This window comes from Micromys minutus, assembly GCF_963924665.1.
Source record: "Micromys minutus genome assembly, chromosome: 6".
In the NCBI taxonomy this organism is placed as follows: Eukaryota; Metazoa; Chordata; class Mammalia; order Rodentia; family Muridae; genus Micromys; species Micromys minutus.
Window position 1 is genome coordinate 43,338,812 of NC_137975.1, and position 144,179 is coordinate 43,482,990.

Below are 144,179 nucleotides of genomic sequence, written 5' to 3' on the forward strand. Positions count from 1 at the left end.
ATCTTTCCTTTGCTTAGCTGCAGTGCTTAGCCACGGGAAAAAGCCAGCCCTTTCTGTGAGCACCTCGAGTGCTCACTGTCTAACATGAGAACTGACTCAAGCCAGTGTGGCCCATATCAGTTAGGTTTCATTGAGGTTGATTCTGTTGTGCAGTTGCAGAGCTGAGTGTGGCTTATAGAACCTGACATCCTAACTTCCCAACTATCTGGGCCCATACAACAGTTGAAAGGAAAAGATACACACAGAAAATAGCAAATATCCATAAACACACTGAACACACACATACGGGAATGCAAGCACAGAAGCATGCATGCATGCACCCAGAACATGTTCACCAATCTTTATGTGGGTTTTGCACACCCAAGCTCCACCTCATGGCATTCCCATGCTCCATGTGTCAGCAGCATAATGACACACACAGAGGTTCCGAGTGTCACCTCTGGAGCCAAATGTGGTCCAAGTTTAAAGCTTTGTCTGTTACTAACAGAGAAATCCTGGCTCAATTACTTAACATCTATGCGCATCGATTGGTTTTATCTTGTGCGATCTGTGAATTACAGCAAAGGTGTTTAAACTACATGGGATAATAACCCCTGGCATATTAGTAACCAATATGTAAATGTTGGTACTGTCATTTATAATTTTGATATAATTCTCGTATTTATTATTTTTTAGAAGCCAGAGCAGGGACAGGGAGGGTAGGTAATCTTTCCAAGTTCACACGGCTCAGGAAAGGGAGGAAGAACAGGATGAAAGGCCAGTTCTGGCTTTGGTACCAGCATTTCTGGCTGTATCACACCTCTAAAGGACAGGCTCGTTTGACTTATAAAGAACGTCACTAGAACAAAACATACTCACTTCCTCCAGTGATGTTGCTAGACGTGTGATTCGTGGTGTCTTTCAGTGGAACCCATCACTCTAAGCTGTATCAGCCCCTGGGAGCTTCATTTGAACCTGCTTTATAAAGGGATCACAGCTGACACTTTGGTGACTGGCCTCCAAAGAGAAGTCCACACAATGACAAGTTCATTGCAGCTCAGGCTTGGGAAGAGCAGAAGCTTGAGGAAGGGTTTTGCCAGCGATCTAGCCAACACTCAAGAGATTTCAAATGAAGAACAGTCTGTTTAACTAAACCCTGAGCCTGGAATCATAGTCTGCACATACTCAAATGGTACAGAAAATGGGGTTGTGAATTTGAGGCTAGCCTGGGCTCTAAAATCAATCAGTCCCTCAATGAAACAAATCCAAGACAGCTAATCTCCAGAGAAGTGACTGGGCGTGACCCCACTGCTTTATGAATGTACCAAAAACCAGCAGCCAGGATCACAAAGTCCATGGTCAGGTTTCCACTGAAGTAAAAAAGAAAAAGAAACACCAGTCACTGTATAGACTGCACTTTCTTTGGTTGGCTCTGAATGCATTGTCTCCAAAAATGCAGGGCTCATCTCCAGAAGGCTGGTTGGGCAGAGATTACCATGTGGTGCTATGCTGAGTGGCAGGTGATGACTTTGAAGCATTCTGCCTCAATGAAAAGAAAAGGTTAACATCTATTTGACTTCCTCTACCACTCTGCGCCGATACAAAAGCATTTCTCATGGATAGCAACACGTCCTTCCTTGCCAAGGAAAATACACACCTGAAATTGGCATGTTACTAGAAAGCAGTCTCAGCCCCCAAGCTTCCTGGGACACATACTCAGAGGTAGAAAGCCCCGGAAGAGGATCCTGTTTAATTGTCCCTTCCTTCTTTCTTTCCTTCCTTCTTTGCCTCTTCCTCTCCCCCTTTTTTATTTCTTTTAAGATATATGTGTTTTTATTTTACATGTATGAGTATTTTGCCAGCATGCACAAATTATGTCATATGCACGCAGTGACTGCAGAGAGCAGGAAACTATGTCAGATACCTCACAACTGAAGTTACAGAGGGATGTGAGCTGCCATGTAGGAACTGAACTCCAGTCTTCTACAAGAGCAGAAAGTGAGCTTAGCCATGAATCCATCTCTCCAACCTTCATTTTCTACTAGTTTTGAGACAAAGTCTCACTCTGTTGTGCAGAGAGGCCTTGAATTCTGGTGAGACTCCCAGGTAGTGCTAGGATTCCACCCTTTAGCTGCCTATCCCTCCACTTCATAAGGATATCTCTAGCTCGATATGAGTTTTAATGGAATGTCTTAAATTCCATAAAGTGTCTCAGCATCCCCCAGTCTCCTCATTGCTAGCACTGGGGTCTATAAACCACTAACAAGAAATCATAGAGGGAAGATCAAGAAGTATGTCCAAGTAAACCTCGTAATCCCAATGATCTCATCCAGGTGTACAGCTTGAACTGAGCCACAGGCTGTGCCCAAGCCATAATTCTGCAAAACCTTCCTCTCCCACTGCAGTGATGGAGAGAGCTTCACGTCCTGGGGTGTACAGCTGCGCATGGGAGGCTTTGAATCAGTCTGTTCATCAGAAACAGCTGGGGCAGGAGATGCTTGTGTTGGAGAACGTCTTGTGTTGTGTTTTGGAAGAATTCTTGCTTCTCATTAGTTTGGTGGCTAGAAAGTCTAAGAGAGGGCCATCAGGATGAGTGGGTGGTGTCACGTGGCAGAGGCATGAGTGTGAGGGAAAGTGGGAGGCACACCTGTCTTCCACACCAACCCAGTCTTGGTGAAGGTGGGACCTGGGAGCTTCCATGTTCTACATTAGTATTAATCACTTTCTGACTTTGCAACCCAGTCAACCCCCTTCAGGCCAAAGAGCCCACCACTTCTGAGTACCAGTAAATCGGAGGACAAGCCTCCAGCACATGGATACTTGAGAATAAAGCCATATCCACACTACAGCAACCATCTGTCAGCCTGGGATCTTGCACAACTGTGCAGAAAACCCCTACATATTTGTGTTTGATGTGCATTCTCATTAAAAGTGTTTAACTTAGATTATTAAGATTGGGCAATTGCTTGTTGTCATGGTAAAAAATGCACTTTTTTGGCCTGTTTTCCAGATGGACTATTTGTTTTTCCTCAGTGATTAATAGAAGACTTTGGCTTATTAAAAATATTAACATTTTTGCCCATCACACATAACACATTTTCCCTCCTCGAATGCAATCGTATTCACAGTGCATTTTATTTACAAGTTTTATGTAGCAAGACTTATGTTTTTCAGTGACTCCTTGTTTCTCCTGCCACGTACTGCAATGTTCTTTCATGCTAAGGCTACATTCCCGCTTTCTAAATAGGCCGCCACATTCCTACCAGACAAACTACCTTGAGAATAATAAATCCCAACTGCTGCATAGAGGTCTTCATCTGGGGTCTTAATTCTCTGTTTTATGGCTGTGGCATACTAGTTGGCTGACTTCTGGTTGCTTTTCAACACATGTTCTGCTATGCGATAGGAAATGGAAAGCTGATCCTTCTGTTCCATTTCAAAGAAGTGTTAATAACTGAGCGTTCCTCTAGGTGTATTCCGCTGCCAAGTTCAGAAAGGGTGTGCTGGGGTTCTAATGCACGGAATACTGCTCTTGTGTTGATATGGGAAGGGTGGTTGCTGAATCTCCCAGTCAAAAGCACACTCAGTCATTAACGTGACTGGGTGGTGATTCAGCTATATGATTCTTGAACTTCAAAGCCCTGCCTGGAAATAGAATGCAAACTAATTAAACTGTTCAATAATCACCTAGAACCTAAGATGGACATTGTGTGAAATTGTCTGAAAGATGCAAAAAACAAAGCAACTGAAGTGTCCTGGTGAGCACCAGCACTCGCGGGAAGATCACAGCAGCACACGCACACCTGAGCTCTCAGGAAGATCACAGCAGCACACGCACACCTGAGCTCGCGGGAAGATCACAGCAGCACACGCACACCTGAGCTGAGCTCTTGGGAAGATCACAGCAGCACACGCACACCTGAGCTCTCGGGAAGATCACAGCAGCACACGCACACCTGAGCTCTCGGGAAGATCACAGCAGCACACGCACACCTGAGCTCGCGGGAAGATCACAGCAGCACACGCACACCTGAGCTCGCGGGAAGATCACAGCAGCACACGCACACCGCCTGGGCTCCATAACAGCTCCCCCAGTATCTGTTGTCTCTTCCTAGATCAACAAACCTACTGATGGCTGGCCATTGACACAGAAAATTATTTTTCAGAATATAACGCACTGGTTTCTTCCTGTTACATTTGATTATCTCAGTGAAGCTCCAGAAGGAGAAGTCCCCCAGCCCCCACTCTCTGTCCCTTCTAAGAAGGTCCTCTGTGCTGTTAGCTGGGGGACCTGGTCTAATCACTTAGCAGACAGTGTTGCCTCTTTGATCTGGAGTGGAGTCAGATCTTCATTTACCATCTTCGTGGACACATTTTGTATGCTCAGCTCATTCCTGACTATGAGCTCTCTCTCTCTCTCTCTCTCTCTCTCTCTCTCTCTCTCCCTCTCTCCCTTCCTCCCTCCCCCTCTCTCTCCCTCCCTCTCTCCCTCTCTCCCTCCCTCCCTCCCTCCCTCCCCCCCCTCTCCAACTCCTTCTTCTTCTGTGCTCCTGTCATTTATTTTCATCTTGTTACATTTTATGAATCTTTGTAATTCATCTTAAGCATTTGCTGGATCAAAACAGGCTTGAAAAATGCTGAGACGGGCTTGTGCCCCGTAATCCATACTCTGATTCATTAAATTGCCTGATAAATATAATTTACCACTAGAAAAAACATAAAGAAGCTTATTCTAAGAGAATTGTGTCCTTTAAAATTATAGATTTGTGCCTTTGTGTGTGTGTGTGTGTGTGTGTGTCCAGATATATGCTGTATTGTATGTACACAAGTGTGTAGGTACAATATATGCCCATGTGTGTCTATTCAGAGGACAGGACAGGATGCTTGGTGTCTCCTTAGTGCTTACACGGGGTTTCTTACTGAGCCAGAGGCGAGCGGCAGTTTCGGGTGGGCGGCCTGGCAGAGGGAGGAGTCCTAAGCATTTCCGTGTCTTCTCTTCAGGCTCCCTGCTTCTTAGCTGAGTGTTAAAGACCCAGACTCCTCTTCCCAGGCCTGCAGAGCTCTTACTTAATGAATCATGCTCTCATCCCAACAGACTCCGTTTCTGAAAAACAATTTTAGCCATAGTTCTTTCAAAAGTTAATCTCGATGTAAAGCACAGCAGGAAAATGAGTATGCAGATAAACTTCAGACTTTAAAGACTGACTAGAAAAAAATATATTTCATGAGAGTCATAGTTTCTCATCAAGGGTCTGCTCTGTTGACTTCTATGGAACTGTTTCTTCCTCAGGATAATGTAATTTTCAAGTTATAGTAATGAAAAATAATTTTGGACCACCCAGTATTAAACGTGCCGGTGTGTGTGTGTGTGTGTGTGTGTGTGTGTGTGTGTGTTCACATGTGCATGTGCATATATACATTTTGGTATTAGGAACCGGCTTTCACCTCCAAACCCATCATTGGCGTCACCCATAAGTGAAAAACAGGGACCAGTACATTTGTTGCCATGACAATGGCCATACATTCCCAGTACCAATTTGATTTACCTCCTACCTTTAGCAGTTATGTCACAGTCTTATAAATAAAGGACACTTCCTTCCTGCTCCTCTTTCTCTTTCTTTTTCTCTCTCTCTTTGCCCCCTTTTTTCCTCCACCCATCTCCCAAACCTCTCCCACGTGGAAATTCATTGGCCTGGTGTGGTCTGTTTGAACTCAATCCGGGATTCTGTCACAACCCCGGAATGGACCATGAGACTGACTGTTGCTGCTCAGCCACAAGGACCGTTGCCCGGCGCCCACCATACTCCGGGCTACCAGCAACCAGCAGAGGCGACCGCACAGATGCCCCTACCACTGAGCACTGCTGCTCAACCAACGCTACCTGCTGGCTGCTGTGGGACTCACAGACTTTCACCACGTGAGCTGCTGCCCGCCAAGGTCCACCACGTGGTGCTAGCTCCTTCCAGGTCGGACAGGCCCACACCAAACACCCAGTTTCATGATTGCTGCTACCAGACTGCTAAAATTCTCCCACAAACATCGACATATCGGTAAGGTTCTTCCTCCAGTCGGTGGGGATGGCCCCGATTTCCCAAATAGGGCCTGGCCAGCCTTTATGGGCTGAGGGGTTTCACGGCCACGGTCCTTATGATCAATCTCCTAGCTGACATATAGGATAAGACTTTGACCCTTGGGTGACTATTCCATCAAAAGCGGCTCTTGCAGCCATTCAGGAAATCTCAGGCCTGGGTAGAGATGCTTTCTGGTGAGTCCAGGATTCGAGGTATAGCCTCTAGAGGATCCAAGTGACTGAAATTTTGTTATTGAAATTATTCTTGGGACGCTGGTACGAATAATTCAATAACTCATCAATGGATGCTTCATTGTCTCTGAATGTACCTCCAGGCTCCCCATTGGGGTGTCTTCTGGAAAATTTCAAATCTCTGAAGTTAATGCTCGACTTGAGGGCATCAAAATGAGTGCACCTCTGCAATAAGATTTGGACTCAGTACCCATTAGACATGGCTTCAAATAGCCACTTAATGGCACATTAGATCTGATTATCTCACGGATCTTCATACATATTACCAGCCGTCTGGTGAATGGAAAGAGGTCCCTTATGCCCAAGCGTTTACCTATCTTCACTGCAACCCCTCCCCGTGTTCTTCTTGTTCCCCCACCCACCTTCTCTAAGCTACGAAACCTCTACCCGATGACACTACAGGCTTCGATCCAACTAACAAACTGCCTCCTTTCTGCCGCACACCTGTTTCCATGCCTCCAAAAACCCAAACCGCTGCCTCAGTTTCTCCTTCTCACCAGGCTACCCCAGAGCCTCCTAGCTGCATCTCTCTAGACCCCCTCCACAAAACAGATCAATTCTTTGGCAGCTGTGGTGCTTCAAAACCGACAGGGGCCGGATGTCCTGATAGCCAAAGAAGTCGGTCTTTGGCTGTCTCTCCAAGAAGAATGCTGTTTCTACGTCAACCAATCCGGGGTAGTGAGAAATAAAATCCAGGAGCTATAATCAGACATTCGGAATTTCAAAAACCGTGAGGCCTCCAATTGCTGGATTTTTGAAAGCCCTATATGGAAGTGGATACTCCCTTTCCTAAGGCCTTTCCTAGTCATCTGCCTGGCGTTATTTGTCCCCTGCCTCATTGTGTGTCACGTCTAAATAAATGACAGACCCTTCCTGCCCCCTTTCTATTTCTACTTCTCTCTTTGCCCCCCTTTTCTCTGTCACTCCCCTCAATAAACCTTTCCCATGTGGGGCTGCATTGGCCTGGTGTGGTCTTTTTGGATGCGAGCTGAGATTCTATCACAACATACATAGGTGTAGAGGTCAGACGTTAAACTCAAGCGTCATGCTCAGGAGCAGTGTGGAAGCATTTTAGGTGAGTACCAGCGATGTGAACTCGGGCCTTCATGTATGTGTGGCAAGCAATTTCCCCACTGGGTCATCGTCTTAGTCAGTGTCTTCTTGCTGTGAAGAGACACCATGACCATTGGCAACTTCTATAAAGGAGAACACTTAACTGGGGCTGGCTTACAGCTCAGGGGTTTTGTCTATTATCATAAGGGTAGGAGGAGTGGCAGTACACAGGTGATCGAGAAAGAGCTAAGAGTGCTACATCAGCATGCAGAGGCAGCAGGTAGAGAAAGACAAGGGGCTTGGCTTGAGTTTTTGAAACCACAAAGCCCACCCCCAGTGCATACTTCCTCTACCTCCCAATCCTTGTCAAGGAGCATCACTTTCTAAAGGCCAACCTGCCAAGTATACGAGCCTTACGGGGACCATTCTTATTCAAACCACCATCCCGCTCCCCCAATCAGTGTTAAAAATAAACAAATAAACATGAACAATTAAGTTAGAAAGTACTTTGAAGTGCCAGAGTCTCTCAAATCTTAAATCTACGAGAGGTGACTGAGACCCAGTCAAACTGAGTTTATTTAAGCCAAGTATTCTGAATACCAAAGCAGAACAGTGAGAAGCCCATCCCATTATAGGAAGCAGTTGCCGTGCACCTTCATAAAAGATTCCTAAACTCCAAGAGGGCTGAGTTGGTTTGACCCACGATAACCATGAGTGGGGGATGGAGAACACGGGAAACCCCCGATAGACCCGGAACTCTCCAGCCTGAACCCGGAGCACCGCAGATCACAGCCACACCCACAGCTTGTTTCTATACACGGACCATTTCTAATATTTTTATTTAAAGTTATCTAAACGGCTAAAGCCCCTCTTAAAAAACATGTGAAGACAGTTTCTGGGTTGGGTGCTCTTGTGTTCCTCTGGCGACTATAGAAAGCGGTAGAGGTCGGCCTCTTTGCTGCGCAGTTTCAGCAGAGTCCCCGGGTGGAACATTAGGTCCACGATGTACTCTTCCGGTGGGGGCAGGTTTCCGATGATGCCCTTCCGGGCCTCGTTCACCAGCTTCACTTCGTTCCACCCTCGGCTGTACTCACCACGCACCAGGCTGCAGCCTACCCCGATTTTATCGGCCAGTGCCTGAGGGAGGAATAAAGCACCAGGGGCTCAGGGTCACTGGCAAGAAGATGGAGAGAGAGAGCCTTAGAGGGAGTTAAACAGAGGCATGCAATGGTGTTTGACTGGAAGCTAGAAAACTGAGAATAGTGAGGTAGGGGCCATACATGGGCTGTCCCTGACCAATGTGTGCTGGTGTGACCTGGGAAAGGACACTGTTCAGAAAGTTAATGTAATGTAAGATGGATAGGGTGCTGGAGGGGAGCTATCCCAGGCCTCCAGCCCGTGCATCGGGCAGTCTGTCCACATCCCAGGGTGTTCTTTGGTCATAGTAAGCAGTGAGGTTGAAGCCAGTCCTATTTCCAGCCAGTCTGCTGTGTGATGTAGAAAGAACCGTGGGCCAGGAGACCACAAACTGCAGCTGGCTTCAAGCTGCTACCTCACTGCATTTGGTTCCTCCGTCTGGTTTCCCCTGATTTTGAGGGGTTGTTGTTATTGTTGTTCTGTTTTGTTTTGTTTTGTTTGTTTAAGTGAAAGAGAATGTGCCACAAGTCAGGAGCCCCAAGGCCAAGTTCTCAACACAAAGATTTATTTGACCCAGAGAGACCAAGGGCAAGGCATAAGGGACAAAGACAGGAGAGAGAGGACAAGGGAGGAGGGGGAAGAACAGAACAAAGGAGAAGGGGTATTTGTCCCTGGATAGAGAGGAGACAGCCATGGCCCATAGGAAAATGGCTGTTTATAAAGGAAAAACCCTGTGTTAAGGATGAGGTGTTTAATTGAGCATGTTAACCAGGTAAGGCAAAGGGGGTTTTTGATTGCTGAACCTCAGTACTCTGACAGCTGGACCTTGGTAGATTCTAGAGGAGGAAGTGGCCAGATAAGGGAGCAGACCTTGGTGGCCAGTTTGAGGAATGCATTCTAAAAGATTTTAGCAAGGCAGAGGGAATGGGGGAAGGGCAAGGCCTGCCAACACCTTGTTTGCCGTGCCCCAGGGGGCTAGACCCTTCGGTAAGTATCTTTCCTGAGTGAAAGAGCTGGTTTAGACCGCCTGGGTTCAGAGTTCAACTCTGCTTGGATGTTTACAGACTCATGTGACCATAAGCCAAGGGCTTTGCAAGCCCAGGCTTCCATTTCTTCCTCTGTGAGTTGGGGAGAAGCATGGTACCTTGAAGGTTGTGTGAGAGATTAGTGAGTGCCAAGTCCCTTCCAACGAGGTTAAGTGTAAGCAGCACCAGGGAAAAGATCTGAGTTTTAATAGTGGGCCTATTATGTTTTCATTGAGTGTATTTGTTAATGTGTAACAACTGTCCCAAACTGCATAGTTCAGGATAAGCCAAAATGATACTTAACTGTCATTCTCAGAACCCTTAGATTTTGACTTTGATAACGGTTTGTCCTGTAGCTGAAGATGGCCTAGGAAAACAGTGACTGAAGAACAAAAAGTATCACAGTCTGTCTCCCTCAATAATACAGAGATTGTGTGTGATGTTCCTCCAAAGAACGTAGTAGAATTTACTGGTATGTCTCTTAAATCCTATTGAAGCACTTTAAATCACTACATTACCACCCCCTATTTGCTAGAGCTAAACTGACATAAGATACTTTAAGGTGGGACCTAAAAGGTGATTCAGACATTTGCCTCTGGTGTGCAGCCCGAGGCAATTCTGTGAGTTGGGGAAATGAGTAAGTGGGTGTCTAAAAAGCTATTTTCCTTGTAATGTGGAACACACAAAAGTCCCCCACCCCACTCACCCCCGCTCAGAGGGAAGGGCAGCAGGGGCAGCCTTAGCTGCTGGAAAGCATTAGAAAAATGCCTGCGACAGGCTGGAAATGGGTTGACGCACACCTCCACCTAAACGCAGACAGCCCCTGTTACGTTCTGCAGCCTGTGCCTCAGAGTGGACAGCACTGCCAAAGGTCCTGGTTGGTTGGCAAGGCAGTTATGAAAAAAAAAAAAAAAAAAAAAAAACCGGAAGCGAGGACAGGAAGGGAAATAGGTGGGTGAGTGTAGGGATAATCTCTGTGTGTTGTATGGAAGCATCACTTGTCAATCAAAAGCTGATAGCCTATTAGCAAAAGGCAGAAAGTGGAAAGTGGGAATTTTGGTAAAGAGATTGGAACTCTGGGAGATAGAGGCGGGAGATTAGCCACCTGAACTGAGGGAAGATAACCAGCCTTGTGGCAGACACAGAATAGGTCAAATGGGTTAGATAAGTTACAAGCTGGTTGGAAAACTCCCCTTCCTCTCCTGCTTTCTCTCTAGATGACATCCTCTGCATTCTTCAGATAGACAACTCCTTCTCATACCACTGCTATTTTAAGTGTAGGTGTTTAGATTGTTTAGAAAGTTAATTTTTTTTTCTATCTAGTGAAAGAGTTTTATGTATTTATCTCTGTGCGTTTTTCTGTATGTATTTGTGTGTTTATCTCTGTGTGTGTTTGTGTGTGTTTGCATGTACACATGCACCTTCTCCTCGATGTGGCTCCTGAGAAACAACCCCAGGTCATCTACTTTTGCTGGGACGTGTCCTTACCCACTGAGCCACCTTCCTGGCCCTGAGACTTGTTTTTAAAAGGCAGAGTCTTGCTATGCAGCCTAAAATAGCTTCAACCTAGAAAATCTTTCCACCTTGGCCTCCGGGAATCAGGATTGCAGACGTGTGAGTCCCACCACATCTGACAACTGATAGAACCTTGTGCAGCCTCTAACAGACTGGCCATGTGTCACTTCTCTCTCTGAGCACCTTCTCTGACATCACCTCAGAGATTCAGGCACCTCTTAACTGCAGAGTCAATCACCAACCTACCTCTAACCTCCAGACCCTGCAAGGATCCCAGAAGAACAGGAAGTAGATGATAAAAGTTGAGTAATGGTACTTTTAGCAGCCTGATGAAATGTATGTGCAGGTGCACACGTGTGTGTGTGTGTGTGTGTGTGTGTGTGTGTGTGTGCACATAATCACAAATGCTTCAAATTAAATAAGTATAAATGCAAAGATTAATATTCTGTTAAATGTTAGCAACTGAGTCATCCTGATAAGAAAGACAAAACTTTTTAACCTAATGACAAATGAAACAAATATCTTAAATACCTTGAAAAGCAATGCTCGATGATAAAAGATTCCCTTCTTGATGTATCCAATTGGTACGACATTGGATTTCAGTTGAAATTTCAACTCACTTATATGAAGTTCCCAGCTGAAATCAGCTAGCTTCTCTTTTGGAATCTTACCGCCCATTTTATCTGCCACATACCTGTGCTCATTACATTGAGATGAAAAACAGCTTTAATCACTCACTTTGGATGTTTTGTGTATGATTATATATATAATTGTACATGTAAAAACTACATTTATTCTGCTACTTGTTTTACTTAAAAAATAAATATACCTGGAGGGGAAAAAAAGCAGCATGCTTATCTTACTGAGACTATCACAAACACATATATAAACTGAAATCCTAGCGATTTGATTCAACATAATGAAGGAAATGAATGCTAAGACCCCAGTGGATAGAACAGAAGACAAATGACTAGCGCACTAAATATAAATGTAGTTTAAAATCTTTATCTTACTCTTCAACAGTGGGGGAAGTGTTTTAGTCTGAAAGTGGGGGCATTCACTAACTGGTGCGCTTTCTTCTTTCAAGGAATTTAAATTCAAAAGCAAGAGGAACCTAGTCAAATCTCCCATTAGATTCATGGACATTTTCAAATGACAACAACAACAACAACAAAAACAAAAACAAACAAACAAAAAAAAACAAAAAAACAAACAACACCCTATTCTTTTGAGACAAGGTCTCAGCATGTGGCCAGGGCTGCCCTTGCTCCCATGAGGCTTTTTCTCCAGCCTCTGTCTTCTCAAGACTTGTACCAGTATATAGTACACTGGTGTAGCCCAGGGTAAATTTCATGACTTTTCTTTTAGAATGTATCTTTTGAATTAAGAAAGGTATGACATTATATAACGCTGACATCAAAGAAGAGTGGAAGAGGAGGAAGAAAATGTATTGTGGGGGTAGCAGGAATGTGGGCGACAGAAATTGGGAGAGTTTGTTTTGGGTCCCTCCCCCAAAATACAATCTCCTATGATAACATCAATAAACATCTCTGTAATTAAGAACATGTGGTGGTGGGGAATTGGAATGTTAAAAGAAAGATTGGTCTTTGGCTGTACTATGAAGAATAATGCCTTAAAATACCAAAACATGGTGGGGTGGAGGGGGTTGTCACACGTAGGAAGAACAGGGGAGAGAGAAGGAAGAACGGTGGTGGGGGTGGGGTAGGCAATCTCTCTGATAAGACCTGGGATAGGAAGAAACCCCAGAGGGTCTATGAGAGTGACTTTAGCTGAGACTCCTAGCAATGGGGGACATGGATCCTGAAGTGGTAACTTCCTGTAGCCAGGCAGGACTCAGAATGGAGAGATAAGGACAGCAACCCACCCACAAAACCTTCTACCTAAAATGTGTCCTGCCTACAAGATGTGCAGGAGCAAAGATGGAGTATAGACCGAGGGAGTGGCCAACCAATGACTGCCCCAGATTGAAACCCAGCCCATGGATAAGAGTCAGTCCTTGACGCTATTAATGATACTCAGCTATGCTTGCATACAAGGAACCAACATAACTGTCCTGAGAGGCTCCACCCAGCAGCCAATGGAAAGAGATGCAGAGACTCACAGTGGAACATTAGACGGAGATCAGGAGTCTTATGGAAGAGTTGGGCGAAGGATAAGGAACCTGAAGATGACAGAGACTCCACAGGAAGACCAACAGAGTCAACTAACCTGGACCCTTGAGGACACCCAGAGACTTAATCACCAACCAAAGAATAAGTCTGGGCTGGACCCAGGTTCCCTGAACATATGTGGCAGGTGAGCAGCTTGGTCTTCACGCAGGTTCAACAGGTGGAGCAGGGGCTGCCCCTGAGTCTGTTGCCTGCCTGTGGATACCTGGCCCCTAAAAGGACCCTCTTGCCTGGCCTCAGTGTGAGAGGATAAGCCTAGTCTTGCAGCACTTGATATGGGGGGAGGGTTGTGGGACCCGAGAGGGGGGCTTCCCCTTCTCAAAAGGGAAGTGGAATGGGGAGGATAGTGTGAGGGGGTACTGGGAGGAGAGGAAGGACTGATATCGGGTTGTAAAGTAAATAAATACTTGTTTTAAAAGTCAAGAAGAAAACAAAACAGTGCAACCAAACCAAATCAAAGGACAACCCCAAAGTTAAGCAAAACCAGAGTAAGCAATGAGGAAGGGAGATGGAGCAGAGCTGTCAATCCACCAGCAGTGACAAACCATCACCTGGTGGGACACATCTCCGCCATTGTCTTGCTCCTTATGGGTTTGAAAATAAGGAGATTCCGAAGTGACGGGTGGAGCCTCCGCTAGAACGCAGCGTTGGGAAGTACTGGACAAATGTTTACGGGACCCAAGTCAGAGTTCTTCCTCAGATATCAAGCCTCAAGGGCACAGGAACCCCTTCTAGAGCCAGCCGCCCTCGTCCAGTCCTGGCTGACTGAAGTCAGGGATCTGGCAGCTGTGAGGCTTATGGTTGTCACTTCGGGCTGGAGGACTGCTACTTGACTGACTCCCAGGGACTGCAGCCTGTGCTGAAGCTCCCCGCTGGGTTGTACCAATCATGGAGTCCATCCCTATCCTCAGTCCTGCTCCCTTACAGCCCCTAGAGACCTGCTCAGAGCCTCAGCCTCCTTAATGGAAGGAGCCCAAACACGAATAAGGAGGGGCTCTCTGACTAGCAGCGAGCTCTTGGAAAGCTCACAGCCCACTCCAGAGAAATAGTAAATGAACTAGCAGAAACTCATCAGAAAAGCACATTTGTATTAACAAATCAAAACAAAACAAACACCAGCAGGGGAGTTTACAGAGAACTTGAAATAGGATGCCCTTAAATGCTTAGTTCCTATACATCCAAGGAACAATTTAATTTTTAAACATAGATTCATTTACAACCTCTCTACGATCATACCAAAGATGCCTCTTAACAGCTTAGCTAGGAAAAAAAAAAGAAAAAGCAAAAGCAAAACCAGGTATTTGTCTCTGAACAACTTCAACTCGGATTCACACAGAAATGCACCTTAGCTGAAATGAAAGGTGCCTATAATTCATCGCACTCCTGTTGGGAGGCAGAGCACGGACGCTGTAAACTATTGCGGTTCCTTTTATTGGTTTTATTTTAAAGTAACATTAAAGAAAGCAAACCACTGGAACATTTAAAAAATTCAGAAATTAAAATAGATTACAGAAAGAGAACAGGAGAGACTCACTTGGCAAGAACCTCAATCTGTTCCTTAATGTTGATGATTGGCAGTACTGACTTGGTCACCTCAAGTACATATACACAGAACTCCGGGTCAGGAGGAGGGTACCACTCCTTCTCAGGGATGCCTTCTGTGAGCTTGGGCACTGCCAGGACCTCTTCTTCCTCTTTTACCTTTTCTTCTTCTTTTTTCCCTTTCCCTTTCCTTTGAGAATAAGCAATAATAAAATCCTATATCCCATCAATGAGATGGCCAAATATTAACTATGCTCTGAATTAATCTGAGAAGCATCAGGGGAATAAGGAGAGGGTAATGGGGGAGGGAAATTAGAACAAAAATGCATTGTATACATGTAAGCAAATACCATGACAAAGCTCATTATTTCTTGTCTATATTAAAAGTTAATTTAAATTACAATAAAAACTAGAAAACTCAAATGTCCTTAAATAAAAGATAGGTATATAGTGGTTAGATCATACAATTAAATACTGGTTAAGAATAAAAAAGAATATACTACTAATGCACAGAACAATCTGGAAGCATCTCAAAGGCATTATGCTGGCTGGAAAACATCAGTATCAGATCACACACCAATGATCCCATGAAAGTCATTCTTGGCTGGACCTGGTAGTCCATGCTTTTAATGCCAGCACTCAGGAGGCAAAGATAGGCAGATTTCTGTGGATTCAAGGCCAGCCTGGTCTACAGGTGAGTTCTAGGCTAACTAGGGCTACATAGTAAGACCTTGAAAAGGCAAAACGAACAGAAAACCACCACCAAGTCCCGGAAACCGGACAAAAGAGCAAACTGCAATATCAGGGCTCTGTGATGGCTGAACTCTTTCCTACCACGACTGTGTGTCAATGGTTACACGAAGTCCCTACTTAAAATTCTGTCGAATTTTAAACAGAAAGCAACTTAATGGCACGTCAATTCAAAACTCTGTTTTTTTGTTTGTTTTTTTGTTTTTTTGTTTTGTTTTGTTTCTGTAGTTTTGGTTTTTACCCCCTTCTGTGTAGCCCAGGCTGTCCTGGAACTCACTTTTTATACCAAGCAAGCCATGAATTTAGAAATCTGCCTGCCCCTGCCCCCTGCCCCTGCCCCCTAAATGCTGGGATTAAAGGCGTGCACCACCACCGCCCGGCTAATTAAAAACTTTAATTGTGCTGGGCACTCTGCTTACATCTGCGTGAGTTATTATTCACTTTTACACCAATTATCCCTAGCATGGTAGGTGGAAGAGCTAGCTCTTCACACACTTCTGTTGGTTGATACTGGGCACTTGCTGCTGTGTCCCTTATATCCATTTTCTTCCCAAACCCCCTTGTCCTGAACTCCCAGCCTCGGATGTTATAATTACTTTCAGGATCTCCAGCGAATAGATAATGTCTTATCTGTCACTGGTCCTCTTCGGGTTACTTTGCCAGCCTTTTGTCAAGGGATGGCACTAGCGGAGAGGGACAGAAGGGTTGACCAAAGAGCCAGTGGCTCTGCCTTAGGTAATAATAAACGTCATGACCAAAGCAGCTTTGGGCCGGGGAGGAAAGGGTTTCTTTCCCTCAGCTTATATCTCTCAGGTGACACTCCATCACAGAGGGACGAAGTCAGGGCTGGAACGTGAGGCAGGAACTGAAGTGTGAGACATGTAGGTATGCAGGCTTGCTCCTCATAGCTTTCTCAGCCTGCTTTCTTACGCACCCCAAGAACGCCTACTCAGGGATGGTACTACTTACTGTGAGCAGAGTCCTTCAACATCAATCACTAATAAAAAAAATACCCTTCAGACTTGCTGACAGGCTGATCTGTCATTTTCTCAATTAAGGTTCTGCCTTCCCACAAGACTCGAGCGGACAGAAAACCAACTAACATGTCCTCTGAGAGGAAGAGGACTTTCTCCCTTGATTGTCACAACAGCCTCTTTGCAAGAAATTCAAAGAAACTTAAAGGATACAAGATTCCCAGGCAAGGCTCAGCCTTCATACATCACAGCTGACCCATACTCCAAATACAAAATGCAAAACTCTTTGTACTGGTAATCTTCCTCTTAGTAACTGTCAAGGGCCAACTGTAGTAAATGATACTCTTACGGCAGACAAAGTTTTCGTGAACACTTACTCATTGGAGTCACATCAGAGGTCTGTCAAAATATGCTTGGGTGAGATTGGGAGGGAGTATCTCGGAATTAATAGAGTCCAAGTCCCAGGGGTCCAAGGAGGTCAGAGCGTGACAGTGAGGGCTGCCTAGTATCCCTCAGCTCAGCCACAGACCTGCACCTTCACTGCTGGCCAGTGGGAGCTTTGGGGGACAGGGTCCTAAGTGCTTCCGTTGCTCTTTCCCTCTTTCTGACTGGCCTCAGTTCTATGCTTCCTTTGCTGGCTGGCTTTGTCACCTGGTCACTAGTGACATGTAAGTGAGAACATCAGTTTTAAGGTAAAGGAACCGTCACTTTAGCTGAATGTGTTGCACACTTCCTTGTGTGCACGGATGCAGATCTCTTTTCCCTGTGTTCAGGAGACGAGACTCTCACAATATGAAGATTAAGCAGTTGATCTTACTGAAACAATTCATTAGCTAACTGACAGACTCAAACAAGCCAAGAATATGGGGCTAACCTGGGACCAGGCAGGAGCAGAGCAGCACCTATGGTAAGTAACTCTCAAGTATTGGGCTTATGTTTCAGTGAAGCAAACTGGGGATGGAAATTACTTATCTTTACCCATTACTTACCACAGAAGGTAAGAGGAACAAATCAACTGAAGTCTACTTTTCTTTTGACTATTTTGAAAAAAAAATCAAAGATTCCTTCAATTGCTATTAGTAAGTACAAATCATTTTTTTTCTCCCCACCACCACCCCCAACTTTTTTTTTTTTTCAGACAGGTAGTCCAGGCTGGCCTCCAACTCTCTATGAAGCCTAGGATAAAGTTTGAACTTCTGATCCCCTGCTTCCGCCTCCTGAGTGCCGGGATTGCAAGTGTGAACCACCAGGCCGCGTTTATGTCCTGCTGGGATTAAACCCAGGTATTTGTGCCTACTAGGCAAGCAAGTAATTTGTCCATGGAGCCAAATAGGATTTTAGAATACGTAAACCATGAAAGCAAAAGGCAAACCGCAATTGTTCCAACCACAAGAACTGTCTCTTTCTCCCACTTTGAGTTGCTTCTGTCCTGAGGGTAGGGGACACAGCCAGGAAAAGAATGCAGAGAGTACCAATAGGAAAGGACACAGGTACATGGCCTACAAGAAGCTAAGCCCCTCCTTCCCTCTCATCCCCCCATCACAGATGGGATGGGGGACACCAGTAGCTGAGGGCAACTGCTGCCTCTATTGTCCTTTTGGGATGAAAGCCATTGCACTATTCAATGGTAGTAGTTACCAGGGTAACCTGATTTATCCAGAGACAGGAGAAACTCTGGGTAAATTTTTCAAAGACAACACAGAACGAAAACAAACACTTAAGTTACAACCCAGGGCTTTTGCCTCATTCAACGCATAAGTTTCATAACTCAAACTTCTTCGTAGTCGTGCTGGGACTCAAACCCAGGTAAAGTTTGCTGGGCAAACTTTGACATCAAGCTATGGAAGGTCCGAGGGGTGGCTACTAACTAGGACATTTTAGGTGCTAGGTTGTGGCTCAGCGTGAGCCCTTGACCACTATGAAGACCCCAGGGTTACATGACCAGCACAGAACAAAAGTAACATCTCCCTTTCTGCACCCTTGCTGCATAATTTCAAGTTGTCACTATTACAACCGGGAGAAAAAAGCAGTTGAGTCTCCTACCTTGATCCTTTCTCTTTGATGGCACCTCTGCTCAGGGCAGTGGTTCGTCCTGATGCAGGCTCCGATTTCTCTTCTGTGGGAGATCCAAATCCAGTACTAAAACGAAAACTATCTTTCTTTTTGTCATTTGAAAAGAACACAGCTTATTCTTGTCACACTAACAGCACCAACAGGTGACATTATTTACCATTAGAAGGTCCTTTCTTGCCCATCATTATTGTGTTCAATCACCACTGCTGTCAGGGCCTATTCTATCCACAGTTTAGGGAAACTCAATCTCCACCATGGCTCCTCCACATTTCCCCAGACATCTGTGCTACATCGGCTTACAAAGCACTCATGCAGCTAATCATCATATAAAGGAAAAGAATTCATTTACCAAACCCTAAAACTCTAGAAACAAAACAACCCCTCCCCCAAATTTTCAACCACCTAGGCAGGTCGCTTGCATGTTGAAAGAATGTGTCCTTACTTGGCCTTCTCCCTGCTTGCCCTTCTTAAGGAAGATGAAGAAGAAATGCTTCGTCCATAATAGCCAACATCCGACGATTTATCCTCCGTAGACGGAGGTGGAGAGCTAAAATGTTACACATTGAAGTTAGGTGCAAGCTAAAACTTGTCAATTCTAACTCTGTCCTGGGAAACAGATTTCTTGGAAGCATCATATTTGCAGAAGACTAACAATGGCACCACATTATTTTTAAGGGCATAAAGAAGAAGTTAAGACAAAACTTTCCCCAGGCCTGAAATGGAAATTAAATTTTGAGCTGGCAGAGGGCTGGTCTACCAATCACAAAGCCTTCGGTTTGATCCTCTTCACCACATAAATCATGACTGCTGGTGTGCACCTATAATCCACTCATTGGTGGAGGCACAAGTTCAAGGTCATCCTCAAGGACAAGAGGGATTCCAGGCCAGCTTGTGCTACAAGCGGTTCATAAAAAGGCTGACCTTTGGAAGTCAGTGTGGTGGTGCACACCTTCAATTCCAGCACTTTAGAGACAGGCGTGGTGGCTATCTGCGACATTCAGGCCAACCTAGGACTACACAGCGAGTTCCAGGCCAACCAGAACTTCACAGTGAGACCCTGCATTTATTCTAATGCTGCTTGAATTTTCAGAGTTACCTTAATTTATTCTAAAGAAAAATGATGGGTCTACATTTCTGGAGATGTGTCAGTATTTTCTATACTTTACGTTCTTTGGTTATTTTTCTAAATCCACTGGAAATTGCTAACATGGAGTCAAAGGAAAATATGAGTTGTTCCATGTTAGGCTGAGTTTTTGGACCGGTTCTTATTTTCACAGTGTCGGATACAGCTGGGAAGACCCCATACCGGGAACTTTTTCTACTTGCATGTTAACAAACAAAGACTGCATACTTTTCTCCTGCAGCACCCTTCCCTCAAGGACTCACTTGTCAGGTTTATTGTTGACTAATAGAATAGCTCGTTGATCATTCAGCTCCTGAAAGCACAGGTCCTTCAGCGGCAAAAGTTTGGTACCAGGATTTATCTGTAAGATAATGTGAGCACAAAAGCAGGTTCTCGGCATGTGTTAGAGTTTAAACATGAATTCTGCTAGGAGAAGCTCGTGAGGGATCTACTTGGTTCATGTGCACATATACTGTAGATAACTAATTGACAGACCAGATAGTAGCTAAACAAACAGACAGACACATACATAATACATACATTCATGCATAGATAGATGGATGGATGGATAGATAGATGGATAGATAGATGCATACAGAGATGATAGAAACATAGACAGATTTCTATACATAATTAGATATAGAAGCCAGGGCTTGCAGACACACTCTCCTTTAAACCCACATTCTTTGCTGGTCTGCCCTCAGCTCGTGCATTTCATAGATACTATCACACTCTCTAGAAGAATTTGTATCTAAAATCTATATACACTCCAGAGAGGAGTTTGCTTGTAAAAATACCAATGGCTGAAACTGATTTCACTAAGTGTTGTGGGCCTATCTAAAGAGAAGTTGGGGCTGGAACGGTGGCTTGGCAGTTGAAAACACTTGTTTCTCTTAACCTAGGTTCAGTTCTGGGAACCCATGTATCATTTTACAACTGTCTGTGACTCTTATTCCAGGAGATCTGATCCTCTCTTCTGTCCTTCCAGGTACCAGGCATATACATGCACATATGTACACATGCACACATGCACACATGCAGGAAAAATATTCATGGACATGCTAGCAGAGAGGGGAGAAAGTTCCTAGGGCTCCACTTCTAGAGAAAGGACCGCAGGGAGAAGGGGAATTAATCTCTCCCAGGGGTGAGCCCCCTTATTGGTTTTCAAGGTAGGGTGGTTCCCCTGTGTGTGTGTGTGTGTGTGTGTGTGTGTGTGTATGTATGTGTGTATGTGTGTGTGTGTCCCTCCCTCCTTACCCCTCCCCTCTGTCTACCTGCCAATCTGTCCTCCATTCATCCATCTGTCCATCTATGCATACACACACATATATTTTTATGTAACAATAATAACTAAAGAGAAAGAGTTGAGAGCTAAGCAGCACAGAAGGGGTTGAGGATAATGCCGGCCTGAAAGAAGAGGGCAGACTAAGCCAACTTCTTAGTCTCCTTGGGATCAAGTAACAGATTTTATTCCCATTATGATACTTTTCATGATCTTTTCAAAACAATTTGAAGAGAAAGACCTATCATTATTCATGTCCTACGTCAGATTGAGACCTTGTCGTAGTCTTTAGGAATCATAGGTCTGGGCTCTTTTACTCATCTGAGTATGGGTAATACCATCTTTTTTTTTTCTTCCATTTTTATCAGCTCAGCTTCCATGCTGTTCTCTATTCCGATATCCTTAAACATGCCAAGCACATTTATTCTTGTTCCTCTGTCCTGAAATTTCTTTCCCACACAGTCGCCCAAGCCAGCTTTCCCCATTCTCTCCACGTTTTCATTCAAATATACTATATACTATACTCAGTGAGGGTGAGTTATCCACCCCTCAGCCCTATTGCCTCCTAGTTTTGTAAGTGCCTGACTCTGCTCCAATCTCCCTCACCCCTACTCATCCCTAGCACATTGCTGTTGCCCTCCCTCTCCTCCGTGGGAGCAGACATCTTGTATCCTTTTCATTCAGTTTTGTCCTAGTCAAAGCCAGTAACACCGGAAGCATAGGACTTACAGAATGAACGAATCAGAATTTTCCTCTGTGTAGAATACTGTCTTATTGAATGTTTCAAAGACTCAAGCCAGTGTTTCTGTGTGGCAGTGTTCTCTGTTGGGTTCCCGCTCTCGTCCTCACTTTTCCTGAAGCATCTGATGTTACAGTTTTTCTTTCAAAACTACTCACTTTCAAATAAAATATATGAATATTTTATTCATATATTGAATAAAATGAGTTTTTGTGGGGCTGGAGAGGTGGCTCAGTGATTAAGAGCACTGACTACTCTTCCAGAGGTCCTGAGTTCAAATCCCAGCAACCACATGGTGGCTCACAAGCATCTGTAATGTGGTGCCCTCTTCTGGTGTGTCTGGAGACAGCAACAGTGTACTTATATATAATAAATAAATAAATCTTTTTTTTTTTAAATGAGCGTTTGTGGGGGAGCAATTTTCGGTGGTTTGTGTGTGTCCTGGGATGTTACCGAGACTGGGATTAACAAGCTGATGTAAACAGCAAGTAAAACAGAATCTACTTAACACTCTATGAGGTCGCAAAAATCGTATGGCCAGAAGTAGTCTAGCCTAAAGTGCTGATTATCACATTTCTATCTGCGAAAATATAAAGTATGTTTGGAGCTTATAAAATAGTAATGTAGTGGCACCGCGGTTAAAGAGAAAATCATAGTGAAACACAAATAAATGCTGCCACTTACCCGACCGTAATCATAGAACCCATCACCAATTATGTTGCTCGATGACAGATAACCAGTCTGGCTATATTTCAGTGAAAGATTGTTGTTGAGCAATTTGTTATAGGCTGCCTCGCTGAATTTATTTTTCCGACTTACTGATCGATTGATTTCTTCTAGGATATCTAGGGCCCTGTCGATAAAATTAAAAATAAAACAAAATAAAGCCTGTGTTGTTTGCTTTCTCCACGCCAGCGGACATTAAGTTCCCATTTCTATCCTTAAACTCCTGAGCGAAGAATTGAGGTGGAAAGCTGCAAGCCTCCTCTGCCTTTTTAAATGAGGTGAGACTGACAGAATTATGAAGACAAATCAGCACTTTCTGAGAAAATAAACGCCACGCAATAACTCATATTTAAACAGGTGGTGGGACAGGGCTTGGATAAATGTCTGTGTTAAAAGCTTGGTCATCTGCCTGAGGTGCTCTTGGGAGGTGGTAAAAGCACTGGAGTGGGGTCTAGCAGGAGGGAGGTGGGGTCTAGCAGGAGGGAGGTGGGGTCTAGCAGGAGTGAGGTGAGGTCTAGCAGGAGTGAGGTGGGGTCTAGCCGGAGGGAGGGGTGGAGCCTAGCATGAGTGAGGTGGGGTTTAGCAGGAGGGAGGGGTGGGGTCTAGCAGGAAAGAGGTGGGGTCTAGCAGGAGGGAGGGGTGGGGTCTAGCAGGAAAGAGGTGGGGTCTAGCAGGAGGGAGGGGTGGGGTCTAGCAGGAGAGAGGTGGGGTCTAGCAGGAGGGAGGGGTGGGGTCTAGCAGGAGAGAGGTGGGGTTTAGCAGGAGGGAGGGGTGGGGTCTAGCAGGAAAGAGGTGGGGTCTAGCAGGAGAGAAGAGTGGGGTCTAGCAGGAGGGAGGGGTGGGGTCTAGCAGGAGAGAGGTGGGGTCTAGCAGGAGGGAGGGGTGGGGTCTAGCAGGAGGGAGGGGTGGGGTCTATCAGGAGTGAGGAGATCTGAATTTTTACCCAATGATCTCCAATTCCATCCACTTTTCTTCAGATATCAAGACTGCACTTTTATTAAGGATTGGATAAAATCGCATGGTGTGAATTACCATACTTTCTTTATTTGTCCATCAGTGGCTATCTAGGCTGGGTCTCTTTCTCAACCCTTGGGGTATGTATTTGCATGGTCTTTGTGGTGTCTTTGTCCGCTGTAGCTATGAGAAAGGGCCTGTCACTCCCTGTGCCTTCAACAATTTTTTGTAATTTGTTTTCTTGATGCCAACTATTGTAGTTAGGTAAGGTGGAACATAAAATTAACTTTAATTTGCCTTTTCCTGGTGGCTAAGGATGTTGGACAGCTTTTCAGACATCCGTGAGTCATTTGTATTTCAGTTCAGTGGCCTGTTTACCGACTGGGGGAGTTTTCTGACGGTCTTCGAAGGTCTGTATACGTTCTAGTCATTTGTCCCCTATGGTCTGTTCTTGATGACTGAAGCTGTTGTTCTCTTGGAATGGGTATCTACTCATGCTGGTGACCACTTCCTGCTGTGCATAAACGAGAAATGCTACCCCGTTTGTGAATCGTTGGGGTTGTTTCCTATGCCCTTGGAATCCCTTTCAGAAAGTCCTTCTCTGAGCCTGTATTTCTTCCATCAGCTTCAAGGTTGCATTAAGGTCTTCTGCCTATTCAAAGAGATCTTTCTGCAGTATAAGAGAGGAGAATCTATTCATTATTCTACATGTGCATAACCATGTGTCATTTGTCAAGTACACTGTCTTTTCTACAATGTGTGTATGTGTGTGTGTGTGTGTGTGTGTGTGTGTGTGTGTGTGTGTTTGCATCTTTGTCAAAATCATGGGGCTGGGACTGTGTAGATTAATATCCAGAACCTCTGTTGCACTCCATTGGCCTATGTGTATGTTTTGATGCCATATAGGTTCTGTTTCTATGGGCTCTTTAGTGTAATTTGAGATCAATTATTGAGATTTCTTCAGCATTGCTCTTTCTGATTAATGCTGCTTTGCCTCTCCTGAGTTTCTTAAGCTTTCCTGTGAATTTTAGGATTGTCTTCTCTAGTTCCATGATGAAAGTTATTGGAATTTTTATGAGTACTGTAGTGACTATTCCTGATTGTCAACTTGACTATACCTGGAATGAACTATAATCCAGAATTGGAAGGTCACTTATGATCCAGATCTTGAGACTGGGAGATACAAGTTTCTGACCTGGATCTTGGCATGGAGATCTTGAGGCATAGTGGCCATGAGTCCCAGGCACAAAACGAGTCCTAGATCCAAGTGTGGTGGTACACACCTTTAATCTGGGCCACACCTTCTGCTGGAGACCTACATAAAGACACTGGAAGAAGGAAGGCTCTCTGCTTGCCTTGTGGGACTGAGCATCTGCTAGATCCTTGGACTTCCACTCACAGCTGCTGCCGACCATTGTTGGGAAGTTGGACTACAGACCATAAGTCATCAACGAATTCCCTTATTATATAGAGACTACCCATAAGTTCTGTGACTCTAGAGAACCCTGACTAATATAGGTACTGAGTTCAGTCTACAGATTACTTTTGAACTATGGATGTCTCTCCATTATTAATTTTACTGTTTGCCTCTCCATCTTCTAGTGCCTCCTTCAGCGTCTTAAAGTTTTCACGTCAGAGACTGCATGCCACAGGCTGTCTATTTATTCCTACATTTTTCAGAAATTCTTTTAAATGAAATTCATTTCCATTTCTTTCTTAGCGAGTTTAATATTGGCACACAGAGAAGCTACTGATTTCTAGATGCTGTTTTTAGAGCCTGCCGGTTTCTGAGAGTGTCTTCTCTAAGAGACAGTTCTAAGAATGTTTCAGTTTTACTCTGAAATATTTAGGATCTTTTGAGTTAAAGATTAAGCTGTCTGCAAAAAGGGACAATTCGACTTCTCCTAGTCATTCATTTCTTTCTCTTGTTTCTCTAAGACTTCATGCCCTGTTGAATCTGAGCAGTCACCATGGCTGCCTGTGTCTTATTCCAGATTTCAGAGGAAATGATTTTAGTTTTTCTCCACTTAGAAATGTTGGCTAAAGGTTTACTGTGTGTACCCTTAGTTCTGTTGAGGTACAATCCCCCTGCCTCATTTCTTCAGGGCTTTTATTATGGAGGAATGTTGAACCTTGTCGGATGCCTTTTCTCAGGCGACAGACAAGGTAGTGACTTATGTTTATCAGTTTGATTATCAACTCTTGCACTACAGAGTTGGCAGAATTCTGCGGCAAGTTGTTCTGGCGCTGGCTTTTCTATCATCCAAAAAGACTACAAAACCTACTATTTGAGTAACAAAATGATATAGTAAGAAAAACTGCTTGGAAAGATGTGGGGAACCTTCAAACTCCATTTGCTACTATGCTAAAGAGAAGTAAGTTCACCTGCAACTTGTGGGGAACGTGAACTTGGGAAAGGATGCTAACTCGGTGCAGATACCAGGTGAAGGGTTTGGTGGAGGGTGATAAAAAGAGATGGGAGTCAAGGCCCACCCAGTCCATTTTAGCCTTGAGGCTGTGCTTGGTGAAAGAGAACCATTTATCAAGATGAACTGGAAGAGGAACACAGAGTATGGATGGCTCAAGGTAAGTACCTTGTGCGGAGAGACTAGCGAAGGATGCTCCCAGGGTGGCCCTTTCTGAGTGCTAGGCTAATTGACAGTGCAAGGAGACTTGGTGCTCCTTGGACCTAAAAGGTTTTGAGCTAGACGCATGGACCACCCACTCACCCGAGCCTGCATAGCTCCATGGCCATCAGCTCATCAGCGGCACACACCATCACTGCCCAGCTGGCATGCCTTCGGACTTCATCGTTCTTGGAGTGCAGGAGCTGAACCAGGGGCTCCAGACCACCACAGTTCTTCAACTACAGGCAGAAGCCAAAATTTACACATGAAGAGCATAGCAATGGGCATGCAGCCCACATCTGTAATCTCGCTATTCTGTGGCTGAGGCAGGAGGCTCCAAGTTCAAGTCCAGCCTGCATTACAGAGAAAGACCCAACTGCAAATCCCCAGGGTTGTCCTGTCCTTATGGCTTACAGGTGGTGAGCTGCCTGCCATGCCTGGAACCCTGGGTTCCATCCTTAGCAGGGCATGGGGATAGAAAAAAAATGTCAACATTCATACATTAGAAAAGTCTCACTAAATATTCAAAGGCTTCAACTGTTTTAGAATGTGCCCTTTTAGAGGTATTACATTCAGAGGAAAGTCTGCCAGTCTCTTTAAGAACCAGGTTTTCCAGTTTTCCATCCTAACCTAAGAAACCCACAGAAAGTCTCCTGGGACACTGCTGGAAGCCCACGTCCAGCAGCACGGGGAAAACCCTGCCCATTCACCCTGTGCCTGACACTGAAGGTTCGTTTGGTCCTGACACACATAAATGTGTCCCCTTACTGGTGAAGGTGACTTTATACAGGTGATAAAAGTGAAGTTGTTGTCACTAGGGGATGACGCTGCATCCTAAGCAGTCCCAGTCCTTTGCAAAGAAGCAGAGAGGATGTGGGGGGATTGGTCCCACATGCTGCTGCTGTGCCAATCTTTGAAAATGGAGGAAAGGACCATAAGCCAAAGAATTCAGGTGTCTCTAGTCCAGAAGCTACAATGATCAATGGAATTGAGACACAGACAGATACACACACACACACACACACACACACACACACACACACACACACACACACACACCACGGTTGCACATGCACACTGGGAGCTGGCAAACACTCCTCACAGCACACCATGGCCCAGGTCAGCAGCATGAGCAAACCCATGCTGGAAGAGTTTTGTAGAAAAGGCCTGGCGTTTTGCTATCTTTACCATACAGTGGTTGATTCCTTGGGGACCAGGGAAGGAAAAGAAAAGAGAGCAAGAAAGAAGCTGAATGGAGCTATGTTAGTTATAGCATTAAATAATTTCTGGGGATGAAATTCCAACTAGGAAATAAACAATCTGATAGTGTGCTTGCTGATCTTGTCTTTGAGATACAATATTACATTTTCTGTGTCTAGAGGATGAAAAGAACATTCCAGAAAATAGTGTCAAAGACAGTGTTCAGAGTCAGAGGCCATGTGGACAACGTTCCACTTTCAATCAAACTCAGGCTCTGGGGCAGCCATGGTGTCAGTAAACAGAACTCACTGGCTCCTTTGAGATGTGGCATGCTTAGGAAGCTAAGTTTCTGGGCACATTTATTTCTGGATATAACATAAGATAGAAATCCAGTGCCACGTGTTTTTTTGGCAGAAAGCAAACTTATTAATTCCATCCATTCATTTTGTCATCCATCTAACAGCTACACGTTAAACAGGCAGGAAAGTCAGGTACGGAGGAGACATACATCTGCAATCCCAGCTCTCAGACGGTGGAGGGAGGAGGTTGGTAAGCTCCAGGCCAGAGGCCAGCCTGGGTTCTGCAGTGAGACTGTAGAAAATAACACAGAAATGTCCACTATGGGCCGGGTATATGGTAGTAACATGGGCATGGGGCAGAAAATTGTTTCTTTCCCAAAAGCTGGAAGGCGTTTATAGGTTTTCCTTTGTGAACCCTAAAATGTAAAGTAGGAAGACAGGGAGAGACTTGGTGAGGAACCGGAGCTAAGCTGGGGGACTGGAGAAAGGGCCAGTGGTAGAGATGGCTTTGTATGGGAAGAGCATTAACCAGGTAGATAAAAAGGGAGCTTCCTTTGCATTCAGAGAAACGGGGGGGGGGGGGGGTTAAGGAAAGAGCAGACATTCATACGGACTTAGGGTGCAACGGTGTGAGGAGGGTCAGTACGGACAGGAATGTAGAAAACAGTCTCCTGCAGCGTCCCAGGCTAGGAAGACTCCGCTGCAAGCACGGGGTAGCATGGTCACAGCACTGTCACTTGGCATCACGGTGCCAACACCCATCACAGTGCCGGTCACTGAGTAGTAGATAAATAAATACCCAGTGGCTAGCTGGATGCCTCAGTAGATGGGTAGAAAGGAGCCGTGTTCAACAGGAATGAGGACAGTTAGCGACGATTGGATAGTGGTCTGAGCAGATGGCATGACTCTGAGCCACCTATGCCAGCCAGTTCAGCCTCACCTCAGTGCGGGCCTCCACGTCGCAGGCAGTGGCAGCCACGGTGAGCGCTGCGGTGCTCTGCACCAAGGTGTTGGTGGAGTGGAGCGGGCCCAGCAGTGCTTTCATTACTTCATGGTTTTGGATGATAGCTCGCAGAGGCTCCTGTGTGGCCATGTTGGTCAGCACTGTGGCAGCATTGGCAACGGCTCCATCCCGCTTGCTCGACAGGATGCTTATCAGCGGGTCAATGGCGTCTGCTTCTGCAGCAGCACTGTGAGTGGCAGGGAGAGAGGAATGCCATTCTCTCAGTTTCAGAGGACTTTGCAACCCACTAGGAAACGGGGTGGTTTTTCAGGCAACGAGCCCAGAAGGGGGCGCTGCTGTTCTAAGTGCAGTCTGGGAAAATGAGTGAAATCCTGCAGTCTATGGGAAAATGCATGACCAAATGGTATTAGAACCCTCAAGTGCTGGGTGTCTGTTCAGTTATTATCCTCAGTGAAGATGAATTTTAATTGTCAACTTGGCACGATCAGAGTCACCAGGAAGAGTCTAAGTGAGGTGTTGTCTAGATTTGGTTGTATGTCTTTGGGGCGTGTCCGTGTCTTCGAGGGAATTATCTTGATTCTAGCCATTGATGTGGGAAAACCTGACCACTGTGGGTGACACCATTCCCTGGTCATGGGCTTCTGAGTTATACGAGTGGAGAAAGCCAGCCGAGCACTCGCATTCATGTATCATTTCACGGCTGTCTCCCCTTCTCTGTGGGTGTGACACACCAGCTGCTTCAGGTTCCTCCTGCCCTGGCTTCCCGACAGAGCTGCACTTACCAAAGGCGTCATTTTGGCTTATTGTAATAGTTAAAGATATGAAGCGTTTGATGCAAGGAGCTAAGCGCCTGAAAAATAACCCTGTGTAATGAGATATGTGGAGCACCCACAGGGGGCAGACCTGCCAGAGCTTCCTCTCAGCAACCAGGGTAGCAAGTAGTTCAAGACCTTTCTGGATGGTGGAGTGAGCTCAAGTATAGCCTGGGCTACTTGGTAAGACAGTCTCAAAAGAGAAAGCCAAAAAAGGGCAAAGGGGCCTGGAAACGTGGCTCGTGAGAAGAGCACTTACCTAGCACGTGTGTGGCTCTAGGCTCAGTCCCAGCAGCACAAAAATCTCACCAACAATAATAACACCAACCATTTATCTTAGTCATTGTGTTAGAGTCTCAAGACAGCAAAAATTACTGACACTTGAACAACACGGACGTCTCAAATTTGAACATCTCCAACTTATATTGGATGGATTCTTCTTCATGTAGGATTGCATCATAAAGCCAGAAGGGAAGAAGTAAAGCTGTCTGGTATAGTCACCAGTGTCCCAATGCTTTTAATTTGATAGCATCACCCAAATATGTTTACTGTGAGCGAGGACTAGTATCCTTCAAAGCACAAGTCATGACAGTTGTCCTGTCCATAAGTTCATCTGTCCATCTGTCAGTCCATCCGTCCCCATCTGTCTGTCTCTGTCTGTCCATCCATCCATCCATCCATCCATCCATTCATCCATCCCAGAGCAGATGAAATCTGAGTAAGGAGGCTGGTGGTCCATGCAAACCAGCTCCATAGGAAAGAGAACAGGGCTCTGCTTTAGTGATGGGCCTGCAGGTTTATTAGGTTAGTCCTTCCAACACACTCTTGATGTCTCCCTGGTGAAGGTGATACCCAGTTTCTTTCCCATGCTTCCTCCCGTTCTTAGGCTATAGTTAACTCTTCTGGTGACAGCTTCCTTTCTTTAGTAACTGAGGGTCAGTGTTTAATTTTCTTTTCTTGGGGGATAAAATGCTTTTAAAATACTTATGATAATTTCACTTCTAACACTTTCTTATTGTTAACTGACATGGTGACCGTTTGGTTTTAGACCTTCAAGTCTTGTTAGGAACTTCTCATATTTTTGCTTATGTAATTTTATAGTTCAGATACTGAAATAAAAAAAATTCTGCAGCATCTATATGCATTTTTCCCTGGGCACCCCCTCCCATTTGTGTGTGTGGGGGGGGGGCACATGCACATGCAGACAGAAACCAGGCATTTATACACACTTTACCATGGAGCTACTTGACAACCTCTGAAAGTTCATGTTCAGTGTATTTTTTAATCAACACACACTGGAATCTTTTCAAGACTCCTCTTCTTCTGAGTTACTTTTTGCAACCCAGCTCTCATGTCAAATGCTTCAAATCTTTAACCACCACAAGCATACCTTGCCCAAGATGCTTGATTCCTTTGTCAAGCCGTGGGGATTCTTCTTTTGGGAGTGGTTGGAAAAGATTAAAACAGTATGCCTCAGTTTTTGTTTTTGGTTTTATTTTTTCATATTCTCATGAAGAGAAGAAACAAAGTGATAGGGGGTTAGAGAGATGTCTGCTACCTAGTTAGAATGACTGTTGCTCTTGCAAAGGACCTGGGTTCACCTGGAACTTCAGCTCTAGGAGAGCAAGTGTCCCAGTCTCCTTGGGAACCAGGTATTCAAGTGGTGCACAGACATACATGCAAGCAAAACACACATAAGATAAAATGGAATAAACAATTTTAAAAGACCCAGCCTGTATTCAGGGGGAAGAGGGGGAGGGGGAGGGAGGAGGGAGAGGGGAGGCCAATGATGATGGTGATGATGATGAACTAAGAAATAGTGCCTAAAACTAGGGACTCCTAAGGAACAGCTGAGCTCTGGGCTTTTCTGCTCAGTGATATCCTTCTCTGGAAAACATGTGTCTTGGTTTGTTGGCTGACACCCTCTACTCTTTTTCTTTGTTCTTTATAAAGACAATAAAGGAAGTGCACAAAAACCTAACTGTTTAAAAAGCCCAAGTTTCTGATACACAGAGAAAGCTTTTACTGAGCTCAACAGCCTTTTAGAGATGAGCCAAGCTTTCAACCCTGGGAAGAAAGGCACACGGTGGCCCTCACCTCTGCCTCTAGTTTGTATTCTGCGTAATTCGAATAACAATTACTAAAATGAGATGTGGCAAAAAGGGTATCATCACAGCTCCTTTTGCCTAAAAACTAATTACAGAGACAGGGATATAACACAAGATTTATATATTAGAACAGTGTTGGCCTGCATTTTGTTTCTTCCAAACCCACAACGTTCTGTTGTGCTTTTTCCTGTCTCTAATGGCTTCACCCAGAAACCAAAGGCTGTCATATTTTAAAAACATGTTTCAGTTTCCTTAACAGTACAGCATTATCCAAACAAATCAGACAGAATCAAACTGCTGTATTCTAAAATCCAGAATTATAGGGCCATATGTCACCACAATAGTTAGAAAATATTTTCTGATATTTACCATCATTTATCACCATCCAGTTGGAGTTTACTCAAATGAGTTTAACGTGTAAAATTTAAAAATGAGCTAAACAACAAATATGGGGATAGATAAGAACAGCTGTGTGTGTGTGTGTGTGTGTCTGTGTGTGTGTGTGTGTGTGTGTGTGTGTGTCTGTGTGTGTGTGTGTGTGTGTATCTGTGTGTGTGTCTGTGTGTGCCTGTGTGTGTTTGTGGTTGCTGTGTGTGTGCTGTGTGTGTCTGTGTGTGTGCCTGTGTGTGTGTGTGTTTGTGTGTGTGCTGTGTGTGTATATGTCTCTCTGTGTGTATGTCTCTGTGTGTGTATGTCTGTGTGTCTGTGTGTGTGTGTGCATGTCTGTGTGACTGTGTGTGTGTATGTCTGTGTCTGTCTCTGTGCGTGTATGTCTGTGTGTCTCTGTGTGTGTATGTCTGTGTCTGTCTCTGTGTGTGTCTCTCTGTGTGTATGTCTGTGTGTGTCTCTGTGTGTGTATGTGTGTATGTCTCTGTGTGTGTGTGTGTGTGTTTGTGTGTATGAAGAACAGAAGTGAAGTCTAGCAGGCTGCACTATCCAACCTAACCAGGTACTGGCTACACTCCCCCTCTTGCTATTTCTCATCCATCTGCATTCCATCTAAATCCGACCTGACCCCTTCTCCTGTGGGTTAGCACCAATGCAGAGGACCCACACAAGCACATGATCCTTGACTTTTAGTTTGAATTAGAATTTTTCCAAAGTGACGGACGTTCAATAGAAACCACTGCAGGTTTTCAATTCGGACCTTTTCCCAGGTTGGCAATATATTGGTGTTTGTCTTAATTCATTCCCTGCCCTCTTCTCTCCCTGCGTCCACCTGTCCCCTCCCTGGTGCTGTGCTATGCTGTGTCATGAGGCTACGGTGCTAGGTTGGTTAGGCGTATTAACTACATTCGGCCTTACTTTATGTTCTAAATGGATCTGTGGGAATAGAAGCCCACCACGAGGATCGTACTAGCCATCAGTAACTCCTAATGTGTCTCATGCTACAACTAACACCGTATTTTAAAATTGTAATCACAATGCTCACTCCAAACTCTCACAGTTTCCTACCCAGGATAAAGCCCAGATTATCCACACAGCTTCCAAAGTCTGGCCTGGCTGCTCCTGCCTCCCTCAGTACCCCACACCCACTCCTCCCCTGCCCCGGGACACATACACAAGCTCTTCCTACTCTTCTCCCTTGGATAATCAATCCCCTTTCACAGTTTGGCACAGATGGCTTTTCCTCAAGAAAGGGGCTCTGGGTCCCCAAACTCAGTTCTTTTTTTTTCTTAAACCTATACTTAAACTTTTGTAAAATATACATAATTGTCAGGATTCAGAAAGCAATGTTTTGGCACGGACAGTCGCAGTTAAACATAACAAAATGTGATTATTTCACAACATTTGTTGTGGATTCGGCAAGTTTTCCCAAGACCTGAAAACAAGCAAACAAACACAACAACAAACTCAAACCCACCAAACAAAAAAAGCAACAACAAAACCCCCAAAAACTACATTTCACTAAGGAGGTATCTAATTGTACATATAGCGTGGACTCTGATGGCTTATGGTGCTATTTCACACTCTTGGTTTGCACTGACGTGCCCTTTGCCCTAGTCCCTGTTCCCCCACCATTCCTGTGTTTTCTCCTGAAGAGTTACGGGTCATTCAGTAGCTGTTCAACCCTCCGTACTCTGTGCTGTCCTGGTGTGGGCCCCAGTCAATCACTACCCCCTCTCCTGTGCCTCCTGCCTGCTACGTGTTTCTTAGAGCCAATGTTTGCCCTTTATTTGGTTTGTCTCTCCAGTTTAAAGGAGGCCAAAATATTTTACTGCCTTGGATTAACTCAAGATAGTGAAGAAAATTATGGGAGGGTCGGGAAAGGATAACGGGAGAGTGGACAAGCTGGGGAGTCCACCCTCTTTGTCTAGGCTGACCTTAGTCCAGCCCATCCCATCCTCCCAGCGATGTTTTTGTTACAGCGAGAAAATTTGGATGAAGTTGTGTATAAAATTTTGCACCTTATACAAAGGACATCTTAGGAATCTGCTCATTTCTCATAGGAGGGGAGCTTGCTGTCTTTGCAAACAATGATTCTGAACGTGCCACCAAGACTCAGTATTTGGTCCTGGAATTGGATCTTTCTGCAGGTTTAAGAGCCGTATTCAACAGATCTGTAATGACTGGTGACATGAGTCAAGGGTGACCTTGGGCATCTTGGAAATCTGTTTAACAGAGCCCACATACAGGGTAATATGTGGAACCCAGCAGAACAGATGGTAACGTTGGCAGTAAGAACCTTGTTTGTTTACAGTGACTACAACCATTCCCAGCAGCATGACATTTCGTATGTCTTTGAGTTTTGTCACGCCGAGGAAGACATATTGGCACAGCCAGGCTATGGTGGTCGAGACAGGCACACTCAGCATGGTTCAGGATGCTGACAGGAGACCTGCACGAGTGAAGCGCAGTGACAGCCCTGACAAGCAGGTGAGGGGACTTCTGGTTACCAGAGCCACAGCTAGACAGCAGAAAGCAGGAGTCTGCACTCACACTTCCTGTTTCTGCCCAAAAGCACTGTATTGGGCTGCAGAGAACTCAGCAGTTAAAGGTGAGGCTCGGAAACCCTGAAGACAGAAAGTGCAATGTGTTTGCTAATGTGGTCGGTTCCAGAGTTGAAAGTAGGGATCACAATACTGGCCGGGACAATTTCCTCTTTTAAATACTACCTAAAGAGCATTTGGCTCTAAAGGGAAAAAGCGCAATTCTAGGTACATCCTTAAAGTAAAAGAGGTGAAGGTGGCAGGACAGTTTTTATAAAGTAAAAGATTGTGCTTTGTCCCCTACAGAAAAGCAAAGACAGGAGCAGACCTTTGGAGATGTGCGAAAGCAAATGGTTTCTATCATGACGTGCCTTAGGTATTGATGAGGCTTCCCAGGTGTTCTTTTCTTACTGTCTCTGACATGCTTTCTGCAGAAGAATCTGCAACCAGAGGCTCAAGCATGCCGGCCCAGCATGTCCACCCAGCACCGGTGTTTTTGTTACAGAGTTGAAGGCAGTCAATCAAAGTCCGTGGGAATCAAATGTAATTTCCTTACACGGAGTACCAAGGAGTCTTTATTGACCTCTCCGTTTGATTGCAATTCTTCACTTCCTCCCATGTCTGCCGCCCTCCGTCTCAAAAGCCAGGCTGCTCCGCCATGGGTAATTAATGGGTGGTAATGAACTACCTACCAAGAGGAGAGAACAGCTCTCTTCACTTCACGGGGTCCATTTGTCTCCTAATAAAGCAGGGACGATGCTCAAAGTGTGTGGATGCTCAGAATAAATGATTTTGCAGTTAGCAAATGTTCCCCATTAGCCTGGAAATCCGTCTATAATATCTATAAATGACATCCCACAATAATTAAAGATATACCTTTATGTTGTTAATAAAGACACTGGGTGCTCTAGTGTGACTGAAAAATGTTAACCCCCTAGCACTGAGCGATGCCCCTCTTAAGACCCTAGGGTCATGTTCCTTTTTGTTACCCTGGGATATTTTGTCTCACTTACATATCTGTCACTTCGAGATGACTGAGGGATACTCACTTGTAATACTCACACTTGAGAGGCTGACACAGGAGGATTGGGATAGCCTGGGCTACAGCCCATACCCTGTCTCACAACTAAAATATAATAGTTACATGTTGCCATCTCTCAGGCTCGGACTGGAGGAATGCAGGGACCCAGGCCCTTGTCCCCTGCCCCCCCCCCCAATACACACACACTGCATCGCAATGGCTGGAGCAGCACCCTGTCTGTACAGAACCGACTGATGCAGGGAGAATTCGGGACAGTAGTGACAAGATTACCAAAGGATCCTAAGCTTGAAGATGAACTCATAAATTTCAAAATGTCATAATGGGGGAAGCCCTCGGGTCCCGTATTGGGTGTCATTTCTGGTGAGAGGAGGCTATTGGAAGGGCTAGAATGTCTGCCATACTGAGCTTCTCAGAGGGACAAACCGGGGGTCAATTGCACCCCATCTGTTGTTTCTTATCGTTAAAGGCACAGTTCAGAAGCGAGGAAAATGTTCACGAAGGTGTTGGCAACAGCCGCAGGATTAAAATCCTACAGTTCGAGCTTTAATCCATTCTATGCATCTAGTTTTGTCTGCTTGATTGCTTGCAGCCTGATTTCCCATAGCCCAGAGAAGCCTCATTCACCGTGTCATCAGAGATGACCCTACACTCCCGATACCCCTGTCTCTGCCTCCCAGGTGCTGGATCACGCCGCACACCTCCATGTCCAGAGTTTTCAGAGAACAGTGTTTTCAGAGTCAGCCTTCCCCCTTCCAAGAAAAGCAAAGCTGAGTCTGTCTGGTTCGCTTTGTTGTTGTTCGAGGAATGAGAGATGAGGAGAGGCTGAGAAGGTCGGAGGAAAGGAAAGGCGAGGGAGGAGTCTGGGACTAATGACAGATTGACTTCCTTCAGTGAGCAAGAGCCTCCCACACATGCTGCACTCGGGATAGGTGGGAGGGTGAGCCATAGGGGTGGAGAAGTACGGGAACACAGAGCAGGCTGTCGTCTCCGGTGCCTCAGTGTCCTGCCTACCTATGGGAACCTGGGGAAGGGAATAAATAAAGGGAATGCATGTGCATGAGAATGACACAGACATTCATTCCTTTACACATAAGACTGCTGTAGGGTCCAAAGATGCACTCTTCTGGGTACTTAGCTAAATGCTTGCTCGTAACTGCCAGCTACCAACAGCAACAGAATCTACCACAGGAAAATATGACCATATTCCACCATTTTTATGCGTGGGTAAAACCATCCTTTTCAGACCACCTTCTAGCCAGACAGTTGAGATAAACCTGCAGGGTCAGGAAGGAGGCATCTTCCTCAGAGATCAGCTCTGAGGCTTCCCAAGTAAGAGTTAATGAGCACCAAGGGCCTATTCCCAGGTGACGAAAAAAAAAATGTAGGGAATGATTAATAATATGAAAAGTCAAGGTGGATACAAAATAACGCATAGGTTCAAATAGGCTTCAAATTAAAAGAGAAATAATATGAGGATATCCAATCTGTTTGATAATTTCCTGTGAAAATCAGCAATGCTGGAAACCAGACAGTTCCAGCAACTTTAAAATGTTATGCAAATATCAGCCCCGCTCTGTAGGTAATAAAGGCAGTGCGGATAATTTTCTAATTGAACATTTTATGAGATTCACCGAGCCTCAGAAAACTGGTAGCTAATCAAATTCAAAGTGTTTGTCGAGGTCTGACAAGCATCAGCCAACACAGGGCAAGGATGGGGAAATGGGACGGTTTTATTGAAAACTCATTTTTTTTTATTCTGAATGTTTTTTTCTTAACCTTCAGTATGACCCCCACCCCACCCCACCCCCAGCCCAATACAAGCGAAATAAGGAAAGATTCTTCCACGCAGACAGGAAGAGAGGCACTATGGGTAGATAGAACAAACAGCACTCAGTAAGTCTGGTTAGAAGAATGACCCGTAAGGATGCCAGGAGGCTGTTCCTGTTTGTCACCGAAATACAAAGGACTTCTATTTCTTTACTATTCGTTTGTTCATTGCAGACGTGTATGTGTACCACGGCTTGTGAGGGGGTCAGAGGGCAACTCTGGAGAGTCAGGTCTCTCTTTCCACTGTGTGTAAGAGCTGAGAATCAAACCCAGGAGGACATAGGGCTTAGTGGCGAGGGCCGTTACTGCTGTCCAATCTCAGAGTCTCCCAAAGGACTTTTAAAGTACCAAGGTCTTTTGACATAGTATCCTTAATTTTTTTAAAAAAAGGATCATCCTTCAAAACAAAACCAGCCCTCCTAAAGCAACTCAATTCTATGTTGCCTCTCACTTGTATTGGGAGACTGCTGAGCTTCTAAAATTTTACAGCAAATTTAAACAAAAATTAAATGATCTTTTCTATTACAGTGGGATTCATCTATTGCTCAAACGTGCTGCGTTTGTCCCTGTGATAACACAGCAAGGCGAATATTTAGCCACTGATGGAGGGGAAAAAAAAAGAGGTGTCAAAACATTTTGAAATGACTGTACCTCATAAAGGGACAAAGACAGACACAAACATCTGCTAACCGTGTATTTAGCCGTAAAATACTATCACAATGAAATGCTTTCCAGATCGCAATCTTTTAATATTGTTCCGAAAATATTATTTTAGGCTCACCAGAGTGTTTCAAATTAAATTAGTGTGTGTTTCATTAAAACGCAGAGCACTCGGTCCATTTTTGCCCCTCCCCCCAGCTCCCTCCTGAGCCGCCACTAGGGGGCAGTATGAAGACGCGGTTCCTGACGCTGTGGGTGAAGGGAAATGGCTCAGAAACCCTATATTTCTTAAGGAAAACCCTACGGGACAAAGACAATAACTGCGTGGCTTCGGCTTTAGGTCCGATCCATACATCAAGCCTATGTGCTGAGTTTGCTTCTTTTGTGGGTCGTTTCTCAGTCCAATGTTTCTTTAAGGGATAAATTCTTTATCCTAAATGAAGCTGGGTCCTGGGGAGAAGTGGGTCTAGAAAGAGTGGTGATTTTTCCTAAAAGGACGACAGTAAACAGCTGCAGCCATCTCAGAGGAGTGTGCGGCGTCCCTCCTTGCAGGAGGTGATGAGGGAGAAGGGAAGAATTGGCGTTTAGCCACTTTTAACAGATGTGTTTTGTTGTATTCCTGTCTTCAAAATAACTGGTCATCACTCACTCTGTTACAGACATCTTTCTACAAGAAAACATGGCGACTCTATGGATGATCAATCCCACGTCTACAAGTGAAAAGGTATACGAAGAGGTGGTAAAATAAAAAGCACAGCATATTATGTTACCAGCCCCATGTCCAGCTTTATTTATTTAGATGTTGATTTTTTAAAGTTTTAATACACACACACACATACACACACATTTTTCGCACTAGCGGAGATAATACCCACTTCAGCTCGGATCACGCCTGACTATGTGACAGGAACTAGTGGTCACTGAGTCCTGAATTTAAATTTTGTAGACATTAAAGTGATATTACCTGTCATCCTTCAGCTTTATTTAATGGGCGAGAATTTTTCCTTGTTTCAATACTAGTCAAGAGAAATTTTAATACCAATGATACAAAATGATCAGTCATTCATATTGACAGGAATATACAGTCAAAGATAATACAAGTTAGCAAAGTGCTCAGGTATACATCCATGTAATGTGGCCTCTCTGTCTCCACACAGACCCCCTTATCCATCACCAGAGTTTGTGGTTCTGGCCATAGATCACACAAAAGTAGAGAAGTCCCAAGAGACTTGACTCTGCTATTTTGAAGACTTAAGGTGGCCCAACAATTAATCAATGTATTTTTCAGTGGCCGGTATAGATGTTACAATTCAGACCTTTCTCAGGTTGCTGCTTTTGTAGGCAGTTGAGAAGCTACAAAAAATAAACCTGCAAATTCCACAGGAGCATGGGGCGAAGGAGGTCTTTAACACTGTCTTCATGGGACGGTAAGACAGCTATGGGGAGCAGGGTCTATATGGTTGAACATTGCTGCTTGTGAAGAGTTTAACCTTAGTCATAAGCTTCCAATTTCTCGTAAGTTTTAAAATGATTATAGGTATCGTTTTCAATATGTGTTGGTATTTACTAAAGTTGTGTCTTTAAAAGAGATCCCTTTAAAAATGCCCAGTCAGCATTTATACTCCGTTACAAATCTTGCCGTGTGTAGTTATCAGTGCATAGGGAAATGAAGGACTACTGAATTCTTTCCATTCTTGGGGCAGCTTTTAATCTAATTCTGGTCAGATCCAACAGATGGCAGTGATGTTATAAACTGTTTAAAGTACTCTCATTACATGTAGGATCAACGGCTCAGAAGGACGTCAAGCACAGATCATTGGCTCCGCTCTTGTATAAATTATTTAAGAATTTGAAATGATTAATTGGGCAGAAAAGTACAGGGTAAATAAAACATGAAATTCAACTGGAGTTATTTCCTACGTCCAAAAAATTAAATAGCTTCTCATTTCCAAAAAGCATTACACACAGAGAGAACTGTCAGGCAGATTCCCAGCATTCCAAAGAAGGAGCGCTGCCCCGAATTAATCAGGGGGGTACCTAGTCCCGCCTGGTTTTACTCCTTCATCATCCCCCTTTCCTCTTCCAGACAGGATTGTCTTTACTCACGCCTACTTTATTTACCCACTTAGAACAATCTCTCTCTCATTTCTAACAAGAGACCCTGATAGCTCCATCTCTTGTTAGTACCTTCATTCCTCTTCACTGCTTCTTACTCATTAACCTTTGTTCTGCAAAACACAAAGGACCAAACGTAAGGACGAAAGGCTTCTGGAGAGAAGCCACCGTTGACTTCTGTGGCTTCTGTGATCCAGATTATGCAGACAGGAGCATCCTGAATCACTTCTTGTTTGAAGATATGGCCACTGGTAAGCATGCTTATATGAACTTTTCTTTTAATTTCAGTTTGACAAAATTCACTGATATTTTAGTAAAGACATTCATCCCTTTCTGTATTGACCTCTGGTTAGTAACACATTTGGATCAAGAAGATATAGTGATTATTTTAACAAACAGTGAAGTGGATAGTTTGCATACATGAATATAAGTTGTTCGTGTATTTTAAGGTAACAAAATTATATAGCAGCTAAGTATGCTATCTACAGCAGAAAACATCTGTTCTTGGTTTTTGTCTTCATATAATACTAAATTAGAATTTCCCCCCTCCATATGTGTGTGTGTGTGTGTCTGTCTGTGTATGGTAATTTAAACCTTTCTAACATGAAAACTAACCAAACAGGTAAAGCTATATGCACATTTAGATTTTGGGTAGTAGCTTATATTTTTAAATATAAGTATCCCTTACATTTAATTTTAAAATGATTTGCCTCAGGTTCCGGTGGAATCACAGGAACTAGAAACGAGAAGCAGAAGAACTCATTCAAAATTCTGACTTCCTTGGTGACAGGTGTTGTTTTCAGAGGACTAATGAAAGTGGACAGAGTCAATTCAAGCAAAGTGGGCTGTTTCAAATACTCAATACTGAGTGTTTCAAAGCCAGTCCCTGGCCTGTCTTGGTCACGTACACTTCCAAGATGACATCTTGTGTTTCCAGTTTCTGGTTATAGAAACCCGGTGCTCTTCTGTTAAAGGACCTGGGGCTGGCTGAGCATCCGTCTGCTATCCACCAGTAAGCCCCTGCAGCCATCTCCCCAAGTCTGGAGAGCTAGTGTTGGTCAGGTTTCCTCGGGCTACTTGACCCAAGTCCGATGGAGGCAGCAGATGGCTTTTCGAGTGCCCAGCCACCCATGCCAAATACAACCTTGGAGGTCTCTGTAGGATTTGCTGGAGATCTACAGATTGCTCCTCAGCCCTTTGACTGGAACTCCCCTCCATTAGTGAGAGAGACAGTGCTCAGTGGGATTTCTTCTCCTCAGGTCCTCCAGCAGGCCCAGTTTACAGAGGCTCTCCTGCAATTCCACATCACACTAAGCTTTTTTTTCCCACTTTGAGTTCATTTTCTTTTCTTTCTTTCTTTTTTAATCTCTCATCCCATCTCCCACCTCTGCCCCCAGCCCCACCTGTCTGAGGAACAGTGCTGTTCTAGGTGCTCGAAATTTGTAGATAAATCGGTAAAAAAGATTGCTTCCTCCATGGGTCTGGTGGTAGCGGGAGTCAGTATAAATAGCCAACCACAAGATGGAAGGCAGCAAGAGAGTGCTTGAGGACTGGGCCCAGGGCAGGAGGAGCCTCCAGTGTATTCAACATTGTAGCGATGCTTTCCCAAGGTGATACTTTAACAGTGACTTGGCTTTCTAAAAGCATTCTAGGCAAGAGGACTGTCAGTTCAAAATGCCTTGGCCAAAATACTTCTGGAACTGGAAAGTGCTTCTTGAACATACTTTACAGCCTGTTTTACTCTTGGTTGCTTTTCTCCAACAATGTTGATTTGTCTGTTAATGAAGTACACTGCAATCTCATTTAGAGATCTTGGCAGGCTGGCTAGAAATGGCCTCTGAGGAAGTAGAGTCGTGGCTTTCATATAAAGTTGGATGTGGCCTCGGGGCTTCTGGGTCACAGAAGGACAGGGAATTTGAAGGAATTTTGACAGGGGAAGGAATGGAGTCAGCCAGCCATGTCCACGTGAAGGTAAATGAATGCAATCTCCCAATAAGAGGTCCAGGGAATCCTTGGACGCACCCCCCCCACCCCAGGAGACTGTCCCTCCAGAGTCTGCATTCATGAGCTGAGGGGCCCCATGTTCCCAAAGTTTCCTGAAAACAGAACTATTGAAAACTCTGATTCAACCCTGATTCTAACCTTCCCCTCCCTCCATCCCATCTCCCTCCCACACCACAGCCTCAGTGTCAGAAAGCACACAGAAGAGTGGAATGAAGTGAATCAGAATCCTTTCGTTCAAACCTATTACCAACAGTTTAAAGTGTTACACTGTGAAGAAGTAAAATTGGAAAGGTCCAGAAAGCTCAAGTGTCCATAAAACCACATTCACCAGAACCACACTACAGACAGCACCCCTGCTCACTTGGAACGATGGAGATCAAATAACTTTAAATCTGTAAACCTTTCACAGAAGGGTCCTGATGGCCTGGTTATTTGCTAATACTGCTGAAAAAGCCTTCCACCTACACATTATTGTTACAGGGGAATATGTTCTTAGTAAGAGGCAAGATGCATGGTGGCCCAAGAGCAGATTATTACATGAGAAACTGGATTATGGAGGGGTTATGCAATTTCATTTTTAGGCAGTAAAAATATGAAATGAAAAAGCATTTGTCTCTTTGCACAAAAAAACCCCCAAAAAACAAAACAAAACAAAACACCCCACAAGCCACCCCAAAAAACAGTAGCCTCAAAGTAAGGTGACAGTGTCATTCTTTCTTCTTCTTCTTCCTCCCTCTTCTCTTTTCTTCTTCTTCTTCTTTCTTTCTTTCTTTCTTTCTTTCTTTCCTCTTCTTTCTTCTTCTCCTTCTCCCCCTCCTCCTCTTCCTCCTCCTCCTCCTTCTTTCTTCTCCTCCTCCTCTTCCTCCTCCCCCTCCTCCTTCTCTTTTCTTTCTCCTGTTTGACTTGGTTGGTTGAATTGATTACCCAAACACTACTAATAAGCGTCTAAGTCCAAAAAATGTCCCAAATGTGAGAACAAAAAGAGCTGTGAGTGCGCAGCCCTGGGCGAGATATCTACATCTCCCCACATCTTCCCCTTCACCTAAGACTTGGGAACATTTCTTAAGAGGGCACATAAAGACTGTAAGAGCTGGGGGATTGGAAAGAGGGTTATGAAGCACTGTCCTCGGGACATAACATAGCTGTAGCACACGAGAGCCCACAGTCGCTGAGGTTATGTGCACAAAATCACACTGACTAAGAATATTAGCATGGAGGGAGAAGGGGCTTCAGAGGATCCTAGCAGAGAAGCCATTGGCAGTTCATGGTTGATAAGAAAGGAAGGATCAATCACTTTTTTTGTGAGAAGGGTGGTCTTTGGCAGGTTGCTCATGACCCAGGTGATAACCCATTCCCATACTGGCAGTACTAATGTGACTCAGTAGACAGACAGACGGGCAGATACATAGATACATAAATAGATGGATGGATAGATAGATGATGAATGGATGGACGGATAGACTGATAGGGAGGTAGATAGATCTAATAGATAGATAGATAGATAGATAGATAGATAGATAGATAGATAGATATAGATAGATGGATGGATGGATGGATGGACAGATAGACTGATAGGTAGGTAGATAGATCTAATAGATAGATAGATAGATAGATAGATAGATAGATAGATAGATAGATAGATAGATAGATAGATAGATAGATATGGATGGATGAATGGATGGATGGATGGATGGACGGACGGACGGACGGACAGATAGATAGGGCAGATAGTTGAAGTAGGGAAGGATATGAATAAGGATGCGGTTGTCTTGAAAGGGATTAGAGAGAGTGGAGGTGGATGTGATCAAAATACATTGTATCTATTCTATGAAAAAAATCCTATTTACAGGAATATGTAAAACTATTATTTTAAAAAAGAATTAGAAATTTATTTTCGTTACATCCAGATGTGAATGTAGGAGACAGGTCACCTCAGGACACACCCAGTACTTACAGAGGTTACAGCATTGGTACCGATTAGGTTAGAAATGAGTAGGGGCTCAAACAGCTCTCAAATGCACCTGGACTCAGCTCTGGCTTTGTCTCCTTTCTTCACAGAAAGCAGTTAGAGAAACAAACTCAGTCACGCCAGCAGTACCATGCTCCTGATGGGAGAGTATTAGTGGAATTGCTTGCTTCCAAAAAGAGATTCTGTGGACTTCAGGAAAGCCAGGCTTATGCTAACTGATAAAGAAATAGTCAAAAGAGAAAACATTTTCTCTTAAAACCACCCATTTGCTCTCGTTTCTGTTGGATTGACTTTATAATTAATACATTTAGTGATTAACATTCTAGAGCGAGCTGCATGCTGGCCTGGACATCTTCCTTACTTTGGGTGGACTATGGGATCCTTTTTGACTCCCGTTTTTAGCATCTGGCACAAATATACCAACCCTGACTCACTCTAAAAAGTATTTACTGTGGGCTGTAGAGTTGGCTCAGCATTTAAGAGCATTTTGTTACTCTAGCTTTCAGAAGACTGGAGCTTGACTCCCAGCACCCAACGGAGACTTGCAGTCATCAGCAACTTCAGCCTCAGGGGATCCAAAGCCCTGGTTTGCCTTTGAGGGCAAAAAACCATCATGAATGTGGTTATATACACATACCTGCAGGTAATATATATATATATATATATATATATATATATATATATATATATATATATATATATATACCTGCACTCATATATATGTAACGATAAAATAAATCTAATGTGTTAAATATTTGCTTTCAAACTATATTCTTTAGCAAAAAAAATCAGAGAGCATGAATAAGCCCCTTATCAAACACGGACGGGAGAAAGCTGAAGGAAGGGAGCCCCTTCCTTCAGGTGAGGAGGTGAGGTAGGGATAATCTCGCCTCAGAATAAATCACACAGATGAATTGGGTCGTAGTAAAAAGAGGAGACATTCTTTAGCCCTGATTCTATATTTCTGAAGTAGAAACTACAAAGACAAGAAAGACCTGTGGAAAATAGTTTTCAGAGAAAATCTGAAGGCAGCCCCCTAGAGGACTAGCTAGCTCCCTCCCGTATCCTTCAGGTTTCTACAGAGCTAATTCATAGAGGCCAGACTTATATCTAGATGCCTGTACACTCTGGAAGCATGTGAAAACTATGTTACAGGACATGCAAATCCACATGAACAACAGGGAGGTTTTCATATCAGTGCTATGGCTGCTGTTTTCTTGTCTGCTTCCCGTGTCTGATGTCTCCTAACAGTCAGCGCTGCCTTCCCTGGATACAAAGATGACCCTTGACTTGGGACGTGATCCAATGATCACAGGAGAGCACCCTTTGCTTTGATGCTTCGGCTGTTAGGTTTTAGCTAGATTTTAGTCATTCCACGAAGGCCTTATGAACTGTTTGTGTGGGGGTAGACCAAGAGGAAGACGGGCTAAAAAACAATGTGAGAGGAATAGGAGGGGATGCTTCAGGTTAGGAAGAACAACTTTAGCTAGAAAGGTACATGTGTACACAAACACAAACACCCATGCACACACTTACACACATATACACTTGCAAAGAAAGATAAGAAGCAAATTTAGTTTGTATACTAAGCAAGACAAACTTTGTAGGGAGGGCAAAGGGTTTATCTTACAAAAGCCCAGTTCAGGAAATGGCGGTCTTGTGAGGCTGCGCTGCCTTCTGTGGAGAAGTTGCCTGCCCTGTGGAGTCTGACACGTGTGTGTCAGTCTCCAGCTCAGCTATTTGCACACGCATGCACCCTGGAAAGTTAGCTAAGCACACGGAGTCTTGGTCTCATTAGTGATCGACCGCTTTGATAACTGTGTTTTAAAATGATTACAGAACACATTACAGCACCGCTCCTAATCAGGAGAAACCACCAACCCCAGCCTTTCTTCCTGTTCACTGACTTCAATTGAATTTTAACACGTTCCCATCTCTCTAATGCTTACAACCTTTCTCGATTGATCTTTAAACTCTTTACAGTTTATTGATTGCTTTAAATAATGTTGTCAAGACTATTTCTAGCACTGCGCACCTTCACATACATAGGAAATGACAGTTTTAAGAGTTAAGGGCGAGGCAGATGGTCCGGTTGCTAACATGTTTGCTGGACACAAGGGAGGTCTTGAGTCTGGATCCCAGCAGCCATGCAAACTGCAGGCGGGGTGGGGTGGGGAGCACATGCAGATAATTCTAGTGCTGCAGAACAGGAGCCAGGAGGATCCCTAAAACTCACGGGCTTGCTGGGCCTGCCGAATTAGAGAATCTCGGGTTCAGTGGGAGACTGTCTCAAAAAAATAAGAATTAGGGCTTGACACATAGTTTTGTAGTTAGAGGACCAGCTGCTCTTCCAGAGGATCCAGGCTTGATTTCCAATACATACATGGCTGCCCATAAGTGTCTGTAATTCCATCTCTAGGGAATCCAACACACTGTTCTGGCCTCTGTGGGTACCAGGTACTCACATGGTGCATAGACATAAAAGCGGACAAAACACCAATACACATAAAATAGTAAACACTGAATAAAAGAAAGATGATGGAGGGAGGGAGGGAGAGGAAGAGGGAGAGGGGAAGAGGGAGGGAGGAACTGGCACACACACAGACACACACACAAAGATTTACCATCTTGGTATAAAGAGTTGGCTGGTTTTGTGTCAACTTGACACAAGCTGGAGTTATCACAGAGAAAGGAGCCTCCCTTGAGAAAATGCCTCCAGGAGATCCAGCTGTAAGGCATTTTCTCAACTAGTGATCAAGGGGAGAGGGCCCAGCCCATTTGGGTGGTGCCATCCCTGGCCTAGTAGACCTGAATTCTATAAGAAAACATCCCTCCATGGCCTCTGCACCAGCTCCTGCTTCCTGACCTGCTTGAGATCCAGTCCTGACTTCCTTTGGTGATGAACAGCAGTGTGGAAGTATAAACTGAATAAACCCTTTTCTCCCCAACTTGCTTCTTGGTCAGGATGTTTTTGCAGGAATAGAAACCCTGACTAAGACAAAAATCAATAGTCAAGATTTTTTGGTGGGGGATGAGGCAATCAGATAACTACTTTCATAAGATATTTCCAAAGAACCACAGAAGTCAGATTACCTAAGCAAATATGGAATCATCTTAAAAGCCAAATGTCACAGTCAGGATGCGCTGGACCCAGTGAGGTTAGTGTACTTACTTGGCATTTGCAGGGCTCCTGGTCGTCAGGTTTGCCAGGGCCAGTGCAGCCGCTTCCCTCACCTCCTCATTGTCACTTCGGAGCAACTGAACGATCTGTGGGATCCCTGCAGAGAAACGAGTGTGAGCCATAACTCCACACTCATGTGCGCAGCATCCGCATAGCCTGAGCATGCGCATAGCCTGAGCATGCGCATAGCCTGAGCACCCGCATAGCCTGAACATGTGCACAGTCTGAGCATCCGCATAGCCTGGGTGTAGCATCCACACAACCTCATCACAGCAACCCAGAAGCCTTTGAAAAATGGACGTCTCTGGTTTGCTAACCTTGGGTGTTGAAAAACTCTTTGCAGCTCAAGTTCTCACACATGGCTGAGATAGCTTGGGAAGCAGCAATCTTGGTCCCATCGCTGTCAGAGCCCAGGAGGGTCACCAGGCATTTTTCAACCTCTTGTTCGTGAAAAACTTTTCTATTTTCAGCTGTAGTGAACAGAAAGAAAAAAAAATAAGTCAGAAAAAATCATACTTACTACCTGACAGAAATGCAAGCCGTTTGCTAACTTTAATGTCTAAATCTAAGCTGAGCAAACTGTGTACTGAGCTAACCTTCAGACCACAGCCAAGGCACAAAAGGGATGGTGGGTGTATTCCTCATTCCCCCATCTGCTGTGCATTGGATGTGGTAGAGAGCATTGTGTGGTAAGATGTACACACACAAAGACCAGCCGTGAGCTGATTGGGCTCTCAGTGTTCGAACAGGTTCTACCCTCACAAATCACAAAAGCTCAAATGCCTTCTGTTATTTTAAAAATAAAACACAATATTGAGAGGTGTCTACAATGTGCAGATTGGTGAGCTGAATCCTTAGGACTTGTGGAGAAGAGCAGAGAGGAGGAAGAAGGAGAAATGAATGCTGAACTATATAGTCTAGTCCTTCTCCACTTCCATTAAAACCTTCAAGTGCCTTTTCCCCAAATGACTGTACGTGGTCCAGCAGCAGAGGTTAGAGAAACCACTTCAATTACCATAGACACAACATAAGACAACGTTGTAACTGTGCTTTCTGAAAACACTTATGAGTCCATGTCCACATCATGGTATTTGCTCCTTTATAAAATACTAAATTTCAAACCAGCTTTGTGTGTGTGTGTGTGTGTGTGTGTGTGCGCACGCGCGTGTTGTGCTGAAGACAGAACCTCAGGACCCTGGACTGACTTCACAAGCAGTCTTCTCTTGAAGCTTCCCCAGCCTGAAACTGAAAGTGATATTTGGCTTTTTTGTCTTTGTTCTTTGAACATTTTTTTTTCTCTTGTCCTAGGTTGGTTTTGTCTTTAAAAAAAAAAAAAAAAAGCCAATCTCATAGTATACTGAAAAAAATATCTTATGTCAAAGCAGAACATTAGAATATTAAGATTATTTCTACATTTCATTAATTTAAATAAATTTTATTCTATTTTATTCTAAATCTTACACTACTTAGGGAGTCTGAAAACCTCAGTGTTAAAAACTGGGATCAGTGGCTTCAGAGGCAGCTGAGAGAAGAAACAGCTGAAAAATAATTTCTTTCTAAGTTACCTTTGGTTTCTTTAAAAATTTTGGCTTGCAGATCTGATTTTCAGTCATTATCTTTGTAAAGCCGGAAAGACATAATCTTGACAAGGGCAGTTTTCATGGCCAGTGAACAAGACTGGCTCTATGGTCTGAGGACATTAACATATGGGAAGGGTCTTCTGCAGTCTCCAAACACTGACAACACTTTCTTACAATCTGTGTGTGGGACTAATTGTTACTTAGACGTATTTTAATTGAATTATTTTTTTCCCAGAAATACCTTCAGAAACCAACAGTAATGGGGTCTCCATTGGCAAGTTAAGGTCTGCTTTCTCCTTCCCCCTAACTGAATCTGAGATCCCCCAGATTCTCCTCATAACAGCAGTGTTCAGTCATGTTTGCAGACTTTCTGGCCTGGCCTCATTCAACCCCAGATGTGTCCCAAGAGGTCTGGCTCTGAATGACTCCTTAGGTAACCAATCAGGAGCCTCGTCCTGGGAGTCCATCACTCCTTTCTTGGTCAGAAAAGGTGTTTCATTAAAAAGAAAAAAAGGCTGCAGTTAATATTCACATTGGAATGGCCTCTGTGGTATTTTTAAATTCATCAAGTCTTTATTAGTTTAAAAGCATGCTGGAGGCTTTTCCAGATGCACTGACAAAAGAAGAAAGAGGAAGGAAGGAAGAGGAGGAGGAGGAAGAAAAGGAGGGGAAAGAGGAGGAGAAGGAAAGATTGATTGGTGTAGTTGTATCATTAAGCTTTCTAATGTCTCTGAATTAAATCCTAAACAAATTACTCAGCATGGATTCTATCAGGAAAATCTGACAAGATACAGTAGCAACTAATGTGAAAAGATCAACTTTTGAGCACATAATTGTTACATAAAAAATAGTATATACGTAAAGACTGGAAAGATTTTAAAAAATAATTTAAGTAAATGCCGAGGGCAATTAGATTTTTACAAAATAATTTAAATAAATGCTGTGGGCAATTTGTTTCTCAACCCTGCTGGGACTGTTCTCAAAATCCAGCTGTGTTCACCAAACCTCAAAAGTGCTGACTGCAGTGTGGCTCTAATAGATTTAAAAGATGAATTAACATATTAACCAATTACTTTCACCGAAACTATGCCAAGAAGTATTTGTGCTTTAATTATGCAGATAATAAAGACGGCTTGATAGTTATGTTTCTAATAGAGTAATGCCCTTTGAAAATAGCACTTTAGTGTGCTAACATAAAGAAGGCAGTGGCCTTGGAGCTAAAAGCAAATGCTGTAGCTTGCCTGCCCTGTTCTCAGGACTGGCTATTGTCCCACAGTTGTCCCTGCTCAGTAGTTAACACCAGCTCATAAAACTCTCAGCAACTAGGTCATTAACACCTTCCCACCTTCCAATGGCACCAGGTCACACTCATGCTGACTCTGCTTCCCATGGAGGGGAAATGCAAGACTTTAAAACTTAAAGCCATTTGTTTACATGTCTCAGCTGTTTCTGACAGACAATGAAAACACAGGCACTCATCTGCACTAGTATTCGAGGGAAGAAAAGGAAAGCCACACTATAAATTATTACTGATAGTAGCATTGTTCTTACTAACAGAAAGAAGACTAACATCTTGCTGCACTTTCTAATCGGGGGAAGAAAAATTAACCTTTTACCTAATTATTCACTTTCTGCACAGAGATATTGGGAGATAACTTTGTTAAGTTTGTTAAGTTTGGGGTTTCGCCAATGTAACTAATATGATATCTAATGAATCTGACAGATGGATGTCAAGACTGTCAACAAATGAATATGAAAAACAGACATGAATGTAGGTAGGGTGTGGAAAGAGAGTGGTCTACAATCAGACACATGAGAGGTGATTTGAGGTTGTGCCAGGCAGGCAAGGAGAGACTGACCCAACAGGGAGGAAGGTGCCACGTGGTCCTCTAACACTGGTCCTCTAACACTGGTCCAGGAGGATTGGCCCTGACCCCTTACTGCTCAGTTTAACAGTTCTGTCAACAATGTGGCCAAAGCAAGAAGCTTGAAGCAGAATGACTCTAACAGTGCATGATTACCATCAGAAGCAGGTTCCCTCTTAAGAATTTAATTAAGATAGAAAGTGTGGGTGTTTGTGAAATTGTTTCTTTCTCAAGGCATTGAGAACCAAGAGTAAACCTTTCAGGTCAGGTATCCCAAAGTCTGAGAAAGTCAAGAGTTGCCCACTGGATTGAAAAAAGCACTCAACAAACATTTCCAGGCTGCCTGTGGTCATTGAAAGGTAGAATCAACTCAGAGAGAACATGCCTTAAGGACAAAGTAAAGTTATCAACCAAATAAGTACAGTTTTGTGTGTGTGTGTGTGTGTGTGTAATTTAGAGGCCTGGCACATTCAAGAAACTGGTTTGGTCAAGAAAGGAAGGAAGGAAGGAAGGAAGGAAGGAAGGAAGGAAAGAAGGAAGGAAGGAAGGAAGGAAGGAAGGAAGGAAGGAAAGAAGAAAGGAAGGAAGGAAGGAAGGAAGGATGGTGAGCTTTTTTTTTTTTTAAAGAAAAACAAATTTAAGAGTTGAAACCAGAAAGGCAAAGGCAAATGTCGAAGGAGCTGTGCGTAGGCATACCCCAATGAGTGATGTTAGCATAGAGAGAAAGGCCACCCACCTAGAAATGGGCATTCTGTTGGGCAGTGGAGGTTGATTCTCATTCCAGTGCTTACTAAGTGTCCCACTATAGCAGTGTCCGAGGAATTGAGTTCATGCACAGGTTTTCTAAGTGTATCATAATAGCAATCTATAAATGTCTCATGCAGGAAACTAGAAATATGCATAAAGCAGATCGGGCTCTACTAGCTTAGAGCACATTTGTAAAAGTCTCAGTATCAAGAATGTGGCTCAGAAGGTAAAGTGCTTGTCAGGCAAGCAAGACAACCTGAGTGCTTATGCCCAGAACATGCATAAAAGCCAGATGCTGTAACACAGGTCTCTGTAACCCAGCATGCCTCTTTGAGTTGATGATCAGAGAAGATAAGAGAATTCTTAGAGGCTCACAGGACAGCTAGACTGGTGTATGTAGCAGCAAACAGCAGGAGAGGCCTTTCCTTAAACAGGGGAGAAGGCAAGGACCAACATCTCAGGCTGCGCTTTTACTGCCACAATGCTCTGTGATACACAAGTATAAACAAGCACACATACAGGTGCATGTGTATACAAATATGCACACATACATGTACACAGGCATGTGAGCACATATACACATAGGTATTCAGAACTGCATATGTACTCACGCACACATGTATATATGCACATGCATATGTGCATATACATACACAAAGGTATATAAATATGTGCATGCACACACAAATACACACAGAAGCACATATATATTATATATATGTGTGTGTGCACTTGCACATACATGCAATATACGCAATCTTATAAGTTCAGAAAGAAAAACCATTTATTTCATTAACACCTTAAAAAGCCATAGAAATAGACATTTTGATTTTCCCTCTGAATTTAACCATTTGATGAACATGAATAGCAATAAGTCAAAATGAGCTGTCTCCAAATCCAAAGATTAATGACCAAAACAAGAAGAAATCAACACAAAATCATAGCCTGGCAGAACGCAGCACAACAGAGACAGGGAAAGTTCTAGTCTAAACAAGGGGTGTGTGACTTCACCAGAGTAGCTAACGCTGAGTGAGGGTGTGTCAACTTGATCCTGCTCATCCTTGCTTTCCTTATTTGGACATTATAATCTGGGAGACAGGGATGGCTTCAGACAGCCCACCATGTCTCTGAGATTACGTGCAGAATGATGCCCATATGTAATGCTGGCATGGATGGTACTTTGATCGAATTCTCAAAGAAAGCCAAGACTCTCCTAAAGCTTGAGTTTGGGCACAGCAGTTGCATGTGCTCAGAAGACATCAGAAGCAATAGGCAGAGATTCAGTAGGATGTCAGAATTAGAAACAGATTTAAGACCCGCAGCAGAGGAGGAAGTGGTGCAGACAGACATTAGTCACAAGTGGGATTTCTCTGGAAGATTTTAGAAAGAACAAGACATGAGGTCGGGAGACAAGCTTAGTATCGAGATGATGAATGAAATGTGAAGGCTTTGGGTTTGACAGTTGGGAGAAGAGCGAAATGAGAGACACGTTCTAGAAATGGAGAGGAAGGCAAGTGTGAGGAGGAGGTGACAGGCAGCAGTGGGCATCCCCTTAGTTAGAGTTCAAACAGAAGGGAGATATTTGTACAAGACTCACTTAACATGTTGATGTCAAATTCCAGACAGCTGTTTTGGAGTCAGTGGGTTTAGCAATGGAGAGACGCTGAGGGATGTGGAGTTACTTAAAAATTAGCTTGTCTGTCAGAGCAGTTAGCTAAGAAGGAAGAAAGGACCACAGGGGCAAGAGAAATACAAAACCTTTCATAAATTATTTTTGGTCAAAACCACTGCACCTCTCTGTATGCGTCCCACTCCCATCAGCCCCCACCTGTCTAGTAGTGGCAGCAGAAGAAAGGACAGTGATGGTGTGACATCACAGGACAGGAACACTGCTGCTAACACCCACGTGTGGACCAGAGGCTTCCACTGACGTAACAGCTGATGAGAGACACGGCCCAGGGTTCTGCATCTGCTACTTATACGCATGCGGGGACGGAGTAGTCTGCAGTCCACAGCGGGCCGCAGCTCTGCCGTGGCTACAGGAATGGAAGGTGCTTTAAGGACAGCAAGTAATAAGTATTCTGCGGGAAGTAAAGATGAAACAAAGACAAGAACACAAAGTACAACGGAATAAAGGTTTACAACGTGGTGCGGGGCGGGAGGGGGATAAAACAAAAATGTATTTGAGTAACTTTTAAACTTTGTTATATTTTTTTCTAATTAAAAAAATATTTTTACCCGGCGGTGGTGATGAATGCCTTTAATCCCAGCACTCAAGAGTCAGAGGCAGATGGGTCTCTATGAGTTGGATGCCAACCTGGTCTATAGGGTCACTGCTAGTCAGGACTACACAGAGAAGCCCCGTCTCAAAAGCTTTACGTACGTGCATGCGCACAGATACTTTTGTGTCTATGAGTGTTCTGACTAGATGCACCACATGCCTGTCTGGTGCCTTTGGAGGCCAGGAGGCAACACTGGATCTCTGGGACTAGAATTACAGACTGTTTAGAGCTACCATATGTGCACTGGGAACTCACCCTGAATCCTCCTCAAGAGCAGCAAGTGCTTTTGACTGCTGAGTTACATCTTTAACATATATGAAAATACACATACATATACAGAAAAGCAAAATTCAGCAAGAATCAGATTGGGGAATCTACAAAATCTAAATTGAAAGAGAGTTAGGAGAAATGTTATCCAGTATTTCTACACCCAGCTAAACTGTCAAGCACATTTAAAGACAGCTAACACATTCACTGGTAAAGACTCACAAACACATCTGTTTGTGAGACAGTCTGGTGGGTTCAACCTTTAGGTCCCACATGGTAGGTGAGAGCTGGCTCTAACCAGTTGAACTCACACAAGTCCATGCACTCTTTGATATACTATAATAACAATAAAAAATAGCACTCTGGGTATCTACAGAACATTTTTTAATAAAAAACATTCCCTGATTAATTTGACAAACAAATAGAAACCAAAACAGAATGTTAAGAAGGCCAGCATTAGCACAGGAAGCTGGTGGCATAGACGGAGAGACTCTATTTGCCTGGAAATTTAGTTTAGAAATGCGGATAAAATGTCACAGTAAAGAAGAGCCTTATAAAAGAGAGGCTCATAACTATTTGATGACAGGATTCTTATACCTTTATATACACACATACACATATAATACATATGTGTATATGTATGTACATATATAAATATCTATACATATGCATACTTACCTGTAGTTACTATAACTTTAATTCTAAAAGTGTTAAAGATCTACTTTTGAAACACATAGAAATGCAAACTATGGGAACAAAGAAGTCCTAACTAAATTCAAGTACAGTATTGTATAAATCAACCTCACCCTGTGTCTTTGCATTGCCCTGGGAGCCATCAGGGCAACAGCCTCCAGTGCTTCTCGCCATGGGTGGCTCCCTTGCTCCCTTAACCAACTAAGCTTTATCTAAGCTGACTTACATTTAAGCGAGGTTTTGTTTCCCAAAACCATTTTGGGTAATGTTTAATGATCGTACTATCAAAGTAGAATTTAAAGTTGAAGTACATGATTGAGAGGTTTAATGACTGTGACCAGAAGTGAATTAAGACAGTATTCAGTAAAGTTACTTAACATTGCAACAGATACAATGTGGCAAGGATCTCGGAACCTATACTAGAATGTGACAGCATAAATACCCAGTCCAGTGTCCTGCAGGAAGTGCATCTGCTGCGTGCTCACTCTGTTCCCGATCCCGCTGTCACACTTACATTCAGGACTGGGCCTCTCATGCTTGCTCATTCATAAGCAGAGAAGCTTTGTTGGGGTCTCTTAGACCATGTGTACACACTGACTACTTTCTAAGAAATGCCATGTTAATCTCAAAGTAAAAGTTGCATTTTAGAAACTGTAAACCAAAACAAATAATTTTTAAAACCCCACAAATAAAAAAAAGTTAAAATTTAAGAGTAAAGATATTTAAGCTTTTGTCCCGACTCAGAAAGGGGTCTGGATCACTGTAGTTCACTCTCCCGGGGTCAGATCCTCGAGTCCATGTGGGTAAGAGATTGTCTTCCTAAGACAGAAATGTAAAATCACACAAACCAGACTAGACGATCTTTATATTATAGAAAGTACCAGTGCCTTTTAAAACATGCTTTTCATGATACTAATTTACACACTTAAAGGAAGGAGGCCCTCCCAGTGACAGGAGAGTCCTGAAGAGCAAGAGCGTGACCACAGTATGGCCGGAGGTGTGACTATCGGGCGAGTCTCAACACAGGGAAAGTTCTGGTTCAGGCAATGGTCCCGTGATGAAGCAGAGACGGAGTCGATTTGGTTTAGTCATTAGATCCTAAAATGAAGACTGAAGAGACACGACTTGAAGCTGAAATGTAGCTATTTTAGAAGTGACATAAGGAAGTAGAATCAGAAAACATTAAGTGCTCCAAAGAGCTCAAAGACTATGTGCCTGAATTATGCTGTCTTAGAAGGGGGTGGGGTGGGGAAGTGGCTTCCAGGAAATGGTGCTAGGAAAACTGGCTATATGCATGCAGAAGTGAGAAGTTAGAAACATCCTTAAATTAATTGCAAAAATTAGCTCAAAGAAGGACAGGAGCCAAACAGTAAGCACTTACAGCCTGAAACTCTTAAACAGGAGGAGGCCTTCATTACAATGGATTTGGTAAAGAACCACTTAGCCCTGAGGCTGAAAATAGGTGAATGTGGTTGTATAGAAATGAAATCACACATGCATTGAAAACCACAACTGACAGTAAGAGGCAACCGCAAGACAGGAGGAAGGACCAGCTAATCACAGACAAGGGGCTGGTATCCATGATACACGAAAAATCCCTACAACTTTATGTCAAAGCAAAGCTGGGCTGAAACCCACCCACTTGGGAGGTTGAGGAAGAGGACCCAAGTTTAAGGCCTGATTGGTCTACAGGATGAGTTCAAGTTCAGTCTGGGTACTTAGTGGAACCTTGTTTCAAAATAGAAAGTTAAAAAAAAAGGGGGGGGGGCAGAAGAGAATTCATTCAGTAAAGTGCTAAACACAGGGACCTAAGTTGGGTCCTCAGAATGCATGTTAAAAAATAAACCGAGCAGAGTTAACTCATGCCTGTAGCCTCAGCACTGGGAAGAGGGAGGCTTGGAACCAGCTAGTCAGTCAGCCTACTTGATAGGTTCCAGGCCAGTGAAAGATCTTGCCTAACAACAACAGCAGCAGCAACAACAACAACAACAAAAGATGAGGGTGCCCAGCGCCTGAGGAAGGACACTCAAGGTTGTCCTCTGGCCTCCATACGTGTGCACACACATGTGTTCACATACATAAGAGACCGAGACATTTCTCTGATGATGATTTACATGTGGTTAATAAGCAGATGAAGTTAGTTAACATTGCTCATTACCAGGAAAATATTAAAAAAAACAACAACGATGAGATGTCATTGTGTGCCTAGTAGGACAGTTACTATCACCAAACAAAGTAACAAATGTGAGCCAGCAGGTGAAGAGACTGGAACCCTGAACATTGTCTCTGGGGATAACAAACCAGTGCAGCTGTTAGAGAGAAGAACACAGAAGTCCCTCAGAACATTGAAACAGAATTAGGACATGAGTTAGCAAGCCTCCCTGGTACACACCAGAAAAAATGAAAGCAGAAAGTCAAAGAAATATCTGTTTATACGCACTCAGTAGCAGCTGCATTCATGATAGCTAAAAGGGAAAAAGCAGCTCAACTGTCCAGCAGTGGCTGAATGGAAAATCAAAGTGTGGTGTAAATAAAGAAGTATTATTCAGCCTCAAGAAGAAGGAAATCTTGACACATGCTATTATATGAATGGACATTATGAGGACAGCATGCTGGGTGCCACACAGTCCCAAGGGGACAAGCACAGCACAAGGAGACCTCAGCAGCCAGATCTGTAAGGACAAAGTAGAAAGGCAGTTGGTAGAGTGAGTAGAGTTACCTCTGTGTCATTCTGAATAAGGTTCTGCAGATGGTGAGGGCCGCAGAATGTTGGACATGTTTCATGCCCCTAAACTGTGCACCTAGCAGTGGTTATAATGGTGAATTTTATACTAATATTTTAAACAGAATTTTAAAGAGGGCACTCGTTTCTTTTTCTTCAAATAAAACCTGTGCCTCTTCTGGGTTTCCATTTCTTGATGTTGCATCATATTATTCTCAGTTGTAAAAAGTCAGACACCTGGCCTCATCCTGGGTACCACCTCCCACCCACCTAAGCCCATGTCACCATTCCACAAGTGCTTACAGAGCCAAGATAGGCTGGTGCTTCTCCTTGCATAGTGTCTTGGGCTTATGCTCACTGCATCTGTGCCATGACACCATGTATTGGTGTGTGTGTGTGTGTGTGTGTGTGTGTGTGTGTGTGTGTCTGCCAGTCTCTCTATAACCAACAACTTCAAATCACATTAAAATTATATATAAGGCTTAGATAAGTATGCATTTGTGGTACGTGTATATATGTGCATATTCAGGGAAGGTATATGCCCACACCTCTGCTTATGGAAGCCAGAGGTCAACAGTGGATATTTTTCCTTATTGCTCTCCGAGTTATTTTTGAGACTGGGTCTCTCCCTGAGCCTGGAGCTTACCAGTTTGGTGAGACTGGTTGGCTAGCAAGTCCCATAATCTCTGCCTTTCTGTGTTGAGACTTCAGGTGTATGCAACCTATGAGTATGTTTGGGGTAAACTTGGACCCTCAACCTTGTACTGCAGCCATGCACCCACTGATCCCCCACCAAGCCCCAAGACTTTTAATGATTTGATTTTATGCATACATATTTGTCAAAATGGGAGGGTGCAATGTGATCTTTGATGTATATTTTATTTTTAATTGGCATACAGTAATTATATAGCCATTATACACTGGGTCCCATGTGGTGCTTTAGTACATGTGTACAATGTGTAGTAAACTAGTCGGGTTAACTGAAATCCATAACTCCAGATATCTATCATTGTTTGAGTTTGGAACACTCTAAGTGTTCTCTAGAGACTCCTTCGGAATGATTTCTGTCGAGCATTTTATCCCGCTGTGCTGGAGAACATTAGAAGGGCATCCCTGTTAGCCCTTTCCTCTCTACTCCCCTCTCCCAGACTTATTCGAGACTCTGGTATCACTATTCTAGTCTCTACTCCTGTGGGGTCAATGTCCCATCTGCTACATGTGAGAAAGCATGTTATTTGTCTTTTTACTTTCTGGATGAATGCCTTTGTGTCTGTGTGTCTTGCTGTGTGTATCTGTGTGTGAGCGTGTAGATTTGTGTGTCTGTGTGTAAGCATGCATGCATGTTGTCTCTGTGTGTCTTTGTGTCTCTGTGTGTGGGCATGCATATGTATGCCTCTGTGTGTGTGTGTGCAGGTATTGTGTGTGTGTGTGTGTGTGTGTGTGTGTGTGTGTGTGTGTGTGTGTGTATTACTGGCCCTTATGCATACTAAGTCAGCATTGTACCTCTCAGCTATACCCCTAAATCCTTCCAGGTAAGCTAGATCATCATCATAGCAACTTCCTCTTGGTCTTCTCTGTTGGGTAATTTTTGCTTCCAATCTTTTAACCTTATAGCAAGAATTCTCATCTTTAGAGTGAAAAACACAGTGTCCCCTTTTCACTCTCTCTGCAGTGCCTTTTCTTTGATGCTAAATATTGTGGCTTACAATTCCTCACTGCTTCTGTAGCCGCAGCTAACATGCTCAATGGTCTGTTGAGTTCCACTCGCCAGACATTCTACAAATTTCCAGGTCTGGAACCTTTTGTATTCCTCTAGCCTTCATGCACCTTTCCTTTCAGTGAACATTCTGCTCAAGTCATTCTTTACCCAGGAAATTTCTGTGATTGATTCCACATCTGGTTTGTAAGTACTTATTGGGACCTAACACTTCTCTACGCTGAGTTTCCAGGGACTGGTCTTCCTCCTGATTAGATCCTGTGTATCCAAGCATGGTTGACACATCTTTGTGAGAGCCTGCTTGCTTGCCTGTCTCAGGTTATGGAAAGAAAATCACGAATGGATGGATGGATGGACAGGTTTGTAGGTACTGCTGTTTCCTCACAGCCAGGGAAGCAACAGTATCACTATTCCTGAGCCCAGTCCTCCAGGCACTCTGCTCAGACCCCCACCCATTCTCTGACACATAATTGATCTGGTCCAATGGCTACCCCTGACGCCCATTAAAATACTAAAACACATGCTGTCCTCCAGGCTCCCCTTCAACACCAATACCACATTTTTTGCCTTTTTATTTCTACTTAATTTTTAATTAGATACTCTCTGTATTTACATTTGAAATGCTATCTCTTCCCCTACCCCACTCCCATCCTCCCTCACCCTCCACTTGTCTTCACAAAGGTGCACTCTCTCCTAATCACCCGCTCCACCCCATTACCTTCACATTCCCCTACATTGGGAAACCATGTCCTCCCTGGACCAAAGACCTCTTTTCACATTGATGCCAGACACTGCTATCTTTTGCTACATATGCAACTGGAGCCATAGGTCTCTCAATGTGTGCTCAATGTTTTGTCTTCCTGACAGTGTCCTTTGCCTTACAGAAGCTTTGCAATTTTATTAGGTCTCATTTGTCGGTTCTTGATCTTAGAGCATAAGCCATTGGTGTTCTGTTCAGAAAAAATTTCCCCTGTGCCAATGGGTTCTAAGCTCTTCCCCACTTTCTCTTCTAATGGTTTCAGTGTACCTGGTTTTATGTGGTGATCTTTTATCCACTTGCACTTGAGCTTTGTACAAGGAGATAAGAAAGGATCAGTTTGCATTCTTCTACATGCTGAGTGCCAGTTGAAACAGCACCATTACTCCAGCGTCTCATTCCTATATAACCTGTTACTTCAGCTGTGTGCTCTCTTGGCTCTCTCCCTTTCTCCCTCCCTCCCTCCCTCCCTCCCTCCCTCCCTCCCTCTCTCTCTCTCTCTCTCTCTCTCTCTCTCTCTCTCTCTCTCTGTGTGTGTGGTGTGTGTGTGTGTCTCGTCTTCCTCTCTTGGTCTCTTTTGTTTATATCCTCTCTGTTTTCCTCTCTCACTCCCTCATCTCTCCTTTCATGGCCACTCAGTCGGCTGTATTCACTACTTTCTCTCCTGTTAGATGTCTCTAGCTATAGTCTCCCTCGAATCTACATAAAAACCTTCCCTCTAACCATACCTTGGAGCAGCTGTGTCTTCCCTCACTGTATGTAATCATCATGAAATGTATACAATCACTACACTAGCAGGGGCTGAACAAACTTCAAAAGACCCAGCCATCAAATCTTAGATATGCAAAGCATGTGGTATGACTGTGTTATCCTATCATATATATGTGGGTTTATTTAGATAACGCACTGTGCTATCCTATCATACCTCTTTTGGTGTAGCTGGGTCTCAGTTCACCAAGAATTGTGGAATAGAAAGGAAACAGACCTGGCCCAGTGTGATAAAATCTAAGTTCCAATGGTTAGAACTGGGATAAGCCAATATTTACCTGTTAGGACTCAAGCAGCCTACATATATAGAAATAAGCTTGAGTTGGACTAAAAGGATTTCTAGTAGTTAGATAAACCCAGTAACCTTGAGAAACCTGCGCAATGGGTTTTCTTTCCCCCTGCCTCCCCGCTCCCTCACCAAAAGTCATTTGCCTTACTGCTGGTAGAAGGGACATGTGACTGAACTGACCTGTACCTAGGGTTTCCTGTCAAAGCCCACCATAGCCTCCAGACTCCTATGTCCCTACTCATGAGTCCTTATACATTTCAAGGCATCCGTGCCAGCATCCATTCTTCCCTCCTACCCTGGCTCCCTTCACCCCCAGCTGAGCTCACCACTTTTTGAGCTGAGCTCACCTTTTCTCCTTGTCTTGCATTTCTGCTCTTCTCTCTTGTTCTCTTGCCTCTCACTGATAGCCCTGGCCATGTTTGGTATGTGCTCCTTTCTCTCTGCTCTGGACTCTTCCAGATTCCTCTGAGTGTTTTCTCTCTTATTCACAATAAAAATCTTTCCCATAAAGGAGAGGCTGTTTCCTCAGTTTCTTTACTGTATGCCCTCAAGTACATTTCCGATATTAAAGAATTCCAAGTTTTAGATTTGGTGTTGACAGTGTAAGTCACAAGCCAACTCTATGCTGTGTACTGAGATTCTCTTTGCTGCATTAAAGTTGAGTATTTAGGAAATCCAGTATGGGCTGACAAATAATGTTCTCTACGACACACACACACACACACACACACACACACACACACACATACACACACATACATACACACACATACCTACACATACACACATACATATACACACACATGCATACACACATATACAACACAAACATACACATATATACATACACACATATACATACATACACACAGACCCACACATACACACATACATATATACATGCATACATACATACGTACATACATACGTACATACATTCAGATGTGAGTACATATGTTTAGAATGTAAATCATAGAGATACTCAAAGCTTCCATCACATTTCTAAGAGCAGTGAGGCAGAAGGAAGAAAGTAAGTCCCTGTTTTTTATCAACAAAATCCCAATATATCAAAGTTATCATTGCATATTCAGTGATTGGAATATAATCAGTCACTCTTGGTTTACTGACTTATAAAAACACAGACTGTCACAGAAATAAAAACTGTGTTATGTACATAGAACAAGTGTGTTGTTTTCTATGGCTTTATGACGTGGCACTGCTAGCTTCCAGCTGACACTTGACAGTCCTTGGATGCCATTCTGAGCATGATTTCTCAAAACAACACTCTCAGAATTGCAAACATCATGCGCATTCTGTGGTATTCTGATTTGGGGAGAAATAAAAGCTTAAATTCATAATGAATGGCTTTTTAAACACGAAATTATAATTACGTGGTGTTGGTTTGTAACGCCCTGCCCCCAATGAAGCAATCTGTATTTTAACTTGTTGGTGGTGAGATGTTTGAGTCCTGCTTTTCTCTGAGAGGTATCTTTAAAGCTGACAGATGCTCCCATGTTTATTAATATCGATCACCATCAGGGATGCAAAGGGAAGATGTGTGCGGAGATTATGTTAATTGAATACATACGATCATAAGCCGCTTTAGCAATAGCTTTGGCTGCGTTCTTCTGAATGTCAGGAATTGTGGAGTTCTCTGCGAATGACAGGACTTTTTTGAGGCTCCCTGTCTGCTGCATCAGCACCATGGTGTCCATATCCTCCAGGCAGTTGGCTATCACTGCGAGTGCTTCTACGTGGAGGTCATTCAGTTCCTAATCATGGAGAACAAACACAGCTTAAAAGTTATCCTTGCAGTTGCTCCAAAGGCTATGACAAAATACTTGACCAAGGCAACTTAAAGGAGAAAGGCTTCAGTCCAGATTACAGTTCCAAGGGGACACAGTCCATCATGGCCGGGAACATAAAAGGCTGGCCACTCACATTACACTGGTGGTCAGGAGTCAGATTGAGAACAGGAAGTGAAGCAAGGCTATAAGCCCTCAAAGCCCACCCCTTGGTGATGTACTTCCTCCCTTGAGGCTCCATTCCCAAAATTTCCACAACCTTGCCAACAGCAACACCATCTGGGAACCAAGTAAACACATGAGACTATGGGGGACATTGCACATTCAAACTTCCACAGTTGCTTAACTTTGTGTTGACAGAGCACAAGAAAGTTGAAGTCCTTATCAAAGACTTATCTTTGCTACCAGCCTCAAGCAAGGGCAGTGACAAAATTCTGGAATGGCCATTGGAAGACTGTTACATCACCTACAAGTGGTCATACTTTGTGGGGCTGCATCAATGTCCTACACAAGGTTACATATGCACTGAATCAGTGTCTGACCTACAGGGCTATTTCTCCCTTAGGATTCACAGGTCCTAGAAGCAAGTCATGGTATTGGAGTGGTCCCTCTTGTCATCACCCTTAATGGCTCTCTGATGAAGCTTTTGCTTTTTGTGTCTGTAACTCCTGGTCCAGAGATCTTATTTCCAATGGAAGGGATATTTCCACCAGGGCATACAACAAATGATTCCAATGAGTTAGAAGTTAAGGCTACCATATGACACCTTGGGCTCCCTGCTCTCCAAATCAATAAGCAAAGAAGACAGTTGGGTTGCCAATAAAAACGAAGGAGGTCTAGAAAATACAAGGTCCCTAGTGTGTCTCTTGGTATCACAATACTTGTGATTAGAGCCACTAGGAAGAACAATTCCCCAGACTGTTAGAAATGTGTAATGAATGGCCCAGTGTGGTGATGTATGTCATAATACCAGCAATTAGGAAGAAATGGTTGATGCAAGTCCCAGACCAGCTGGGGCTACACTGTGAGACTCTGTCTCAACACATGCACACACACATACACACACACACACACACACACACACACACACACACACACACTCCAAAACCAAATAGGCAAACAAACTTGCCATGACTCAGTTTATTCTAGTCTTCATCAATGAAGATGAGTCACGAGTTAAAAGCTTCCTCTAACCAGGGAAGGCTTTTGCTGAGGGCAAATAAAAGGAGGTAATGATGGATGTCAGTCATTCCCTAGCGTTTCTTCTTCATCAGGTAGGGATGCTTATGCACATGTCTTCTTGTGTCCATGCATCTAAACACATAACTTTGTTTTGTTCTCTCTTGTCCTCTCATCGTACAACTTGAGATGGTTAATTGTAATTTATTATTTTATTTTCATTACTTTTACATCATAGGATCTAAGTTTCTGAAGTTAAGAAGAATAAATGTCACCTATTAAACTTGTACTCATTCTAGGGTAAGGTGTGGTGTATTTTCTGATGGACACGAGATGGTTGCTTCATCTTAGATGGATGTATGATTTTGTCCTTGATTTTTTTAAGAGTATAATTTAACATTAAGAATGATGAAGACAGGGCCTGGTCTTCATTCCTTTTATGCTAGAATGCAGGAGGCAGAGGCAGGTGTATCTCCGAATTAGAGGCCAGTCTGGTCTACATAATTAGCTAGTCAAGCTACTCAGCAGTACAAGAGACACTCTGTCTTTATTCAGAAAACAGAGGGAGGAATAAGGGGAGGTGACAAAATTAAAGCAGCAGCCTAGAAAAATTGAAAGCAATTCATTAATTCCATGCCTAACTACAACCAAGTAAACAAATCATAGGACTGGTAAAAAATGGTCATATTAAAAATCATTACATAAACCATGGGCTTTGAGTAGCTCTCCATGGAAGTCTTCCTTTATGCTGTTTTGTGCTTCTTCCAATAATAGATTGTACACTTTTATGCTCATTGTAACTAGTAAGATCTTAATGCACACTATCAAACCTTATTTAAAAAAGCCAAGCAATGACAAAAATGTATTCGTATACTTTTATGCAAAAATGCTTGAAATTTGTACATTTATCTCTGTTTTTTAAAAAATAAAGTTCTTCAATTAAAAAAATAGACTGTACACAAGTTTTGATATTTTAATTCTTTGCAGTTCATGCATTAGGAATATACTGTAGGAGTATAGGGAGCTCACTCAGTCCATGAGGTTACTGTGGCCTTGAGCACACATGTGCATGTGACCCCAGCGCTGGCGATGCTGAGACAGGAGGATGCCTGGGACTTACTGGCCTGCCAGTCTACCTGAGTTTGTCAGCTCCAGGTTCAGTGAGACACACTATCTCCGGTAATAAAGGGGAAAGCAATTGAGAAAAACACCTGGTGTTGATCACAGGCCTCAACATACATGTGCCCACTGACCCCATGTGCACACAAACACACATAGACACATGAAACCAGGAAACATACACACAAACAGAAAATATTGTAACTTGAGTTGCATTTATAGTGCTTTTTGAATGATCATTACTAGCATAAAGAAATATAATTTGTAATGAATTAACTTATTTTGCCACCTTGAGAAATCTATTTAACAGCTGAAGTGGATCTTCCTGTCCTGTTTGGGCTTTCTGATTTTCAAGTCTGTTTCCGAGTTTTAAGTTTTTGAGAACTTGTATTTTTAAAGACTTATTTATTTTATGTCTGTGAGTACACTACAGCTGTCTTGAGACACACCAGAAGAGGACATCGGATCCCATTATAGATGGTTGTGAGCCACCATGTGGTTGCTGGGAATTGAGCTCGGGACTCAGGCATTGAACTCTGGAAGAGCAGTCAGTGCTCCTAACTGCTAAGCCATCTCTCTAGGGTAGCCTTCTTTTGTATTGGCCTCATTATTCTGATGAGAAGTTTCAGTGCATAGGAAACATAATGCACAACCCTTTGAGCCTTGTGCCCAGCCTAGATGGGAGTGCGACAGGGACTTTCATATTTTGTTCTCTGTATTTTTACGTTTTTCTAAATAAAATATCCATATTAGTTCTGAAAATTCTCACTTTCTGTGAACATTTGAACGTTCTGTGATTACAGACAGGTATTTAATCTGTCAGCCTCATGGTCTCACATCTGTTAAACGAGATTAATGATGCAATAATTACATATGGTATATAATGTATATCAATATGTACAATGATATAAATATGAGATGTTTATATGATGTATGTTATACAGAACATATATAAACCTACATAGATGTATCTAACATATAGATACAATATGTATTATATAGCTATTATGTATAATGATGTAATTATTGTTATTTTATAGTTTATTATACTTTGACAGAAATAAGAAGATAATAAAATCACATACATAAAATACCTGTGTCTACCACACATATAAAAGAATAGATTTTTCCGTGCTTTTTTTTTCTTGATTCCAAGAAGAGAGGAAATAGAAATGTGCCGCAATCTGGCAAAGCTGCATTTGTTCTGTGGTTAATCCCTTTATACCCATGGTTCAGGAGACAGAGTGACTCTCGTTTCCAGCTTCCATTGGAAATAATAAGGCGAATTGATAAGACAAAATAACAGTCCTGCCAGAGTTCAATATAGTTCTAACATTCCATATAGACTACAGTACTGTTATAGTTCAACACAACTGTGAAATCTCGACAGAGCTGGTGCACATGGTAGCAGGTGCCACAGAATCAGACATAGATGAATATGGCAGGGGACAGGCTTGTGCCAGGACAGCTTTTGAGATTGTGTTTTATTTTCTCAGTAGGTCCGTAATTTTTTAGGAGAAAATTTAATGGTTGGTTAATCTGAAGCTTAATGTTAAACTCGTATACAAGGAGCCTTTAACCTCCTAGAGTGTCTCACTTTCTTTATTTTCTAATAGGAGCCAAGTATTGGAGTAGAAGCAGCAGATTTGAGGTCTACGTGTCAGCACTTGACTCTGGAGTTAAGCCTGGGGACTCTTTCAGCACAGATCTGAGCCAAGTCTCTGCAGCTACAAGGTCTGCAGCAAGCTGCTAGATTGCTGTTTGTAACCAAGGAGAGATACACACACTCTTCACATGGGAGACACATTCCTTACAAACCCTGTGGGAGCTGTCCAGCGTCACCTCCAGCGTTTCTCAATGCATTCAGAAGGCAGATCTCTCTGCTTGCCTCATCCACAGAAGATCAGGATGAGCAGAGCAATTAAAAGACTGATCCTAGGTGTTTCAGAAAAAAAATCTTAAACCTTCAAAGCCTCATTTCCTATTAGTTCTAGATGGCCTCTGCAATTAGCCTGCTTTAAGCAGCGTAATAGACTTTACACAGCAATTAATGAATTGCTCCTGTTAACTCTGCTTACTAAGCGTGAGGACAACTCAGAATGCCCTGAGTACCTTGGTCTCCAGAATCTTGGTGAGGTGATCCAGCCCTTGATTTTCCTTCAGCATAGTCCTAACTTCCTTATCACACGTGATGACACCCAAGGTTTTGAGGGCCAGCAGCTGGATGATGGGATACTCTGACTTCAACAGCTCTAATATTGGAGGGATTGGATTTAGCTCTTGAAGTGTAGTCCGACACTGAAAGTCCTGCCACAAAATACACATGGGCACATGAGTCATTTATACAGCAAAACACAATCCCCAGAATGGATAACACCTATCATTATGTTATAACTTCCCCATCATTGTTTTCAGATTCCCAAATAACTCACAGACAAAAGAAAACACAATATTTATATATGCAGACATTGTCAACAGCAACTCTTCTATGACCTGTGGGGTTTATTTTGCTGCAAAGTTCTATAAATCCACCTACTCTGCTTCCCTTGAGCTAGAATATGGGCCTGCTGCAAGCCTGGCTTCTTTACATGGTTCTGGATGTCCTGACCCATTTTCTCAGGCATAAGTGGCAAACACTCAGCTGGCTGAGCCATGTCCCCCACTCCCCCTTTAACCCCTAATTATATTTTAATTACATTTGAGTTCTTTAAATAAATCATGATTTAGCAATAGTCAGAGTCTGGGAGTTTTCTCCACTGCTCCATACAACATCCTTTGCCCCATGACTGCTATCAGGACTGGTTCTTCACTTGTAACTGATTCTCCGAGATCATGTGTGTCTTAAGTCAAGGTCATCAATATGAGACAATCTTGCTGTAGTTCTGCATACACACGAATGCTGCAGCCATTTCACCAACAACCCCAGAGCACAAAGAATCCATGCCTTATGTACCAAATACTATTTGAAACAGTGTGTCAGTGTGAAAGGAATTATATTATGGATACGTTTTAATGTAAGTCTGATATTATAGCATCGGTAATGTGAGAGGTTGGAACATTTCAGGTCCATAGCCTAATTATCCTGTCTTGGTTCTGGCTCCTTGGACAGTCAATCCTTGCTCACCCATGTGTCATAATTAACAGGCTAATAGATACAAATCTTTTGGAACCTATTATTGTGGCATACTATACACTCCTACCAAAGCTAAGACAGCCCCAGATATTTCCCTATCTTGCTGTAACTGCATGTATGGTGGACCCAGCAGTGTGTTTTAAATATGCCTTGGTTCTCTTTATTCTGCTTCCTGTAAAACCCCATGAACCTGCTTCCACCTGAGGACACAGGGCTCTCTATTTTCCAGGCCAAGGTTCCCCAAGTCTGGCTTTAGAACAAATGTTCTGGTTTCATTTGAGGTGAGAGCTGTATTTGTGTGTGTGTGTGTGTGTGTGTGTGTGTGTGTGTGTGTGTGTGTGTGTGTGTGTTGTTCCTTTCCAGATTTGACATGAATTGTATATTTCCCATTTTAAAACAAGCCCAGTGAATTTAGATGAACTCCACCTTGATTCGCATGTCATTCTGTCCTTTTAAAACAGAAACATGTTCCTTTTCTTGTGGTAGATAGTTACTTATAAAATGTGAAATTTGAAAGACATCTACTTGATTTTCCATTTTTTTTTCTGAGTGATTAATGCTAACTGTGCCAAGAACAACCATGTGCAACTGGTGAGTTTTTAAAAAAATCTTTTCATTTTAAAGGGGCAGATAAATTCCATAATGGACTTCTGAAGTTACTTTAAGTATATGGCTGCATTACCTACATGTCTGTGTAGCATGTACACACAGTGCCTACAGAGACCAAAAGAGGGTATCAGATCTTCTTGAACTGGAACTACAGATGGTTGTAAACAACCATGTGGGTGCTGGGAATTGATCCTGGGTCCACTGGAAGAGAAGCCGGTGAGTGCTCTTACCCCCTGACCCATCCTTTACTATTGGCTTTTCCCCAAACATTATTTTTCAACAGTGTTGAGGCTAAAACTCAGAGCCTTCTGCATGTAAGCAAGTACTTTAGCACTGAGCTGTAGTAACATCAAAACACTGTTTAGAAGTTAGCCTTACCTGTACCAAGTTGTAGATGCATTCAATAGAATTCTTCTTCACATCCGGGTCTGAGCTGCTCAGCAGTCTGATGAGTGGCTCCAGCCCACCATGCTCAAATATCTGTACTTTTCCTGTGTACTCTACCGACATGTTCGCGAGACAAAGACTGGCAAACTCATGGATGACCACTTCTTCTGTACACCACAAAGAAACAGGACAACCTGTTAGCTATTTGCAGAAGCTCTTCTTTACAATCAGCTTTTAGGTGTGTGTGTGTGTGTGTGTGTGTGTGTGTGTGTGTGTGTGATGAGACACACTTGTGAGCCTAACCATTTGGCAGTCAAGGGCAGAGTTCCAGTGCTGTGGGATATAGTCCTGGAGTACTCTTTGGACACAAGCAAACCCTGAGCTCAATTGTAGTAACACACACACACACAAACAGAGAGAGAGAGGAGAGAGAGAGAGACAGAGACAGACACAGAGACAGAGACAGAGACACAGAGAGACAGAGACAGAGACAGAGAGAGACAGAGAGAGGAGGAGGGAGCCTTGGAAACCAAATCTCCACGAACCTTGTTCACATCACACTTTCTGGAAAAATGAAAACTGAGCTATGGTTTGTATGATTACAATTCACAGCTGATGGCTCATCAGTTCTTTTCGATATATAGCTTAGTGAAATGTAAAAATAAATTAGTTTCATTTGGAAATAAATATGGGATGCAAAGTTACCTTCTGGGGAGAGCTGAGCAATCACAGAATTCATAACTTCTAACTCTCTCAATAGCTTTTTAACATCACCTACAAAGGAAGAGACAAAATATGAATGTTTACTAAAATAATAGTGGCAATGTCTTTAAAGCATTTCCTTAGGAGACAGGTGCTTCTACCTAACTTCACAGATAAAAACATTGAGGTTTAAGCATCCAACAAAGAGGCAGCAGGTTTCACGCTTAGATCAGTTTACTCCACTTGGACAACATCTAGCCTCGGCCTCTTCACCAACACCAAACATAGGAACAGCCGAAGTGGCAGCTCCTCCTAGAACACACCAGCAAAGCTGACTTACAGTGTCCCAAACTTGTTCATTATATTAATTTCGTTTTGGAAATTTTATATTTGAATGCTATATTATGTCACTTCCACCCTTCCTTCCTCTTCAATTCCTCCCATATCCCGGCTTTCTTTTACTTCAGAACGTCTCGAGGTGTCCCTGGTCTGTGAGGTGAGACACTGGTACCTGCACACTCCGCAGTTGCCCATCCATCTGCCGCCCACTACTTCTGCTCCATGGATGCTCCTACTTCACTGCAGTGCCGGGAACTGGTGACCTAACTGATGGATTTATTCTTCTGCTTTGACACTGGATTGTTTGGAGTTTACTCTTTTTTTTCCCCCTTTGAGGTTAAATCAGCAAAATATAGCAGACAAGCTGCTCAAACTGCAATTTAGTCTCTGTTCCCTCTTTTTCAACTATGCATTTCCTCCACTGTGGCAACTGGATGGAAATTCTGACCCATCCTGAATCTGGGTGGGTCATGTCTGACTAAGATGAGGGCCACCTATGATTTCTGATTGAGGCAGATCTATCAGCGACTTTAATACCTGCTCTGACTTTATCAGATCTGTTTCCATTGCATTAATGTTTTGGACAGGGCCTCACTTTGTAGTCCCAGTTGGTGTAGAATTCATTATGGTGGCTGGGCCAAACTCACTGCAATCCCGCTGCCTCCACCTCCCCTGTACTGACATTACAGGTGAACACCACTCTGTCAGGCTTGACTATTTTTTCAACCACCATCATCGCTGGTTTTACCATCAAATGCATTCCTGACCTTCTACCTGTTTACAGCACCATCTATCTAGGGTGACTCTGAGTGACCCAACGTGCTGGTTTCTAAGGGGGGGGGGGTTCTGGTGAATGCTCTGGAACAGATGACACCACATCTGCTATGTGCTCGTAACAAATTAAATATAAACAACAGGAGAAAGAAGGGAGTGGCAGCTGTGGTTTGTCTGAAAAAGAAGGTCCCGTAAAGTAATTCCAATGTCTTAGACACACAGCTCAGTAACTTTCAGAGGAGGAACGGGGAGGAGGAGAAAGTTGAAAAGGAGGAGGAAGGGAAAGAAAAGGCAGGAAAGGGGAAGAAGAGAAAGGGGAAGGCAGGGGGCAGGAGGAGAAACAGAAAAAGGAGGGGGTGGTGGACCAGGAGGCTGTGAAGTGAAGCTCTGTCCCTCATGGCAAGTTTCAGCAGCCAGAATTCTTCATAATGCATCCATTGTTATGTAACTGAGCAGTGTGGAAATGCAATGCTTTACAGGTTAGCCTGGTGGCATGACTCTTTAGGGCCCAGGGGATACTTGCTCAATCGCTCCCCAAGTGTCCTAGGACACGGTGGGAAGGGAATGGAGTTATAGCTGTGAAAATGTTGATTCTCTCAAGAGAAGAGACTTTGCCAGGTAGCTGGGGATGTCAAGTGTTAGCTACATCATCGAATAACAAAGCAAGGAATTCAAATAATGTTTTCTTTCATCTAATCTATGGAATCATTATACCCAGCTGGTTCATCACACCAGATACGTATTTCGAACCTGTCATCCTTAACCATTAATTAGAGAAGAGAGCCAGGTCCTCACTGAACAGATTTCCTGTGTCCCCCTACCATGGATCAATATTAATAAGAGAAGAGAGCCAGGTCCTCACTGAACAGATTTCCTGTGTCCTCCTACCATGGATCAAATCCAGCCTCTAGAGAAGTTCCAGAGCGCCCCTCACCTAACACACACAAGTGAAAATATTTCTTTTAAAATTTTTATTTCTTCCTAATTGTGTGTGTGTGCGCACACATACACACATGCCTGTCTTGTGTTCATGTGCAGACACAAGAGGAGGCTGTAGATTTTCCTTAATCTGGAGTTATAGGCAGTTACGACCCACCTAGTGGGGGTGCCAGAAACCAAAATTCTGGTCCTCAGCAGCTGTGTACTCTTAACTGCTGAGCCACCCTTCCATTGCCTAATCCTTAGTAATATGGGGGTCATAAAATCCTCTAGAAACCCATAAAATGCAACTTCTATTTCCTGAGCTGAGAATTTTCACCAACAATTTAAAGTTTCCTCAAGAAATGAATATCTTATATGTTAGATGACAGACAAAGAGCAAATAAGAAAAATAAGACAAAAACAAACAAACAGAAAAGGCCATTGGAAGTTTAAATATAGGCACATATTGTACATCATTTAGAAAAAGTGCTGGTTGGGGACAGGAAGAGAAAAACCCATGCTGTGCTCTGGAGAGGCCATAGGGCAGGGGACAAACTGATAATGTCAGCCACATTCTGTAGCTGGAAGACCCAGATGTTATGTCTGGCTACCCTGGCCCCATGGTTGAGTTGACTCCCCCCATTGAGAGTATCACTGAAGCTTTTTGTAGTGGAAAAGTTGTTGGCTCAAAATATTTTTGAAGCTTGTTCCTAAGTTACAAAGTTTGTCACAGAGAAGTAGCTTGTGCCTGAGCAGACACATCCTGTTCACAGTCATAGACTGCTGCTGTTGGCATGGCTCCAACAAACTGCTGTTCTAAAAGCCAGAAGATCCTTTTAGCTAATACTATAATGCCACACTTCTAAATATATAAAAATAATTGAATCAAATAATAGATATGATTCAAAAGTAAATACTATTATTTTAATACAAGCAATAGACAGTTATAAAAAGACCGTTTATCAAAACACTACTGTGGGTTTCATCCACTAGGAAATGGATGTGCCTTAACTGACATGTGTCCAGGCACAGGAACATCTGCAATTCCAGCTCCAGGAGCTCCAGTGCCCTCTTCTGGCCCTCATGGGCACTTGCACTCATATAATGCAGACACACACACATTCAACAAACACATCTTTTTAAAAAACACGAAATCATTAGTTACACTACACACTCCCCCTTTTTGCTGATATTAAAGTAAGCTTAGATAAAATTTGGGCAAATCCTTTAAAATTAAACTTGAAAGGATAACTTGCTCACTTTGAAACATTGTTTACTTACTGTTAGAAGCCAGAATACCAAAGATCATCATAGCATTTCTTCTTACGATTCTGTCTTCGTGGGTGAGCAGTTTGGTCAAAGGCTCAACAGCTCCAAGTTCAAGGAGAGTTGCTTTATTCTCCTCACCTGACAACACAGGTCAAACAAGACCACCCATGAGCGTCTTCCGGCTCCCAGAGGGTCTAACCTGTGCTTCTCTACTCTCTTGTTCACCCTCTACATCCCTCTTGGCTTTCTCTCAGAAAAGACCCATGAGCTCCAGCAACATGTGTATTTACTACTCTCTCTTCCTCCGTTGTTCACAGGCTCACCTCAGCTCTGAAATCACGGCAGGCCAGCTCAGGGACATGTCCCAAGATTGTCACAGCATCTCAGACTCCCTTATGCCTCTTTGTCTGTAAAATTTGTGGTTTTTAAAAATTTTATATGTATAGGTGGGTGCTTTGCTGCATGCTGTGTGCGCTCTCTCTCTCTCTCTCTCTCTCTCTCTCTCTCTCTCTCTCTCTCTCTCTCTCTGTGTGTGTGTGTGTGTGTGTGTGTGTGTGTGTGTGCACATGAGAGCATAAGAGGGTGCAAACCCTGGAATTGGAGTTATAGCCAGTTGTAAGCCACCAACCAGATGTGTGTGCTGGGAAGTGAACCCAGGTCCTCTATAACTGCAGCAAGTGCTCTGGACTGCTGAGCCATCTCTCTAGCTCCTACATCATGCTTTTATCCATTTAAAAATGGTTTATTGGTTTCTAATAGGTACTTTCACTGACTCCACGAAGTCTGTGTCTGGAAACAGTGAGGTTTTTACTTTTGGTAGGAAAGGTAAAAGTCTGAAATAGACCCCCACAAGTAAAAGCAAAGTGGATAGCAAGGTGATCTGTGTTTCTTCTGAGAGCTCTATGAGAGAAAACATTTTCTCTCTTTGGTCTTTCTCGGAAGTGGGGTGAAAACAGGACCCAGGACCTCATGAAAGCCAAGCAAATGCTAAACCATTGAACTGTGTTTCGGTCTGGGTCCTCTTTTTCTCAGCATTCCTTGGCTGTGGGCATCTTCTACCCTCAAAGTCACCAGCCATATATTTCTGGCCTGTTGCCCCAGCACTTCTGTGGCTCTGAGCCTCCTGCCCTCTTGTCAGTAATCAGAATCTCTTTGACTCTGTTGCCCTCTCTTGGAAATCATCTCACCTCAAAGTCAGTTGATTAGCAATTTTTATGCCTGGAGTATTATTTCTCCTAGCCAGGTAATGGCATGTATTTACAACTTCTGGAGGTCTCGTGTTAATGTTTCTGATGTATTTCTCTGTCTATCTCATAGAATTGAGCTCCTTGACTAATTTTTCCGAGTTAAACAAATCATGGGGTCTTGGCACGAAACTCAGTTGTTCGATTTAACTTGCTGGTGTTTTCTTTACAAATTCCAAAATGTGTGCCTCATTTTCTTTTTTAACCAGCTCATGGCTTTTGCTTGCTCTTCATAATTGTTTTATGTTCCTTTAATTTCTTTTCCAATATCTATGATTTTTATTACTAACTTTGGATTTAATTTTTTCTTTACTTGCCCTTTCTTGAAAAGGAAGTCTGAATCTAACTGCTTTAAAACTTTTTAAAAAATTATTTGATTGTGTGTGTGTATGTATTTTGTATTTGAAGGTGTGTGCATGGATAGAAATCAAAGACATGTGGCTTTTGCATGAACCCCAGGGATCTAAACTTCCTCAGCATTTGAGCCACTCACTCTGATCTGAAACTTTGCTTTCTAACATGGTGCGATCTATTTTTATCTAAGCACTCTTTTAACAGCTAATTTCTACTTTCACCCCGTTTTCTCTCACTCACCTGCCTCAGAGGAGGCGCTGCTTGCTAGAACACTGGCTGTTATAGAGTTCTAATGTGACTCCTCCATGGTGTGGAGATACAGTTTGAATAGTTTACAATCCCTTGAAATTTGTTTAGTCTCATTTTGTGCAACCAGAATGCAGTTTTTGGGGTGAGTATTCTGTAAGTTACTCTGGAGAAATACTACTCACTCCAGACTTCTCGATTAAATTCATTAATATTGACGGAAAAAATCTTCCATATTTTTAGACTTACTGTCTATTTATTCTTTCATTTATTGACAGAAAGGTCTTGAATCCTTTCTCTGGGGGACAACTGTGGATGCTTATCTTTCTTTGAAATACCAGCTTTATGCATTTGGAGTGTCCTCCATTCGGTCCATGACAACAGAAGACCTTCTGCAGCCTTTAAATCATTTGACCTCTTTGTCATAATGAAATGACCTCTGGCTCCTTTGACTGTTTATTTTTCCTATATTAATATAATTGCTTCATGTTTATATTGATTAGTCCTTTCATGAGATATCTTTTGACCTTTTATCTGCGCCTTAATATTCTAAGGGTCTTTCTGGAAGATTTTTTTAAATTGATTTTAATTTTAAGATTTTGATGTTTAATTGAATACAATAATCTCTCCCCGTTGATCATTTAAATTTTATCTGAATAAAATTTTATTCAGCTGTAAAGAAAAATGAAATTACAAAATTAGCATGAAAATGGGTGGTAAAGCCAAGGAAACTAGGAAAGAGCCAATGAGCCTGGGCAAAACAATGGAGGCTGTGAGGGAAGGGGTGTGGACCCCAATAGAACAAAGGGGAACTGGAGACTCCTGGGGCTGAGAGGGTCCCGTGGGGAAGGGAGCCAGGAGGTGGGGGTGGGGCGGCCTTCAGTGTAACTCTGTATCAATACTGAACACACCACTCTTTGCTTTATACTTTGGGTTATAATCCAATGCAAGTTTATCTAACTTCTCCCTTTGCCTCTGTAGCATTTATTCCTATTGGTTGATTGGATAAATGAGCAACCGGTATATAGAATATAAATATGGCACCATATAGAAATGAGATAGAAAGATTAAAGGCAAAAAAAAAAAAAAAAACAAAAAACAAAAAACAAAAACAAACCTTTCAAAGCGAACTTGTAGATGGCTTCACAGGCTTTGGCTAAGATGTCTTCCTCTGGAGATTTGAGCATCAGCACCACGGTGGCCGCTTTTTTGCTCTCAATTGTGAGTGGGTCAAACTGAAATATAAAAACGGAAAGTACTCAGGTTCACATAAATGTCACATCACAATGAACAGTGGTTTAAAATTTAAACAGGCCAAAATTTTGCAAAAGGATGCGGTCACTGCCCAGTAGGTGTGTCACAAAGTTCCTATTTAAAAAAGAAATCACCAGGGATGGAGAGATGGCTCAGTGGTTAAGAATACTCGCTGCTCTTACAGAGGACCGAGGTTCATTTTCCAGCACCCTCATACTGGCTTACACTTTCTCTAACTTCAGTTTCCAGGGGCTCTGATGTTTTCTTCCGGCCTCTGCACATAAAGTGAAACTGAAGAAGAAGTCTCAAAACCACTGACAGAGAAACAACTTCCAGCAATGTCAGCCCCCTGGTTCCTAGAGGACAGTGGAAGGGGATTTTTATTTACAGATCCAGTTCTCAGTTTATCAGACAAGCTGCTGAGGCATCTAGCATGCCAGTTCCTTGTTCTGTATTCTGATGATAATAATATACATCTGAAATGATCCAGCAAGATCATTTTGGAGAGGTTATGATGAAGCACTTTGTAGCAGAATTTTCCCCCTAATTGATTAAATAATAAAGACAGAGAGCCAATCCCTGGACGAAGAGGAGGAGGGCCTTTCGGGTCCAGGAGAAAAAGAGGAAATCCAGGAGAAAGAAAGCTCTTTTTGGAGAGCAGGAGCAAGGCAGACATGATGTAGGCTGGGGGCGATTAGTTTGGTCGGTGGAATCCACCAGGATCCGCTACCAGATTTCTAACGCAGAACACTTTGGGAATTTCGGATTCTAGATTTTGTGCCCAGCGATTGTGTTATCTGTTGATTCTAAATTAAAATTGCCTGGTGTTTTCCATCTCTCGGCGACTCAACTGAGCTCCAGGAAAAGGTAACCGTGGGGGAGCATGGGTTTTCAAGAGTGCGCCCCAGCTAGCCAAGGACATTTGGGAGTGTTGGGCGGGTTTGGCAGCAGTCAGACTGAGGAGGAGAAAGCGATTTTGGAGCTCAGGAGAGGCAGAGACAGCTTTGGTGGGACAGGCTTTGGCAAAACAAAACAAAACAAAAAAACCCAAAAACCTATGTGGTCTCCGGCTAGGTGCCTGGCTGGGAACAGACCGAGACCACTGGCTGGTACCTAGCTGGTGATGGCATGGGTTGTTTTCTAATATTATATGTAATAGCACTTAGCCTAACACATCACGGATACTCACTAAAATAAATATGTGATTAGCATTCTAAGTCAACACACAAGAATTGAGTATATCTGGTGCCCTGTCCCAACAGTGAATATGTCCATTCCAATGACTGGACTCTTAATGGAAAAGTCTGAATTACATATGCAAAATAAGAACAAAGATGAAAGAGCAGAAAGATGTATGGATATAACAAGTACAAACTTGAGTAGGTTCCAGAAAAGGACCGTTGCGGCATAGCATGGCGGACATGGGTAGGACTTTGAGACCTGTATCATGCTGAGTCTGAGCTTTTTTTTTTTTTTTTTTTTTTTTTTTTTTTTTTTTTTTTTTTTTTTTTTTTTGTAGCTAAAACAAGCTAGACCAAACTCACAGCGCTGGGGCTTTCTGTGCGCCAGGAGCAAACAAATCGTGATGCTGTTTTCTTTCATTTCCAGAGACAAATGAAGGAAGGAGTTCTGTTTATGATAAAGACAAACGGATTTCCAGGTGTTAACTGTTTTTGTTTTTTGTTTGTTTGTTTGCTTGTTTGTTTGTTTTTGAGAGGGGGTTGACACTCACTATATTACATCTCTTTATGGTTGGGAATATAAGATGACATCATTGTGTGAAACTAGAAGGCTAGAAACGAGAAAGATGGGTTACAGATGTAGGCAGTCACTTAGAAGGATGTATCTGGAATTCTTAAAAAAAAAAAAAAAAAAAAAAAAAAAAAAAATCCCACAAAGGAGAAAAGTCTGTTTTTGAAAAAGTATTATGTTTATATAGTTCATCTTTATGCAATGGAGTAGCCTCCTTTGTATTTTTTAAAATTGTGTTATTAAGTGAAGAACATTGAAGACCATTTTCTTTAAAAATGAATTTTTTTATAATTATGAAATCTCCATGTTTTTTTGATAAGTGTTTGTCCTATAGTTATATTTATTCGATACATAGACACTTTCTTATGATTACTCTTTGCATGATACATATGTTTTTCTGTTTTCAATCTTAGCTTATATTAGCTTTAAAGGTTTCTTGAGTCTTTTCCTTAAATTTGACCTTCTCTATCAGTACTCTAGCATGATTATTGATATGGTTGAGACTTGTTGACCACCCTCCTATCTGTCTCTCTTCGCCCTAATCTGTTCTTTTCCCTGTCTTCTTTTTTCGGTAACTAAATTTTTTTTTAGCTTCCTATTTTATTTCCTCTAATGGCTTATTGATTGTTTTCCTGATATGAGTCACATATGTCTCTTTTAAATTTTTTATCTTTAATAATTTTACTAGATACTCAACATTGTGAAAACAATATAGTTGATTGCATGGAATCTTTCTCTTGATAATGGGGATGGAGGGCTGGAAAGAATACTGGATTTTGCTCTGCCAGGCACTTAACCTCCATCTGGATCGACTTTGTCAACTTCAAACCCATTTTTAAACCTTGCTCCGATAAATCCAGGAGCACCTTTACCACAGGGAAAAGCTAGACACACTGTAAAGGCAAAACATTTCTGGAAGCTCTACCTAATATTGCCCTAGAAATTCAATAAGACTCTCTTATCAAAGTCATGACTCCCAGACTTGTGTGAGCTCTAAAAGCCAATCCATTTGTAGCTTTTTTGTAGGTCACCTATGCTATTTGTGTCTTGGGGGGTTCCACCCAGAAAGCTGAGAACTTAAAGCCTCCAGGGACCATTGACTAGACTTCCCTGCTGTTGGCCCTTCTCTGAGCCATGGCCAGCAAAGAGAAGTTTCCAAACAAATCTCTCTTTTTTACAAACAAAAGCCAGACTTTCTTTAGATCCTATTCACCCTCATCCCCACCCCCAACCTTCCCCCCCGCCTCCTTCAGACCCCCCCATCCCTGTGGGCTTCCTGCTTCCTTCCCTTTTGTAGCCAACACTGTGATGAAATATCACTTTTCTCCTGTCTACAAGCTTAGCTTGACCTTCAAGTAACCACTTCTAAGGCTACCACAGTGACCACTGTGCCACCTGACATCCACCATTTCTTGATCATTTCTCCTGATTTCTCTCCTTAGTAACAGTTGAAGCTACGGGACTCTGTTTTGTTGGGTCTCCAGAATTCAGTCTGTGCAGTTAAGGTGGCTTATCTGGGCACTTCTGATACCAGGAAACCTAAACCATTAGCTGGCTTCTGCTACTGAAACCATAGGCAGAAAGGTCCTGGGTGTCTGCCCCTCCTTTCCAAAGCTGCCTGTCATTGTCTGAGAATCACAGCTTTAGACATCTGAGATCTAGAACTTTTCTAATATTCCACCCACCAACCCACATGCAGAACAAATTTAACCCCACTTCAGAGCTTTAATTCTCTAAGTCTTCTTTTCTTCTCTCTTCCCACTTCCTCCCTCTGTCTCCCTCCTCCCCCCTCTTTTGGGACATATGTATTTGTTAGCATGAGTACATTTGGAGTCCAAGGTTTGACATTGTCTTTTACTAATCATTTTTAATCATTTTCACCTTTGTTCCTTCTCCCCCTCCCCCGTTTTGAAATAGGTTTTTTTAAACCTGAAGTTTGCCTGGCCAGCCATTGAGTTTCAAGGATCTACCTGCCTCCACCTCCTCCAGTGTTGCCTCCGACCCAGGATATGAGTTATATATGAGAGTTGCCACGTCTGACGCTTATGTGGATTCTAAACTCCGGACCTCATGCTTGTGAGCCATCGTGTACTGAGCGCTGACCATCTCTTGAGTTTTTTTTTTTTTTGAACGTTAGATTCCACAATGTTGTACTCAAGTGACCCTCCTGCCTCAGTCTCCAAAGTAGCTAAGTCAAACTGTACAGCACTAAGTCTAAATTAGTATTTGAATATTTTCACAGTCGTCTTGGAAACTAGTGACTAACTTGTGAGAACACTATTGTAACTGCTGCCTTGGAAGGGGCTGAGTACATAAAGATCTGCTGGGATTTTAAAGAGTGATTTTAAACAGTGTTCTCTCTCCTTGGAGTTTCCTCAATGCTCTGATATGTTACTGTGCCTTCCAGTCGTCACGAGGAACAAGGCAGTACAGATTATGAGAAACACACGGGAAGATGGAGGCCGTAAGAGCTACCCTCGAAAGAGCAGTTCTGCTGTAGATGCCAGTGCTTGGCACACACACTTTGGCTTAATATCTGTTTCTCCTGCAGGGTCTACAGCATTATGGTGACTTTTTTATTTAAAAAGGTGCCGAGAATAAAGTGGTGGCTGTTAACAGAATGCCACACTACGGAACAAATAATGCTGAGTTGTAATCACACAGCCCATCTGCTTCCCCACGAGGTCGTCCGTCAGCAGCAAGCTTGTCGTGAAATTACAATGTCACGCTCTGTATAAAATGAACAGTGCGCCAAGACTACAGACAGAATGGAAGCAGGGAGAAGCATCCTGGCTCTGCTCTGAAAGGCTAGTCTGCCCAGAGACTAGAGGCTTACAGAGGCAGCCTCCAATCTCTAGGAAGAAAGCACAGCCAAGAGAAACCACTGTCTAGCAGAACCCCAGTCATCACAATGTTCCCTCTTCTGCCTTTCCAACATGGCACTCACAGGCCAAGCTTGTTTCCTTGGCTTTAGGGTCTCACTGTGTAGCCCGGATTGGCCTTAAAGTAATGGAGCTCTTTCCTCAGGCTCTGGAGTGCTGACGTTGTAGGAATAAACCAGATTCCTGGTTCACCTGTGGCTCTGGGGGCACTGGGAGTGGAGCCTAGTGCTTGGCACTATTCTCAGCACCTGAGGCTATCTAAGGCTCATTGTTGAGAATGGGTATTACCTCAAGGCCGGTATCATCACATCCTCCCTGTTCCACATAGGGGTCTGGGATGTACCCAGTGCACAGAAGTGCATGACTGGATGCTACAGTGGGAACTCAAATCTAGGCACTGTGGCTCCACAGCCTCTAGCCTTGGTCACTGCACATCTGCTTTATACTTAGAAATGCCTCAAGAACACTTCCAGTTAGACATTTGTTCACCCAGTCATTTCACAGGAACAAGCAATCATTTAGCCACATTTAAGGAGGGAGAAGACAGTTGGGTCTGTCACCCAAGACAACATTCTCTGATTCTGTCTCCTTCACGAGAAAAGAATGTAGATCTACAAACTATGTCTGACCATATCCCTGAACAAGGAAACATTAAGAAAACAGGGAGATTCTGTTTTAACAATATTAATATTCCTGGTGCCTCTGTTAACCCACTTTAATTAATAGAGCAATGATGAATGGAAGCAAAAGTCATTGCCAGCTGTTTTTAGGGGATATATGCCAAGAAGATCCTGTTAGTACACTGAGAAAAGTTTGATTCCATTAGCTATGATCTGTCTCTCTTTGACACTTGGTTACTACTTGCAATTTCTAGAACAAACCTTAAAAATATTTTTAATTGCATTTGATTATTGCATATTTCAGGGGATGCATGTTACAGAGTCTATGTGTAGTCAGAGGGCAATTGGCAGGAGTCCGTAAATAATATTTGTTCTTTCCTCTCACTGTGTGATTCTTTGGTAGCAACCATGACCCTGAGACATGGAGGTAAGTGTCTTTACCTGCTGAGCTATCTCACTAGCCCTAGAACAAATGTTTTATCAGCTTTGAAGGGGTAGACCTTGAAATTAGCCCAAGCTAGAATACTTTAATTGTGATAAACCTTTTGAAATTCTAGACGCTATTGGGTAAAATGAGGATTGGAGAGGCTGGAAAGATGACTCAGTGTTACACCAAGAGTCCTTATTTCCATTGCAGAGGACCTGAGTTCCGTTCCCTGCATTCACAGCAGGTAGTGATCTCAGCTACCTCTAAGTCCAGTTCTAGGGGATATGGCATGCTGAGGCCTGCATGTGCATGATGCACAGAAACTCACACACATACTTAAAAATGATAATCCTTTAAAAAGGAGGAGTAGTTCTCTTAATGGGGACAGTTTCATTGGCATGGGAAAATGGTAAATAGACAAGAAGAGCCATTGGTGAATGTCTTACGTGTCTTCAGTGGACCCCAAGCTTAGTGTGAGCTGAGAAAGGACCACTGACATGCAGAGATTTTAGCCCTGGGGCTGCGTTTCTTAACCCTCCATGTATGTACAAAACTTGGAGCACAGAGCACAGTATCAGCCAGACATTATAACATCGTAAGACACATATTAGACAGACCAATTGCTTATTAACACTGTAGGAATTGTGCCAAACAGATACCTCTATTGCTTGTTAATTCTTTGATTCTGATGTTAATTATGTTTGCTACTAAGTACTGTGTTCATAAATTCCCTCAAAGGCTCCAGCAGTGACATATGGGGGTAAGAAGAACCTTAGGATCCAGTGAGTTTAAAAGGGTCTGACATGTGCTAGAAGTATGTCCGAAGAAAACAGCCAGAATGAGAAAAACGAGGGGACTCTGTCACAGAGTCACACTGACTGCCTCTGCAAAGGTTTCCCAGATTAAGACAGCCAGAAACTTCTATAGCTTTTGATATAACTGTATCATAAGGTATAAAATATCTTGGTAGTCACACACACACACACACACACACACACACACGTGTGTGAGCTGGAGAGTGCCATTTCCATTTTAAAGATAAAGAAAATAGAAATTGTTTGGCAAAATTTGGCAACTTGGTCAAAGTGATTAATGCAGTTCTCGAGGAACTATAATGAGACAAAGCTTCCAACCTTGACTGTAACATTCTGATCTGGAGGGTAACTTTCTGCACACTTTCTGATTTCTACAGACCCGGAAATCCCTTATTTCAATATGTATTCTATTTGATGACAAACTCACCAAACTCGTGTTTTGAAATGAGACTCCAAAGTCAGAATCATCAACGATGTTTTGCATTGTCACACGGTATTTCAGTAATTGATTAAAGTCAAGGGACAAACCAGACATTTAGTAGCAAAAGGACATTCTGCAAGAGGCTGTGTTTATGCTCTGTATTTGAAAAAGAAGCAGTTGGTGACTCCAGACTACTTTCCAGCCGGACAATACAACCCGGGCCTCCTCGAGTCCAGGACTATCAGCAAATACCATACACAATGTGTACGAGCTGTAGCATATCTTCTTCTTATTTTTGAAAATTCCCTGGAATAATTCATATCAACTAGAGGCCAGTGGATAGAAACTTGCAGTCTTTAAAAGAACACAATAAAACTATGTGTCCATTATCTAGACTGTAAACATACGATCTACCCACTAGAAGAGCTAGTAATCGCTGTCTAATTGTGCTAATTATGTAATGACAATGTTGTAAATGTTTGTTTATATACTGTTAGGTTTCTCTGACTAATATCATTAGTCAGACTTTGGATGTCTGCCACTGTGCATTCATGTATACCATGGGGCATGCCAAACCATTGGAAAATTTTATTTTTAAAACAGGTGGTCAGATTGTTGCTGGTATTTGCACCAGACACTTACCACATCCTTAGGGGGAGGTTCAACTTCCTTCTTTATTTTTTTCCCCATCCTAGAAAAAAAGGAAAGATGAAAAAGAGTAAGATTTGCACATCATGAATTGGTACATCTTCCATGATCTCAGTTATCTATGTTCTTGGGGGAGCATCATTTCTTCTCATTTTACCAACCAAAGCATGCAGCTGATGGAGGAAGTCTAGCACAGCACAAACTGCTATGTGTGTCCTGCTGGAGACACCCGTTTTCAAGGAACTTCCTGGTAAGATTGTTGAGCACTGGTGTTTTGTTCACTTTGGAAAGGAGAGTATATTTGTGACCTAACTTCCGATTAAACGAGAGGAAAATCACAGTGTATTTACTGACCATCCGGGTGGTTGTTTGTTTGTTTGTTTTAATGTCACTCTGTTGTGCAGTCGCCGGGATCTAGCCATTATGTGAATTCAGTGTTATGAACATCATTAGCTCTGTTTTCCTGTGAGCATTGCTTTGGGGAAAAGAAGAGGAAGGTCTCAGAGTCCCATGAGAAACCTTAGGATGGACAAAGTTCCAGGATAGGGTTTTCAGTGTCAGGATTAGTTCAAATTGCTTGTCAGAAGTCAGAAGCAGAATATGGTTTTACAGACACTGGGCAGAATGCATTGTACACATTAGAAGACCCTATGATCACAGTAACTCAAAGGCTTTGGAAAAACATCTATTTCACGCGACTAACTTCGGGTCATAAGGTCTGTGAAGAACTGGGCAGGCTTATTCTATTTCAGATACCTTATGCCTTATCCAGTACTCTAAAATGTTTTTTTAAAAACCACACCCATAGCCTCTATTAAATATAATTTTGTATAAATAATGTTTACATTTATTTATTTTATAAATATGGGTGCTTTGCTTCATATATGTGCTCCATGGGCATGCCAGGTGCCTGAGGAGTCCAGAAGAGGTTATTGGATCCCCTGAAACTGAAGTTACAGACTTGTGAGCCACAATGTAGGTGATGAGAACCAAACATAGTCTTCTGCAAGAACATGAAATATTCTTAACCACTGAGCCATCTTGCTAGTTTCCAAATTTTTATCAGGGTTGCTTTTGAAATCACTCAGCAAACTAATATGGATACTTAAAAATTCTTACAAAATAAAAAAACTGCCTTAAAATGTGGGGAAATGTAATATCAGTAAATCATTAAAATACCAATTTTCGATTTTCTTTTTATGCGTTAGTGCCAACATTTTTCTCAAATCACAAGTATTCATACAAGCTTAGAAAGTACGGGTGGCCCTTGGTTTTGAGCCTGTTTCATTTAGAATGACACAGAAATTATTCCAGAACAGGGAGAAGCTATCACAGGCATGGGGGTAGAAAGTTCATAGGTCAAAGTAAGTTCATAAGCAACTCTAAGATATGCCAGCAACTGATTTATAACAACTCCTTCTAAAGAACATTCGGATAACAAGTTACACCCACAGGAAGCAGTGTGAGGTTATTTCAGTTGCTCTCAGACTATCGTCTTCTGTTCCTGGATAACATTTTGAACAGGAGAATAGTAAATGATTTGGAGAATAACATTTTGAACAGTAGAATAGTAAATGATTTGGAGAATAAAGGCACACACACTGCAGTCATGGAAAGACTCCTGGGCCATAGCCCTGAGGCTAGAAGGGGCTGGATTTTATCACCCTATTGGGGGCAGGATGGCTGTTCGGGGGCTCAGAAGTAAGCTTCTGGTACAGGTGGGAGCAGTCTGCCATAGGAACTTTTTTTCTTCATAAAAAAAGTAGGCATTTCACTGTAGAGAATTTGGAAAGCAAAAAAATAACACAATTAACAAAAGAAAATTTACCCAAAGATAAGTGGGTGTTTTTTGTTATTGTTTTTGTTTGGATTGTTCTTGTTTTTGTTTTGTCTTGCCTGAATTCTATTGCCTATTGTCAAATTCCTTACCTGAGGCTATTTTCCTAAGAAATTCTTTTTAAAAAATATATATCACTTATTTTTTTTATTGGTTATTCTTTGTATTTACATTTCAGATGTTATCTCCTTCCCCCTTTCCCATTCCCCCTCCTTTTCCCATTGCCTCCATGAAGGTGCTTCCTCTCCCAACCCCCCTCTCCCACCTCAACACCTTGGCATTCCCCTACACTGGGAAAACATACATCTGATGGACCAAAGGCCTCTCTTCCCATTGATGCCAGAGAATGCTGTCCTCCGCTGCATATGCAACTGTAGCCATGGGTCTCTCCATGTGAACTCATTGGTTGGCGTTTTAGTCCCTGGGAGCTGTGGTAGGTTTGGTTAGTTGATTATTTTATTCTTCCCATGGGGTTGCAGACCCTTTCAGCTCCTTCAGTCCTTTCTCTAGCTCCTTCATTGGGGTCTTCATGTTCAGTCCAATGGTTAGCTACGAGCATCTCCTCTGTATCAGTATGGCTCTGGCAGAGCCTCTTATGAAGCATCCATATCAGGCTCCTGTCAGTAAGTACTTCTTGGCATCAGCAATAGTGCGTGGGTTTAGTGGTTGCATATGGGATGGATTCCCAGGTGAGGCAGTCTGTGGATAATCTTTTCTCTAATCCCTGCTCCTCTATTTGTCCCTGTATTTTCTCCCATGAGTGTTTTGTTCTTCATTCTAAGAAGAACTGAGGCATCCAAATTCTGGCCTTCCTTCTTTTTGAGCTTAATAAGGATTATGAATTATTTCTTGTATGTTTTGAGTTTTTTTTTTTTTTTTTTTTTTTTTTTTTTTTTTTTTTTTTTTGGCTAATGCTCGCTTATAAGTGAATACATACCATGAGTGTTTTCCTAAGAAGTTCTTAAAGAGCAAGTTCAAAACATGTCCATCTTCATTTTATCCTCCAATGGGTCCGCATGTCATTTAAATAATTCAAATCCATTAACTCATCTAGCCTCCATTTCCAATTTTCTGGAATTATGGCCAAGGCTGCAAGGAACGTCTTTGAATATAAAAATTCACCCCTGCCCCTTCCTTAGGAAACAGCCGAAAGACGGTGAGGTGAAGAGGTACCAGGTTTGTTGTACTGATTGTGGCAATGGGTTTGGCTCAAGCCTGTACCTTTCATGGCCACATCACCTCCTATTTATGATTTGTTTCTCCACTCTCTACTGCCGCCCCTCAGTCTCTGAGCTTCAGATATTCGCTAAGGCGGAGGCTGGCTGAAGCAGGTAGGGTGCTACTTCAAGAGTCGCTTACAGTGGAATGACAGGATCTTAGCCCCTCTAGTCTCTCTTAGAGTCCCAGGCTTGCACTGTTAAGTGATCTTGTAACTGCGAGTGCTGTCTGTACCGACCCTTTGTCTCAGCGGTTCCACCCGAGCTCTGAACGCTACAGTTTGTCCTGTCCTCTAGTCCTTGGCCTTTCCAACCCCTGGGCAGGGTTGCAGCGGTGCCTGCCTCTTACCTGCGTGGAGTCAAGTCCCTAGGAGCAGTGGCTCCTTACAGGAGACAAACTGCACTGGCCTCAGAGGGTCAGTGTTGATGCTTGTTGCTAGGCGACGCTGGGCTGTGCCTGAGTCTCTGCCCAGGATTGGCTCTTAGATCCCTTTGTCCTGTTCCAAGGTGATCAATCCTGCTGGGAACTGTAATCCTGCCATGGACAGCCTAACAAGGCTCAAAATCTTCTCTTCTCCCTCCCGTCCACATCTTCAGATGGCCCAAATAAAGACGATCCTTTTTGCTCTTACCCTCTGCCCTCTAGCCACAGCCTGTAAAGAAGCCATCAGTTAATTGGCTCCTTCCCTTACTAGATCAAGTTCTTACTGCCACCACATTTCAGGCCATCGCGGCTAATGACTCTAGTTTCTCCTTCCAGTTTTCCCTCCACACCATAGATGTACTGCGCCCCCCCCCCCCCGGCTCCCCCTCTCCCGGAAATCCTTGTTCCGGTCTTGTTCCTTCATTGCTCAAATGACTGCTGCCTACAAAAAGGCATTGTCTCCAGACCGGTTGCCTGTTTGATGCCTTCTTCGCAGCCTTATTTCCAATCTCTTCTATCCCCTATTCCTTCCCCCCTCCCCAGTTACCCCATACATACTCCTGTAGCTTCTCATTCTATCTCCCCATTTTCTTCCACAGCAATGCTCTCCCAAGCACCCTTTATCTGCCAGGACTATTCTTCCATTTCTACTTATCGACCTGGGCCGGTACAGTCACAAGAAAGGGTCCTTTAGTTGCCTTTAGGAGCCCATCTCCCCACCCCTTACACTTTGCGGACCCATCTCCCACCTGCTCTCCTGGTTCTCTCGGCTCTAACAGGGCTGGATGGGTCTCCCAGTTGCGAATTTTGCTATTGCTGACTCTCTTCCAGCCATTTTTAATCACCTAACAGCATATTTTTCGTATTTGACAAAGTGTTTCTATCAAAGTATTTGTGGTTAGATATCCCACATGATTTTTATATTTTGGTTAAACCTTAACTAAGATCTTAACTAGTGTAATTCATTATCTTCCTTTCTTCCAGCCCCTCCCATATGTACATAAATATAATTACTTCTCCTGTGTCTCACAAGAAATAGAAACAAAGCCAAAATTTTCCTTAGAGTTGGGCAAAATGGCTCAACAGGTAGAGGTGTGTTTTATGCAAATCTGGAAACTTGAATGTGATCCCTGGAATTCAAATAAATATGGAAGAAGAGGACCAACTTCATAAGTTTGTATCTGATCTCCACATATGTGCTATGGTACACACATGATACACACACACACACACACACACACACACACACATATACACACAAGGAGGGAAAGAGAGAGGGAAAAAGAAGGGGAGAATAAGTAATACAAATTGGAAAACTTCCTTCAGCTTCATTACCCAGCTTTTCATTCCTAATACAAAATATCTGAGGCAATAAACTTATTAAAAGGCAGACTTATTTTGACTCATGGTTCTGGAGATGTCATCTTACAGCTAAGGCACGTGAAGGAGCAAGACACTCACTTCACAAGTTAGGAGCCAAAAACTAGACAGAAGACAACTGTGATGTCTCCCTCCAAGGGGTTTGTGAGGCCCTCTAATAACACGTCATCCTGGGCGCCAAGCACTAGTAATGCCTAGATTCATAGGATGCTTCCTTGTCTTTGTCTTTTCTGTTATTCTAGAAACATTCTTAGCAGCTACTTCTGTATTGTCCCTCGGTTTTTTTTTTCTTCTAATTTCAGAACCAATATTGAAGGTTTTCTCCCTGTAAATATTGCTATTTTTTAGCAATCGGTTCCTGGCTTTCTCCCACACTATGCTTTTCTTAGGTAATCTTGCCTCTATCTTTGATTTCAGCTGCTATTTTTCATCTAACTGTGATAATGAACCCAGGTTCAAATGTCCTTTCATCTGAATGGACAAATGTTGGATAGTTCCACCTGATGTTCACCGGCACCTTAAACATCAGCATGAGTCACCTAAACGCATGGTTTTCCTGGCACAAAAATGTTCTACTTGTCAAGGGCAGTAACCTATGGTTATAACCCCTTTGTGGGGTCAAATGACACTTTCACAGGAGACACACATCAGATATTCTGCATATCAGATATTTGCATTGTAATACATTAACAGTAGCAAACTTACAGTCCTGATGTAGCAATAAGATCATCTTATGGTCAGGTCGGCACTGCATGAGGAACTGTATTGGCATGGGACAGAAAGCGGAAGGTTGAGAACCACTGCTCTGGGGTACCCGCCTTTCTAACCCTGCTCCCATGTGAACTATGTGAAGTCTGACACCCATTCTCCTTCCTGCTCAGCTACCAGATCCTAAGCTTCTCAGCTTTACCTTGTCATTCCTGTGGCCCACATTCAAAGTACTGCCATCCTTTCCCTGGGTTTCTCCACAAGCCTTTCACTATCCCTGAGTCCTGTAACCTCGTCCTCATGTTAGCTGCTCTTTCCCAGGATGATTAAAGTCATCGCTGTAAGAAGCAAGACATAGTTGCTTCTCTTCACTGGCTGCCTCTTGTTCAACACGGCAGGCTGCACCACGGCTGGCATTCGGACCGGCTCCTCCCTTCTGTATTTGGTTCTCTGCTCTAGAGCAAGCTGCTTGTCAGTCTCAGGGACACAGTGACATTTTCTACCCTTTGCTCCCTTAATTAGCCCCAAAGCCACTACTCATTTTTCATACCTACTCTCATCTTTTCCTCCAGAACGTTTGGCTCCTTCAGGTACCCCAAAGCGTTCCTCATTTAACACCACTGCTCTACCTAACATGTGTGCTAGTTCCAGTGTTTTCCTGTGACATGACAAGCTGTGTGTGTGCATGCGTGCGTCTGGGTATATGTTTGTCTGACTGTGTACAAGCATGTGTGCTCTCTCACCTAGGCCATTTCTAAGTGGACATTTGGCGAACACTTATTCTGAGCCAGAAAGTTATGAGCTGTTAATGAGAGTCATAAGCCCCACCCTAATATTATGAGGTATGAGCTAAACAGTTGGCATAAGGTCATTTTTCTAGTAAATGCAAAGACAGACTTGAAGTGAGGTTGGTTTGACTTTTATAGGCATGTCCTGCACTAGTACATCAAACACATATGTCTTGAAAACACAGTATTACAAATAGTCATAAAGAGGATATTATGAAATAATTTAAATCACTATTTTAGTTTTTTTTTTCACAGGCTCTTTCTTGACTCAGTGTCTTGTGTTCAGTTTTTTTGAGGGAAGGGCTCATGTTTATTTAAAACACACAGTTAGTGAGCTTTGACAAAGGCTTACAGTTGTAGGAGCAACTGCCACCATGAACACAGGACATTTCTGTCATCCCAAGTGTCTTTTATGTTTCTTTAAGGTCAATCCTCTCTCCTCTACTTTCCTGGAATCACCACTTTCTATTCTATCCCTATAATTTTGGTTTTTCTGAAATGTCTTGTAAATGAAACCGAACAACACGCAGCCTTTTCTGTCTGGCCCCTTGAATCTACCACCAGGTCCTCAGCACCCATCCCCGGAGTTCTTCATTGCTGCCTGTGCTGCTGGGCTGCACGGACAGCTGCAGAATGCTGAGCCAAGCAGCTTCTAATTGGTGGATGGTATAAATCCATCTTCTCTGGCCATTCAGACACAGGTTTGGGGAGAACACAGCTCCTTCTTCTTGGAAAGATTTCAGGGGTAGAATTTCATTTTTAGTTCTTAAGGCAAGACTGTGGTTAGTGTCATGAGGACCTGCTAATTGCTTTCCACACCTACAATGTAATGGCAAATAGGCAAGAACTCCAGTTGGGTGGTACACTCTACTGGACCTGATGTCAGTCCTTCCATGGAAGTCATTCCAGGGGTGAATGTGTATCTCTTCTAGGTTTGGTTTACTTTTATTTCCCCATTTTGTGAGGAGACACGTAATGTGTGCTATGGTGTTTCTGTGGAGGCCAAAGAGACAACATGTGGGGGTCAGTTCTGTCCTCTCCCATGTAGGTTCTGGGGGTTGAACTCAGGGTTCCAGGCTGGTGCAGCAAGCTCTTTTACCTGTTGAGCCCTCTTGATGGCCCTCCTCTACTGGCTTTTCTATTTCTCTCTTGTGGAGCGATGATGATCTTCTATGCTCCTGTGTTCCTCTCTCCTCTTCAGTGAAGCATCAGTTTGGATGTTTTCTCACTTTAACAAGTGAGTTGTCTGACTAAGTTGAAAGAATTGTTTTATATAGCAGTAACTTTTCAGAAGTGTAATTTAGAAATATTTTCCACCAAGATACATACAGTCTATCCTCATTTCCTTTTTAATTTTTAATTTTTCATGTGCATAGATGTTCTGCCTGCCTATGTCTCCACACCACACGCATGCAGTGCCTGTAGAGGCCAGAAGAGAGTATTGGGTCCCCTAGAACTGGAGCTAAGGTGGCGTCACCATGTGGATGCTGGAAACTGAACCCAAGTCCTCTTTAGGATGAGCGAGTGCACTTAGCCACTGAGCCTTCTCTCCAGTCCCCCTTACCATGCCTGTCATTGCTGCCCTTTGGGTTTGTTTTCACTTGCGTTTGTTTATAAAGCCTATAGTTTTAAGCCCACATTTAGGTTAATAAAATCCCCATTTCAACTGTTGTAGATGGTGTGGGTAATTTATATGAATGTCCAAATACACCAGGGTCACTTGAAGAAAAATTTCTGCTTTATGTATTCAATTACATTGGCACCTTTCTCAAAAATAAATCCGTCCTTTGTAAGCAGGTCTGGTTTTGGGCTTTATTCTATTTTCGATCAATATTTCTGACCACTGAATAACTACAGTGCCTTCATTGCTTTAGCTTTGCAGTAAGTCAGATAAGCCTTTTCAAGTGGCTTTGGCCACCCCACATCTTTTGACATTCTCTACACATTTTAAAAGTAGCTTATCAATTTCTATAAGAATCCCACTGAGATATTGATTAGGATTGCAAGAAGTCCATAGATAAATTCAGAAACGAGCTGGTAACTTAAGGATGCCAAGTGCTCCAGCTCACAAACGTGCTCGCTTTCCACTGAGCACTAATTCTTGCCTCTGAATGGACAGACTCATACTTGTATTGCTCTATGTAGTCTGGAAACTTTTAAATGTTATTTAAAAAAAAGAAAAACAAAGGAAAAGGAAAGGAAGAGAGAAACACTCTTTGCAGTGTGAAAGAGGAAAATAAATGAGTTTGTATGCTGAGTTTATAAGATGTGACCTTGTTAAGTTCTGATAATAGGTGTGTGGATTTGTTAGAATGGTTTTAATCTGAACACTGTTTTACTTCTTCTCCTCCAATATAGATTTAGTCATCTACTTACATCCTTTGCTCTTTCCTCTCTTTCCTCTTCTGAATTTGTTAGTTACAATTCTAAGAAGTAGCCCCCGTGAAGTACACCTCAAACAGGAAGTACTATGGAATATACCTCAAAAAAAAAAAAAAAAAAAAAAAAAAGAAAAGAAAGAAAGAAAAACACACAGCAGAATATACCTCTGACAGGAAGTATATAGAGTACACTCCAAAAGAGAAAGGTTGTGAGGTTTTTTGTTTTTTTTGTTTTTTTTTTCCCCAGAACAAGTTGTTGTCTTTGGACCCTCAAAGATAACAAATGCTTTCTGGCCATGTTTCCTTTCTAAATATCAGTTTAAACACATAGGCTCCTAATGTGTTACACAGAGCTAAGTCTATTTCAGCCACTATTCATTTTACATTTAACTCTCCTGTTCAGCCAACGGGAGCCCCTTTAAGATGAGTACTATGTCCTCTGGACAGGATTTATGTTTTATAGCTAGCATTTCCCCATATACTTTCTGTCCCCACACTTGAATCCAAGGAGTCTAAATTTGTTAATAGGAGAAGATTGTCAGAATATGGTCAAAGAATAACACATGGTGAATAATACCCCAAGGAACTGTGAGAGAAGCTCTCAGGAAAAGACAGAGGGTCTTTAATTGCAAGTGCATTTTTCCTCCCTGGGTTGTTCTTGGATGTGATTTCATTCATCCTCTGTTAGACATTTACATTTAACTTATAAGACATGTTTATTCTTGTCAGATGTTGGAACATAGCTATAGAACCCAATGTGATCATATAGATCTCATATCTGAAAGGATATGCTGGAACTTCAGTGTCCCCTGAACTGGACATGGCCTTCTGCCTTGCTTTCATGGTTTCCCAATTAATAATCTACAGTGTGTGCCAGGCAATTGTGTTATGATTGGTCTGTCCTGAGAAAGTGCTAGAAAAGAGCTACTGTCAATATTTACTATGTGCTTCCTGGCATTTATTTATGTGTTTTTCTGATCATGTTTTTCTGAACAACTTTCCATGGGTCACTACCTTTTTTTTGTTCCATTTGTGTTTTAAAGTACACTAAAACTAACGTAAAGTCATTCTATAAGGTCCTCAAATCCCAGGTCTCAAAGACAGACCTGTATAGGTTGGAAAAGTTGACAGAGGATAAGTAGGAACTATAATCCAGACTCAAGGCTTCCCATGACTGCTGACTCTGCTGTGTTCTCGAACACTGTAAACCAGTAGATTCAAGATGCAGGATGGTATTGGAGTGACACTCTGAAAAACTTCCTACTTTCTGGCCACTGAAAGAGATTTAAAACTCTAGCAAGCCTGCTGTTTTCACCAGCCACCACTAGCAGTAACTTGCACTGTCCCCGCACCGCCATACCTGCACCCCCATACCTCTGTACCATCTTTATTCACTACACTGTGTTTGCTTGGGTGGTAGCCACTGAACCTGTCAAAATTGTCCCCAAAAGATTTTTTTTTCTCTCAGACTAAAAGGAAAGGAGACAACCTTTAAGGCAGTGACTCTCAACCTGCAGGTCACACTGCCCTTTGGGCAGTTACATAATCAGATATCCTACATATCAGATATTCAGATTGTGATTCATAACAGTAGCATAGTTACATCTATGGAGTAGCGACAGAATAATTCCCTGGTTAGGGGTCACCATAACATGAAGAACACTACTAAAGGGCTGCAGACTTAGGACCGTCTGCATTGAAATAAATCCGGCCAGACTAGATACAGAGCCCCAAATTTAAACCTTTGAACTTCCAGGGTCAAAAATTGAGTAAGGAACTGCTTGAAATTCCAGCTTAGAATACAACCCGTGTGAGCCAGAAGGAATATGGTGACCGCCGGCGTTAATGTAGAGGCTGTGGGAACAGGCTCTCTGCTTCCTTGAGCACCATCAGGGCTGAGTGAAAACAACATAAACATGTCCAACCGGGCAGTCTGAGGAATCAGGGAGCTGACCCCACATTAGAGCAGTGGGTGACGCGGACCCCTCTGCCTTCATGCCTCTCCCCTCAGTCTGATCAACCAATCTGTCTGCTTTGGTCACAGAGAAGTTATGAATCAGAACCGTGTGCCAGCCTGAGACTATCTCTACTCCATTGAAGATGTATCTTAATGAGGTAAAAAAAAGACTTGAATTTCTTTGAACAAGCACAAGATATACACGACTATTTTGGGAAACCAGTTAAACTAGTACTAAATTAAGCTCAGATTCACAGCCAAAGCCAGTTCTATGAATAATTGTTGAAACACCCAATTTAACAACCTGTGTGCAAAGTTAGCCATACTTGAGGCATCAAGGACAAGGCATAGAAAGATAGCACTTATGAATATAATTATCTATTAAATCATTAATTTATAATTAATATTACTTCACTGGTATATTAATTAATATTAATGAATCTGTTAGCAGATACATTTATAGCAGGAGAATAGACAGAACAAAATTATCTACTGTAGTGGTTCTCAACCTGTGGTTTGTGGCTCTTCCCTCTTTTTTGTATTAATTCTTTTCTTTAATTAATTATTTATTTACATATCAAATGCTGCTTTTCTCCTGGTTCCCCCTCACAGAGTTCTTCTCCCATACCACCTCCCCTTAACCTCTGAGAAAGTGCCTCCAGGAATCCCCCCACCCTACGGCATCAAGTCTCCAAGAGTTGGGCACATTCTCCCTCACTGAGGACAGACAAGGCAGTGCTCTGCTACATATGTACTAGGGCTCTCGGACCAACCCGAGAGCTCTTTTGTTGGTGGCTCAGTCTCTGGGAGAACCCAGATTAGTTGACACCAATTGACACTGTGAGTCTTCTTGTGGGATTGCCATCCCTTCAGATCCAATTCCCGACCTAACTTTTTTATAGGGGTCCCTGACCTACCAATGCTTGCTGTGGGTATCTGTATCTGTCACAGTCAGCTGTTGGTACAGCCTCTCAGAGGGCAGCCATGCTAGGCTCCTGTCTGCAAGCACAACATGGTATCAGTAATAGTGTCATAGATTGGAGTCCACCCATGGGATGGATCCCAAGTTGAGCGGGCTACTGGTTGGTCATTTCTTCAGTCTCTGCTCTATTTTTGTGTCCCTGCATTTCTTTTAGACAGGAGCAATTTGTGGTGGAAAGTTTTGTAGGTGGGTTGGTGTCCCCATTCCTCCACAAGGGGTCCTGTCTGTCTACTGGAGGTGGTCTCTTCAAGCTCTGTATCCCCACTGTTGGGCATCTTGGCTAAGGTCACACACATTGAGTCCTGGGAATTTCTCACATCCCAGGTCTCTGGGACTTTCTAGAGATTCCCCCATACTTCTCCCATCCTCACAGTATTCATTCTCCTGGACCTCTGGGTCTCTCTCCTGTCTCTCCCCATACCTGATCCTATACCTCTATTTCCCAACCTCTCCCTCCCTCTGCCTCTCATGACTATTTTGTTCTTCCTTCTAATGGTATGTAAGCATCCTTTCTTGGACCTTCCCTCTTCTTTAACTTCATTGGGTCTGTGGGGTGTATCATGAATACTGTATACTTTTGGACTAATATCCAATTATCAGTGAGTACATACCATACATGGTCTTTAGGGTCTGGGTTCTCTCACTCAGTCTATTTATTAGTTTTATCCATATGACTGCAAATTTCATGATGTTCTTGTTTTTAATAGCTGAATGGTATTCCATTGTGTAAATGAACCACATTTTCTGTATCCACTTTTCAGTTGCTTCTAGTTTCTACCTTTTACTAATAAGGCTATGAACATAGTGGAGCACATGTCCTTGTAGCATGATGGAGCATCTTTTGGGCATCTTCCCAGGAGCAGTATATACGGGTCTTCAGGTAAAACTATTTCTAGTTTTCTGAGACACCACCAGATTGATTTCCAGAGTTAATGTACAAGTTCGCAATCCCACCAGCCATGGAGGAATGTTCTGTCTCCACATCTTTACCAGCATGTGCTGTCACTTGAGGTTTTGATCTTAACCATTCTGATTGTGTAAAGTGGAATCTCAGTGTCCATTTTGATTTGCATTTCCCTGATGACTAAGGACGTTGAACATTTTTTTCTCAGCCATTCAAGATTCCTCGGCTGAGAATTCTCTGTTTAGCTCTGTACTCAGTTTTAATTGAGTGATTTGGTTTTTCGGCATCTATCTTCTTGAGTTCATTATATATTTTGGATATCAGCCTTCTCTTCAGGAAATTGTCTCCTGTGACACTCTGTTCAAGACTCTTTCCTACTGTCTCTTCTGTTAGATTCGGTGTATCTGGTCTTATGTTGAGGTCCTTGATCCACTTGGACTTGAACTTTGTGCAGTGTGACACATATGGACCAATTTTCACTCTTCTGCAGGTTGACATCCAGTTAGACCAGAACCATTTGTTAGAGATGATTCCTTTTCTCCACTGTATGAGTTTTTTCTTTTCTTTCTTTCTTTCTTTCTTTCTTTCTTTCTTTTCTTTTCTTTCTTTCTTTCTTTCTTTCTTTTTTTTTGTCAAAAATCAAGTGTCTGTAGATGTGTGTGTTGATTTCTGGGTCTTCGATTCTATTCCACTGATAAACCTGTCTGTTTATGTACAAATGGCATGTGGGTTTTGTTATCATTATTGCTCTGTAATACAGCATGAGGTCAAGAATCATGAAATCTCCAGAAGTTCTTTTGTTGTTCAGAATTTTTTTGGCTATTCTGGTTTTTTGTTTTGTTTTGTTTTTTTGTTTTGTTTTTTGTTTTTTTTGTTTTTTGTTTTTTGTTCTCTATGTGGAGTTGAGTATTGCTCTTTAAATGTCTTTAAAAATTGTATTGAAATTATAATGAGAAATGAATTGAATCTGTAAATTGCTTTAAGTAAGATGGCCATTTTCACATTAATCTTACCAATCCTTGAGCATGTGAGATCTTTCCATCTTCTGTGGTCTTTGATTTTTTTCAGGGACTTGAAGTTCTTGTCATACAGATCTTTTACTTGTGTGGTTAGAGTCACTCCAAGATATTTTATATTATTTGTGGCTATTGTAAAGGGTGTTGTTTCCCTATTTTCTTTCTCAGCCTGCTTATCATTTGTATAAAGGAGGAATATTGATTTGTTTAAGTTAATTTTATATCCAGACCCTTTGCTGAAGTTGTTTATCAATTGTAGGACTTCTCTGGTAAAATTTTTGGGGTTATTTACGTATACTATCATATCATCCACAAATAGTAATATCTTAACTTCTTTTTTTTTTGGTAAATGTCTAAAAAAAATCATTCATTTTGTTTAAATTTTCCAGTTTTGTTGAGTATAGACTTTTGTAGTAGGATCTGATGATTTTTTAAATTTCCTTCATTTCTGTTGTTATGACTTCCTTTTCATTTCTGATTTTGTAAATTTGGATACTGCCTTTGGGCCCTTTAGTTAGTTTTGCTAAGGGTCTGTTCTATCTTGTAGATTTTCTCAAAGATCCAGCGCTTGGTTTTGTTGATTAGTTCTCTTTGTTTCTACTTGGTTGATTTTAGGCCCGAGTTTGACTATTTCCTGCCCTCTACTCCTCTTGGGTGTGTCTGCTTCTTTTTGTTCTAGAGCTTTCAAGTGCGCTGTTAAGTTGCTAGTATGAGACCTCTCCAGTTTCTTTATGAAGGCACTTAGTGATATGGATTTTTCCTTTTAGCACTGCTTCCACTGTGGCCCATAAGTTCGGGTACGTTGCACCTTTATTTTCATTAAGTTCTAGAAAGTCTTTAATTTCTTTCTTTATTTCTTCCCTGACCAAGTTATTATTGGGTAGAAGGTTGTTCAGTTTCCATGTGTATGTGGACTTTCCATTGTTTCTGTTGTTGAAGTCCAGCCTTAGTTTGTGTGATCTGATATTCAAAGGGTTATTCAATCTTCTTGTATCTGTTGAGGCTGTTTTGTGTCTGACTATATATTCAGATTTGAAGAAGGTGCTATGAGGAGCTGAGAAGAAGGTATATTCTCTTGTTTTAAGGTGGGATGTTTTGTAGTTCATAACTTCTGTTAGTTTCACTGTGTCTCTGTTTACTTTCTGTTTCCATGATCTTTCCATTGGTGAGAGAGGGGTGTTGAAGTCTCCCACTATGATTGTATGGGGTTAAATGTGTATTTTTGAGCTGTAGTTCCTGTTCTTTTTCCTAGTTTTCCATCTCCAGGGTTGTCTCCATTTGTGATTTCTTTCTTGCTTCTATTTCCATTTTTAGGTCTTGGACTGCTTTATTTCCTTTACCTGTTTGATTTCTTTAAGGAATTTATTTGTTTCCTCTTTAAGGGCTTCCACCTGCTTGACTGTGTTTTCCTGTATTTCTTTAAGGGAATTTTTAATAATCTGTTTAAAGGCCTCTATCATCACCATGAAATGGAGTTTAAGGTTGGAATCTTGCTCTTCAGATGTGTTAGGATATGCAGGGCTTGCTGTAATAGGAGATCTAGGTTCTGGTGGTGACATATTGCACTGGATTCTGTTAATCATGTTCTTGTGTTTGCTTTTCCCCATCTGGTTGACTCTGCTATTAGCTGACTGGGGTGTCCCAAATTGGAGCAGGCTTCCTGCAAGACATGCAGAGCTGGAGTGGGGGTGGGGCAGCCTGCCGATTGCTCAAGAGTCCAGGTGGAAAGGAGATGAGGCTCCAGCAGGGTGGGACAGAGCTCATGTTTGCTGGACTCTGTGGGGTTCCAGCTGGCATAGGGATTGTGTGTGGGGATCCCACCTGTCTCCTGAGAGATAGTCAGGGCTGAGGAGTTGGGGGCACGATGATGCTCTGAACTCTACTCATATGCATCTGTTCCCACCTACATACACATGTACTGCACATATGTGACCATTCACACACCCCAATCCCCAAAATGAGGTAGTTATATAAAAACAAAAAAATGGGGGAGGGGGACTTTTTTTTTTAACAAAGAGTTACCAAAACAAAGTCCCTGAGACAAAATATGTAAAGTATAACATGAAAAACTCAAAACAAGTAAGATAGATAAGCCTGTGATGCTTTATTTGTAAATTAAAGGCTTTATGCCAAAAATATTATTTCAAGCACCCTACTGCCAAAAGAAATCATTGTTTAAAAACATAAATATAAGAATCTGAACCATTTTTGTGGATCTATAGTTTACATTAAATACAATCAGAGGAGTGACTCTAACCACTCTAGATGCATTCAGATAATTAAGATCATAAGAACAGGATTTTATAGAAAGCTTTCCCGCAGAGCTTCTGAGGGAAAGGAGTGGATTTACGTAAGCCAAGTTCAGCGAGACAGAAGAGTCATAATTTCCTAAGGCCTTCCTGGGCTGCAGAGCGAGTTCAAAGCCAGCCTAGGCAACTCAGTGAGATCTTGTCTTCAAAATAAATATTGGTAACATGAGGACTGGAAATACTTATTACTCAATGGTAGAGTGACTCCCCAGCATCTATGGGGCCTCGGAGCAATCCTCCACACTGGGGCAAGGAGTGCATTTGTAGACTGGCTGTCAGCTTTAAACTGTTATGTTCAGATATACTCCACAGATGGGAAAATGGCAAGAAGTATAAGAAAGGGACTCAATATTAACAGACTCAAAGGAAAAAATTATGGATTTTAGCTAAATTTTTTAAAAATGTTTTATCGGGAATTGGAAAAGGCAATAGAACTGTAGCTATGTGGGAAGAAGACTTTTGTTAACATTTTCTCAATACTTAATATGAAAATATTCTGAAGGATTCAGAAGCCATCTGTTACCATAAAATATTTCAGCACTATATAAGTAAAACAAAATAGTAATTTTGTTTAGAAAGTAACTGACTTTGTGAGACATAATTTTAACAAGATTAGAGATCAAGCTATCTCACAGGACAAAAAACAAACTAACTAACTAACCAAAACTGGTTTTAATTTAATGAAGACAAACATAACCTCCCACTGGTTGTCTCTCCTTCTGATCAAAATGAATATCGAGAATACGAAAGAAAGGTTTTGAGCAAGATCCATACGTAGAAATTTTGAACCATAAATCAAGAGTGGGTCCACGTGCCTGAGAGTGTGCATAAGTGTGTGCAAGCTCGAACAAACTCAAATCTTTCTCACTTAAAATATGAGGCTATTTTATTTAAAAAACATTTCCTAAACTCAATATGTAATATATCTGTATTACTTCTTTTCTTCTTGTACATGTGTGTGTACACTTGTACATATGTGTGTTGCATGTGTGTGTGCAGGCGGAGGCCTGGGGTTATCCGATTTCTTCTTTCATCACCTCATTCACTGAGGCAGAGTCACTCAATGGAACCAATAATTCACCTATACAGGTAGTGCAGTGAGCCAGCTTTCTCGGAGGAATTCCTGTTTCTTCTCCCTTAGGCCAAAGTTCCAGAGAGGGTCCCATGCTAACATTTCCGTGGGAGCTGGAGGGCTGCATTCTACTATTTGCATGGCGACTTTGTTGCCTGCTGAGCCATCTTCCCAGTCCCTCTGTGTTTTTTTGTTAAGTTCCCATTTTTAAGTGATAAACAATAACTATGTTTATCATGGTGTACAATGATGCTTGGATTTATGTGTGCACTGTGGCATAACAGTCAGGTTCAATAACATATCGGCCATTACAGATACTTACTGTGTCTTGACCGAGAGAGCATTTACAACAAACCATATTCTGAAACATTAGTCACTCTGTTGATCACCTGAGCTTATTTGTCCCCTCATCCTTTCCCTTCACATCCACATTTCTCCCCAGACTGAGGTAACCACTCTTCCCCCATCTAATTCTGTGAGATCTACCAGCATTGTCCACATGCCCATGAGTTGTGTGCTGACCGTCTTTCTCTATCAAGACAATTTTAGCTTGATAACATTAAGGTCCATCAGTGCTGTCTCAGATGAAAGAAGCTGGTGCTTTTTAAATGTTGAGTACTATGTCATGTATACCTATTCCTTTCTTTCCACCCACTGATGAGTTCTTAGGTTGATTCTCTGTCCCGACTGTTATGAGTATGATTGCATCGAGCACGAGAGCGCAGGTGTATCTGCAGCACATGGTTTTCAGTTCATGTTGATGGGTCCACAGAAGTAGACTGAATGGACAACATGATCATTGCATTTTTTTTCTTTCCCAAGGAGCCTCCACCCTATTTTCAAAAACAGTGGAAATCATTTGTAATGCCACCAGTAGTCCACAGGTATTCTTTCTTCATTTCTTTGCTGATGTCTGTTTTTCATCACTACCTTGGTTGTTGGAGACAGGGTTCTCGGTGTAGTCCAGGCTGACCTTAAACTCTCTCTTTCTGTCTTGGCCTCCCAGGTGTTAGGATGATAGCTGTGTGCAACCATGCCTTGCTTCTTTCATTATTTTGTTCATAGCCAACTTCATAGGTAAAGGTGATATGTCATTGGGGTCCTAAATTAGGCTTCTCTGTTAAAAACGTTAAGCATCTTTTTTGTCTATTATTTGTATGACTGCCTTTGAGAATCATCTACTCAGGTACTCTGTCTGTTTTCTTAATGGCATTTGATTTCTTGAATGCTTTGAATTCTGGATGTTACCTCCTACCTGGTACGTGGCTTTGGGACATTGTCTCCTGTTCTGTCTACTTTATATTCTATAAATGATGTTTTGCTCTACAGGGATTTTCAGCCTGGTACAATTTGTCCATATTAATTTCTTCTTATTTAAAGGGTCACATTCTGTTACAGGATATTTAATCACTCTGTGACCCTGAGATTATGTTATTTACTGTTTTTAGTTGTGGTGCGACTCAGTCTTAGCACACGCCTTTGATCTAAGAGCTTTCTGTTTGAATATCGTAAACAGGATTAAATAAAGTTACATGTAGGTCAAGAGGCAGAGCAAGCAACCAGTTGACAGGAAGTGAATATAGGATTATTAAGAAAAAAACGTAGAGAGTAAGAGGGAGTCAGGAGAATTAATAGAGAGAAATAGAAGGGAGGGATGTTCAGTTCGAAGGAAGTTTTTTGAGAGAGGGGCATTGTTCTGTGATGTTGGCCTAGGAGGAAGGTCAGCTGTGTGCTTTCTTTGCCTCTGAGCTACCAGGCTTTCACCCCAGCATCTGGCTTCCAAGTCTTCATTGGGAAAAATCAAATGACTGAGTAATCACTGTCAGATTGATGTCATGGAGGGTTTCTTCCTTGTATTTTTTTCTTGTAGTTTAACATTTTTAAGTCTTATACTCAAGTCTCCAACTAAATTTAAACCGATTCTTATATGAGGGATTAGATAAAGGTCCTTATCATTTCTTTCTTCTGCAAAAGGATATTCTGGGATTTTTAAACACCATTTAATCTACTGGTACCAATGTGACTTAATTTCTAGGCTTTCCATCCCTTCCAGAGGTTGATTTACCATTCTGGTTTTTATGGCAGTAACAGGCTATTTTGATGATTATGACTTTATAAGAAATTTTGAAATCCGTTATTGTGGTAGTTCCAGCTTTGTTCTTTTCTTCTTTACATCTGTGTATCCTTCCTTTCTTTTTTTCTTTGTTAAGATTACTTTATGTATTCAAATTTAAATACAAATTTTAAGATGTGATTTTTTTTTTTTGGTTCTATTGGAAAATAAATTTGAACTGACTTGGATTGAATCTGTAGATTGGTTTGGATAGCATAGACATCCACAAATTGTTTCTTCCAGGCCACAAACACTGGGTGTCATTTCAGCTCTTTCAAAGGGGTTTTGTTTTGGTTTTGTGGTTGCTGTTTTGTTTTCCTGCTTTTTTTCCCTGTGGTGTTTAGTATACATAGTTTGCACACTATCTTAGTTTCTGTTTCATTGCTGTGAAGAAAAGACATCATGGTCTTGGTAACTCTTATAAAGGACAACATCTAACAGGGGCTGGCTTATGTCTCAGGCTCAGTCCACCATCATCATAACAGGAGCATGGCAGCATCCAGGCAGACATGGTGCTGGGGAAGGAGCTGAGAGTTCTACAACTTGATCCACAGACAGCAGAATGGGACCATCTACCACACTGGAGTACCTTGAGTATGTATGACCTCAAGGCCCTCCCTCCCCAGTGACACACTTCCTCTAACAAGGCCACATCGATTCCATTAAGGCCACACCTTATGGCCAAGCATCAAACAAATAAATCTATGAGGTCTTACTATTCAAGCCAACACACCACTATTAGCTAAATTTTCTTTTAAGTATTTTATCAATTTCCAATGCTACTCTAAGTAGTATTATCTCATTGTTATAGAATTGTTAATATAAAGAAAGGCTCTAATTTTTATGTTGGCTTCATAACCTATAACTGTACTATATGTAATGTATTTATTGGTTCTAAGAGACTTTTTCTGTTATTGTTGTTATTTCTCTCTCTCTCTCTCTCTCTCTCTCTCTCTCTCTCTCTCTCTCTCTCTCTCTCTCTCCCTCTCTATCTATCTATCTATCTATCTATCTATCTATCTGTGTGTGTGTGTGTGTGTGTGTATGTGTCAAACTTAGTTGTAGTAGCTAAGACTTATAGTTTATATTGAACAGAAATAGTAAGTATAAGCCTATCTTACTCTAGATCTTGAAGAGAAAGATTCCCACTTTCACCTAAAGTATAACATTAGCTGTGGGCTTATAGTATTTTCATTGTGTTTATGAATGTTTCTCTTATGATTAAATTGTTGATAGTTTTTATTACTAAAGGACATTGCTTATTGTGAAATAATTTTATATAGACAACCATAACATCTGCTATAGTAAATCTCTGTTGTATAATATAGAGAATCAAATTAATCTCGTTTTGTATATTGAATGATTTTTGGATCTTTATTTAATGTATATGAATATTTATCCTGCATCACATGCTACCTAGGAGGTCAGAAGAAGACACTGGATTTCCTGAGACTACAGTTATGCATGGTTGCTAGCCATGATGTGGGAACTAGGTACCAAACCCAGGTCTTTTGTAAGAACAAGTGTCCTTAACTGCTGATCCATCTCTCTAGCCCCATACTGAATGACTCTTACATCTTATAAATAAGGCCCAATTGGTCATTGTGACTCTTTTTAATGTATCACTTAGTAGGATTTGCCAACCTAACTTCTCATTGACTTAGCATAGGAGTATACCCTAATTAACCTATTACAAACTGTGAATGATTAAAAGGTACATTTTATATGCATAACTGCTGAGTGCTAAGCTTAGCCACAAAGTACGTTGTAGAATATTGGTTTGTTTTCAATCTGTGTGATTACGTAGGTGACAAACGCAGCCGTGAGCTGTTAACTGTCTAGTATTATGACAGCACATTGAAACACATCACCAACCCAAGGGACTCACACTTCATAGTTCAGCTTCTCCTAAATGAACATGGTTTTCTTTCACACTGTCATTAAATTGCAACATCCAAAGGCAGAGAATGGTAATTTGGGAGCTGCCCAAATATTTTGCTGAGAAGTTTTGTGAATATATTTGTGAGTGATTCTGGCCCATTGTTCTCTTTGTCATCTGGCTTTGGTATTTGGGTTGCACAGCCTTTTCCTAATGAGTTTAGATATTTTCTCTGCACTTGGGAGAGTTGGAAAATTGGTATTAATATTCTTTAGATTTTTGATAGATTTCAACTGCCATGCTATCTAGTCCCTTGTTTTTATGGGAAACTTGAAGGAATGATTTAATATCTTACTTGATTGAGTTTAACCATTTCTTCTAGTGTATCAATCTGCTGCAATATAATTACTCAGGGTGACTCCTTATGATGCATATTTTACTGTTTTTAGTTATAATATTTTCTATTCTCTCTTCTTAGTCTAACAAAATGTGTGTGTATCTTTTAATCTTTTAAAAAGTCATCTGTGGGGGCTGGAACAATGTCCAGCATTTGAGAACACAAGCTGTTCTTCCAGAAGACATAGATAGGTCCCATTGCCAGCATCCACCTGACAGCTTACAACTGTCTGTAACTCTAGAACCAGGGAATCAACACTCTTTTTTGGTCTCCATGGGCACTGAATGTATGTGATGCACAAACGTGCAGGCAGAGCTCACACAGAGAGGATAATACACTATTGTTTAATACCACCCTTCAGTTTCAGGCCTGTCTTCTGCTGTATCTGAGTCTATTTTGTCTGTCTCTGTTCTGATCTTTCTTTCTTTTGTTCATCCTGGTCTTTGTTCTGTTTCTAGATCCATAAGGTAATGCTATACTGCTTACCTGAGATGCCCTTTAACTCAAGAATATCATCAGTAAATAGTTCCATGAATTGTTGATAGGTTTAGGAGTGTCTAAGGCTATTTTGCTAATTGTCTTCCAATTGTTTTATAGATCCTTTGTTCCTCTCCTGCTGTCTGACCTTTTCCCTTCGTGACTTGTGCTTTCGCTTATAGTGTCACTGGATTTGTTTCTTGTGGTAACTCTGGGCCCTACAGAAATACCTGATACATGCTATTTGAATCTAACATCAATTTTGATTGTGTCACACACTTCACACTTCTAATTTTCCTTCCCTCATATTTCTATTCTTCCAGGACTAATAGTTCTTCATAATATGCTTCCACGACCTTAACATTGAAGCTGTATAGGTTTTTACTAGTCTCAGTATTAGCCTCAGTGCTAGAGATTTCCCCAAGGATGTGAAGCCATCTACATGTGGGTCGGGGGAGAAGAATGTACCTAATCTCACTGGTAACTTTTTATGCCTCCATGTGACTTCATTCTTTTCTTTATGTTTGGAGACTTTTGTTGTGTTTTAGGTCAGGCAAATCTAAGAGTGATAAATTCTCTTCACTTCTGATAGTCTGAGAAGTTTTTGTTCTCCTCCATTACTCAGAAACAGAATTGTTGAGTATAATGTCCTTAACTGGTATTTCCTTTCTCAGAGTTTTGAATATATTAGTCCACTCCCTTTTTGCTGTAAAAAAAAATCCAGGAAATGCTAGTTTTTCATTCTCCATGGTATACATATGTAATATAAAAAATTAATCATTGTTTTACACTAAGACACTTGTTATCTGCACCATATTTCTTTTAGGTCACTGAGTGTAACAACAGGACCTCAAATCTATCAAAAAGTCTGACCTTGCACATTTGTACTCCAAGTGTGTAAAAACTACGAGTTCTGTTTACTGTGCCCACTCTGTTCTATTTGTTAGAGCAAATTCACAATTAATCTTCAGTAGAGAAAGACATTTTCTATCTTATTCTATTGGTATATCTAACTCTGATTCAAGTAAAGGAGTACATCTGTATTTTAGGTAATTTGATCCGAACAAGTGCCTTTTTCATACACTGAATTAAAGTCTGTTCAGACTAAACGAGTCACATACTTAATTGCTGTACATCAGCTGAAATTGATCACAGATCAATAGTAAACATAGAGGACTTGTGTTTTCTGTACCATCCAGTTTAGTGTAAAGAAAACCATAGGCTCTGGGGCAGCCTTTCGATCTTTCCAGAGCTTAAGCACAGTTTGCCAACACAGTGCAGGAGAAACTCCTTCAGCAGTAGTTTTGCTGCAGGCATTTTCTGCTACCACATTGTGTTATTTAAAAGTTATCTGCTTTTCTGGCAGCCATTCAAGAGAGTTCTTTGCTTGTAAATCCTCTTTATCTTGTGCTATGGTTGAATCGAAATCTTGGCACAATTTCAGCTCATTTGTCTTGCACCAGGGAAGAAGGGGAAAAAATTAAAAGCTCTGGAGAGTAACAGTGTGTACAGGTCCTGAAACAGTGGGAAGTCTTGTTGGCTATTCAAAAGGGTCATACGACTAAATACACATCCATGGGGTAAAATAAGACCTCACCACAGAGAGGCAGCCATCCCAGCAAAAAAACTGTTTGAAATCCTGAATGGTAGAACTTCAAAGTAAATGGTGTCCATTGTGTACTTGACTCCAAGCCTTTACGATCAGCTTAACTTAGTGGACCAAGTCCACAAAGAGCAGTCTCTTCATGCTTAAGCTGGACTTTACATTCTTGTGACTTTGAATTTGGCTTCTAGGATTTGCACTGTGGCCTTATCAGCTTGTTTACTGGGGCTGCTGAAGTTTAAAGGAAAACGGGTGGTAACATGTCTGAGTCAACTCATCTTCTTGGAGATGACATTTCATTCTGTGTCAAAAAACAAAACAAAACAAAACAAACAAACAAACAAAAAAACAGACAAGGATTTCTCCACCTACCTCTTCTCTGCATGGAACATGGAAGCCATACTGCTGGATAAACAACAGGAAGGGCCTCTTGATAGAAAAAAAATTCTTTAGTTTGTCTCTGCACATTGGAACTGTCTTTAGACAGAAGCTGTACACTGTACCAGTTTAAGAAAGGAGCCCTTTTTCCTTTTTTTGATTATTCTTTGTATATACATTTGAAATGTTATCCCCTTCTCCCACCCCACTCCCACCTCCCTCCTCCACTTATCTTCAAGAAGGTGCACTCGCTCCTAAACATCCTCTCCACCCCAGTGCCTTGGCATTCCCCTACATTGAAAAAATGTGCACTCCCTGGACAGAAGGCTTCTTCTCTCATTGATGCCAGACACTGGTATCTTCAGCTACATATGCAACTGGAGCCATAGGTCTTTCCATGTGTGCTGAATGGTTGGAGTTTTAGTCCATGGGAATTGTGGTTGGTTTGGTTGGTTGATAGTGTTTTGTTCTTCCCATGAGGTTGCAACTCCTTCCAGCTCCTTCAGTCCTGTCTTTAGCACCTCCATTGGGGAGGAAGGAGCCTTTGTATGTAGACAGTCCAGACCAGAATCTTCAGACTTGAGATGGGTGAAAAATACTGATGCTGTAACAAGATAGAGGGTACATAGTAGATGAAGGGTTTTATAACTCCTTCTTCCCTTACCCTGTTATTCAGACATGAATGTCAACTTGTCAAGACCATGACTACTGGGAAACTTCTTGATAGCTGAGACTACATGGTGGAGCCACCATTTTAATTGTGTAGGTGTTCTTATACATCAAGAGCAACAAAAGAGTTTTTGGTTTTTGTAGTTAAAGATTTTATATGAATATAAAAAAACAGTGTAAGTATTTCTGGCTGGCAAATAAGACTCTATTAAAATATAATTTTAAGTGACTGGGTAAAAAGAGACTCTAGTAGCCCTTGGATTATTAGCATTGCTGGTAGGAATGAAGGGAGAGAGTGAACCTGTTGATCCATATCAAAGTAAAGGCTATATCTGTTGCCAGGGTATATAAAGAACTCAGAGACAAACACGTGACTCACTGTGGAATGGCACATAGTGCTGAGAATGCACAAGCTAAAATTTTCCCAAGTAAGAATTTTATTTCATGTTCCTATTAGTTTTCCTGGCTTATTGGATGTAATTTAAGAAATATGGGTTACTGGCCTCTTCATCTATCCCAGAATACTGATATTACTGAAACCGTAAAAAGGAAGTAACTCAAGACCACAGGGAGAAAAGCAATAAAAACACCATATCATATCTCCAATCCTTTCTCTTTATCCACAATCATCTTTGTCCATAAAATCAGATAACCTGTTGTTTTCTTTGCTGGGAGCCTGCATCTTTCATTTGAAGATTTCTACATTGTGTTTCTGTTGTCTATATTTCGAACAGAAACTCTCTTTGTTTCTGATTTTATTGTTTTAATGAAGGCTGCACTTATAGTTCTTTTGTGGGGGCAAGGATTAGATTTACTTATTTAATAAGTTGAGTATATCATTTTAAAAACACAATTGTTTTGGTAGATGAAGGAGAACAGATATTAAAGTCATTACTTACTTCTATTTTAAAATTACATTCAATATATTCATTGGACCTGCTTGTAAGATACCAGCTTTACTTCTGAGATATTTTGTATGTGAGACATTTACTGTTCTGGAAAACTTAATTCAGACAAAAATCTATGTCTCAAGACCACTCACTGGTCAAGAGTGGGAAATTGCCAGATAGGAATTTTTTTTTTTCTGTAGAAGCAAATAATTATCAAAAAGAGAGCCTGGGGTGTTGTCCAGAACTGTCTCGATATTTATTCACCCTTCTTATTTCTCACCCCTAAACATTTAAATACAATTATCATAGAGACTATAGCTTTGGTTGCTAATGATTCAGGCCCAGGTTTAACTGAACCCCAGGTTCACTGCAAAAATACTAAGGGGGCAGACTGGGCATGAAGAAAGAAGCAGAGGCTGTGAAAAATTCAAGTTTAGCACAGGCTCCTCCTAGACTAGATGAGATTGCTTCAAATGGGGAGAAGTTGATGGGTGACTGACCTTGGGTTATTAGAACTGCTGATGATATAGTGGTTTGAATGAGAAATTGTCCCCATAGTCTCAATCATTTGAATACTTAGTCCTCAGTTTGAGGCACTATTTGTGTAGACTTAGATGGTGCAGCCTAAATGAAAAAAGTATGTCACTAGGGCCATTTAATCCAGTTTTAGAAATAGGTCAAGCAGTCATCACATTATATGTCACAATAAAGATGAGTCCTTGGAATATATTGATTAGAAGGAATACTCAAGAAACATCTGTGGTCTGAATATTGTCCTGTGTCTTTATTTGGCTGGTTGGTAGAATTGTATAGACATATATACATTCTCAGCAAAGTTGCAAGATACAAAGTCAACATATAAAACCCAGTGGATTTTCTACAAACCAATAGGGACAAGTGGAGAAAGAAATTAGGACAATTCACTCATTTATAATAACTTTAAAAATAAACTTAGGAGCAAACCTAACCAAGGAGATAAAAGACAGTTACAATAAAAACTGTAAAATCATGAGGAAATAAATTGAAGACACTGAAAGTTCAAAAGACCACCCACATGTTCATGGATCAACTGAATTAGTATTGTGAAAATGACCATATTACTCAAAGAAGTTTACAGATTAAATGTCATCTCCATCACATATGAGAGAAGAGGAGGAGGAAGAATGACTACTTTTGATGGGAGGAAGACCAGTGGGAGGAAGGATGAAGGGGTAATTGCGAATGAAAATGAGAAAAGTATAAGGGTGTACATATAAGAAAGGGTGATTATTAACTTATAAAAATACTCCAGGTCATACTATATGATATATATTATATAACATTTGGAAATCATTACAAAGCAAACAAACAAAAAACAATAAAAATAAAAGCAAACAATGTGTAGGAGATAAAAATGAAGAATGTCAGTGAAAAACAGGCAATATATGGCTCTCGTGTTTATGAAGTTGCAGTTAAGCTTCAGCCTAACATGGAGCAGGGCCAGCACTCTAAGCTATGCTAATCTGTATCACAGAGTTCTGGGGAGCATTGATTATATCAAAATGAATGTGAGATGCTCCCAAATTGATTTAGTGTACAACATACACAGTCATACAGTAGTCCTGCATGTAAGAAAAACAAAATACATTATCATAATATGGTATGATTTTTGTTGGAATATCAAAAGACTGAAAACACCTCCTCTTAATAAGAGTCTGGGTGAGGAAGCAAGCTGATGAGGTTTTAAATACCTAAAAATTCTATAAAATAAGTAGCTATTACCAAATATCAAGTACCTATTTACACATATGAAAATTACACATGTTCAAGAATATGTACCTCAGCATTGTCTGTAATTTCAAGTGAATGAAATCAAAATAAGTAGTCATCAGGAAGAGTTTAATTCAGCAAATAATGGCTTATTCACCAGATAATGTTCTGATGGCTAAAAAATGACATATACAGAGTGATTTTTGGATAATCTATAATTGATATCAAGTGAAAAGAGCAAATTGATCACCCAGTGAGATATCATGCTGCTGTCTATGGAGATCAATTTCTAGAAGGTACATAAGCAGGTATACCAGTTGTCTCACCTGAGAAGAGACATTGAATGGCAAATGAACAAGAGCAGAATGTGTCTGCAAGATCACGATCATCATAAAGAATCCTCCTAGTTGCACCAAAAATGTCATCTGCCACTCTTTTGGGAGAAGAAAGCTACAGAAAAAAAATAACTTTGGGAGTTGTCTTTCCTGTCATGGAAAAGCTCAGATAGTGACTGGCAATGACCCCACTTTTGATACTGACATGTGAAAATCCTGCCAATCTGATAAAGCCATGTGGAACTGGGACAGAGTTTTTATTTTTGCAAAAATGACCTTTGTGAGAATAACATGCAAAGTTGTTCTTCCCCGGATGTTGTAGTAAGAATTCTAAAGACGCTAAAGAGTAGAAAACCACCCTGAAGGCTTTGCTGTTGTTACCTCCTCACCAGAGTAAATTGGGGAATCCACGCTTATTCTTCAACATGAAAGAGTCTGAGCTCTCTGTCCTTCCAGGTTTTACAAAATTTTCAAACCCAGACCCCTTTGGGGTAGTGATGAATTCTCCTCTGCCCAATTCTGGAATAGCTCTGGTTTTCGGGGGGTGTTCAGCAATTCTTCCATATTCAAAATATGGAAGTATCCAACAGGCAGGCTTGGTGCATGAAGACTTGGTCTCAAGCTGGTGGAACTGTGTCAAAGAGGTGGAAAGTGAATCTTAGAGCAAATGTATCACTGGGGGAGTGTACCAAAAAGATAGAGCTTACCCCCAGTCCCTTTTCACTTTTTCTGATTTCCAGCCTCCAAGGGATGAGCAGCCTTCTCTTCCATGGCATATCCTATTGCTATCATATTTCCCCAGAGATAAGTTGCAGAATTTCTTCCATGATTATGATATAGATCATTCTTCAACATCCATAGTTATGAGATGGTCATAATGAAACCCATTTATTGTGTAAGTGAAGAAATACATGCTAATGAAACAATTAAAATTAATTTTTTTTATTAAAAAATGTTACAAAATGAAAAGGGAAGAGAATAAGGACCAGCAGAGGAGCCAGTGGACCAATGAAATCAGGGCTGTGTGTGCCATCAAGACAGAGCTCTGGAGTGAAGCTGACACATGAAAAGCATTTTGTACCGAGGTTATGTTGAAGACAGGGGTGGGGAGGACACTGGCATGCTAACTGAAGCAGATCCTGTTGCCCTGTCACCCACATGACAGCTGTTCTGGAGGTCACACAGAGTTGCAGTGGGCTTGGTGTGCATGAGAAATACATCTTATTGTTTTCAAAACCAGACAATGCAGAGCCTATTTCTCAATTTTGGAAAACTTTTGGTTATATTTCTCCAAATCCTTTGCTGCCTCCCCTCCCTCTCTGGCTTTCTCTGAGTGACACAAAGTTCCTAGTTTGGTGTCTGAAGAGTGGATCCTCCACTCAGTCTTAATCAACACCCCATGAGCTCCCTGGAGCTACTTCTGCTACCGTTGTGTATTAATTTTGTAAGGTTGCCAGAACAAGATGAATAAACTGCTGCCCAGACACAGGACAATTCTATCACAGTCATGAGAGCTAGAAGCACAAATTCCGTTTGAGTATCCTGCCCTCTAGAATGTTCTAGAGGAAAGTCCTCTGTTAACATCCAGTGGTTTCTGACACTGTGTGGTACCCCCTGACTGTGGATGCATCACCCCCATTTTCTGCCTCTATCTTTCTATGATTCCTCTCTGTCCCACTGTCTCTGCCTTCATTAACAGTTTTTCACATTATTGGTGCTCATAATTTCCTCTTCTTATAGAGGTTTCAGCCAATGGATTAAGTCTCACCCTAATTTGCCATGATTTAACTTAACTTTATTACCTCCGTAAAAAAAAAAAAAAAAAAAAAAAAAAAAAAAAAAAAACCACTCTATTTCCAAACACATTCACCTCTATGGGTACCAGAAGTGAGAACTTGGTCAATATTTTAGGGCAACACAATTCAACCCGCAACCAACTGTAGTGTTTTTGTTTGTAGGTAAAATTTCCCCTAGCAAATAGTGACCCTCATGTCAGGCACATCTGGATCACATGTAGGTGCCCTCTGTGAACAGAGAGCTGACCTGAATTAAAGCAATGCTTGCATTGCTGAGATCAATTTGCAGATAAAGAGCAGGATAATACGTATATATCTTCACTTTGAGCCATGGAATTGGACTTTGTATGGTGCATGCCTATGGCTTGCGCTTTGTTGAACAGAAGTGGGAAAATCTAGTCCATAAAGTCTTAAAATGGCTCATGCATCCAAGTCCTCATGGTGTTCATTTTCCATGCAGATGATTCAACAATGCCACCTAGAGAAACATAGACTTCTTTTAGCTATGATCAAATACCTGAAACTGACAGAGGCATTAATAACCAGAAGACTGAACAATATCAGAAACTGGAGGGTTTGGACACTGCAAAACTAGTAAACAAGACAAAACTGATAGGCACCACCGATTCTGGGCAGAGGTGGTTTCCACACTGAAGTAAGACCCAAGTGATACCCCAGAGCTCAGGAAACAGGAACTGGAGTTTGAAATCGGCAATGGAAATGGCCCTGGAGGTCAGAAGATGAAGAAAGTAGGAACTTTACAAGACTAGCACCCCTAAACCCAACAGATTGCATGAGGGTTTACATTAATCAATTTCCATGGTTATTACAAAATATCAGAGATAGTAATTTATAACTAATACAGTTTATTTAGCCCCTACTTCTAGAGGTTAAGATGTCCAAGAATAAGGTGACAAATGCTGCTCCAGCATCAGGTGTGGTCTTTGGTCTGTACCTCAGTGTGACAGAGGGTCTCCTTGAAGAGACAGAGCAAGCATGTGGCAGCTTAGATCTTTCATCTTTCATAAAGTGGTTAGTTTTTATTATGAGGAGCCCTCACACTAATGATCTTACCCAATCTTCATTATCTGCAAAACCCCAACTTCCTAATATTTTTAGCATGTAGGAGATCAACTGCCCATATAAGATCCCGAGGGGACATTTGAGCCATAGGTGCTCTGTCAAGGTTTTGACTGTATGCTGTTGAATACTGTGCAGAGCTTTGTATGGGCACTGTGAACACAGAAATTATCAAACCTCATTCAGGTTTTGGAGGTGTTTGTTTTTGTTTTTGTTTTTTTTTTAAGCTAGCTAGCACAGAAGGGCCATACAAAAACACTGCAACACTCAGTAGAGATCAGGGAAAGCCTCCAGGTTAATGACAATGCTTAAGAGGCACAGATCAGAGGCAGCTAGAGACCTCCCTTCCTACAGTTGGCACAGACGCAGCAGACGGGTCGTGCTGACCCACAAAGACCTTGCCTAGAATAACTAAATCCACACTCATTAAAAGAAGTTTTAGAAAAACTTCAGTTGCATCTTAGGACTCAGGGAGGAAAAAATCATACCTCAAAGACTGGAGGCAATCCTCAGGGCTAGAGTACTTACTTAGCATGTTTGCAAGAAGAGAGACAGGATGGATGGAGGAAGGGAGGAAGGGAGGAAGGGAAGAGGGGGAGCATCTTCACCACGATCTCATTAAACAGGACCATCTAGCTCACAGGAAAGCTGACTAAAATGAACACCACAGCCAGGAAATAGATGAATCTGTCCTGGCTATCATCTTTTATATAGGCCCATTCACACATACACACCCTAATCATTTATTCATTCCACTAAAAAGAATTACACCTCCAGTTCCATGTCTTCTCTACAAAGGTTCTAGAAGTTTCTATAAGTTGATAAGTCATATGTCCTTATTTCCTGCCTTATCCTGCTGTATATAGGAACTTTTCTTCCTACTTGTCTAATGTTCCTTCATTGCAGCAGATTCAACTACCAAACCTTAAGAAGCTAAGACAGAAATTCCATTAACCTCTGCACAACTAACAACATAATATTGATAACATCCATTACCTAATACAAAGCTACTAGATGTGTCAGAAAATACATATTGTAGATGATGAGAAGCACCTGTCAGTCTAATCTGGGCTCAGCTGAAAGTGGTAATGAAGTTAGCAGAAAGGGACTGTAAAAAATTGCTGCTAAAATATCTCAAGAAAAAAATCTCAAGAATGCATTAGCGCAGTGAGGGAAGAAACAAAACTGTGGATGAATTCTTCTTGCTAAGACAACACAAAATCTGAAATAAAAGTGTTAGGTGGGATTAATAGTCATTTTGATTTTGTTGAAGAAAAGATCAGTGAATGTAAGGCACAGGAAGTAGGAACTCTGATATAAAACAAACAGAGAAAGATGCCTGACAAAGAGTGGATGGTCATGGTAGATCATTTAGATATTCAATGAGGCACCTGCATATACAACTGGAATTCTCAAGGGACAGGGAGAATAGAACCATATTTGGAGAGAAAATAGCTTCAAATGTGTTCAAACTTATGAAGACTACAAATCTGTAGAATTTTTAAAAAAAATCAATGAGTATTGAAAAATGAAAAAAAAATGTATCAAGACATGCTGTAATTAAACCAAAGCCAAAAGAAAAAAAATGTTAAAGGAACCAAAGGGCAAAAGCAATTCATTCATAAGAACAAACATAAACCACATGGGACATATGTAGGAAAACTAACATGCATGTAGGTCGGAAGACAACTCATAGGAGTGAGCTCTTGCTGCCATTATATAATTGTGGGGATTAAGCCTAGATAATCAGGATCAATATGAAACACTCTTAGCATCTGAACTACTTCACTGGCCCCTACTCAAGTAACAAACAGGTTTAATAGGCTCATGATTTTGGAGGTTTGAGATCTGAGCAGTACAGAGCAGGCCCTGTGAAGGGCCTGTGGCACAGGCAGTCATAATACAAGAAGACTGCAACCCTAACTCAAAGTCCAGAGAAAAGTGGGGGCAGTTTGCACCTTTTATAACTGTGTTGGATAATTGTGCTATACAAGGGCATGTATAGCAGTTTGAATGAAAAGCACCTATGTGTTTGAACATCATCCCAGTTGCTAGAACTGTTTGGGAAGGATTAGAGGTAGAGTTTTGTTGGAGGAGGTATGTCACTGGGGGGGCAGCCTTTAGGTTTCAAAAAACTCACAATATTTCCTATGTGTTCCCTGTATCATACTTCTGGTTTGAGATGTGAATTCTCACCTGTTTTTGCCCCCCAGACCTTCACTCTGCCATCATGGACTTTAAGACTCTGAAAACATAAATGCAATTAAATGCTTTCTTCTATCAGTTGCCTTGGTCATGGTTTCTTATCGCAGCAATAGAAAAGCAACCAATACAACTTGCCAGGGGAAAATGCCTTAATCCTTTCCTGGGTCAGGGATTCAGTGATTTCAGGACTTTCAGTTAAGCCCTAGCTCCTCTGCATCTCATAGCATCACCACTGTAAGGACCAACCTCACAACACATGGACCAACTGGAGGAGACCAATAACCAAACCATGGGGACGGATAAACATTATGTTTAACTAGAAAACAGCACTCCTCTGAAGAGACAAATTTCTTCATCTTAATTTTTCATCCCATACTAATTGATTGTCTTTTTTTTTTTATTTGAAAAGGAGGAAAATCAGATAGAAAATATACTACCTAATTGTGAACTTTCAAATTGAGAAAATATCACGAAGCTTATTAATAGCGTTGTCACAGCAGAGTTCCAAGATTAATCTTAATTAGCATACCAATTTTTATGTAAATCATGCCTCTGCCATGCTAGAAAAAAATGAGTTCCAGGATAATTTAATTCTTAAATAAAACCAGTTGAATAATTTTTTGGCTCTGTTAATTGCCACTCCGTTTTGAATTATTTATGTTTTTAGTGCTATGGTTTAACAGGAAGAGTGGGGTATCTAGAACACTTTGGGAACCACAAATCTTTAAGAACAGATAGGATGGCTATTGTATTCTTTGGCGGAATTAAATTCATACTGTGGCATTGCCTTCTATTTTCATGATTGGTAACTTTGACTCTTGCCCCTCTTTATGCTTTTTACACTCTTGGTAGAAAATTATAGCAGGAGGTTCACAGAAAGCAAAACAAACAAACAAACAAATAAATAAGCATGTTAATAGAACCATAAATAAATAAATAATAGAACACGCCTGTGTGTGCACATTTGTGTGTATATGTATGTGTGTGTATGTGTTTGTGTGGACATAGATACATCCATGAACATGAGATAGGTAAGATGACATGTCCCTAAAGATCTATGTCCCATGAACCTTGGTTTGTAAGGTCCTCCCAGCCCCAGGCTTTATCTTATGGGCTTTTTTCATTAACTGGTTCTGATATGTATATATTGTCACAATAGACTGGTGACCATAATAACTGTGCCTTTATAAGTTCTCTATTTGTTCCTCTGGCAAATGAACAACTGTAAAAGAGTTTGTGGAGCCCCTTATTTGTGGCTTATTTTAAGTGGCGGTAGCCCTAGAGAACCTTCCCTTCGAAACAAACAAAACCTTGTGTTTAGTGTCAGCGGTATTAAGCAGAGGTGGCCTTTTGGATATCTATGTCTCTAACTCAGGTTTTCCTGAGTTGATACCTGAATCCCCGTTTTTCTTTGTCTTTGCTTAGGGTCTCTTCCAGTTATTCTGTGATGAATGGCTGAGTTTTCACACACTGTTACATTTATTGATTCATTCTTCAGCAAACTTTCACTTACTGGGTATCTGTTTCATACCCACCCATAAACTATAGTCCTAGAAAGATAGGATACCTTTTCTCAGCTATCATAAAGATAGTCTTGTGGGTGCTGGCTCTTGTTTAGGGGATTTCTGAGTTTATTCCCTCACATAAACAAAAAAATCACAAAGCTCAGGATGATATTAGAGAAAGCCAGAGGAGATTAGAAGTGATGGTATTATTTCTTCAGAATGGAAAAGGTTGTAAGTCTGGAGTGAGCTCCAGAAAGCCTGGGTTGGGTGTCTTCTGGGGCTGGGTCCTCCCTCTCTCCTATTGGTCTTATTTAGATACCCATCTGTGCCTTCTAGCTATTTCCCTCTTGGTCTCCTGAGAACAAGAAGCATCCCTTTCCTTTCTTCAGTCTACCTCTATCACCCAAATCCTGCTTCAAGTCAACATGTCTAAATACATGATTGAATAAAGACTGTGCTCTAAGACTCGCCCGTTAGTTCAGGTCTCTCTTGTCTTAAAATCTCCTTGGCATATAAATGCCATGATTATATTGACTCATTTTATTCCTGGGTGTTCTGGTGTCATTATTCAACTCAGAATTCTCTAGAGGTCTTCAGTCAAGCAACAACCCCACCCCGGGAGTTGTGTAGAATTAGAAAGAGTACCCTGAGCTCACTCAGACTTCTTGATAATAAGGCTCTTCATCACATACAGACAGGCAGGGGTTAAGTCATAGTCTACAAAGGACGATGGCTCAGGGGTTAAAAGCACTGCCTGTTCTTCTAGAGGTCCTGTGTTCAATTCCCAACAGTGACATGGTGGCTCACAGCCATCTATAATGGGAACCAACACCCTCTTCTGGTGTGTCTAAAGGCAGCTAGTGTACTCATATAAAATAAAATAAAATAAAATAAATCTTTAAAAAAATAAATTTTTTTAAAAAGAAAGAAAACGTAGCTTTATTTTTTTTTTCTTCACTAATATTGTAGGATCATTTCACTTTTCCAGACTCGGGTGTGGCAAAGTGGTCAAAAAGCTATGGATAGACTAGGTTTCAGCCATTCTATCTTTATCTACTAAAATAGCTGTGTGGCAGAGCTCCCTCAGTAAGCCTTTCACCCCTCAGGTGCTTAAAAAGGAATGGGATGCTTTTAGCTCCAAAGAAAGTCTCTCCAGTCGGAAGGATGAGCCAGAATGAGATGGTGAGCCACACCCTGTATGGCAGGAATGAGGGTTTCTATTATGTTGAAGTGTGTGCTCCCGAGGGACCTCTCTCAGAGGAGCAGGGTTCTTGAGGCACACCCCCACAGCAGGCTCCAGGAAGAAACAGCAGAGGCTGTATAATTTGATCTCTAGCTTGGCAGTGTTTGCTTCCCCACTTTCATGCTTACTCATCCCAATGCCTACCCTCCACTCAGGGAGAACACTGCATTTATCACACTCCAGAAAGATTGCATCCATAAAGCTTGGGCTCAGTCAGCTTTGCTTACACAAACTTACACAAACCCTGGGATGCTTTCTCTCCTTCTTGCCCTCCCACCTAGAAAAAAACATTCATTGGGTATAGTATACCCAGTTCTTATTACAGGAGGAAACTCGTCGGATTAAACCATTTGCCGTCTTCATTACGTCCAGTGAAAGCCGATATAATGGAGAACATTCTCAACCATAGATTAATGACTGGAAAGAAAGAAAGCAGACTAAGAAGCTATTCGAGTCCACATAATCATGTACTTAAAATCAAATAAGAGCCAGAAAAATAAAGACACCGCATGTGATCTCTCTTTCTCTCTCTCTCTCTCTCTCTCTCTCTCTCTCTCTCTCTCTCTCTCTCTCTCACACACACACACACACATACACACACACACAGAGAGAGAGAGAGAGAATACTATAGCAAGAGGTATATAAACTTTCATGCACATACACAAAGTGTGTGTGTGTGCGTGTGTGTGTGTGTGTGTGTGTGTGTGATATGTTTGTATGTGTTGGGGGTGTCTCATGCATCATTTTTAAGTAGTCAATGATGTCATTCCTCTATCTTCCTTTTCTGGCATGGTACCATGAGGACTTTTTATATTTGTGAGGCTCCATTACCCAAGTCCATGGCCAGAGATGAAACTGTACCATCGAAAAGAACTGGCTTTCAACATTCTAGGAACATCTTTCTGGTTACATAAGTGGGTCTGGCTTGGAAGCAGGTGTAAAGATAAATAGGGGGGAAGTACCTCAGTGAATATGGTTTTATCAGAAAATCTAAGGAGTGGTGGAGACATTCAGTTTCTTTCAGTAAGCTATGTTCTTTTTTTAAAAAAATATTAATTTTATGTGTACATGCACTTGCATGCATGAGTTTAGATATAATACATGCATCCAAGAGTCCACAGAGACTATAAGAGGGTGTTGGATCCCCTGGAACCAGAGTCACGAAACTGTTGTGATCCTATATATGGGTTCTGGGAACTGAAGCTGGATCTTCCACAAAAGCAGTAAGTGTTCCCAGTGATTGAACTCTCTTTCCAACCCCCCAACTGTGTTCTCTGTGAAAAGTCATCAAAATGCATTTGAGATTGTGCATTTCCCTGTGTGTTCTTATACCTTTATACAGATGGGCTTTTTAAAAAAATCTATTAATCTACTTTGTCTTCAAAAATTTTAAGAAGCAGGTGTTCTAGTCTTTGGGAAATCTACCAAGAACTGAGCTCTCCAAATATGGTATCCACACATACAAAAGCCAGATGGAGCTTTTGAGTACCTGAGATGTAGCTAGATATTAAGGTTTGCTAAGAGCATAATATACACATTAGATTTTAAAGACACTGAAGATCTGAGATACTTTTAGCTCCAAAAAAAATCACCTCAGGGGAAAGGACAAGCCAGTCAAATCATAATGCAAAATGCATTATTGATAACTTTATGTTCACACATGTTTAAATAATAAATGTCAGATATGTTGGGTTAAATAAAATGCATCATTAACAATTACTGCCACTGTTTCTTTTACCTTAGAGAGGATGGTAACCAGGAAATGAGAAGTCACAAGGGTGGTTCTCATTGCCAACTCTTGAAGAGCACAGATACAGAGGTTAGAAGCTGGCTGGAGACATACTTTTGTCCTACTTTATTAGGTATATCTTCCACCCTCCCAACCTTATTCCACTCTAATTCCTTCCAACCCCCCAACACCAGGTAGAACAGAAAGAAAGTTAGAGGGGGAGGGGCGCATAGACCCCATTAGACTACTTCAGGCTAATTAGGGGCTTCAAGTTCCTGGGGCAAGTTTAATCTCATCATCATGACTACTTGGCAAACTGCAACATCAGAAAAATAAAGGGAACAGCAGCTACCACGGGCTCTCTCTGGGTTCTCTCATTTATAACCTCTCAAGTCCCCAGAATTCCAAACAGAAACTCTCTGCAGCTGGCAAAAATCATGCTTCTCCTAGAACAGGAGACAATCATAGTTAGCTACCGTGGACAATCTGAAGCAGCTGCATGTCCCACACCTGGAGATAAAACAAAAACATATTCACATAACATAACTGGCTTTTTAAAGAAACCAGAATTCTCCCTCCAGCTGGGTATGAGGTCAGTTACTATAGATCCTGTATAGATCCCCATACACTTCCAATGCCCACTGAGACAGCACAAAATATTTTCTATTCTGGATCTGTAAATTGGACTTCAATTATGCCCCCTCCCATATACATGCATTTGCTGGTTGATGTTTCATGATTACAGACCATCTTAGCTTTCTGTCAGTTTGACAAGATGCCTGCAATGATTTGGTTTCCAAGTACGAAAGGCTTAGTTTACTTCATGAGTTTAGAGGTTTTGGTTCTTGCTGCCTTGGTCCTGTTGTGTTATAACTCTGACAGCACAGGTCACTGTGGTGAGAGTTCATGGTAGAAAAAAGATGTTCATTTATGATTTCTGGGAAATAAGAAGAGAAAGAAAAAGGTCTAATATGTCTTTTGAGTGTATATGGCCAATGAACTATCTTTCTAAATGTTCCTCCATCTGCCAACAGTATCACAGTTTGTGGACCAAGCCTCTAACATGTAACCCTTCAGAGGACATATAACATCCAAGCTACAGCAAGCACCACAGTGCAGCGTGAATTACTAACACTAAGCAGCGTAAACGGTTTTCAGGTTAAAAACAGAAGAAAGAACAGCAGCCAAATAGACAATTTGGAAAGCTTCAATTCAGTGATAATCCATCCTGTCTTTTGTTTATAGTCTTCCTCTTTGTCTAATATTTCTACTTTTATCCCTTGTCAAGATGGATAGTCAGGCTGTGTCAAACATTCTTCTATGGGCTAGCACTGCAGCTAGCTCTGTATGCAGCAGGCTGGCTCTGCTAAAATCCACCCTGAGTTTGGTAAGTGGTCTGCAGCTGAGCAGTGGCAAGCACTGGCTTCCCACAGAGTGCATTTGAAAAACACTCACAGGCACACATTTCCTCGAAAATTACAATATTCCGTGGGTCATATAATTAGTCCATTATAAAATGTATGCTCTCTTGTATATTATAGTAATTTAAAATTTGATAATTATATAATAGCACACTAACACAAACGTAATTACAGAAAAGCACTATTTGATGCACATTCCAGTTATTGGCAAACTTAGAAACGAGTTATAAATTATTTCTGGAAAAATGAAAATGTGTCCCCAAAGTGTTCAGCTCAGTACTTAAACAGGCTTAGGAAAATTACAATTTTCTTCCATGGCAGCCACCAGGGAAACATTTATCACTGGGAATTTGAGAAACTAGTGTGCAAGAATGAGTTAGGAATCACAATAATCCAGTCTTCGAATTTGCAGGAGCTTTTAATCCCTCCTCTCTTAAACAGGCTCTTTCGTGGCGACAGAATTTCAGTAAGTATTCAGAGCATGAACAGCCTTTACATTGAACAGGCGTTGGAAAATACAGAAGACACAACATTGCTACAACCAACTTAGGCGTTGTGTTCCTGTGTGTGCATACGGCTGCCAGAAATTGATAGTGGTTTCTCAATTGTTTTCCACCTTATTTCGTGAGACAGAGTCTTCCTGCAAAGTTGATGCTTATTGATTCGGCTGGGTTCACTGGCCAGCTGGCCAGTGAGCCGTAGGGTTGCCTACTCCAGGGTAACATCACATCTGCTTTTTCCGTGAGTAGCTGAAATCAGAAGTCAGGTTCTCAGGTTTGTGCAGCAAGTACTTTATCAATCAAGCCACACCCCCAGCAACCAACGTCATTTCTTTTCTTGACAACTCTTCCCTCATCACTTCATACAAACAAGTGTACTGGCTTTATTATTCACAGAAAATATTCGCCCACTCCCTGACCAGAGGAACCTTCCATAGAGAACCTCCAAATTAAAATTACTTTTTATAGATAAATATAAAGAAATGAGGTTAATGAACTGTGAGAGCAATTTCAGTTTATAAATGTTTTGCCCAACATGGGCACAATCTCCAGCTCTTGAGCTACCCTGACCTTGAGACTTTCCCGTGTGACGTGTAGGACTCACCTTCCCTCCAGCTTGTTTTCCAGCATCATTCTATAGCAAACATTCTGTTAGTGACAGTCTGTCACAAGTCCTGCTATAGTACACTTGTGTTACAGGAAACTGCAGATGGTTAATCCATTTTTCTTTTACTGCCTCTTATTCTATGATGAACTAATCTCTCCAGATCTGGTTCCTCTTTGGAGGAAACCTAGATTGTTAACCAGAGTAATCTTTCTTTCTGAGTCTCTCACCTTTATCTTTTCGAGATTCAACCATTTGTCTGTAAAAATCTGCTGCTTCGCTATGAAAATTTAGAAAGCAAGGACTCATTGAATGCACAGCACTAATTCTGAAGGCTGCTTTTTTTTCAGAGACATACATGCACACAAGATAGCTAACCCATGCTCTGGTCAACTGCAGACCTTTAAATGATTTGTCTTTTTTTAATTTAAAGGGAGGTGATTTATCTGAGAGGAATTGTCAACAAGTAAATGATCACAGGCCATGTGCAGTCAGGTTTACTGAGAGTTAGAGTAATGTGCTATTGGCAGGCACAGAACAGAAGTGGGAAGGAGCTCCTCGTGTGGAATCTGCCTCCAGAACTTAATGGATGTGTGATTCCAGCACAGCTTCGGTCTCTCTCAGCCAATCCTTCATCTGTGCAGGACAAGGTTAACATCTAACACATGCTTTAAGGAGCAAGTGGAATGATAGTCCTGTATTTTATTCACTTACTTTTGTGATTATCTTTTATTACCTGTCACTTCAAAACACTGTCTTAAAGAGCAACCTTATACAAATTCTTGCAGTGATTAATTTTCACCTTTTGGAAAATTAAGTTGATTAAAAATTGAAATAAAAATATTCAATATGGAATTTAAAACTAATTTTATCATTCATGTTAAGTAAATAATCTGTGTTGGCCAGATAGATGCTTATAAAATGTTCACTTCCTGAATAAACTCACAAGACATCATGGTAAGTAAGTTCTCTTACAGATTTTTATTACTCATAATATGAGAAATAAACATGAAAAGAAGTCTCCTCTTTCATAAATGCTTGCCCAGGAACTGCAACATTTATAACAATAACAAGGGCGCTTTCACCTTTGTGCATATAATATCTTTAGGGTTGACTTTGAATATAATATTCAGAGAACTGCTTGTATCTGTTCTTCAGTATTGTTTCAGACACGTTCTGATCAAAATTGACAACTTTCTGTTTTAGGTTGATTGAGGGTGGGCGAATCACTGTCAACAGCAGAGTAGTTGGAATACACTTTGCTACATACACGCCCTAAATGCTTGTCTCAGAAATGGCTCCCACGTGCTAACATGAGAAATTCTGCCTGTTTGGCATTAAAGAAAAAGGCAAGTGTAACCCTTGTATCAGGTGAAGGCTTGTGTGTGAGAAGGGGCTGCTGGAGAGCACAAAAATCTACGTTTGCTCCATTTACATGAAATAATATTGGAGAGGATATGAGGAAAATCCCTTTTTATTATGGAAGAGAACATGGTGGGCAGGCACAAAAATAACGTATACATTTCATATCATCTTTGCTTTCAGGGTACAATGGAGTAACTATAAAAATATAGATTTAAAGAATCATGAGAATTACACATAAAACATTATTTGGTAAAAAATAGGTTATTGAAGATTATATGCAGCAAGATATTGTTCATGTTTTGTTTGTTTCAAACGTGTGGTTCAGGTACATAGTGATATACAGCGCATTGTTGTTGTTTACCAAAATTGAAGTGTGTGATAAAATGTTAGGGTGTTTTTGTTTTCTTATACTGTCCTGGATTTTCTGTTTTAACATCCGTGTTTAGAAAAAGCAAAGACTTAAAAATACTAATGACAAAAAAGCCAGGGTCATGAAGCTGATGAGATGGCTCAGTGGTTAGCAGCACTGGCCACTGTGCACTCTGATTTGATTCCCAGCACCCACATCTGTAACTCCGGTTCCAAGGGATCCAATACTCTCTTCTGGCCACCAGGGCCACCCGGCACACATATGATGCACAGACATACATGCAGGTAAACCACACATAAAATAAAAACTTTTTAACAAGACAACAGCACATGACAACTACAACAAAAAAGAATAGGAAAAGAGAGAATAAGGGAAGGGAGGGAGGGGAAAGGAAGGAGAAGGGGAAGAGAAGGAAAGAAGAAAGTTATAGCTATTAAAATAGTAAATATTAAAGAACTTCACTTCTGATCTCTGCCCCATTCTACCTTCTCTGCTGACACCTCTTTCACTGTGATCTGTGCCCCCCTCCAATGAGGTCATACCTTGAGGTTTATTCTAAACTCTATTTCTCCACAGCACCATCACCTTTAATCTATTCTTTTAAATACACACACACACACACACACACACACACACAGAGAGAGAGAGATAGATAGATAGATAGATAGAGAGAGAGAGAGAGAGAGAGAGAGAGAGAGAGAGCTGTAGATTAAACAGGTGTTGGATATACATTTGTCAAATGAATAAATGAGCTAATAATTGCACAGAAAATCAATGTGCCACAAAACTTTATGGCAGAACTTGTTTCACTGACTATCTATGCTCATGTGAGCAAATACAGTTTTTCTCACTTTGAGTGTTTCTTTTTCTTTCTTTCTTTCTTTCCTTCTTTCTTCTTTTTCTTCTTTTTTTTTCTTCTTCTTCTTTTTTTTTTTTTTTTTTTTTTTTTTTTTTTTTTTTTTTTTTTTGCACAGAATTATGGTTTACTCTTTGGAATCGTTCAGTGGCTGTGACGGCCTGTTGTCAACTTGTCATTCCTGGTTGTCAGCTTGACTGCATCAGGAATAAACTACAATCCTGAAGTGGAGGGCACACCTGGGATCCAGATCTTGAGACTGGAAGACACAGGCTCCTGACCTAGATCTTGACATGGGGTGGCACAGGCTTTTGATACAGATCTTGGGGCATAGTAACCATGAAAAGCTTAGGCCCAGACAAGGCTATATACCTTTAATCCCAGGACACTGAAACAAGCAGAACTTTGAGTTTAAAGCTAGCCTGGGATAGAGCAAGTTTGAAATCTAGGTGTGGTGGTCTACACCTTTAATCTGGACCATGCTTTCTGCTGAAGGTCTGCAGAAGGACAATGGAAAAGGACAGCTTCCTTTTCTTCTCCTGCTTGCACTTACTTGCCAGCGCATCTGTTGGAACCTCCTTCTTCCGAATTCCCACCTACACAGAAACAACTAGCCTTGTGGGACTGAGCAACTACTAGATTCTTGAACTTCCCATTCCCAGCTGCCCATTGTTGGGTTAGTTGGATAGCAAACTATAAGTCATTCTAATAAATCCCTTTAATATAGACATTCCATAAGTTCTGTGACTCTAGGGAACCCTGACTAATACAATGGTAGAGGAATTTGTAAGCACATTCTGAAGGTTATCATGTTACCAGGAAATAGTTCTAGGGCTCTGAGGCCCTTGTTTCCCCTAAATTCAATTTCCCTCCACTTCTCTCTCTCTCTCTCTCTCTCTCTCTCTCTCTCTCTCTCTATTTCCTCATTTATCGTGACATTTGTACTTCTGGTAACTTACTCCTTTTTTTTTGGCTAAAGCAATGTTAATCACAGGGCAGGGAAGGGTGTGGAATCACATGTATTTGGAGCTAGAAAATGAAGCCCTGTGTTCAAAGGGGCACACCAAAATCCAACTTGATTCAAGCAGTGTGATGTCCACAGAGAAAGCAGGGCATGTTCTAAGATCTATTCTACAGAGTCCAAATCCCAAGGCCTGTTAAAAGAATGATGTAACGTAGAATCCAGATGCTCAGGCCATAGTACATGCATCAGGTTTTTTTCTGTCACAGACACCCACAGATACCTGCTAAGACACTTCGAACCCCCAGACATCTAGGATAGTGAGCTTACATCAAAGGGGCTATTGGTAACCACACTACCTGTTCCCCATTCACTCGGGCCTGGAGTCAGAGAGCCTGATTATAGGGTTATATAAACTTCTCAACTAGAAAGCTATACTCACTGTGTTGTCAGACTCCAGTGCTAAGACCTGAACTCTCCAAGGAATCTCCAACATGCTGCTGGGCACCTGCCTGCCTGCTTATGGCGTTAATAACTCTTTCAATGCACTTACACCCTAACAGCTTTACCTTGTGTTTCAGTGAACCTCTATCCAGATCTTTCAGTTGGCAGACTTAACAAAGAAACCGTGTAGCTATCCTGGGCAGGAGACACCAGGGCAGGCGTGGCTTCTCTACTGTCAGCTTCTCTGAGCTGTTAAGATTCTACTACAAAGTCTGAATCTTTGAGTATGATTATTCACTGCAGCAGCTTCAAGGTGGTCTGGCCCTAGAACCCATTTCTCTAAAGATATTTGTAGTATTGTGCATTATGGGTAAAGATAAAGATGGAAGGTTCGAAATGAGTAGAGTCTCGTGTCTTGACAACCACTTTAAAATTCAAATCTGTACCCCAGTGCCCTAAGGCCCAAAGTGCCAGTCCTATCCTTACCATGTATGACCCTGGGCCGGGAACAAATGGTGCATAAGATGACCGTGATGGCCACAACTTTCTCAGCCAGCTCTAGATAATGTAGTGTAGTGATAGTGAGCAACATACCCACCTCTGCATGGTGAGCCAATACGTTTTCCCCCTCGTAACATTTTTATTGATTCTCTGGGAGTGTCACATCATGTGCCCCAATTACAACCCTTTTCAAGGTATCCTATGACCCTATATGATCCTCCCCCACCAAAAGAAAAAAACTTTACTTTGTGTTTTCTAGATACTCACTGGTGCATGGTCAAATTCTCAGTGGCATGCCCCTTGGATAGGACTGCACACTCCTCTCCCGCACCTCCTCCGGCGGTGTTGAAGCCATCAGTTGTGGAGAGCTACCCCTCAGCATCTTTGTGACACTTTTTAAGGTTCTCTTCCAAGGCCTCCTGTCTACCTTGTTACTTTTTGGAGGAGGCGGGGAGAGTAGAGGTAGGGATTGTCATGGAAGCCTTCCATGTCCCTCTCTCTCAACCGTTCATCTGTATTCATTGATGTTATAGCAAAAGTAGCCTTGTTCTTAATGGTCAAAGGGAGCATGGATCATGGGCCTCACAAGGTTTCAGGCAACAGCGAAGACCATGAGCGCAGCCTCCTGCTCCAGTAGGACCACAGATCCGGACAAGGTCCTCGGAGGCTGTCTAGACCGTGAACATTATTAACATGCCCTCAGGTAGCAATGAGGCCATTTACACCAATATGGCCCCCAGCTACAGCACAGCCCGTGGACATCAATGTGGTTTTAGGTTGCAGCATAGATCCACGTGGTCTTCAGCGGCATAACTGAGACCACTGACATCAACACAGACCCCAGATGCAGTAGATCCTCCACCCTCAGTATGGCTCCTAGTAGCAACATGACTTCAGGATCAGCACAGACCACAGGCATCTGCCCTGGCACTTGGTGATACCACATGTCTGGATGGCCACCGACATCATCTGGCCCCCAGCAGGGTTCAGCAGGATGGGGTGCCTCAGGGGTCATCTCGTATTAATATGTGCTCTGTCTTTAAAAATTGGCTTGCCATTAAATCGGTAGTGGGAGCAGAGAATGGACCCCAGAGAGCCCCGAGAGCCCCACCGCCGCCGGCCTAGTCTCCATCACACCCGGGAGGAGCCTCAGTCACCATCACTGCAATTATGAGCACGGAGGCCGAGACCCAGCAGCCGCCAGCCGCCCCCCACCGCGGCCCTCCTGGCTCCACCAGCAGCGGGGGTAGTGGCCCTCCAGGGGCGGCCTCACATCCTTAGCACCAGCTGGCAGGGACAAGAAGGTCATCTCAACGAAGGTTTTGGAAACAGTAAAATGGTTCAATGTAGGGAACGGATAGGTTTCATCAACAGGAATGACACCAAGGAAGACGTGTTTGTACACCAGATTGCCATAAAGAGGAATAATCCCAGGACGTACCCTCGCAGTGTAGGAGATGGACAGACTGTGGAGTTAGATGTTGTTGAAGGAGAAAAGGTTTGGAGGCAGCAAATGTTACAGGCCCTGGTGGAGTTCCAGTTCAGGGCAGTAAATATGCAGTGGACCATAGTTATTATAGACGCCATTCATGTCATAGGGGTCCTCCACACAATTTCCAGACAAATTACCAGAATAGTGAGAGTGGAGAAAAGAACGAGTGATCAAACGGAAAGCTCTCCCCTGAAGGCCAGGCCCAACAACGCCAGCCCTATCCCACCTTTACTACATGCAGAGACTCTGCGTGCGTGGAGCACAGTATTCCAACACCCCTGTGCAACAGTGAGACAGAATATGTATCTGGGTTACAGATCACGATTCCTCAGTGTGCCCTCCTCACCAAAGACAGCCTAGAGAGGATGGCAATGAAGAGGACAAAATAATCAAGGAGACGAGACCCAAGGTCACCAGCCACCTCAATGACGGTATGACCGCAACTTCAACTACCAATACAGACACCCAGAGAACCCTATACCACAAGATGGCAAAGAGACAAAACTCCCGAGGCTGATTAGGGTGGGGCTGAGTAAATGCAAATTTACCATCCCTATCATCATTCTGTTGCGTCATCCAACAAGAAGAAATGAATATGAAATTCCAGCAATAAGAAATGAACTGGAGCTGAAGACCTTGAGTGCTTGCTTTTTGCCCCGTGACCAGATACACTAGAACTATCTGCATTATCTATGCAGCACGGGGGTTCTTAGGATTTTTACCTAAAGATGTCTTGTTTTGGTAATGACAAGCATATTTTTTAAGAAAAAAAAATCCGGTTTTTCTCAATACACCTTTAACGGTTTTAAAATTATTTTATATCTGGTCAAGTTGAGATTTTTAAGAACTTCATTTTTAATTTGTAATAAGGTTTACAACTTGATGTTTTTCACAAAAAAGTCAACTAACTACAAGCACCTATTAATAAAGGTCTTAAATAATAATAATAATAATAATAATAATAATAATAATAATAATAATAATAATAAACTTGACTTGCATGTTCCCCCCCTGCACATAAGACTGATTAGAAAGAAGTACTTTAAAGGAGGCAGGTATTCAAGCATGTGATTCTTTGTGACCAGGTATTGTCACTTAAGGATCTACTGGACTGCTCTGCAGTCATTCAAGACAAGAAGGCAGACACATGACCCCCAGGCTGGCCCATTACTTGCTACAGTAACTATGCCCCGTCTCCCCTCCTCACCACATCAGCGTCATTTCTAGACTTACCAAATGACATCTATCTTTAAAAAGGTTAAATCAAAGTTTGTACTTACAAAGAAATACAACCTCAGTTAACACCAAATTATTTCACCCAACAGAAACCCAACCTGGTGTTGACCTTCCCTTTGTTCTAAGTGTCCCTCCATTGTGTATCTGGTTTACAAATATTTACTGAGCATTGACTTCTGTAATATATATATATATATATGTGTGTGTGTGTGTGTGTGTGTGTATATATATATATATATATATATATATATATATATATATATATATATACACACACATATATATATGATGCTGTGAGTTAAGTAAAGATAAGCTGATCAGCATCCCTATGGTTCCTGTGGGGAAGGGGATTTCCATGTGGATGCCTGTAGTAGCCATTAGAAATGGATCACAAGGAGAGGGTGGCAAAAGAGAGAAAGCGGCAGCCATTGGGTCTTGGACAGGAAGACTTGTACATGCTGAGGTCTGTCCTTCCCATCATTCTCAGCTCTGCATACAGGCTTTCTTTCACTTTCTTTCACGTTCTTCTGCAGTGCAAATTACCCACATACCTCACAGGTCCTAGAGGGTTAGTTAGAGCCTATATATTAATGATGTTCCACATTGTGGTCAAAGACCTGACAGAAACTACTCAAGGACTGACAGTTTCATTTGGTTAACAGTTTCTGGGATGTCAGCCCATTGCTGTCGGGAGGGCTTGACAGAACAGAGCCACTCACCTCATATCATGGTGGCCAGAAAATAGAGAAAGGGGCAAACAGGAAGGAACCAGGAGGGCAAGAAATGGACCCTAAGGACACACCTCTAAGTGCTTCCTCCAGGTAGCCCTCACTTCGTACCTTCCATCAACTCCTGACAACACCCTCATATTCAGAATCCATGAAGGGGTAAATCAGATTACCAAGACATAGCCCATAGGACCTAATGCTGTCTGGAAATGTCGTCAGAGACAACTCAGATGTGCTGTGTGCTCTCCCAAGCACTTCTCTAGGTCATGAAACTGATGATCAAGGTGATCTAGCACTCCCTGAGAAAGATACTGGTTCTGAAAGACATCAAAGCCTTATAGTTGATATGCATGAGCTTTAAGATAACTCTCTTGAGCAGAAATATCTACAAGTTTGAAATGAACTCTGAAGCATTTAAGAATTGATTCTATGAGTTCTGGCAAAGGCCATGTCTTAGTCAGGGTTTCTATTCCTGCACAAACATCATGACCAAGAAGCAAGTTGGAGAGGAAAGGGTTTATTCAGCTTACACTTCCATATTGCTGTTCATCACCAAAGGAAGTCAGGACTGGAACCCAGGCAGGTCAGGAAGCAGGAGCTGGTGCAGAGGCCATGGAGGGATGTTACTTACTGGCTTGCTTCCCCTGGCTTGCTCAGCCTGCTTTCTTATAGAACTGAGGACTACCAGCCCAGGGATGGCACCACCCACAATGGACTGCCCCCCCCCACCTTGATCACTAATTGAGAAAACACTGGATCTCATGAAGGCATTTTCTCAACTGAGGGGCCTTTCTATGTGATAACTCAAGCTTGTGTCAAGTTGCCACAAAACCAGCCAGTACAGGCCAAATGACAAAAAAAAAAAAAAAAAAAAAAAAAATCTAAGGCCAGCCACCACTGCAGTGTCCTTACACAAAGCAGTGATGTTCAAGAAGTTTCAGACATGTCGTTAGGCACAGCATTGGCACAGAAAATGATACCTATGTAAAGCAGCAACAACGATGGTGGCGAACCCAAAATTCTGTTTGAAGAGAAAATGGTGATAAACTTGGCATCTACACTTGCAAACTCTGTGTCTGTGTGTGTGCCGTGTATGTGTGTCTGTGTCTGTATGTCTGTGTCTGTGGGGTGTGTGTGTGTGTGTGTGTGTGTGTGTGTGTGTGTAGTGTATGTGTGTCTGTGTCTGTGGGGTGTGGGTGTGTGTGTGTGTTGTGTATGTGTGTCTGTGTCTGTGGGGTGTGTGGGTGTACGTGTGTGTGTGTGTGTGTGTGTGTGTGTGTGTTGGTATATACATCTACACCTATGTGAGGAAGGCAGCAGGGCTCCACCCCATTTTTTTAAAGCAGGATCTCCCCCTAAACCAGAACCCGAGCTCATGTTCTTTGAGCTTGCTTTCTAGGCAACAAGCCCCACCGACCTTCCTGCCTCTGCTCCCGTCAGTGCTGGGTTGCAGGCATGCATTTGGCCATGCCTGGCTTTTTAGGTGGATGCCAGGATTTGAACACTGCCCCTCATCCTTGCAATCCAAGTGCTTCTAATGCCTTAATTATTTCTCTGGCCCTACAAGCCTATTCATCAATATATATGTTCTCATTTTTTTTCACTTAGGGTACAAACGTTTTAAGCTACAACGTGAATGTTTGGGAAGAAATATTACAACTGTATAAATTGAAACTTCTACCCTAGTTTAGACCTCTCGTAGAATCTCCCCACTGGGTAAGGCTCCGTTCTTGGCTTGTTTTGGGCAGACTAATGGTTAGCAGTTTGCTTAGCTTCATTTTATTGTGATTTATTTTGTATGTGTGATGCTGAGGATTAAACCTCGGGGCCAGAGTATGGAAGGAAAATGTTCTACCACTAAGCTACAGGTTTTGTCTTGAGCCAGGATCTCACTAACTTACAGAGTTTGGCTGGGTTTACTGTGTAGGCCAGCCTGCCCTGGAATCTGAGATCCTCCTTCTCAACCTCATGAGTAGCTGTGATGACAGACCTGTGTCTCCATGACTACCCTCCTATCTGATTCCTAACTGAGGATGGGTCCTCTGGTGAGTTTTCAACTTGAGGATGGTGATAAATCTGAATCCCAGCTGCCAGTCTGTTCTTGCTCTCGTTGTGGTTACTTTGTTCCCCCTTCTAAGCTGGATTGAAGCATCTTTACTTGGGACTTCCTTCTTGTTAAACTTTTTGTGGTCTGTGGGTTATGTCATGAGTAATTTTGGTTAATATGCCTGGCCTCAGTGAGAGAGGATGCACCTAATCCTGTGGAGACTTGATGCCCCAGGGAAAAGGGGTTGGGAGGAAAGCACCCTCTTAGAGGCAACGGGGAGAAGGGAGGCAGTTAAGAACTCTGGGAGGGGGACCAGGAGAGGGGGCAACATTTGAGATGTAAATAAATGAAGTAATTAATTAAAATTTTAATTAATAAATTAAATGAATAAATAAATAATAAATAATAGTCATCTGATCTCTTAAGGTCTGCAAGGGATCTGTCCCATGGGCAGACATTATACCCAGACACTATTACTGATGCTGTGTTCTGCTTACAGACAGAAGCCTAACCTGGCTGAGAGGCTCTACCAGCAGCTGACATAGACAGATGCAGATACTCACAGCCTAGCACTGGACTGAGGTTAGAGGGAGGATAAAGGGAACTGAAGGGGATGGCAACCCACAGGAAGACCAACAGTGTCAACTAACCTGAACTCCTGGGAGCTCCCAGAGACTGAGCCACCAACCAAAGAGCACATAGGGGCAGGTCTGAAGCCCCAGGCACATATATAGCAGAGGACTACCTTGTCTGGCCTCAGTGGGGGGAGGGGAGAGAATCCTGTTGTGGGGACTGGGAGGGAGGCAACATTTTGGGTATAAATAAATAAAATATTTAATGGAAAAAAGTCAGGCCATCAGTCCATCCTCAGGGTCATGGTGTTGGCCTTGTCTAGACTCCTCTTTTCCTGTCTCCCAGCAGAGCTCAGAGATCTGCAGCATTACGTAGCAACCCTCGATAACACTTAAGGCTCACTTTCCCTTCATTCTTCTTTGTTTCTCTTTTCTGGAAAAACCTCACCCACGATGCAGTCAACTGTATGCCTCCCAACTGTCTAGAGTCCTCAGAAAAGGACACACAGCAGCTCAGCCTGACTTCACCATGGGAACACAAATCCCATACGAGTCACAACACACATCAGCTAATATAACGGTTCTCTTAGCTCATAGAATTACATTCTGTGATAGGCCTGCTATCATTCAAACATTGTGCCCCCTGAAGGTGTGTGTGATGAAATCCTGGCCCCCAGAACAGCACTGCTAGGGGTGGCAGTGGCGGTGGAGGCATCACGAGGCGGGATATAACAAAGAGTTTTCTGTCCACAGAGCTGTGCTCCTGATAGGCATGGTGAAGGGACTGCCAAATCCGTCTCTCTCTCTCCCTAGCCAGGAAGCAAGTGGTTCTTCTTCGACACACTCTCCTGCCTCAGGGTGCACACTGACCACTGACCAGTGGGTTATAGACTGGCTAAAACCTACAAAAGTGAGAAAGCTAACCCTTTCCTCCTTGTCTGTTGGTCAGCAGGGATGTTTGTTACAGTAACAGAATGGTGACCTACAACCTTGAGGAAGCTGCCTCAAGGTGGCTTCTCAGATGCATCGGCATCAGTAAGAGGTGTCACTAAGAGGACACATCATTTATGCAGCAATTTGACTTCTGAATTCTCTAGTGTTACATCTTAGTCCACTGAAATGGAAGGGATATGTGGGTTTTCAGTTTGGTCTCAGATGCCATTCGATTTCTCTTGGGTTTGTTTTTGTTATTGCCCGTTCTTGTTGATTCACATTTACATTTCTTTCTCCCAGATTTTCAGACTTTGATGCAAAGGCCTCTGGGTGCCGGAGCACAGTCAGGTCAGTGTCACGCCATCACAGTGGCTGCATTGTCTACGCTATCTCTTGTTGCTGTCGGAGCCCTGCAGTCCCCTGTCCCAGCTCTGGTACAGAATGTTCCTGTTGCTGTTTGTCTAATCCATTGTTTCTCTGACTCTAAATTTGGCTTGACAGTCTAAGTCCTATCCCAGTTTAAGCTCACACCTGTCCAAACTGGCTAAGAAGGCTTGTCACCACTGTGCAAGCCTTGCTCCCTGTATGTGGGCCACACCCTTGCAGATCTGTGCTCCAAGACAGAAAGAGATCCTCTTTGGAGGTACTCTGATGCACACCCAAGGAAGCTGGCAGGCTAGCTTGGCCTTACTCTCTTTTCTCATGTTGTACATTGTGCTCACACTAACTTTCTTCTCTTCCTCCTCGTAGCTCCAGACTCCCTGGACTCTAACCCTGAAACAGCAGCAGCAGCAGCAGCAGCAGCAGCAGTAGCAGCAGCTCCCCTGCAGTCTTTTTTTAGGGGAGCCCCACTGAGGTCTGCTTCTCTGTCATATCCTCTTCCTTCTCCTGCTCCACCATTCCCCATCCACCACCTAACGCACCTTGCCCTTCACTTCCCTGTCTTGGGAAATCTTTACTCTGGCATTCTTAGGACCAGTTCAGGTCCCCACCCTGACTTTCAGACCATGTCCACCTGATCCCTAACAAAGGATTGGTCCTCTGGTGAGCTTTCAACTTGAGGATGGTGATAAAAATGTATCCCAGCTGCCCTTCTGTTTTTGCTCTCATTGTGGTCATCCATCAGTGATTTGCAAGAGATTGTCAACACTTTACTACGAAGTAACCTTTTTAGGAGATGATTTTGTCCAAGTCTGGCAGATGTAAATTCCCTGAGCACATTCAATCTGGGCCAGGCTAGGCTATGGAATTACATAAATTTTCATCTTAGGGGATGTTTTTGTACTTATGATGGATGTGTTAGAGCACATCACAGTAAAGTGCAGACTCTCTGTAATCAACACCCACTTGCAGAGTTAACCAGTCACTACTGCTTCTGTTGAATTTTAAGGTGGACCACTCAGAATAGGTTGCTGACTTCATAGGAATTTGGCAGGAAGCACGCTTCTGAGGCAGAATCCTGTGAGCACTGTGATTGTAGTACCAAGCCCAGGGATGCTTCTACTGCCCAAAGATGCTGCCATCAGCATCCTCCTGTGTGATGATGTCTATCAGAGGTGGCAAGTGACATTCTTGTCATGCCATCAGCACAGCCAGGATATTAGTATGAGTGGTACCTTCATCAGTGTATTGCTCTTCTGAGGTTTAGAAAAATAGGAGCAAAATCTTATGACTTCGGAGAAAAAAAAAATCTTCATAGATTTCCACAAGGAAATCACCACCTGAAAATCTAATAGCAATGTTCAGGTGCTAATATACAAGTCCATTTGCTATTTAATGTTGTTTTATGAATGTACCCTTAAAGTCGGGCTCTATAATTAAATAAATTAGTGCAATCCAAGTGTTAATTATGCAATGCCTGTTTGCTTTACAAAAGAAATATGATCCTCAGAAGCCTTTGGTTTTGTATTTAATTTAATTAGTGAATTTAATGCTTGTCCTCTAGATTGCTCATCTTGTACTTTTGCTAAAGGAAGGTGGCTAGCTTGTCAGAAGGAATTACTCATAAACTGGCTAATTAATCGCTTCAATCCTTATATGATGAGATTCACATGGAAATAGAGAAGGGCATTCTAAGGACAGACCAAAAAAAAAAAAAAAAAAAATCTTGTTCATACAAGAATTCTTCACTTAGAAGGATCAGATTTAAAAAAAGAAAAGGTTTACAGAGATGTATTAATTACTTCCATCTAATTAGAGAGCAAACACTATACAACAAAAACCAGAAGTCCAAGCAATTTCAATCTTCATAGGCTAAGACTCAGAAAGTCCTGATGCTAACCTAAGCTGACATTTTGCTGAATATTGAAGGCCATTAATGTACTGCCATTATAAATCCTAGACCTCAAAGGTCACACCAGTGTTTCTAAAGCTCACAAATGATGTCATAGTATTTCATAATACAGATCCACAGCATTTCCACTCAAGTTCTCTTTGATTTCCTGTCAAGAAGCTAAAACATTCACCTGCTAATATTATATATATATATATATATATATATATATATGAGATCAGGTGATAATAAGTCTGTCCCCATTAACTGATGAATAGATAAAGAAAATAAGTTTCATGCATATCATGAAACACTACTCAGCCATTAAAGTGAAGTCTTGTCATTTGCTAGAATGAACCTGGAGGCAATTATGTTAAGTGAAATCAGTCAGACAGAAAGACAGGCGCTGCATGATCTCACTCATGTGAGGAATACAAAAAGGTTGGTCTGAAATGGATTAACTATAAAACAGTGGTTACCAGAGGCTGGGAAGTATGGGAGGGAAGGGGTTACCTTTGTTACATTTCTTCTTACTTTGACAAATATCCTGAAAAAAAAAAGCAACTTGAAGAAGGACAATCTGTGGAGAAGGTAAGCATCCCACCGGAAGCAGCTGGTCCCATTGTATCCTCTACCAGGAAGCACAGCCTGGCCAACCCATGCTCAGCTTGCTTTCTCTGGTTTATGCATCCCAGGAAATATAGTCACCCACCTTTGGGCTGGGTCTTCTGACCTCAATTAACCTAACAAAGATAATCGATATCTCTTGTCTGACTCTTGTCTTCCAAGGTAATTCCAGGCCCTATCTGGTGGACTGTGAACGCTAATCAGCACAGGGGGATGGAATGAGATTGATCAGTGGGTATTTAGCTACAGTTAGATAAGAGTAGGGCATTCTGGGATGCTCCTAAGGATTGCAGCACCTTGCCAACATTCACTCAAGCTGGTAGAGGTGACACTGGGCTCCTGTGCTTTTCTGCTTCCCCCTTACAGACCAAAGTCCCTAGGTTTCTGTTCTGTGGTCTTTTAATTTCTGTGCACATGCATGCATGTGGGTGTGCATGCATGCATGCATGCGTGCGTGTGTTGTGAACATCCATCATGTCATAGGATTCACGTGAAAGCCTATATAGAGTTGATATTTTCCCACTTTAATGACGGTTCTGGGGATTGAACTCAGGTTGCTAGGTTTGCCTGGGGAGTGCCGTTACCCAACATGTCCCTCATCAATCCTGCTCTAGCTCTTAATTCAACATTCTAACAACACCACGTCCCCTTGTAAGACCAAAGGGAGGAAGGGTCAAAACACAACCCCCATGATAAGAATGTGAGCTTTGTGGTGTGAGTGTGAGCTCGGGGTGCTGGCTTTGGGCTCATGCAGCAAACAGGTGTGACTCCTGCTGGCTGTAGGGGTTCCATTTGCTTATTGGCTACCACAGAGAAGCAGAGGAAATGCACTTTTAGTCAGGAATCTAAGAACAATTAACTCCTATGTAATACCAATAGGTGTTGGAACCATTCCAAAGTGAACAAAGTTATTCTTAATGACAAGATAAACGACACAGAGACACGTTGTGATGCTGCTAATTATGCTAGTAAAACGCTAATTTAGGGCTAGAGCTGGTGGGCATACATTTTATAATCTCTGCTAGCACTCAGGAGGGAAAGGAAGAGAAGCAGGAGTTTAAAGTAAGCACCATGTTTGATCTTTAACATTGGAAAAAAATAAATTGAGTAAAACCAATGAAGAACAAGGTACCCAGATGATTTTAGTCATGTGTGAGTGGAAACAATGTATGTGCCTCCTTGTGAACACTGTCTTCACTCCTGAGTCTACTAGAGCCTGCTCAGGGCTCCTGGCAGGGTCTTTCCCTGGGAACTGCATGCATATGTGAACGTATGTGCATGTGTGTGTGCGCATATGCACAGACATGCATGTGTGCTTTCTCACTCATAAGACATGACTCCTCTGCAGAGACAGGCTGTCTATAGGACTGCAAACCCTGGTTGTGGGCTGGGATCATGCCTAACATGTACAAGGCCCTCAGCTTGATCCCTAACATTGGGTGGAGGATTCCCAAGTATCCAGTTGCCCCAAACTCCTCTATCTCCTCTCTCTTCCTCCTCACTTTGGAACATTTTAAAAGACCTTGCCCCAATTTCAGAGCTCCACAGGCATTTTGTGCTCTGTGTTCTATGTCCTGGGCCCCTTTGTAGACAGGTGCTGTTCTTCACGGTACCTTCTGACCAGCAAATTTGAATCTTTTCCTTAAGTATCCTGAGAAATATGCAAAGTGTGAAGAAATATTTTCTCCAAAGCACTTGGATGGGGAGTGGATGGAGTCCTTCTACCTAAATCACAGTGGAAAAGAAAATTAAGTGAAGCTAAAAACTTTGGTTGAGAGAGTAAGGGAGAACAATTTTTGTAACTGCACGCATCAAAAAAAAAAAAAAAAAAAAAAGATGTGTGTGTGTGTGTGTGTGTGTGTGTGTGTGTGTGTGTCTCCCTTATTAGAAGGCAGAGTCTCCAGTGAGTCAAAAACCCAGATCAAACTTTGTGTTATTTTTTTCAGTGTTATTCATTTCATAGATGTCAGCTGAGGTCATGTTGACCTTTTAAAATGAAAATAAATGGGCTCCAGCCCTGAGCAATCTGTCCTTGGGGAAGCATGGTGCCCTCTCAGGGGTTTCTCCGGCACTGGAGTCCCTGCTGTCACCTCCCCTCATGTCTGGACACTTGATCTCCCTCTTACTGGTCACCCTCCCTCTCTTCTATGCTTTGCTGCTGACTCGAAGCCTTAGTCTGGGTTCCCCCAGAAGCCTCTTACACAGCCAAGGGTGTGCAGGTTAGTGTGCGAGGCTGAGTAGGGAACTTAAGTGAGAACAACACAATAAACAAAGTTGGATTTGCTACTTATTTTCTTAAATGCCTTTGGCCACTAAAAACAGCAGCACATCAAGGTCATTTCCTTACAGCCAGCTTCCTCTCCAAACGGTTCTCTGAGAGCAGCTAATGGAGACTTTTCATCCGATTTTTTTGTCTTTATTTTGAAACAGTCTCATGTTTACCAGGCTGGTCTGGAATTTTCTATGTGCTAGGATGACCTTAAACGTCCCATCCTCCCGCCTCCACCTCCCTAATGCTGTGATGACAGGTTTGCACCATCGCTTGGTTTTACACGGTGCTGGGCACTGAACCCAGAGACCTGATGCTCTAGGCAAGCACTGTACCAACTGAGCTGGCTCCTCGGCTCCTTATCCTAATATTTATCAGAAAAGATTTGAGGCTAGTAGGTACAGCTTTAGGCTGTGGTGACGTACACCTGTGATCAAGCCTAAGGAGGCCGGGAGGAAGGATAGGAGGGCTGAGTTCAGCCCAGGCCAGCAGTTCTCAACTTGTGGGCCACAATCCCTTGGGGTCAAATATCAGATATCTGTATCATTAGATAATTACATGGACTTGTAACAGTAGAAAATTACAGTTATAAAGTAGCAATGAAAATAACTCTATGGTTGGAGGTCACCCCAGCATGAGGAACTGTTTTAAGGGTCACAGCATTAGGAAAGTTGAGAACCACTGGCCTAGGCTATCAAATGAGAAAAAAGGAAGCAAGAAAAGAAGAAAGAAGCAAAGAAAGAAAGAAAGAAAAAATCCAATTAAAATAGAGGTGTTACCTCAGGTACAACATCAATTTATAGATTCAATGTATTAAAATTCACAAATGTCAGAATTCTGTATTAATATATTCTGGAATGTAATATAGCAGCTGCAAGGGGCAATATTATATTAAACTCAAAGTATTTCTCTTATCACATACTCAGCTGCCTAGTTTATTTTTTAGACATGATCAAATGTGATGTAATAAGATCAAAATGTTCTTTCTGGTTTTACCATACTGAAGGTGGAAGCTGAGGCTTCACCGGTGTTCACCGGCACTCGATGGGAGTTGTGCTAACTGAAGGACATCCTCAGCCCTACCATGTCCTCTTCAAACAAAAGGGCCCTGGATGCTGCATCTCTGAGGTAATGCTATAAACTAGACAACAGCCATAGTAACAGGGCTGCAGGATTTTTTCGTGAAAGAGCAATAGTAGAGGTGAACTCACAACGATCACTAGCGTAAGTCCAAGAAGGCACAGAATTCTCCCACACATCAACACCCTTCTGTGATAATTCCCAGTGACATCACCACACAAGTGTGTGCAGAGATGAATGACCCACTATCCCGGGACTAGGAAGGACACTGGTCAGTTCTGGTAACCATGCAATCCAGTTGTCAGTGACGAATAACCCGGTGCTCACTGAGAAACATGATAGTCACAGTTCAAACAGCTCTTATGCAGACGTCTTGTCGTATCAGGTCATCTTGTCGTATGTGGGATGGGAGAAGGTGAAACGGAAGCACCACTTTTAGCATTCAGCTGTGGATTCTTCTTGCATCCACTAACCAAAAGACTTGAGGAAGGAAGTGGCAGAGCTGGTACTGGGCACTCAGTGCCTCCCAAAGCCAACACCCTCCGTCAATCCCGATAGCTTGCAGCTGGAGGGGAGCTGTCTCCTAAGTGAGATCCAAGGTAGAGTCATAAAGAGCTTCTTACCATGCAGGTCACAGGCTTTCCACCCCCAGCAATTCCAGTCAAGAAGATGCAGCACTGGGCCCAGGAACCCACATGCTCCACAGCTCCCCCACCCCAGGGGATCCCCATGTACATGAAATGTAAGGCCCACTGGGATGAAGAATAGGGCAGCTCTAATATACAGGCTGCAGTTTTGAAGGTGAAAGCCCAATCTCCATAATCCACTGGGTTATTATATTAGAATGCATATCTTAAAAAATGTAGAAAAATATGCTACAGCCCAGTGGCATGTGGCACCTGGTTCACCCCATGTTTGCCACATTCCTCACGCTCCTTTGTGCTTGACCTAATTTCTTGCTGGTCTGTTCATCATGACTCTAAGAACACAAAATCCAGGGCTAACATTGCCAGCAAGAGGCCACAGTCAATGATCTAGAGACAAAACTGGAAATGATTAAGAACCATAAAAGTGGGAAGTTAGCGACAGCCGTTGCTCATAGGGGAAGCATGGCCCATGCCAGCACAGCCCATTAGAAGGTCTCTGATGCCTATACCATAAAGCTACCTAATGGCAATGTTCTCAGAATATACCCAACCTTAAGCAATACAATTATACAGTTGACAGGGAGATGGAAAGATGGATCAATGATAGGTAAATGATAGACAGATGATTGATAGATGATAGATAGTCAATTGGTAGATGATAGGTAGATAGATAAATAGCTCGATAGATAATAACTTAGAGATGATAGATTAATATTTGATAGATGGATGATAGATGCTTGATAGGTAATAGAGGTTAGATAAATGATTAATAGTTGATAGACAAATAGGCTGCAAATGAATCACATACATATTTATCAAGGAAATGTCAGTGGAACATTATCTTTGAAGAGTAATGTGATAGTTTGGATATGCTTGGCCCAGGGAGTGGCACTATTAGGAAGTGTAGCCTTGTTAGAGAAAGTGTGTCACTCTAGGGGTGGGCTTTGAGACCCATCTCCCAGCTGCCTGGAATATAGTCTTCTTCTAGTGGCCTTCAGATAAAGATGTAGAACTCTCAGCTCCTCCTGCTCCATGCCTGCCTGGATGCTGCCATGTTCCCACCTTGATAATAATGGACTGAACCTCTGAACCTGTAAGCCAGCCCCAATTAAATATTGTCCTTTTTAAGGGTTTTTTTGGTAATGGTGTCTGTTCACAGCAGTAAAACTGTAACCAAGACAAGTGTGGTCTGAAGTGAGAAGAAGGAGCTGTCAATCAATGTCTCATATCAGCTATCCCAAGATGTGAAATTGGGTTTCTGGATATATATATGATTCATTATGCACCCCCATACTTTCTTAATGAATCCATGTTTTAGTTAATTGATTATACTATCACCTTTCTAAACTGAGATTTTTGAGAGCTTGCTCAGAATGCTTCTGTCAGAGCTAAAGGGTAAAGCCAAGCCTCACTTGCAGCCTTTCACCTATCAGGATTTACTCAAAGGTGAAAGGTCCCAGCTGAGCCCCACTGTGGCTCATCCTTGTTCTTTTTGTACTGGTACCATCTTCTAAGAGAGTTAGAGCGAGACTGAATACCTTAGCTTCATGGGTTTCATCTCTATCTCAAAAACTCACTGCCACAAACCCCCTGCCTTTGCTCAAGTTACCAGGGTCCAGAACAGAATGGTTTGAGGAAGGCTTCCAGCTCTTATAGCTGACTGTCTACCAGCTTCTGGCACCTAGGGCGGTTTAAAGGCTTTCCATCCTGTTACATTATGTGCGCTATGTGTGGGTCCACCTGTGTGCCATCTCTCTGATTTTATTGCCTTTCTTGCCCCAACAGGAACTACAAAAACCAAACCAGCTAGCCATGTTCATGCTTTGAAGAGAGGACAGATAGTTTTGGCTAAAGGTTTCTGGCTCCAATTTATTTCTAACTCCCATAATAAAATTTCAAGACAGCGCTGGTTGAATCTGTTTCTGATAGCAGTGAGCATTCACTTTTTAACTTAAAATTCAGAGAAAAGGCCTGAGGAGGCACTTCGGTAAGTAAAGGCATGGGGAGCTGACTTTGAATCTCCAACATTTATTTACAAAAGCTGGCCATGATACACACCTGTAACCCAGCACAGGAACCTAGCGTAAGGCCGGGATGGGAGGATTTGGGGAGCTCACTGGCCAGCCAGTCCAGCTGAAACTATGAGCTCCAGGTCCAGTGAGAGACCCTGTCTCAAAGAGTAAGGTGAGAGCAATAAAAGATGCCCAAGGTTGACTTCTTGCCTCATACATTTACACAGAGCACACCTGCACACACACACATGCACACATGAGAAAGCAGGCCTACACACATGTGTGCTCCCATGTGCATACAGCATACATATACACAAAAATAAATAAAATCAATACCATCATAAATTTCTTTAGGTAAAAGTTACAGTGAATAACTGATCCTACCACTCTGGTTAGTGTCAAATTAAATCCTTTTGAATGACAGCTGTACAAACTTATTTGTGCATATAATCATGATTTTAAAAATTATTAACACTTATAACACTAGCAACATTTTATTAAGCCATTGAAT

General features: G+C 42.2%; 1 protein-coding gene and 1 pseudogene across 4 annotated transcripts; one reads left to right on the forward strand and one right to left on the reverse strand.

Annotated features, from left to right (window-relative positions):
* Positions 1-8,281: 8,281 nt before the first annotated feature.
* Positions 8,282-83,750, reverse strand: ARMC3 (armadillo repeat containing 3; the record flags this gene model as incomplete). Of its 3 annotated transcripts, XM_080917738.1 has the most annotated exons (19): positions 8,282-8,491; positions 11,563-11,725; positions 14,755-14,952; positions 17,476-17,523; positions 18,530-18,625; positions 19,002-19,106; positions 19,946-20,043; positions 22,388-22,556; positions 26,113-26,249; positions 28,450-28,699; positions 47,113-47,218; positions 47,439-47,591; positions 62,397-62,580; positions 67,024-67,218; positions 69,032-69,207; positions 69,746-69,814; positions 73,058-73,183; positions 76,007-76,124; positions 83,703-83,750. In XM_080917738.1, the coding sequence occupies 19 exons, from the start codon at positions 83,748-83,750 to the stop codon at positions 8,282-8,284; spliced, it is 2,649 nt and encodes an 882-aa protein (XP_080773864.1). The 3 variants fall into 3 exon arrangements, with proteins under 3 accessions (XP_080773864.1, XP_080773866.1, XP_080773865.1); XM_080917740.1 differs by lacking the exon at positions 17,476-17,523; XM_080917739.1 differs by lacking the exon at positions 17,476-17,523 and having other exon boundaries at positions 18,530-18,637.
* A 45,173-nt stretch (positions 83,751-128,923) lies between these two features.
* LOC308421991 (Y-box-binding protein 1-like) lies at positions 128,924-129,920 on the forward strand (annotated as a pseudogene). The gene has a single exon. The product of its transcript is annotated as a Y-box-binding protein 1-like (transcript).
* The last annotated feature ends 14,259 nt before the right edge of the window (positions 129,921-144,179 follow it).